General features: G+C 34.5%; 21 protein-coding genes, 2 non-coding genes and 1 pseudogene across 25 annotated transcripts; 13 read left to right on the top strand and 11 right to left on the bottom strand.

Moving 5' to 3' along the window:
- Positions 1–1,121: 1,121 nt before the first annotated feature.
- LOC103866184 (E3 ubiquitin-protein ligase BRE1-like 1) lies at positions 1,122–6,616 on the bottom strand. The gene is made up of 19 exons (XM_009144061.3): positions 5,974–6,616; positions 5,719–5,880; positions 5,565–5,643; positions 5,244–5,471; positions 4,978–5,142; positions 4,430–4,623; positions 4,279–4,362; positions 4,085–4,204; positions 3,809–3,995; positions 3,579–3,739; positions 3,425–3,496; positions 3,140–3,216; positions 2,642–2,836; positions 2,502–2,574; positions 2,330–2,416; positions 2,086–2,223; positions 1,802–2,004; positions 1,551–1,716; positions 1,122–1,462 (listed from the first exon to the last, which is right to left on the bottom strand). The coding sequence occupies exons 1-19, from the start codon at positions 6,088–6,090 to the stop codon at positions 1,331–1,333; spliced, it is 2,640 nt and encodes an 879-aa protein (XP_009142309.1). The 5' UTR covers positions 6,091–6,616; the 3' UTR covers positions 1,122–1,330.
- A 386-nt stretch (positions 6,617–7,002) lies between these two features.
- Positions 7,003–10,469, bottom strand: LOC103866185. Of its 2 annotated transcripts, none has more exons than XM_009144063.3 (8): positions 10,347–10,469; positions 10,052–10,114; positions 9,676–9,805; positions 9,275–9,530; positions 8,967–9,095; positions 8,705–8,852; positions 8,161–8,448; positions 7,003–7,905 (listed from the first exon to the last, which is right to left on the bottom strand). In XM_009144063.3, the coding sequence occupies exons 1-8, from the start codon at positions 10,380–10,382 to the stop codon at positions 7,456–7,458; spliced, it is 1,500 nt and encodes a 499-aa protein (XP_009142311.1). In that variant the 5' UTR covers positions 10,383–10,469; the 3' UTR covers positions 7,003–7,455. The 2 variants fall into 2 exon arrangements, with proteins under 2 accessions (XP_009142311.1, XP_009142312.1); XM_009144064.3 differs by having other exon boundaries at positions 9,275–9,527.
- A 2,064-nt stretch (positions 10,470–12,533) lies between these two features.
- LOC103866186 (carotenoid cleavage dioxygenase 7, chloroplastic) lies at positions 12,534–16,825 on the top strand. Its single transcript, XM_009144065.3, has 7 exons — positions 12,534–13,351; positions 13,484–13,612; positions 13,691–13,822; positions 14,088–14,360; positions 14,469–14,554; positions 16,069–16,392; positions 16,494–16,825. The coding sequence occupies exons 1-7, from the start codon at positions 12,592–12,594 to the stop codon at positions 16,635–16,637; spliced, it is 1,848 nt and encodes a 615-aa protein (XP_009142313.1). The 5' UTR covers positions 12,534–12,591; the 3' UTR covers positions 16,638–16,825.
- Positions 16,826–17,076: 251 nt separating this feature from the next.
- LOC103866187 (GATA transcription factor 2) lies at positions 17,077–23,589 on the top strand. The gene is made up of 3 exons (XM_009144066.3): positions 17,077–17,759; positions 17,846–22,730; positions 22,820–23,589. Exons 2-3 carry the CDS (start codon positions 22,524–22,526, stop codon positions 23,381–23,383), a joined length of 771 nt encoding a protein of 256 aa, XP_009142314.1. The 5' UTR covers positions 17,077–17,759; positions 17,846–22,523; the 3' UTR covers positions 23,384–23,589.
- On the top strand, positions 17,473–17,545 carry TRNAR-UCU. Its single transcript has one exon. It is a non-coding gene; the product is annotated as a tRNA-Arg (tRNA).
- Positions 23,590–24,387: 798 nt separating the features above from the next.
- On the top strand, positions 24,388–26,194 carry LOC103866190 (annotated as a pseudogene).
- Positions 26,103–28,204, bottom strand: LOC103866188. Its single transcript, XM_009144067.2, has 9 exons — positions 27,851–28,204; positions 27,706–27,772; positions 27,556–27,633; positions 27,421–27,473; positions 27,252–27,335; positions 26,868–26,920; positions 26,718–26,782; positions 26,515–26,573; positions 26,103–26,428 (listed from the first exon to the last, which is right to left on the bottom strand). Exons 1-9 carry the CDS (start codon positions 28,139–28,141, stop codon positions 26,339–26,341), a joined length of 840 nt encoding a protein of 279 aa, XP_009142315.1. The 5' UTR covers positions 28,142–28,204; the 3' UTR covers positions 26,103–26,338.
- Positions 28,205–28,660: 456 nt separating this feature from the next.
- On the bottom strand, positions 28,661–29,571 carry LOC103866191 (protein transport protein Sec61 subunit beta). The gene is made up of 2 exons (XM_009144068.3): positions 29,472–29,571; positions 28,661–29,089 (listed from the first exon to the last, which is right to left on the bottom strand). Exon 2 carries the CDS (start codon positions 29,061–29,063, stop codon positions 28,812–28,814), a length of 252 nt encoding a protein of 83 aa, XP_009142316.1. The 5' UTR covers positions 29,064–29,089; positions 29,472–29,571; the 3' UTR covers positions 28,661–28,811.
- Positions 29,572–29,811: 240 nt separating this feature from the next.
- LOC103866192 (zinc finger protein ZAT4) lies at positions 29,812–32,631 on the top strand. The gene has a single exon (XM_009144069.3). It carries the CDS (start codon positions 31,551–31,553, stop codon positions 32,394–32,396), a length of 846 nt encoding a protein of 281 aa, XP_009142317.1. The 5' UTR covers positions 29,812–31,550; the 3' UTR covers positions 32,397–32,631.
- Positions 32,632–35,053: 2,422 nt separating this feature from the next.
- LOC103866193 (SPX domain-containing protein 3) lies at positions 35,054–36,881 on the bottom strand. The gene is made up of 3 exons (XM_009144070.3): positions 36,232–36,881; positions 35,633–35,786; positions 35,054–35,551 (listed from the first exon to the last, which is right to left on the bottom strand). Exons 1-3 carry the CDS (start codon positions 36,436–36,438, stop codon positions 35,169–35,171), a joined length of 744 nt encoding a protein of 247 aa, XP_009142318.1. The 5' UTR covers positions 36,439–36,881; the 3' UTR covers positions 35,054–35,168.
- Positions 36,882–37,890: 1,009 nt separating this feature from the next.
- LOC103866194 (vesicle-associated protein 1-2) lies at positions 37,891–40,617 on the top strand. Its single transcript, XM_009144072.3, has 8 exons — positions 37,891–38,139; positions 38,212–38,282; positions 38,381–38,462; positions 39,032–39,147; positions 39,222–39,377; positions 39,477–39,527; positions 39,948–40,025; positions 40,239–40,617. The coding sequence occupies exons 1-8, from the start codon at positions 38,091–38,093 to the stop codon at positions 40,353–40,355; spliced, it is 720 nt and encodes a 239-aa protein (XP_009142320.1). The 5' UTR covers positions 37,891–38,090; the 3' UTR covers positions 40,356–40,617.
- Positions 40,618–40,918: 301 nt separating this feature from the next.
- Positions 40,919–43,500, top strand: LOC103866195 (autophagy-related protein 8e-like). The gene is made up of 4 exons (XM_033290334.1): positions 40,919–41,377; positions 41,471–41,526; positions 41,795–41,847; positions 41,945–43,500. Exons 1-4 carry the CDS (start codon positions 41,338–41,340, stop codon positions 42,099–42,101), a joined length of 306 nt encoding a protein of 101 aa, XP_033146225.1. The 5' UTR covers positions 40,919–41,337; the 3' UTR covers positions 42,102–43,500.
- Positions 43,501–43,788: 288 nt separating this feature from the next.
- LOC103866196 (axial regulator YABBY 1) lies at positions 43,789–46,562 on the bottom strand. 2 transcript variants are annotated; one of them, XM_009144074.3, is made up of 7 exons: positions 46,154–46,562; positions 45,877–46,038; positions 45,652–45,784; positions 45,042–45,084; positions 44,879–44,954; positions 44,322–44,399; positions 43,789–44,044 (listed from the first exon to the last, which is right to left on the bottom strand). In XM_009144074.3, the coding sequence occupies exons 1-7, from the start codon at positions 46,280–46,282 to the stop codon at positions 43,970–43,972; spliced, it is 696 nt and encodes a 231-aa protein (XP_009142322.1). In that variant the 5' UTR covers positions 46,283–46,562; the 3' UTR covers positions 43,789–43,969. The 2 variants fall into 2 exon arrangements, with proteins under 2 accessions (XP_009142322.1, XP_009142321.1); XM_009144073.3 differs by having other exon boundaries at positions 45,042–45,090; positions 46,154–46,540.
- A 6,309-nt stretch (positions 46,563–52,871) lies between these two features.
- On the bottom strand, positions 52,872–55,149 carry LOC103866197 (Golgi SNAP receptor complex member 1-2). Its single transcript, XM_009144075.3, has 6 exons — positions 54,875–55,149; positions 54,539–54,726; positions 53,661–53,750; positions 53,502–53,573; positions 53,250–53,379; positions 52,872–53,164 (listed from the first exon to the last, which is right to left on the bottom strand). Exons 1-6 carry the CDS (start codon positions 55,005–55,007, stop codon positions 53,067–53,069), a joined length of 711 nt encoding a protein of 236 aa, XP_009142323.1. The 5' UTR covers positions 55,008–55,149; the 3' UTR covers positions 52,872–53,066.
- A 515-nt stretch (positions 55,150–55,664) lies between these two features.
- On the bottom strand, positions 55,665–61,232 carry LOC103866198 (probable pectinesterase/pectinesterase inhibitor 17). Its single transcript, XM_009144076.2, has 2 exons — positions 58,499–61,232; positions 55,665–57,916 (listed from the first exon to the last, which is right to left on the bottom strand). Exons 1-2 carry the CDS (start codon positions 59,343–59,345, stop codon positions 57,231–57,233), a joined length of 1,533 nt encoding a protein of 510 aa, XP_009142324.1. The 5' UTR covers positions 59,346–61,232; the 3' UTR covers positions 55,665–57,230.
- Positions 61,233–67,320: 6,088 nt separating this feature from the next.
- On the top strand, positions 67,321–70,326 carry LOC103866199 (3-phosphoshikimate 1-carboxyvinyltransferase, chloroplastic). Its single transcript, XM_009144078.3, has 8 exons — positions 67,321–67,759; positions 67,943–68,187; positions 68,267–68,420; positions 68,766–68,980; positions 69,053–69,170; positions 69,461–69,671; positions 69,749–69,810; positions 69,891–70,326. The coding sequence occupies exons 1-8, from the start codon at positions 67,433–67,435 to the stop codon at positions 70,107–70,109; spliced, it is 1,551 nt and encodes a 516-aa protein (XP_009142326.2). The 5' UTR covers positions 67,321–67,432; the 3' UTR covers positions 70,110–70,326.
- A 201-nt stretch (positions 70,327–70,527) lies between these two features.
- On the top strand, positions 70,528–72,023 carry LOC103866201 (thioredoxin H2). The gene is made up of 5 exons (XM_009144080.2): positions 70,528–70,767; positions 70,843–70,965; positions 71,164–71,596; positions 71,666–71,722; positions 71,810–72,023. The coding sequence occupies exons 1-3, from the start codon at positions 70,636–70,638 to the stop codon at positions 71,299–71,301; spliced, it is 393 nt and encodes a 130-aa protein (XP_009142328.1). The 5' UTR covers positions 70,528–70,635; the 3' UTR covers positions 71,302–71,596; positions 71,666–71,722; positions 71,810–72,023.
- A 19-nt stretch (positions 72,024–72,042) lies between these two features.
- Positions 72,043–73,243, bottom strand: LOC103866202 (40S ribosomal protein S13-2). Its single transcript, XM_009144081.3, has 5 exons — positions 73,100–73,243; positions 72,951–73,023; positions 72,625–72,763; positions 72,350–72,536; positions 72,043–72,257 (listed from the first exon to the last, which is right to left on the bottom strand). Exons 1-5 carry the CDS (start codon positions 73,120–73,122, stop codon positions 72,224–72,226), a joined length of 456 nt encoding a protein of 151 aa, XP_009142329.1. The 5' UTR covers positions 73,123–73,243; the 3' UTR covers positions 72,043–72,223.
- A 2,781-nt stretch (positions 73,244–76,024) lies between these two features.
- Positions 76,025–79,912, top strand: LOC103866203 (probable LRR receptor-like serine/threonine-protein kinase At1g34110). The gene is made up of 4 exons (XM_009144082.3): positions 76,025–77,376; positions 77,883–78,143; positions 78,228–79,130; positions 79,197–79,912. Exons 1-4 carry the CDS (start codon positions 76,947–76,949, stop codon positions 79,682–79,684), a joined length of 2,082 nt encoding a protein of 693 aa, XP_009142330.2. The 5' UTR covers positions 76,025–76,946; the 3' UTR covers positions 79,685–79,912.
- Positions 79,913–80,717: 805 nt separating this feature from the next.
- On the top strand, positions 80,718–83,750 carry LOC103866204. Its single transcript, XM_009144083.3, has 2 exons — positions 80,718–82,632; positions 82,721–83,750. Exons 1-2 carry the CDS (start codon positions 82,573–82,575, stop codon positions 83,330–83,332), a joined length of 672 nt encoding a protein of 223 aa, XP_009142331.1. The 5' UTR covers positions 80,718–82,572; the 3' UTR covers positions 83,333–83,750.
- Positions 83,751–84,383: 633 nt separating this feature from the next.
- Positions 84,384–84,456, top strand: TRNAK-CUU. Its single transcript has one exon. It is a non-coding gene; the product is annotated as a tRNA-Lys (tRNA).
- On the bottom strand, positions 84,455–89,277 carry LOC103866205 (protein BRI1-5 ENHANCED 1). The gene is made up of 5 exons (XM_033290331.1): positions 89,035–89,277; positions 86,906–87,454; positions 84,829–85,024; positions 84,620–84,753; positions 84,455–84,582 (listed from the first exon to the last, which is right to left on the bottom strand). The coding sequence occupies exons 1-5, from the start codon at positions 89,225–89,227 to the stop codon at positions 84,578–84,580; spliced, it is 1,077 nt and encodes a 358-aa protein (XP_033146222.1). The 5' UTR covers positions 89,228–89,277; the 3' UTR covers positions 84,455–84,577.
- Positions 88,125–92,450, bottom strand: LOC103866207 (LOB domain-containing protein 19). The gene is made up of 3 exons (XM_009144085.3): positions 92,003–92,450; positions 89,035–91,913; positions 88,125–88,617 (listed from the first exon to the last, which is right to left on the bottom strand). The coding sequence occupies exons 1-2, from the start codon at positions 92,396–92,398 to the stop codon at positions 91,719–91,721; spliced, it is 591 nt and encodes a 196-aa protein (XP_009142333.2). The 5' UTR covers positions 92,399–92,450; the 3' UTR covers positions 88,125–88,617; positions 89,035–91,718.
- Positions 92,451–98,182: 5,732 nt separating this feature from the next.
- Positions 98,183–100,276, top strand: LOC103866208 (LOB domain-containing protein 18). The gene is made up of 2 exons (XM_033290332.1): positions 98,183–98,599; positions 99,641–100,276. Exons 1-2 carry the CDS (start codon positions 98,240–98,242, stop codon positions 100,058–100,060), a joined length of 780 nt encoding a protein of 259 aa, XP_033146223.1. The 5' UTR covers positions 98,183–98,239; the 3' UTR covers positions 100,061–100,276.
- Positions 100,277–101,417: the final 1,141 nt, after the last annotated feature.

Here is a 101,417-nt window from a genome sequence, read left to right as displayed (position 1 = left end):
AGACATTTTCCCGCGGTGTAACGCGGATGTCGACCTAGTCTAGTTAATAATATCATCTAGAATTGAAGAAATCAGAACCCTATCTACGATCAGCATAATTCCAGTGGATGAAAATAAGTTTTGCATAGAGAGCACACATTTATTATTAAAATTCCCATATTTTGAATCGGGACAGATCTTATCTCGTGAATAATCTTGCGAATGGTGAGATTTAAATGCTGGAGACACTAGAGAGTTATATCTAATTTGCACTGCTTACTTAAAAGATCTAAAAAAATTCATTTACTGCATAAAATAGAAAAGTTCTACCATCAAAAGCATAATTAAAGTGCTTAAGCGAAAGGACATTTTAGATATACTTAAGACTTAAGAGTATGATTGCTTTCCTCTTTCGTCAATAATGTGCATTACAAAGACATTAGAGAGCTCTCTCGCTAATTTATGTACGATTATTTATTTCGCTGCGGTTTAAGCTCATTTCCTTTCTTTTTTTTTTTTTTTGGAACTCAAGCTCATTTCCTTTCTATCTTACATTTTCACGTGTAATATATTTCTAGCATACTTCATATATGTCTATTGATAATTATATTCTGTCTCTGAATATTCTTAGCTCGGTTTTAAATCTAATATATGGACTAAAATTCAAATATTAACTGAATCTTACTCACGAAATGATACCTTGATTCTAATCTAATATAAAAAAAACTCTGATATCTAATTAGAAACTTTATACTTATGAACTGAGAGACAGATACAGAATGGAGCTAAAACATGTGATCTTTATCTTAACGAATAAAATAGTTAAAAAAGAAAAGAAAATCAAGCAATTAGATACACAAAACTGAGAAGAATAATATTAACATAAAGAAAATAGTTAAGAACATATGGTTCACAATAGTTAACTATTTTTCAGATCTCAGCCATTTATAAAGGAATAAAGGTAGAAAAGGAGCATGTGGGATAATACCAATGATCATGTCTTGGGAAAAAGGAGATAAAGATACATCATCATTATTGTTTTATTTAACAGTTTCTACGTATCATTGTAGATTTGAATATGTCCCAGCATGAGTATTTAAATAAACCGAGTTTCCTTAGATAGTAATTTTAAAAACCTTTAATTACAGAGAAATATAACAAATGATATGTGGAAGTAAACAGATTGGAACAAATGTACTATATAAAAATGAGCTAAAATGTATATGGGTTTATAAACTATAATTAATCTATTTTTCCTCTCTAAAAGAAGAGTTTGAAAAAAAGCAACAAACAAAAAATTACAAAAAAAAAAAAGTGATTTTCATTGCTTGTTCCATGTTGCAACATCCCATCATATGTAGATAGGCTTGATATCGTTGGGTCCAAAACTTGCCGAGCATGTTGGACACTTTCTTTGCCTTGTTCCTGTGATCTTTAGCACACATGGGTTGCAAAACAAATGGAAACACTTCGTGATCACCACCTTTGTTCATCAAGGAAACAACAAACCAAAGACCAAATCAGCACCTAACCAAATCATTAATCTGAGGAGAGTGAGTCTTTTCTTTTACCTCTTTTGAGCGATCGTTGCAGGCCTTACACTTCAAGATCTCTTTGAACTCATTGAGTTCTTGTCTGAGCTTTTGAATGGCTGATGATCCTTCCACGAGAGACCTAAGACGAGAAACTTTGGTTTTGACTGTTTCCACTTCCTCCTCTATTCTTCTCCTATTGAACCTGAATGCACAAAGAGAACGATAGCTTGCATCACCAACACTTGTTTCTTTTTAGGACTCTAAGCAGAGATTCTCATTAACTTTACCTTTCGATTTCCAGCTCTAGTTCCAATGCTCCATAATCAACCCGGCTTTGCTCAACTTTGGAATGTGACTCCTCTAGCTTTGATCTAGCTTGTTCCAAGCCATTCACAACGTCTGCTCGTTTCTTTTGGAGAATTTCATGAGTGCTAGACTTTTGGTATCTATCTTCTGCTAGTCTTTGATATTGCTCTGTGCAGAACCTCATCTGCAAGAAACAACATCGTTAAAGTCGAACATTCGCAACTAATGTGGAGGTGAGAGTATATATACAGGCATCAAAATAGACCTGATCTTCAATTCTTAAGGATTTCTTGGAGAGGAAGCTGGCAGATGCACTGGCTTGCTGTATATCCTTGTCCATGATGTATTTATCGATGAGCAGAGCATCTTGCATCTGCCTTGAAGTTATGCCTTCCAAGAAAAGCTGAAACAACAAAAAGATATCTCACATTCCGAATCAAGTACAACACGTTTAAGTGTGAAATACAGAGATAACTCAGGTAGAGGAAATGGGAAAAGAGTTTGGATACCTTGATGTTATAGTCATCCCTCTCTGTAACTTGAAGTAAAAGTTGTTGGTTTTGGGGTACAATGTCCTCGTAGGCACTTCCAATTGCCTATAAGAAGATCAGTTACTGTAAATGGACACCAGACATCAAGGTTTCTAAAATATGTTAGAAACAGGAGAGTTCATAAGCACACCTGCATCTCGGAAAGATATGTTCCATGTTCTTCATGTTTAGATTTCAAGATATCAGAATGCTTTACCACATCCCTGAAACAGAAAAGAATGAATATGTAAGAGTCTTCTTAATTGCATAGGAAGAGTTATATTTATTCACCGTTTACAATCATCAATTTTCTGTCTTAAATCAGCAATCTCAGCTTCCGCAGCAGCCAACATTTGTTGGGAAACTGCTTCAGCTTCATTTGCTGCCTTAACGCGCAACTCCAGATTCTGCTCATCAAGGGAGGATTTTAAACTTTGAACACGAGCCCAAGCCCTGTATTCCTGTTCCTTGGCTTCAGCTATGTCCCTGCCACAGCACAATATCCACAGTGATGCTTAAGGCAATGCAGTAAGTACATTCTAACACATCTAAAAGAGAATTTCATCTGAAGAAACTGTAAAGATAGTTATTGAAAGCTGTGAAGGTTAAAATGGGCACAAGTTTCTTGTAAGTTCAAACCGCTCAGTCCAAAGGAAAGATCAATAATAGTGCTTGTTATAGTTATACTATATATGCGTCCACATAGAAGGGAAGTGTAAGGAAATTTATCTCTAAGAAGTTAACTCTTAGATATCAATTACTGGACTTCTTACATATGACTGTAATTACCTTGGATCAGTGGACTCGCGTTTATACATGTCCAGAAACAACTTCAACTCCTCGTGACTATTCTTCAAATCACCAACCTGCATGACACACTCAGATTACTTGAAAAGTGAACAACATAACAAGTACGTCTTTGCCAATCAAAAGTTATTATGACATTTAAGAAGATTTAAAATAGCTAATCTGTATTCTGGCAATACTTTTTCCAAGACATAATGCAAGTAACTTTAGCCAATATCAACACCGTCAACACATAAGTAATTGGTAGCACACTGTAATAAATCATACCGTAGCATTCAGGTCATGTAGCTGAGAAGCATAATCAGCTGATCTCAGTTGCAATGCTTCACACTCCTTTGTCTGTTCACCAATTAGGCTTCATAAGTAACCAAATCATAAAGTGGAACAGCATATACATACACTGTTTAAGATTATAACCCACCTTCCTACATAGAACCCCGGAGAGGGACTGTACATCAGCCCGCAGAGAATGAATACCTCCAGCAGTTTCTTTATAATTCTCTAGTTGACTTCGCATAGAACTCATTTCCCCAGGGAACGAAGCCACCAACGCTTTCATATCTGCAAATATTTCTTTTCTACCTAACATACACAGATCACTTAATCAGACTCCAAAGTGAAACAGGTGGGTGAGAGATAAGAGTTTGTTACCTCGCTCTTTCGAAATATTTTCCAACCTAGTCTTGATTCGACTTTTGTAATCCACTTGTTTCTGTATCTCCACATCTAAAGAAGCCATTCTAGAATCAGCAACAGAAGAAGACCTTCGAGCGACATCAACTAGTTCATTTTTAATGCTAATTTCCCTTTCTCTCCAGAATATACTATCTTTTTCAACCTGAATTTTTTTCGAATGGAGATAAGCTTCACAATCATAAATTTTATAAAGATAAATACAAAATAAAAAAATTGAAATCCGGATATAACCTGTAGTTTCTCAAGTAATGCCATATACTTGAAAACCGCTTCTTTGGATTTTCTCAGCTGGTCTTTCAGAGAAAGGCAGGCTTTAGAAGATGAGATGCTCGTCACAGAGTTTGACTTGTTCTGTTAGAAATCTTGTTTATTAGTTTTAGCAAAACAGGAATAGGCTTGATACTCTAACTGGATCAAACACTGACCTGTAAAACACTCATTTTTTCAAGAATCTTTGTCCTCTCCTCATGAAGATCTTTTAGCTCTTGTAGCCTGCTTGAAGCAAGAACCTACAAAATCCACGCTGCTATCAAAACAAACTCCACACAAAACCAAATAAAGAAAGAAAAAATATACCGTTAAGTCTTTCAGAATCGATTCCATGTCCTGCAGATCCCTTTGTTTATCCCTTGCCTTATCTCTGGTCGCAAGCTTGTTTCCAGGGCTCAACACTGGGAAGAACGCCCCTGCTGTTGCATCCCTTTCTGCTCTCAGTGCTGACAATTCACCATTACATTGTTGAAGCTCCACGACCTCATTCTCTAGCTCCCCTTCAAATTACACCAAGTAAAGTATAATGTCAGCTAACCATTACTACATGTCTTGTTAACTGGCTCTAGCAAAGATGTCTTCTTCCAGTCTTAGTATATTTCTCTCTTAACCTATATGATCCTACCCTGGCTATATAAACACTACAAAACACCTGAGCAGTGCATCTCTCTAGTAACATGTATCTTCATCAATCAAAGCTTTCCATGTATATAGATTGGCCTTTCTCTGTTGTGGCACACGTATGACTACAAACCTTACATTTGATGCATAGATACAATGCCCATGTAAAAACTGCCAATGAAAAAAGTGCATTTAACAGTCAATATTGGAATGAGAAGAGACTAAGTAGCTACCTCTTATTCTTTTAAGGTCTGCTCTAACTTTAGCATCAGTATCACGATGACTCTGCAACTCTCTCGAAAGTGATTTGAACTTCACAAGAACATCATCTAGTACCACTCTGAAACTTTTCATCTCTGATTCCAACTCATTCAGCGCTAGCTGCTGACCACACAAATCTAGAAAGGAAACCAATTCCGTATAAGACCTGAGTTAATACTAAAAATATTAATTAAGGCCACGACAAGAGCTGAAAAATTGACTGTAGTGGAAGTAATACCTTTATCAAGACCGGTTCTGAGAGCTGTGGGATATAGTTCATCCTTCAGACATCTCAAATCATTGGTCGCGGCTACTAGGTTACACAAGGTTTGCGTCAACTGACTTGATGTATTCTCTCTGTTTTCCTCCTTCTGATTCGAGCAGGTATTAGATGAAGAGCTCTCAGTGGCACCAGTTTCGAGTAGCCGGTTGATGAAATCGTCTTTAACAGCCGGAGAAGACCCATCTGCGTAGCAATTCAAGACATGTTTGTATCATATAACACCAGATATAAACTAGGTCCTAGCATTAACAGAACGGATAAGAGTGCAGTGCATACCCTCCTTGTTAACAGACCCATGAGCTCCGCTGCTTGAATCACTCACACGAATGGAGCACGATTCCACTTCAGCTGTAAGCTGCGACAAAAGCACTAATTATAAACTTTTAGAAAAAAGAATAACAACTGAGACCAGAGCTAATTGAGAAGTTACCTTTTCCCAAGACTTGTGAACAGTCTTCAAACAGGAACTGAATGGTAACTGTTTATCTTTAATCTTCGAAAGCCTATCCTCAAGAATGGAACACTCAACCTGCTGAGCCTCTAGCTTTTGTGATAGCTTAAGGTTCTGGAACTGAAGAACTGCAGTATCAAGCTGTATCAAACCAAGGACAAAATCAAACTCATTAAAACAAAATAGTTTGCTTTACAGATTCATTATAGAGGTACGATGGAAGAAAGAAAGAACCTTGTCCTCAGAGGAAGGCCAAAAGAAAGGCTGTTTCTTTACAACGGCAGCTGTCTCTGTGGTTGATATTGAGCTAAAGAGTCGCTTTTTACGATCCGCCTCGCCTGTGCTCGCCATTCACAAAAAAATCCAAACTTTCACTCAATCAGCAAAACCCTAAACGATCTATCACTAACCGATAACAATTCAATCTCTCAGCTCCCAATTAAACCCTAATTTCGCAGGTTTTCGAATTCAATCTCAAACGCTAATTCGCTCTTACAGACAACACCTTCTTGTCTGATCATCGGTTCGAGTGATGCTAAGTCGCGAGACACAGCACTCGAAGAAAAGAGAACCGAGGAGGGTGGCAAGGGAGAGAGAAAGATGGAAGTTTAATTGAAGGACGATTGCGTAATTTTGTGAAACTATGAGGACTAATTTGGAAATGTTAACATACCCGCTTACAGCCAGGGGATTTGAGATTATCTGAACCGTCCGATCTCGTGTTTCGTTGAGGATGTATGATATGATCTGAACCGTACGATCTCGTGTTTTGGTTTTATAAGCTCTTCGCGTTTTTTGGGCCTTTTCATTGTTGAATTTAAGCTCTGTGGTGGCTAGGCCCAAGTCAATCTATTACATCGAATAAGATATTAAACATTGATTAATTAAGTGAAAACGACATGCAGAATAATTAAGCCAATCTAAGCTCATCGCGTTAATAAGAGCACCCGCAACGCAGGTTCGTAATGAGTCCTTAGCGCGATTACCTACGCAAATGACATATAAATAATATAAAAAAAAATTCGTAACCGAAGGATTGATCGTTTAAGGATCAAATCCTTAAGGACGTAGCAAGGCGTGAGTGGTCCGGCTGGGGATTGTGTTTCGCGTGTGGAAAAAAATATTCACTCTCTTTCTTCATCACGAAAACAAAACTCTCGAAGGTGAAAGACAATTTGGCAATCATGAAACGGTGAAGGTATAAATCGGAGTTATTTAGCTCAATATTTTTGCATTTGGAGTTGATGCATGTTGATTTAGTCAGTTTTAGGGTTCTATCGTGGGGTTTTAATAGATTGAGGGTTTCAAATCGAATTGGGATTGACTTCTAAATTGATTTAGGGTTCGGAATTGAGTTATAAATCATTTTAGGGTTCGAGATGATTGAGGGTTTCAAATCGATCTAAAAATTCCATAATGGATAACACCATTAGACATACAATTAGAATTAGAGTTCTTAACTATTCAAAAAAAAAAACTACTATTATATAAAGACTTCAATGGTGGATAACACCATTGTAGATGCTCTAAGTGATTCTTATCCATTTAATCAAATAAATCAGAAATACCAAAAAAAGTCGTGGAATTTTTTATTAATCAATAATTACAGTAGTATAAAACAAAAACAATTTAAAGTCTCAAGACGAAAGAAGAAAATGTAAGTTTGTGTTACAAGAACGTTATATCAACTGTTACAAAGAAAAAAAGAACGTTATATCAATCGAGTTGACGTTGCTTCTCTTCCTCAACTTGGACAAGCAACGTCAAGAGAGCCTCACAAACTTGAGCAGCATCAGCTTCCAAAGGAGCCTCGTTCAACGAAGAGTAAACCATCCATGCATGGTCTAGTTTACGTTTTGGTCTAACCACCACTGAACCAGGAACCTCCGCGTCGCAGCAAGTCACCAGCCCGTCACTCTTTTCCCCGTATCTGACTTGAAGCAGCTGGGCGCAAGCAGCCATTGCGGCGCCAAGTGGCATTACCACTGGAAGCTTCGTGAGAGGAAGCTCAGCCTGTGCAACGTGTGAGAAAGTGGCTAGAGCCGCTGGACTAATGCTAGCTTCTGTAAGGAATGAGACCGTGGCGAGTTCTTGAGGAAGCGGATGGTTCTTCAAGAACTGTTTTCTCCTTTCGTATGTTAAATCTTCCAAAGCTTGTATGTCACCCTTCACAAGAATGAAATGAATGCATCATGAAGATCTCGGGGATTAGGGTTTACGAGATCGCATACTATATATCTTTAGAATTATTAGGAAAGTTATTAGAAAAGTTAGCATTTGTGTATAAATTATTTTTCCTATTCTTGCAAGGAATTTATTAAACAAGTTATGCACTTCCTATAGATAAGTTTACGAGGCTACTGAATAAATTGAGAAAAAACTATTAATATTACCAAACTTTCCTCTAAATTTATCACAAACCTTTATGACTTTGAAGATCATAATCTCCATGATTTTTTTCATGTTGACATAACCACCAAGTTGTCCCTCACGGAGTATATCAGTAGCTATTGGACTTCCACCATATGGACTCTGTGCTAATACCAACCCAGCGACCTTATCCTTTAAGTCAGGCCAGTATAGTGATAAAGCAGCTGCTGCATCTATACCTCCTTTGCTATGCCCAAGTAGTAGAACCTTTTTATTTGATCCCCAACATAGTTCCTCTATGTATTCCTTTATCTCTCTCGCATTTTTCTCAACCGAAGACTGATATAAACACATTTTTCCATATATCAGTATGTTACAACTTACATGGTCGCCGGCCTTAAGATTTTGGGGATAAAGACAATTTAATATAAGTTTTAATAATTGTTTTTTAATAAATTTGTGGATTTATGTTTAGGTAAATTATTTTAAAATTTTGGGGCCATAGATGGATGTTTCACTTGATTATACTCATGACCGGTCATGGTACTAACATACACCATCTGTAGCTTTATTAAGTTAAGTTAGAAATGATTACCTCGCTGTGAATCTTTGCAATATGACAAGCTAAACCCATCTTTGAGAATTTAGTTTTGGTATCCACAAAATAAAGAGGTCCATGATTGCTGAAAAGACCTGGAACCAACAAGTGCACAACAGTATTTGGAAGCCTGTGTACACCATGCCTGAAAATGAAAACCCCATCAAGGCAGCTATTTAGTATAAAACATGATGTTAAACAGCATGTTACAAAGACCAAAGTACATAAGATGACATGCAACTATACAGTCAATATATACCCTATGTCTTCTAGGATTCTATTGAACCTATCAGTTCCATCTTCAACAGGAGGCATCTCCGGGTCACGTTGTAACCATCCTATATCGTCTGCTGAGCCACGGACAGTCCTTAGTGCCCGCTCAATAAGCCTGGTAAAATAAAGAGTAATATTTCAATCACCCAAATGCTGAAAATTTGACAAGAAGAAAAAAAAAAAGAAAAGGAAAATTTGACAAGAAGAAGCAGTGTATAGAGATTTGTAATATGCTTCAGTTCCACATTCTCATTAGTCTCACTGATAGCAAAGATTGGTACAAAGAATACATACCCTTGGAACATGGAAGTGCCACTTAAACCTAACCAATTCGATGTCACAATTGCATTTGATGCCTGCGAGGGAGTGTCTGTAGATTCTGCTGATGGGCTGTTGGCTGCAGAAGTAGGGGACTCTGATGAAGTTGAACACCTTGCACCAGGAGAAACGCATACGCTTACTGGAGAATCCCCATCACCTCCTGATGTTGATCGTAGCAACTCATGGGGGTGGGAAAGAGATTTACAAGAATCTTTACCACCATATTCTACTGAATAAAACAATGGAAAAACAGCGAAATACGGAGTTATGCAATGTTTAGAGATCGCAATAAAATGAAGCAAAAGACTAGCAGATGAACATTGAACATGCATGCTGAGTACATGCATTATACAACAGAAGGTAAAAAAGGGTACCTGAAGAGTGAGAGAAATAGCTCCCCAAGTAAGAAGTTGCTTGATTTATATAAGAAGCATTTTCATTAGGAGCTGGTAAAGAATTAAATTGTTGTGGTGGTACAGCCACTTTGTTCCCAGTTCCACCGCCCTGTACTCAAAAAGGAAACTAATGCTTGTTAGTAAGACAGTCTCATCATGCATAGACAACCAATCAATTACTAATACTTCTTCTTATAATACCTAGCTGAATCAATAAATGCAGTTTAATTGTTTCTACTGATATAGTAAACGTTATGTTGACACCAAACAGAATCTCATTAAAATGAGCATAAAGCAATGTATGTTTTTTCTTAAGTATGTCGAGAAAAAGGAGCCATAAGGCCATGATACTTACAAGTAGAGGGGTGATAGATTCTCCTTCTCTGGATTGACCAGCTTCTCCCATTTTGATCAGTTTCTAATAACATACACAACACACATAATAATCAGACAAAAGCAACCCATGTCTTTTCCATCGATCGACACCAAACGCTAAATTCTTCAACGATGATAAATAATAAACAAGGTTGATGGATGACGGGATGCAAAATAATAATACAAACAAACAAAAAACGTCATTGAGTTTGCGAATAACCGATTCAAAGAAGAAGAATCAAGTAAAGATATTCAGGAAGCATGTAGAGAGGTACCTGGAGTTTTAGGAATGTTGGATCAAAACGAAACATACGCACGCACAAAGAGCTGTCGCCTTCAATGCCTGGGGATCATATCTTAACCTGCGGGGAAAAGAAACCGCAGGGGCACAAACAATTTGACGAGCGTGGAACAAGACGCACTAGACACGCAACACGTGTACGAGGCGAATGAGAATACTGTAATGGGCCACTGATGGGCCCAATTATTTTCCAACAACAGACAGACACGACACCGTATTACATTCTAAGTATATTCCATGCTTGGAAGTTGGAACATTTGTTACTTGTTAGCACCAAGTAGAACACCAAGTGGAGATTTGAGCTTAGATTTCAACTTATTAATTTGTCAAAAACAGCTCTACACATAGTTGGCTTGATAATACTTTGGATATTTTCCTATTTTTATAAAAAAATGATAAATAATGTAAACTTTGTAAGAATAATTTATTTTAAATTTTTACCAAAGAAAGGAAAAATATCATAAGGAGAAATACTAAGATAATTATATGAAAGTCCATTTGGGGAAATAATCACAAAGCTTCCAAAATACAGACAAATGGTGTGAATGCATGACGTCAGTAGATCCGGCATCGACGGCTCAAATGATGAGAGCAGACATACGAGGACCCACGTCAATCACCTTTAGTTCCATCGTTGCCATATATGGTCAAATATTAAACATTTAATCAAACCTATAATCATATATAATAATTCTCTTTAGTTTTAAAATATTCTTTGTTCGTAGCACTAATCTCCCACCATCACTCCTCCCTCCACTCTCAACTCCTAATCAAGTGTTTTATGGTACGACGGGTTCCATCTTCTATGTTTCAACGCATATTACACTTCCATTCTATTGCCGTTTGCACTTATTCTCTTAATCTTTCTGTGATTCAAAATGTATTTATGAGCAGTCATGTAGTTACGTATTCAACGAAAGAAACATGAAAAATACTGAAATGATTTCATGTACATAAACTTTCGTTTTTTAATAAGTGAACACACTTTTGTATTGTATTTTTATCAGAATCTCATCGACTGATCGCACCTAATCTGGCTGGACACAAGAAACGACACTTAATTTTGAACATTTTTTTTTGTCATCTTATGTTGAACATATTATTAGTAAGTTTCTTTAATAACAAAATTAAAAATCTGCAAAAATCGTGTTTTCAGAAGTCAGAACAAATTTCATCGAATTGTAGCCTTTCAATATACTTTCTTAGTCATTTGTATTCATCTACAACTACGTACCCACTCTATATGGTTATATATATATCAAACCCTTACTCTTTCAAAAAAAAAAAAAAAACCCTTACTCTTTAACCAGCTGATTTCATGATATTGAAATTTAAAACATGTAACTGATGACATGGCATATACTTATGGGCGGCATATGGTTTGACATGGTTTATTGCATATCATTGTTCCAAAGACTTGTCTATAAATGTTCTCCAAACTGAAGACATATGAATGAGGGTTCTATGATTCTAACGTTGAAACCCGAAACCATAATGAGATTCTTTATTAGTTTAATATTGTTTCCCTCTCAAAAGTATTGTATTTAATCACTCATTATAATCCAAAGTGGGTCGATTTGAAGCTTCATTAAAATAAATTTTAGTTGATCTAACCAATGAGATGACCCGCACAAAATAATTCAATATGCTAGTGGAGATTTTATACAAGTATAAACTGATTACGGGTAAAAAAGATCTCTTAGTAATATATTAGTTACAACATAATTATCCACAAGACACATTCATACAACACAAACTGTCCAAATCTATCATGAGGATCAAGTTGTGGAGTGTCGGTGATCACTTCTCGGTTCTTGTTGTCTGCTTCACTCTTCTATATTCTTACTACACGTCTTCTTATTATCAACAATATTGAATTATGAGTGAATATTAGCAATAATTCTGTAAGTTTCATGAGCAACAACTAAAAGAATTTATGTCGTGTGACGAAATAATATTCATTACCTGGCTCTAATCACACTAATTAATAGAATTTAAACTTGTATATTAAAAAAACAACGGTTTAGTATTATGTCTGCCATATTCAGATTTTTATTCACGTCTTCCACAAAATCACTAAACATTTTCTACCCCACCATAGTTGCTGAACATGCACACAGCCACGTATCCATCTTATTCACTATGTATATATAACATATGCTTTGCGAGTTTGCGTGTATGAAATAAAACCATATACTATAATTTACACACTACAAAAAATGATGATCAAAATGTCTCTCCCTCTCCCGCCGAAAATATTTCTTCCACCGTCAAATTCTCCACCGACTCATCATCACCAAGCTCCACCACCGCTTGCACCGCCACGTGCTGCCATATCAATAGCTATCCCGGAAACCGGTTTAGGACGTACCGGTACCATCCACGAAGAGTCCACGTCTTCAGCTTTTCGTGACTACCAGTCTTTATTCTTGTCACAACGTTCCGAGACAGTCGAACCTGTCGTAATTAAACCGATAGAAGGCTCGATACCGGTTGATTTTCCTTCCGGTACATATTACTTAGCCGGTCCAGGACTTTTTGAAGACGACCATGGGTCAACGGTGCATCCCCTAGACGGTCACGGCTATCTACGTGCTTTTCACATAGACGGAAGTAAACGGAAAGCAACGTTCACGGCGAAGTACGTTAAGACAGAAGCTAAACAAGAAGAGCATGACCCCGTTACTGACACGTGGCGGTTTACTCACAGAGGCCCTTTCTCGGTGTTAAAAGGTGGGAAACGATTTGGAAACACGAAAGTGATGAAAAATGTGGCGAATACTAGCGTTTTGAAATGGGCTGGGCGGTTGCTTTGTTTATGGGAAGGTGGTGAACCGTATGAGATTGAATCTGGTTCGTTGGATACCGTCGGGAGATTTAACGTCGCGATCAACGGCTGTGATGATGATTCCGACAGAGATGTTGCTGGTCATGATATATGGGACACAGCCGCAGGGTTGTTGAAACCCATACTTCAAGGTATGTTTTGTGTTAAAAGTAAAGTTGATTAGATTAAAGCGTGTAGTCCATTATTCAGACAGCGGCTTAAACTTAAATACTTAATTTAGTTTAATAGTACAAACCATAATTTTAAAAATTTGTTTATGTTAGGTGTGTTTAAGATGCCGCCAAAACGGTTCTTGTCACATTACAAAATCGACGATCGAAGAAATAGACTTTTAACGGTGACTTGCAACGCTGAGGATATGCTCTTACCTCGTAGCAACTTCACATTTTGTGGTAACTAATCTATAATTTATTTGGAAAATTATTCACTAATTTTTTAGTATTTTTTTAACGGAAGATGATTATTTACAGAGTATGATTCGGAATTCAAGTTGATACAAACAAGAGAATTCAAGATCGATGATCATATGATGATTCATGATTGGGCCGTCACAGATACTCACTACGTACTCTTTGCCAACAGAGTCAAGCTTAATCTAATTGGTAATAAACCCACTTACTTCTGTTACAAGTTACAACTTACAAGTCACTTACACCAAGAATAATACACACTCTTTATTGAAAATGCATGAATGCGTTACAAGGAATCTGATATGGATTTTTATATTCTCAGGCTTAACCTTGTTTTTATTCTTTTTTTTTTGCCGGGGTCAACTCTATACTAGATTTTCAACTTTTGTATTACATACAAACCCTTTTCATATTTACATGATATTCACATGGCAAAAAAAAAAATGTATGTTCTCAGGTTCCATGGCGGCTATGTGTGGGATGTCACCTATGGTATCAGCGTTAACGTTGAACCCAAGCAACGAGAGTTCCCCTATTTATCTCCTCCCAAGATTTTCCGAGAAATCTATGGGAGGTAGAGACTGGAGGGTACCTGTGGAAGTGTCTTCACAGTTATGGCTGATACACTCCGGAAACGCTTATGAGACTAGAGAGGACAACGGTGATTTAAAGATTCAAATACAAGCTTCCGCATGCTCATACCGTTGGTTTGATTTTCAGAAAATGTTTGGTAAGTTACTAAATATAAACATGTGATGACATTCACTAGTTCAACATAGTTGCTCAAAACTTCTTCCACACGTTAGGGTTTGTAGATATTGAACATTTTTCCGTACAGGATATGATTGGCAAAGCAGCAAGCTGGATCCTTCTGTTATGAATCTGAACCGCGGAGATGACAAACTACTCCCTCATCTAGTTAAGGTAATAAGTTGCCCTAATCTCCTTCCATATTTTTAAAAATATTGTTTTGGATTTTATTTTTGTATTTTGAAAGATTGATATATATATATCTATTCTATTAAATTAGGATCATGACCAATTGATAAATGTTATGTCCAGTTAATTATTCTCATATTTTGATTAATGTTAAAAGGATTTTACTCTCTATTTGCGGGAAAGAAAAAAAGTAACTTCCTGTCCATATTTTTCCGTACCCACTTCTTTCCCATATGGCTTTTTTGCATGTACATGTACCGACATTCATATATATAATAACAGTTATTCTTCTTTTCTTTTGGGTTGATTCCAAATGCAGATTGTTAAAGTACTAAAATTATGATTGAAATCTGATGCATGTAATTTGGTTACAATTTCTTTTTGTAAGTATTCCACCCAAATTATTTTTTTTATGTTATTTAATAATCTCAATCTTTTTCAAAGATTAAGATTTTTATTAAAATTTATACAAAGAAAAATACAAACATGATTATAAAAACAAAAACACAAATATAAAAATTAAAATTTTAAAAGATAAATTAAAACATAAAATATGAAAGGGCGGGTCAAAATCTAGTTGAATTTTAATAATGCATTTTGCTTTAAATTTTTTAATTAAGATATAAAAATATGAATGTTAATTATAACTTCATTAGGAAGCAAATAAAACTTAAAAATAACTTAAAACAAAACCAAATCAATAGATAAAACTATGTATTGTTATTAATATATACTAGATTTTGACCCGCGCTTTCAAAGCGCGGATTTATTTTTGTTTTTTTTTTTCAATTGAAAAATATTTAGTAAATGTCACATTTTCATATATTTGTGTTTTATTTTGTAAAAGACTTAAAAATTTTATCTTTATTTATCGTATTGCATTTTAAATGACTATTTATGTTAAAAAAATTAAACTTTATTTTTTTAATAAATTAAGTTGGTATAACTCTGATAAATTAATTTTATTATGGGGTTAATATTTTAATTAAAAAATTATATACTATTAATAAAGATTTATACTTTTCAATAAAATAATTCAATTATTTTTATGAATGCTTAAATTATATTAAGAAAAGAAAAAAATAATAATTAAGAATAGTTGAAAAAAATTATTTGAAGTTAGACTCAATGACCCAAAAGAAAAAAAAAGTGAGAATTGAATCTGATTTTTTAATAGGCCCAAATGGCCCAAGAGAGATTTGATTTGGGCTGGATCCAAAAATAATGACCCAATATAAATTTGTTATTAATATTACTTAATTGCCCTTAATGAAACATGCAATGTTAGTGAAAGAAAATATGCCCCTAAGGTAATTATTACAATAGGATCCTGCTTTAATAGTATAGATAGTGTGTGTGCAAATCCTAAAACATCAATTTTTAAAAATACGAATGGAGTATTGTTCATTATGAAAGTCTCAAATTTCTATGAGGAGTATTTGATGTTTTCAAACAAAACACCAAGTGGAACTAATTAACTAAAAACATTACTAACGTAGGTGTCTATGACCTTGGACGCAATCGGAAACTGCAAGAGCTGTGACGTGGAGCCTTTAAACGGTTGGAACAAACCGTCAGATTTTCCGGTTATCAACTCATCATGGTCAGGAGAAAAGAACAAATACATGTATTGTGCATCCTCTTCGGGAACTCGACGTGAACTTCCTCATTTCCCTTTCGATATGGTCGTGAAGTTCGACCTAGATTCGAATACTGTCCGTACTTGGTCTACCGGAGCTCGGAGATTCGTTGGTGAACCCATGTTTGTCCCTAAGAGCTCAAGCGAAGGAGAAGAAGACGATGGTTACATTATCGTCGTCGAGGTACTTTTGTATATATACAGATACTTTTCCATATAGTTTTTATAAGATTCATTTGTACGAATATTATTTGATACGTAATGAAATCTATATTTTTTTTACAGTATGCGGTTTCGGTGGAGAGATGTTTCCTTGTGATTTTGGATGCTAAGAAGATCGGTGAGTCCGATGCGGTCGTGACGAGATTAGCGGTCCCGAGGAATTTAACGTTTCCAATGGGGTTTCACGGTTTATGGGCTAGCGATTAATTTACTTTAAATCGATATGATTCATTTGAATTTTACTTATGTAAATTTAGGAAACGTATTATCTTAAAAATGGTGTGTATTGGTCTTTAGAATTACAAATCTAAAAAAAAATGTAGTGTAATAATGTTTTTGTTGTTCAAAAGTGTATAGTGTAAATAAAGTATACAATGAAAAGATTCACATGGTTCCTCCTCTAGTTCAAGCTATGAACACCAAAGACGCATCATCTTCTATTCTTCATCTCCATCATCTGCCAAAAACCAACACAATGATATTGAGATAGTCCCTCTATAGGAAACATCCACTATAATCTCTGCTGCTTATGCTAATCTCTTTTCCTTTTTGTGCATAGAAGTTTGTTACTAGTGATTAGTATTTTTATATTCTACATAACTTAATTTTGAGGTCATTGAGACTCTTTCGATAAGGAAGAAAATTATGTTTCTTAGAGCACTTCCATTGGTATGCATCTCACAAAAATATTTCATAGATAAACTATAATTTAATAAATATTTAAAATTTTAGCCATTAAAATAGATTCAACAAATAAGAATCAACACATGTAATAAAAATATCTTAATATTTTGTTGGAGTTCTCGTCGAAGAATTTTCTTTCTTTCTTTTTCCACATTTCTTAATTGTTTTCAATTAATTTATCTTTAAATACAATAAAATGTCAGTTTACATACTTCCATTGAGGTTGTCCTTAGCTATATCGTTGTGAACTTGTGATTATGCACTAAATCACCATAATCGGGCAATTAGTGTGTGTTTAGTTAGTTCTGAGATCTTCTTATTTTGTTATGTGAAACTGTAAAATATGAAAAATCAAATAGCGCCCGTGGCCTAATGGATAAGGCGTTTGACTTCTAATCAAACGATTGTGGGTTCGAGTCCCACCGGGCGTGATTATCTTTTTCTTTGACAAAAAATAAATAATCATGTTGTTTTAGTTGAAAGTACTAACAGAGTTTTTGCTGGTGACATCAACAAGTAAAACACTAAACATTTTTAACTCGCTCAATTATTTTTAGTGTTAAATATAACTCTAAACTTGTTTTATTTTAAGGTATAATTGTTGGAAACGATCAAGAGGGTGACGATTCAGTAATCTAAGCTCATGTGAGAGTGCCAATACAAAAAAAGTCACTATTAATGAACTGTTAAATCTTGAAACTGTAATGTTAACTTGTGAAAAATTGTAACAGGTGCCTTTGAACAACATGTTTGGCTATTCCACTTCTCTCCGCTCCATGACACAGGTAAGTACTACCATCATTATCATCATCATCATGAATGTTATGAAGAAAAGTTACTTTATAAAAATTGACAGGGAAAAGGAGAGTTCGCGACGGAATACAAAGAACACAGTGATGTGTCTAACGAAGTCCAGGCTCAGCTCGTCAACGCCCACAACTGATTAGTTCCTTCAATTTTTGATATTTGTTTTTTCATAGTCTTAACATTCTTTATACAGTTGAAGGAACTAATCAGTTGATATTTGTACAGTGAACATAATCACTCAGCATAAAATGCTTAATGGGCATTGTCGAAAAATCCATTTCGAGATTACTGGGTCTTGAGCCCTTCTACCTTTTTAATATATTAGTGTTATTTTTTTGTCTACCTGGTGGACATACAAGACTCTGCTACACAACAACGAGACCATTAGAAATGAGTTACAATATTAATGGCCCAATAGATTGTCACAACGTGATGATGCTGAGCTGAAAGTATAAGGTTGAGTTTTGGTTTTGAGTTTTGCAAAGATATATTAACAGACCTCAGGCCGAAGCATAACACAGTTCGTTGGGTACGTTTATTACAAAATGGCACTTCGAAGACGTTGCAACTTTGGGCTATGTTCTAAAAAATATTTTCCAGCTCAGTGGTTTTCTCTTAGGTATGGAAGAAGTAACACCAAATAAACTCCAGAAGATGCTTAAATCCATATATTTTCAGAGATATATAACGGGAAAAGGACAAATAAACTTTATCTTTGTCTTTTTTTTTTGATCAAATAACTTTATCTTTGTCTATAGATATGCAATAATGCAGAGTAATATTTTTTTTATAAATTGAATAGCTCCGACACAATTTCTTTGGATAGATTGTCACCAATCGTCGCTGTCGCCTTCAGCAGAAAGTAGGCTCCACGGCCCACAATCATATCAACGGTACGGCCTGGTTAAATCACTTTCCTCTCTTTTTCTATCATTTTTGGATTGTTGATTATAAATCATTATAGTTGGAGAATACTTCAAGAGCAGCAGACTACTTGCTTTTCTTTTTTCGTAACAGATAATTTATAATAGTTTGATACTTTTTTTTACTTCCGTTAGCTTATCTTTTTAAATTCGAGAAAAACAATAAATATTTCAGTTGCGATTAGTATTTTTTGTGAATTTGAGTAGTAAAGCTTTTTTTAACTACTTTTGTTCATCTTTTGTCTCCTTCATAGGAGATTCCATTTCCAAAAGTCATTACAGGAAAAGATCAAATAGTAAAGCTTTTGAGTAAAAGAAAATCTTCAGAACAGAAAACGTTAAGCCAATTGACACTGCCCTTCTTGGGTGTTTCTTGAAAATGTAAAATTAACTATAGATATAAACTGTATATAAAAAATAAAGGTTGCAGTAAACACTAATTTGATAAAATATTATACTATAAATTATGGGGATAAAGGAAGAGCATATGGTCTATCAGTTTTGCATGTTATTCGTCAGTAAACATTATTATATAAACAAAAAAGATGGTTTCTGCCTTTTATATATACGTAATTTTGTTCCTCTACAATTGGCAGCAGAACGAGCGTCGGTGAGGAAAACTCATAATAATACGGCACATGAAGACGCACGTGTTCTTACTGTTTACTTTGGGATCACCGCCTCTCTGTCACGTCACGTGATTCAAGAAAAAAAAACTTTAGTATATAAGATAATGTCAATATAATGACATATATTCATAGTTACATGTGTAGTAGTAATATTAATATATACGAGTTAGGAGCGGTCGTTCGTAATGGTCACTTGCTGGCTTCAGAGTCACGAGACCACAACATTTCGGGAGCATGGAATCCGTAAGTCAAATTGGGTTCGTTAAAATATAGATATAACAAAAGCAGGAGACTCTGATTGAGAAAGAGGGACCAGCGAGAAGATAGTGCCACTGCCACCGTACGTTGATGTACTTTGATGTTTGCATGTGGTTATACTTCACTGCAGCATATATCTAATCTTGCTCGGTAAACAACGATATAAATAGTAATTTCGTTGTAACATGGGAATGTACCGTACGCATAAGAAAGTGAACCTTCTGAGCCAAGTAGAAGATGACAGCTGGAAAAGACATTGTCGGTAGTGTGTGAAAATCAATTAAAAATAGTGAGAAAAAACAAATATCTCATATGGGTTCCTCTGGTTCCGTGCTATCGTGTTTAGTTAATGCTGATGTGCAGTGGGGTTGGGTCCTTGTGGGGGAGTCACTTTGGTAGTAACAATTTTTAAAAAAATTAAATATGATTTCAGATTATTCAAAGATTATATATCACACTTAATCATAATGTTACAAACCCTAGCAGCCGTCATACGACACGGCCCGTTTCTTTCTCCTCCTCTTCAATTCAACACAGTTTTTCATTTAGTTTTGTGAAGACTTCTTAAAATATGGGATAAATAATCACTTGTTCATGCAAACCAATATGCATTCAAATTCTCTTTTTGTTAGAACAGCTCCATTAACAAGCTCTAGAAGGAGTTTTAACCATTTAAAAAAATGAAAAATAATTAAAGTTGAAGAGAGAATGCAAAAAAAATCTAAAATAAAGATTTTAAGAATTGGTTATCCCTTACTAATGAGAAATGTTACTTAGAGCATGATTAACCCGAAATTTTTAGGATGAGATTCTTAACGGAAGTTAAAAAACTGTTTCTTAACTTCTGCTAAGAATCTCACTCTAAGAACCTCGAGTTAATCATGGTCTTAATTAAGATTTCACTTAGTTTTACAAAAGCAAAACTTTATTAAATTGTAATAATAATATTTTGTTTTAGAAACTCTTTTGAGATGTAACTGATAATGTTGCTTTTATACACAACATTTCCAAACACCAAAAAAATCATATCTTCTAAGATATACATTCATATATATGAGGTTGTTTGTTTTGGTTTTCTATACTTCATTATCTAATTCTTTTTTTTTTGTACAACATTTTGCCCTCACATGCATCCACGTGGCCCAGTGATCTTTTCCTTTATTCGTTCGTTTATTATTTTCGCAAAGGTGAAAATTATTTATCTTTAGGAATTAGGACTCATGTGTGGATAGGCCAAGAACTATATAAGATTGTTGGCATGTACAGTAAAGCATGTGTTATACCTTCATTTATATGAAAAATACTAAAAGAGAGAGAGGCTAAACTTAGGTTAATCAATCCTTCTTAATTATTCGTCTGCAGCTTAGTATTTAATAGAGGAAATCACTTTAAATTTTTTTTCCTGCTTATAAAAATCATAATTAAATAAATACGTTGATGTATACGCCTTGTTAGTTGGACAATGGAGCAGATTTTCATTGCACATGAGCGGAGCAAATTCTCAGATTTTCATTGCACATGAGCGGAGCAAATTCTCAAATCTAATTAGGTGCACATCTATATATTTGATATATTCAATCTTTTATATATATATATATTTCTAAATATGTAACAAATTTATTTTAAAAATAGAACAAACGACTTGGTAAATAAGTAGTAAAGTTTTGATATACGGATGAAATAATAGGTATCATTTATTTGAAAGAAAACAAACACAGAGAATAGGTAGACCCACTACAAAATACGTACATAGTATTAGTACAGAAGCATGAAAAAGACGTATTTTTTTTTGTCAACTAAAAAAAAGACGTATATATGATGGCTGAGAACATTTTTTGTAATTAGGAGAAAATACAAAATATGAAATTACACACAGGTTAGTTTAACTATGTTCTGGTTTGAAAAAGTTGATTCAGTAGTTTTCTGGTTAGAATGCGGCAGTGAGAGTAATTGGTAAAATCTGAAAGTATATATATTGACTATTTTCCTAAAATCTAAAAATGAAGCTTTTGAAAATGAGTTCAACCAAAGTAAATTCCTTAATACTGATAGCGATCGTGTTTGTGATGTTAAAATATAATTAATTATATCCATCAGGAAATGATCAACTTTCAGATAATAAGAAAACAAAATCAAACCGAGTAGAATACACCAGTGCATTTGAATCATCAACGCATTTTCTCAATATATACACCACTACAGCTGCTGCAAACCCTAATATTTATCAAAACACGTATGTTGGTTTATATATAGTCTTATAATGAATATATTCACGAGAAGACACGTGTATATAAAGTTAACTATTCGACTCTTGAATTGATTTTCAAAATTAGCTCCTGATGGCCTAAGAGCTGAAAGATCATTATTTGACATGTAACATGTTAAACTCGAGTATAATCACTACAGTGTCATTCTGTCAATCCTGGTGAATCACGATGGGTATTTCTTCACATACTACGTACGTAGATGAGTTCAAAATTCGACTCATCTAGTCTCTTCAATCATATATAAGTTCAAGTAACTCATAGTTATCCATGTAGCTAGTATAAGTTTTAGCGTTTTAATATCAAATAAATAGTAAGTGGATAGTGCGTATAGTGTTAAATAATTAAAAAAGAAGAATGAATGTGATGAGTTGGGTCGAGTCACTCACGGTGCATGGTCACTCTCTCTGCACGTTCTCTTGCCCTCTTCTCTTCTCTCTCCCTTTCACTATCTCTCCCTATTAAATACTCACCAGTCACAGACTCTAGAATGTGCGAGAGAGACAGAGACTGAGTTTGTAACTAGCAATGGACGTCTATGGCTTATCTTCACAAGACTTACTAAGAGTCGACGACCTTCTTGACTTCTCCAACGAAGACATCTTCTCCGCCTCTTCTTCCACTTCCACCGCCGCTACTTCCTCCTCCTCTTTCCCTCCTCAGAACCCTAACTACCACCACCATCATCTCCCTTCCTCCGCCGATCATTCCTTCCTCCACGACATCTGCGTTCCCGTATGCTCTCTCCAATGATCCAATCTTGAAAATGATATTCGATTTTCTTGATTTTCTTGGATTTTGATATATATTTTTTTCTTGTGTAGAGTGATGACGCAGCTCACCTGGAATGGCTCTCACAATTCGTCGACGACTCCTTTGCTGATTTTCCGGCGAACCCACTAGGAGGAACTATGACGTCCGTGAAAACTGAAACCTCGTTTACGGGGAAACCAAGAAGCAAAAGATCAAAACCTCCATCTACTTTGGTCGGAACATGGGCACCGATGTCGGAAACCGACCAGAATATTCACGTTGCCGGGAGGTCCAAGCCTAAGAAAGAACACTCCGGCGGAGGAGGAAGACATCAATCTTCGTCAGCGGAGACGGCGGAAGGAGCAGGGTTGAGGAGATGCACTCACTGTGCATCGGATAAGACGCCACAGTGGAGGACAGGACCACTCGGGCCTAAGACGCTGTGTAACGCCTGTGGAGTCCGGTTTAAATCCGGTAGGCTTGTACCGGAATACAGACCGGCTTCGAGTCCAACTTTTGTTTTGACTCAGCATTCAAACTCTCACCGGAAAGTGATGGAGCTGAGAAGACAGAAGGAGGTTATGAGACAGCCACACCAAGTCCAACTTCATCACCACCACCATCCGTCGTTTTAGTCCGACGTCATCTTTTTGTTTTCTTTTGTTCTTCTTGGAGGTTGGGTGGTCACGTGATGTGTCGCGAGTCTAGTGGTGTTGATCACGTGACCGACGACGATGGGAGCCTAAAATTAGTGTTAAAAATCGAACTCTACCAATAAATTCAATCTCGTTAATTGTTAATTATTAAAAATTATCAACACTTTTGTTTGCCTTTTCTCCTACGTTATTATTTCAGCCTTATTTATCATTGGAAAATAAAGAAAAAGAAAACTAATTATTGAAGATGAATTATAAAATGTTTCATGCATGCAACTTCAGAATGCTTTGTAGTAGGATAATTTTTTTTAAATGCTATCATTCCGTAATTAAATATTTACCAGTTATAAGAAATTTGACAGCATTGATTGAAAAATTATTTCAAAGCTATACAGTAAAGATATATCTAATTTGATTAGTCGTCATAAAAAATCATACTGAACTGGATTAAGACACCCTCATTGTTGCAACATGATCATCAACATGTCTACTCATTCTAAAGAAAAGTGTTTCTTAAGAACAACCATAGAGAATTACAAGATAGCAAAAGAACGATCTCTCTTTCTTGCTAAGGAAATGTCTAGTTAATTATGTTACAAAAAAAAAAAAATGTCTAATTAATCGGATGATCCTAAAACCTTAACTACGTACGACCTCTATACAATCACCATATTAACTTTCCTATTCCTTGTCTTTGTAAAAGATTCAACATAGATACAAGAACCATCTTCCACGGACGTCTTTAACCATAATAGAAGGGCTTTTGGTTTGGAGTTCTAACATTTTTTTTAATAGTTAGTGTTAAAAAAGAACTCTGCTAAATGCTAATAAATTCAACCTTATTATTAATTGTTAATTTATAGAAATCATAATTGGTTTGCCTTTTCTCCTACGTTGCTATTTCAGCCTTGTTTATCTTTAGAAAGAGAAAAAAAAAACATTTATTACAGGATAATTCCGTAAAGTTTTATAATATATTCACACCATTTATAACAGAGATACAATACAAGAACCATCTTCCACGGACGTCTTTAACCGTAATAGAAGGGCTTTTGGTTTGGAGTTCTAATCAAATAAGTGGAGGGCTAAATGTATATATCAATCACATTCAAGACCAATCAACTTAAGTAGATTGCAGAAAGAAGAGTTGAGATTCAAGCGACATAACTATATAATTTTTCTGAAAGTATTCAAGTAATTAGAGAAACACCATGCTTAAGCTACATAGAGAGTTCTCTATGAAGTATGTTGTTGATCCTGGATTCAGCAAGATGAAGTCGTATAACCCGAGGACAGGTATGGAGTCTTTGCTGTTCACTCCCATCTCCAAGGCTTCAGCGACTCAACGCGCTGGTCGAGCTGGAAGAACAAGCGCGGGGAAGTGTTACCGTCTCTACACAGCGTTTAACTACAAGAACGACTTGGAGGAAAGCACGGTGCCAGAAGTGCAGAGGACGAATCTCGCGAGCGTGGTGCTTGCGCTGAAGAGTCTTGGGATCCATGATCTGATCAGCTTTGGAGCTTCTCTTCGCTCTGGGGGCTCTAAATAAGGTGGGTGAGCTGACGAAAGCTGGTAGGAGGATGGCGGAGTTTCCACTTGATCCGATGTTGTCGAAGATGATTGTTGTTTCGGATAAGTACAAGTGCTCAGATGAGGTGATATCGATTGCTGCTATGTTGTCGGTTGGAGGGTCGGTGTTCTACCGTCCTAAGGACAAGCAGGTTCACGCTGACAATGCGAGGATGAATTTTCACGTTGGGAATGTCGGTGACCACATTGCTTTGCTCAAGGTTTACAGCTCGTGGAAGGAAACGAACTACTCTACACAGTGGTGCTATGAGAACTATGTTCAGGTAAGGAGCATGAAAAGAGCGAGCGATATTCGTGAGCAGTTGGAAGGACTTGTCGAGAGAGTGGAAATAGAAATCAGCTAAAACATGAACGAATTGGATTCCGTTAGGAAGTCCATTGTAGCTGGTACTCTCTATCTCTCACATTAAGTTTTTGCTGATTTTGAAATGTGTTGTATATATACTAATGATCTCCTCCTTGATCAGGTTTTTTCCCGCACACTGCGAAGCTGCAGAAGAATGGATCATATCGAACTGTGAAGCATCCCCAGACGGTGCACATACATCCCAATTCAGGCTTATCTCAGGTTAATAATTAATTCTCACTCTATACGAGTACTGATACAATCTTGATTTGTTCGGAATACTGATATGAGTTATATTCTTTGTAGGTGTTGCCTAGATGGGTTGTGTATCATGAACTAGTGCTCACCTCCAAGGAATACATGCGACAGGTAACGGAGTTGAAACCAGAGTGGTTGATTGAGTAGCTCCACATTACTACCAGCTCAAGGACGTTGAAGATGGTAAAAACCTTTATTTATATTTCTCTACTATAGTTAGTTATTTGTAGAATTGAATCTTTCGATCTCTAACGAGAAAACCAACCCATGTTAAATAAATATTTCAGATGCATCAAAGAAAATGCCCAAAGGAGCTGGTAAAGCTGCTGCGATCTAACAAGTCAGACTGGAAACAGATGTGGGGCGTGCGTATAGAAAACTATAACTTTGGCAGATTGCTAAAAGAGCTCTCTTTACTAACTACTACATTAACTTCTCTTTGGTGTTAGAAAATATATATAACAGTAAAGATAGACCGAGAACTGGATTAATAAGACACCCCATGGTTGCAAACATCATCATCATCAACTTGTATTGCTAACTAGTTGCCAAAGAACCAAAGCCCTCGAAAACAAAAGACAACATGAGATTACATCTTTCGCATTTGAAACCAAAGCAAATATTAGTCTTCTTGCATGTTTTAGACATTATTATTATTAATAGTGTAATATTGCTCCATCATCAAAGAACTCAAGAGTGTATTCAAATCCGTAACTAGAAAAATGGGTCTTGAGTTTCCTCATACGGAGATACCATAGTTGCTGATCTTGTTCACTTCCTTTGTCAAAGCCTTTCTCTCTTGCTTTACCTCAGAAGCACGGTTCGATATCTGAGGTTGAACAAGTTAGATACTCTCCAATCTCCATTACACTCCTATATTATAACCTAGAAGAGCAAAGAGACGAGTATACTTACTTGAGAACGAAATCGAGAAGCTTCCCTCGTGGGCAATTCTTTGAGTACATCTTTCAAACCTGTATATATACAACAAATCAGTGGTGGTATACTATAAGTCGATACCCTTTGTCAGGGAGAGAGTATTTTTCTTCTGTTCTATGCATGATCTCTGGTTTAACAAACTGAGGGAGTTCAAGACAGAAAGATATAAAAAAACATACCTGCTGCTTGCTTTTCAATCTTATAAGCTGAGTTAACCACACCTCGTATCTGTTTGCCTGCTTGTCTGATTAAGAGGATAGGGAGAGTTAACATAATAATCATGTTGATACATATTCTATATCCTGATAATTTGTGATGATCATATAAACCTGAGTTTCATCCTTCCTCTGATCAACTCATCTTCTGCCACAGTTGCAACTCTCTGAAACAATCAAAGTGGTTAAGAGTTTCAAAACCATAATCCAAAAGACTGTTATCACCACACCATTGACTAAATAAATGGAGGCTATATGTATATATATCAGACACATTCAAGACAAATCAACTTAAGTACATTGCAGAAAGAAGAGTTGAGACTCAAGCAACATAATAATTTCTCTGAAAGTATAAGTATTTAGAGCAACACCATCCTTAGTAGCTACATAGAGAATTCTCTTTTCATACTAAACACAGGACATTCTACTTCAAGCTAACTAACAGCATATAGAGGAAGTCTACACAGTAATAACACTCATGCTGAAAAAGAAACTAACCTCTAACTTTTCACTTTCGGCTGTAAGACGATCCAATGATTGTCTTAGCTCTTTCACTCTAAGATCAGCTCTAGAAAGCAAAGCCTGCAATCCAAAAAAAACACAGGGGTCAAGACTCAACAACAACTTATACATTATTCAACTATGATGATGTAAAAACAACACTGACCTCTTCGGTTGAGAACATACGTACAGCATTGTAGTATACAAATCTTCTCGTCTCTATAAAACAAACATAGCATTCACCAACAGTGCATTGAATTGAACTCTTAAGAGAGTATAAAAGAATATCAAGAAAACATACTTTTCAGAGCAAAGATCCCAACACCAAAGGCTAAACCGCCTGATACTAGAGGATGAGATGCAGCAACGTTTACACCATCTGCATAACAAACATTGAATCATCACATCACAACAACGAGAGCATACCAAAGCACTGAGTGTAGAAACATACCTTTGATCTTAGCAAACACCATATGCTCGTAAACGTTATACTCAGAAACAATCTCTCTAATAGAATCCTATAATCCCCAAAAAAAACGAATTACATTGAGAATCATCATCATACGCTATGGATTTTTCAGATTCGCTAAGCTTACGATTGTTTGGCTCGTGTGAGCGATTGAAGTATCTCGAATTTGAGCTAATCGGGATTTCGAGGCGTCGATTTTGGAATCCAGCGTCTCCACGATCGTGTTCTGGTACACGAGCGCCTGGCGCATCGTTTCGTCGATCCAGGAAGCTGCGTTTTCCACCGTCGTCGTTGCGATCTTAGCGCTGGGAATCGAAGAGAGGAGAGGATGCGGTGGCAGAGATTGTGGAGTCGTTTCCGGTGAGTGCGAGTCTTCCATTATCTCTGAGGATGATGATGATTCTCCTGAAGTTGCCATTAGCGAAAGAGCTCTGACCTCTTCGCTCAAAGTTTTTTACTACCCGGTGAATGGAATAGAAATGACCCGAATATAAAACTCGGGCCCCGTTCGTTTCAAATAGACTATTTACCTCTTAAGCCCCTTAACTTCTCTATATTCTCGACATTCCCCTTTTTTATTCCTTAAGGGTCCAAATAACCCAAGAAATCTTCATATCACAGGTTAATTTATTATATCATTCAATATGTGAGTTTGCAATTCATTCTTTTACTCCTCAACTTCTGTTTAGTTTTCAACATTTCCCTTTTTCTTTCTTATTTGTTTAATTAACCCCAGAAATCTTCATATCACAGGTTAATTTATCTCTGAATATGTGAATTTGCAATTCATTCTTAAATTTCCCCTTTTAACCTTCAACTTCTGTTTAGTTTTCAAAATTTCCCTTTTTATTTCTTATTTGTTTAATTAACCCCAGAAATCTTCATATCATAGGTTAATTTATCTCTGAATATATGAATTTGTATTTTATCCTTCAAATTGAAAGAAGAACATGGAAACTTTAAATGACAAGAAAGTAGAGTTTTCAAGATGGTTTATATTCCACAAAAATTAAAAACATAAGTTAAAACTTAAAACCATTCTCTAACATTCTGATCACTGTGTGTGTTACAAGCCTCTCTGCTCATCATTACTTGACAAAATAGAGCTTGCCCATGACATGAAGGACAGCGACGAAAGCAATGAAACCGATGCTCATCACAAGTACAACATTAGGGGAGATCTTGAGACCAGGTGCGTCATCGGTGTAGAACTGAAGCATGGAGCCCGCCGCACCACCACCACCAGAGGCTCCTCCTCCACCACTTCCACTAGGCTTCCTCCTACGCATGCTTGCAGCTGCAGCTGCACTTCCTCTCTGTGGAGCTCCACTTCCCACCATCCTCTTCTCCTCTCTTCTTTAACTAACTGTATTGAGAAATTTTGGAATTATTCTCAGCAACAAACCTTAATATCTATATTATTAAACCTTAAATCACTTTGCTAATTAGGAATGTAACAGATTCTATACAAAGATGAACTCTTCAACAAATTCAAATCAAGCGAATCGATTTCAAAATATGAACCGTAAAGCTACGAACACTCGATCGTATCCTCAAACACTAAAACATGCAATGGAAGGGATCGTAAAATGAAAATCGTAGAGCAGCAACGAGATCTCGTAATCAGATCTACATTCTCATCTAGCTTAAACAACAGATCTAACGATTCGTCAATCACGATAATCACTGAATCAAACAGATACACCCGAGGCTGGATCGTACATCAACGAAAGCAAATAAAATCTCACCTTTGATTTGGCTTTAGAGTCTGATGTCGTCGACAACGATAACGAGAGAAGAGTTTTTTTTTTTTCCGGAGCTTTGGTGTTAACCGGGCTCCCTTTTATTATACGGAATATTCTCGCCACGTACTTTATATGGTACTAGCCAATTAACTAACGCCACGTCAGTGTCATTATCAGGGCCTATTTATAATACCAACAGAGTTTGGAGATAACTAGCTTAAGACCCAATATGTAGGCCCACGAAAGCCCAAAAAGAGAGAGTTCACTGAACTGAAGTGATCAGTTTTCCGTAAAACTGACGCCTAGTATAAGTTGACTTCATGAAAAGTATTGATATATACTTCAATTCATACATCAGCCGGTTTGATTAATCTATGTGCTGAAACGCCATTAACCCAATGTTATATGCTGAGTGGACAATAAGTAACACATACTTATACTTGCATATACTTTATTCATAATGAAATATTAATTTGAAGTTCTAACGAGACAAGTCAACGGGAAAGTTTAAAGGAGTGATGAGTTTTTTTCTTTTCTTTAAGAGAGTAGCGTAAGTGGTTTGGCACCACCATTAAGTCATGCCATTGAAGAAGAATCTCAACTTTTACACTTTGCGTAGACCAATTGCTTCCACAACTTTGATTTAAAACATCTCTAAATTTTCAGTTAAAAAGCTATTCGTGTGTGAAATCGCCTAACTAAGTAAGTTCTTTGAGTACATTTATTGTTTTTTCGTAACCGACAATTGTCTAACGTTTGACTTTAATTTTGTTTAAAGATTTGTGATTGACCATGCGCACGAGTAAGACTCCAAGCTTTTGCACTAGCTATGGTTGATTTGTTCATTGAATGATCAGTTCAATGTATAGGAAAAGATCACATGAACGTTGTGTTGGTTGTTTGATCACGCTTACTACAGTGTTACGAGAAAATAAAGTGAGATGGTTAGGTGTGTATTAGACAGACCAAAGGCATCAATCTTAGTGGGTCCGAAGTTTAATGCGTTTGTAGCTTAACAGGTTGTACTTTTTTTGGTTACTCCTACTATAGCATATACCTTTTTGTTTTGTTAATCTTTAGTTTCATTTTAAGTTTAATGGACTTTTAGCTGGTGGTATTTGTTTTTATTGAACAAGAACGTGTGGCAGTGTTATTGATAAACGAAAATTATGGCTTCTTGACTTTTTCTCAGTAGTTTCTAGCTTTGAAGATCCAAAATCAAAGGAGAATTTCAATCTTTTCACAATTTTTGGCATTCCTAATCGTCTTAACTCGAGTGATTAGTGGAATTAAATTAAGATTATACTCTCGATAATTAAGTCAGGTATTAGAATCATGCTGGCTTTTAACTTTCTTAAGACTTAGATATCGTCGCAGACAGTTGGCGGAAGTCATGAAAAAGGAAGATGGCAAGCAGAATCTGAAAATTAATTAATTTATTTAGTTCTGATTTTGTTACTGGTAGGTGAGGATAAGTTAAGTAACCGTCGTCTGAAACAGTACGTGGCTGTCACAAACTGAAAAACTAACAGCCATAACAATGTTAATAACTTAACATCCTCCCGTCATATGTTTGGACAACGCTTTGTTCTGGTCCGAATCGTTACATTGCTATGAAATACCGAAAACACCCTTATAAATGGTAATTAGTTATCTTTTACCGCAGTTAAATTAACGTTGCGCTGAAAATAGACAACTAAACCGCGTTGCTTCTGATTATTCGGTGGTGTTAAATTAGAAGTTTTACTATTTTTAATCCGATTAATGAGAAGGGTATTATGGGAAAATCATTTTTATTTATTTATTTTTTTTGCAGAAACGGGCAAAACTCGCATGTCAAGTAAAAAATTTACTCTCTTTTCTTCAGTTTCTTGATCGATTAATTAAAGAATTTTATAAATATAGCGTGAGACAAAGAAAGGGAAGTTAAAAATAAATAATTTATAAAGTTTTCTTCTTCTATTCTGCAGAAGAAGAATGCTTTTGTCACGTACTCTCCTTTTGTAGCTTCTCTACTTCTTCTTCTTCTTCTCTCTTCTTTGTGAAAGATAACTTTGCAAGAAGCTTCTTTGGTTGTTGAAGATGGAGAGATACAAGTGTAGATTTTGTTTCAAGAGCTTCATCAACGGAAGCGCTTTAGGCGGTCACATGAGATCTCACATGCTTACTCTCTCTTCTTCAAAACGTGAGGAACGGCCGAGTCAACTCAGCGAGGAAACAGAGTCTGATGCTTCTTCTTCTTCTTCGTCTGATGGTGATAAAGAAGAAATGGAGTTTGGTTTCTCCGAAAGCGAAACAGAGTCGTCGAGGATCAATCCAACTCGGAAACGATCCAAGCGAACTAGGAAACTCGGATCGTTCGGTTTCGAGTTCAAGAAGCTGAAAACGAGTCAACTCGGTGAGACAGAGCATCATCATAGCTCAGCTTCTGACACGACGACGGAGGAAGATCTCGCCTTTTGTCTCATTATGCTCTCTAGAGACAAGTGGAAGCAACATAACAAGACAAAGCAAACTCTAGTAGAAGAAGAAGATGAGTCAGATCATGAATGCAAGAACAGAGGAAGAGGAGGAAGAGGGAGATTCAAGTGCGAGACTTGCGGTAAAGCGTTTAAATCTTATCAAGCATTGGGAGGACACAGAGCGAGCCACAGAAAGAACAAAACTTTCACAAAAACAGAGCATGAGGAGAAAACAGAGTACTCTGTTTATGAGGAGAAGAAAATTCACCAGTGTCCGATCTGTTTTAGAGTTTTCAGTTCGGGACAAGCGCTTGGAGGTCACAAGAGGTCACACGGAATCAACAACATCGTATCGGGAAGAGTCCCTAAAGAAGAAGTATCGGTGAAACAGAGGATGATAGATCTTAACCTTCCTGCACCAAACGAAGACGTTGAAACCTCTATGGTGGTGTTTGATGAACGGTGAAAAGGTAACAGACTTTGCGTGATCTTATCGGTTTATTATTATTCTTTTTTTGGGTTTTGATCGAACTCTCAAAAAAAAGTTTATGTTTTTATTTGTTTTTGGTTATTATTATGATTATTTTTAAATGCAATGGTGGCTACTTTTACATGTTCTAACGCCATGCCTTCACGTCTTGTTGGCCTAAATCAATGAGCATTGAAGTTTCATTAGTGAATAGAAGAAAAAAATTGTGTAAGTTTTTTTGTTTATAAAGTTCTTATCATGTTTAGGTAATCGATTTAGTATGATTTTTTGCAAGTATAAATTCTTAGTTTCTATATGAATTTAGAAGCTATAGAAGTGCCCACTTCATCTATCTCTTTAGCCCTACTATTATTAAAAATGGAAGTCAAATCTAAAAAGGAAAAAATCAACTTTAATTTTTTTGTCTTGGTTTCTATATCATTTTCACTGTAGAATCAAATTTGGCCATTGGGTTTGAAACTACCACCAACTTAGAATTATTCTTCACGTATACTTTATTCTTTTACTTATGATTTGGAATCAAAACCCAATGACTGATGTTCATAATGACCATCCAGTAGATATCAACAAAGTTGTAATTTAAAGTGGTTGTGATAGATCAACTAGTCTTATATTGCACAGTTTGGTGGCTACTCACTAAGATTTAATGTGTTTGCAAGGAAAAATCAGTATTCCATGTTTTGTTAGGTGTTTATTCGCTTATCACTTGGATTTAGTGCTTACAAAGTATAACTAATTCATTTTCATTTCTAAAAATAAATTATTCAAGGGTACTTCTTTCTCTTTGTTTGGTAAATATTCAAGAGAGAAAAAATCATTACGGTTTATGAATGGAACGGACCAAGGGTACAAAAACGTTGTTACTATTTTGTGAATTCTTATTTGCCTCAAATCAGCGAGACCGTTTCATGCATTTCCTTTGCTACGTCTACGAACTGGCCGAATATCCTCTCGGATATAGCTAACACGCACAACAACAAAAAAAAACACAGTAGATAAGTTATGAAGGTAAGGAAAATGTATTTTACTCGAGTCTTTTCTTCACTTGTGCGAATGGAAAAGTTAAAATATAAGATTACATTTCCATAAAGTTCAAGGCAATGTCCTTTTTTTCAGTAACATGACAATGTCCTTAAACGTCACTCTTCTATAAACTATGATATGCAAAAAAAAAACTAAAAGAGAGAGGTGTCGAATGTGTATAAAGCTAACAAAAAAATGAAGATCCCACGCAATGCAAAGAGAGATAGCCACAAATAAAGCGAGATAACATCGAATATGTGACATCTGGTAACAAAAAGAAGTATATATTACAAGTGTTCTTCTTTTCTGAATGTATATACCTAAGGTGGCTAGCTAAGTGAGTCTAGACAACATTTATATTAATGCCAATCGGGATGGATGTCACTTTGGTTAACGCGTTGGTCATATTTGGACTTTTTCCGGCAAATCAAATTGAAAATTTATCTTGACAAAATAAATTAACAACACGATCATGTACCTATCAATAGTATTTGCGGAATGTAATAATGATTTTTTCGAAATAGCTTAGCTTGTTAATCGTTAGCTAAGTTTCAGTTTAATTAGCTGATTTTGTTCTTACAGCATTTTAATTAGCTTAGAATTAATCGTTTTGTATTTTGCAAACAAATGAATTACAAAGCTAATATTTTTGATGAATACAACGATATGAGCTCTATGCTATCTAGAAACTTCAACATTGATGAATACAATGATATCTGCTCTAGACTATTACCACCTTTGAACTTGCAAACTTTGTTAACTAGTTTAATTAAACTCTACAAAGTTTCTAGTACAAAGTTGCATATAATTTACTTTATTAAAAAGAATGGATTAACAATGTACGAGGATCTTATAGAAGGCCAACTCTAAACATTCGACTAATGAAAAGGAAGTTGACTTTAAAAAAAAAAAGACAAAACATCTCTCTGCATCTCGTATAACAATTTCACCCCTTCAGCTTAATGAAGAAACTACTACACCCACTTAACCAATTACTTAATATAACAGAACGAAAGGGTGTCGTTTCGAGAAGGCAGATTAGTACCAGAAGATACCCCCGTAAGCAACCACTAATGTGAAAAACAATTAGAGTATCAGCTTCTATCTTATTTAAACTAGTTCCCTTTGAAAGACAATCCTGGATTCTTGATTAGCCTCTCAATACGCTTTTCTAGATAGAACTCTGCTCGAGTCCAAAACTTTTCTTGCTCTCAAACCACTATGATGGTGTAATTTATCTAAGTTCAAAGTCGCATTGTTTTTAATTCCAGTGAACTTATACTTCTTGAATGCAGAATTGGAATAGATTAGTTATAAACTTATAGTATCTTATTCTTCTAGTCAGGCCAGAAACTTAGAGAATCTTGTATATATCCTTCTGTTCCATCCAAAGGCTGACTCAATCAACTTACATAATGTAAGATGGTCCTGACTAGAGAAACGCAGAACATAACTGATCAGTCTCCTTTATACATTTACACCACCTAACAACTGACTTTTTTTAAGTCAGTGACATTGTGAATAACAGGGCTAATAATTTGTAGTCATCCAGCAAAAGAAAGCTGTCTAGCTATCCGAGCAATTTTCAGTTGTTTAAATTCGATTGAGTATAATGCGGAATATTAAGATAATGCCATTTTCCATTTGATTTAAGGAAGTAAAACAAAAAAATACAAATATTATGATAAGTCCATTTCCCGTGTGATTAAATTACTACAAGATTTATCAATAAGGAATAGGTATCGGAGAAGGGATATGTCTCGGCCGTAAAACGAGATCGGAGTCGGAGAGATTAAGCGGCGGAAGCGAGTAAGCACCGTAAGTAGAACTCCCTCTTCTCATCTCTCTCATCGTCATCAACGCCGCAACCGTATTCCTAAATATCCCTTCTCCCGCCGCAGCCGAACTCACCGCCGCAGATCTCTCGTATCCCTCCACCTCCCTAGTCAACGCCGGAAACATCGCGTCCATCGTCGTCTCCCACTCTCTCACCAGCCTCGACACCAAATCAGTCTTGAAAAACGGTTGGCGAAGAACTTTTTGGATAAACGGTGATCGCAATGCTCCTCCTGTTCTCTTGTCGTACTTCTTCAGAATCTTTGCTAACCCTGTAATAAAAAGTTTCATTCTCTTTCCGACCAGACACACTTGAAGTAAAGATTTTGTCGGTTAAAAGTAACTTTTATTACCAGTGTAGTTAATGTTGCTGTAATTAACGAGAAGTACCATCTCGCCATGGAAGTTAACAATATCTTTTCTGATCTCACCAATCTCTTCTCTGAACATTACATCATCATTGTCTCCGCATTTTTCTACCAATCTCTGAATCCGATATTGCAATTCCTACAAATACATTGATTAGTTACGAAAATTTGCGTATAATATATTCACTCCATTTTTTATTGGTTCATGTGTTTAGCATCGTGCGCTTAAATTAAAATAATAATTTTTTTTTTTTAAACATGAAGACTATTAATTATCTATCTAAAGAGGAAATATTACAAACTTATTAAAAGTATATTCTTATTATAAACCTCATTTTAATTTCGTTCATAATAAACTAATTGTCTCCAGCCTTATCGAAAAAAATACATACCTAATTCACATTTATAGTTATATTGTTATTTCGATTAAATATTTCAGCCAATAGAAATGTTTGTTTATCATACATTTTTCATAGGGGAGAAAGTTAGAACAGTGATTGGCCAAAAAATTAAAACTCTTTGTAATGAGTCAAACTCGGTTGAGTGGACTCGGTAAACCCGACAAGAATGTATTATATATATACCTTGTGGTGGATGATGAAATCTTCTTCTTGCTCCACGAAGAAGGCATTAAACTTCTCAATCTCGGCGTTCAACAAACCAACAAAGATAGATTCTGCCGGAGCAGGAGAAGAGATCAGATTCTTGAGTTCTTTGTAACGGAGAAACTTGTCACGCCACTCCGGCAACGACTCTTGTATCTGTTCTTTAATCCTCTTACCGAACTTCATCAAAATAAGTGTATATGTTTAAATGAAGAAGGGAAAGAAATATATTATAATGAGATCTGGAGGAAGAAGAAGACGTTATAGAGAGATATAAATAGTGGTTATGAAATAGAATATGAAAAAGGATATGCTTAGCTTTGGCGTGACGAAGTGTTGTGAATGTGGCATGTAATAAAGAGATGAGATATGGAAAAAATAAAGGTTAGATTATTGTTGCTGTTCATGTAAAAAAAAAAGATAAAATCCTCAGCATATTCGGTTTTTGAAGTCATATGTTTGTACTTTTTTAAATATAATTTTGGGTTTCTATCTTTTGACCGGACCTTTATAGTATGTTTGGAATATTACATGTTCTTTTGCTGATTTCATGTTATCTTTTTTCAAGGTATAAAGTATAAACTCTAGAACTTAAGGTTGATTCCTCGATCTTACAATATTTTCAATATTATTTTTTTTTTTTTAAAATTGATTTATGTGATTATTTTTGAATGCATGCTTTTGATGTGGTCGCGTCGGCGAGAGACCGTCGTGCACAAGGAAAGGAAGAAATTGCCGGGACGTTTGTGTGATTTAGAGCTGAAAGTGACCAAAATGACCCTGACCCGTGACCAAATTTCAGAGCTAAATATGTAAATTATTGAGATCCTCGTTGTCTTTGGACAAAGAGAATTCAAAGATTCCAAGAGAATCAAGCATATGTAGTTCATTTCATAGCTAAAAAGAAGAAAATGAAATGAGCAGAAGCAAAACTAAAGGCCCATTAAAATAGATCCATCAAATCAAGGCCACTAAAAACTCACTATACGGTCCATGCATTTGACCATTTTGTTATTTAATAAAATTGAATTTTCGTTGTAATTAATATTTGTATTTATTGTTCAAATATTAATATTCCAAATCCACAAACATGACTACACTTTATCAGTTATCAGTCATCCATATATGAACCCTGATTAGAACACAACAAGTCGAGTGACTAAAAAAGTCATATTTTATACAATATTGTTGTGTCATATAGCGTATACAACAAAACAAATTATGAATTTTCAACAAAAGTACACCATGTTTGTCAGCCGGATTTGAAAAAAAAAGAATACTGAATCTCTTTTGATTCAAAATAATATTTTAGCTGGTTGCATTTATCCGATCAAGTGTGCTCGTTATGCTAATTGCTTATGGTATAACTAGATAATCTACTTTTTTGCTTTTCGACAATCAATTAGGGTGTGATTAAAAAGAGATTAAAACATGTTTACAGGTGGTATTTTCACTATTGAAAATTATTAAAATTTTTGAAAAACAAATGTTGATTGTTTGGAAAATTTTCAAAAAAATATGAAAAAACTCGAAAACTCGAAAACTATATGAATTTTTTTTTTTAATTATGAAATTAAATATTTTTATGATAAAAGACACATGGAAGATCTTCTAAACCATAATGATGCTAGAAAGCCACAAGGGGACGTGGTTTGCCACCTGGTTCTCGCTGGTCAAACATTTTTTTTTTAAACGAGTTTGTTCACCACTTGAAATGACAATTACACCCCCGAGATAGTATAACGCACCTCGAGTCAGAAGAAGCTGCATATATCTTCTCCAGTCTTCGAAAGCGACGACGACGGAAAACGATCAAACACTCCGGCGATCATATCAGAATGAGTAACGCGCTGCTCGACATCGATCCTATCGATCTTCAATTCCCTTGTAAGCTCGATTTCTCAATGATTCTCCTCCTTATAGATCTATCTGCCTTATAATCTGCGATTTGCTGTGTAGTTGAATTGAAGAAACAGATCTCTTGCTCTCTCTATTTAGCTAACAAAACCGACGATTACGTCGCCTTCAAGGTGTGAAAATCGATCAGAATCCTTCTTAGTTTTCGAAGATTCTTCTTCTCTGTGTGTATGATCTCTTAGCGTTTGTTTCGATGATCAATTTTGTTTAGGTTAAAACGACGAATCCGAAGAAGTATTGTGTGAGGCCTAACACTGGCGTTGTGCTTCCGAGATCCTCTTCTGAGGTTCTAGGTTAGTATCTCTTGATGATCCCTTTCCCCTTTCGTTTATACATCTATCACGTGCTATTCACGTGTTGTTAATGGTATACGTTGGCGTGGTTAGTTGTTGGTTAAGCTTATGGCCCTGTTCAATCGCGTTTACTAATCGCGCGACCTGCGACTGCGACTGTTCGCAGGTCGCAAGATGTTGTTCGTTTTGTTGTCGTCGTGTAACCTGCGATTGGTCGCAAGTCACAGGTTGTTGTTCGTTTTGATGTCACGCGACCAATCACAGGTTACGATTCAAGTCGCCTGAAAAAGCATCGAATAAAAATTAAGAAAATTTTGATCGCGCGACTGGTCGCAGGTCGCGTGATGCGTTTCACGAACATAATTTTAGTCGCAGGTTGCAAGAACTGTAAATGAACGTAATCTTAGTCGCAGGCCTATGTTAGCGGACTTTACTGTACAGTTACAATTAATGTTGAGATTTACATTTCATAACAAACTTTCTTCTTCATCGTCGCTCAACATTCATACTATTGATATGCTATCAGAGCTCAACGATCGTTTTTCTCTGTGTTTTATTTGGAAACTTAGTGACGATGCAAGCGCAGAAGGAAGCTCCTGCTGATATGCAGTGCAAGGATAAGTTCTTGCTTCAGTGTGTTGTGGCTAGTCCTGGAGTCACTGCCAAGGATGTTACTCCTGAGATGGTAATGTTCTTATATGGTTCTCTCATATGGCTATGGTTACTTTACACTGTTTTTTTTGGTGATGAATGTTGCAGTTTAGTAAAGAGGCAGGGCATAGAGTTGAGGAGACTAAGTTGAGAGTTGTCTACGTTGATCCACCACGACCACCGTCACCGGTGCGTGAAGGGTCAGAAGAGGGCTCTTCGCCAAGAGCTTCCGTTTCTGACAATGGGGCTTCTGATTTTACTGCTGTGAGTATAGACTCAGCTTGATTAGCCAAGGAAATAGAACCCTTTTGCTATGCTTCTGCTTTGGTAATAATCGTGTTGCTTTTTCTTGTTTGAGTTTAGGCTCCAAGATTTAGCGTGGACAGGCTTGAACCTCAGGAAAACTCAACTGAGGTATTTTAGCAAACTTTCTGATCTTTTATACAATGCTTTCAAGAAGCTGTGAGCTACCTTGGCATCAGAAAGAGTGCTTTGAGTATTATATCATTACGGAATCATCTTTTCTTGAGCTTATTAGCAACTCAATATCTCGCTCATTGATATACTCTTTGTGTTTATCAAATTATCACCGTAAAGAATTTTACCTTGTTTGTAGCTATGACCAATCTTGTAGCTGTGTAGAGTTTGGTACGTCAATACTGTGGTGTAGATGAATATGGCTTCTTCTGCTGTGGCTTTAGCTTTTTATTATTTATGCATTTGCAACAAACCTACTAGCTACTAGTTGGCAAAACTTGCCGTTAGAGTTAGGTGATATGCTCATTCCTGTTTACATGTAAAAAATGATATGCTTATTGACTTGTGTGATTTCAGGCGAGAGCTCTCATCACAAGGCTCACGGAGGAAAAGAACTCTGCGATTCAACTGAACAACAGACTTCAACAAGAATTGGTAAGGAAAAATTCTCACCGCATCATTGTGGTTTTGAACTACTTACTCCCTGCAATTTTGACAAGCACTTCCATTGCTAGTTTCCCTGTTTTTTTTTTTTGTTTTCTTTTGTTTCTTTTTGAATAGTAAGAATCTAGTTCATCACTTGCATTGGCCTTTCATTGCCAAACACGAACCTTAACTGATAACAAAGAAATATGTATACGATTGCAGGAGAAGTTGAAGCGTGAAAGCAAGAGAAGTCAGAGTGGTGGTGGGATACCGTTCATGTACGTTCTTCTGGTGGGACTAATCGGCTTAATCTTGGGATACATTATGAAGAGGACATGATCTCGTTTGAAAAATACAAAGTATTCGACAAGTCTCAAAAGTGGCTTCAGCAAGAACCCAAAAGACATGGAAAGTAAAAAAAAAAAAAAAACAGTGTTGTGTTAGGACATTGAATCTTGTCTCTCTTATCTTATCGTCGTCTATTTACCTTTGGTTTAAATCTTAAAATTAGTGCGTTAGAGGATTGTATTACGGTTTTCATAAGAACTTAGACTTCTCATCCCCTCTTTTTCAACTTTTGTAATCCAAAAGACATTTGTTATTGTGTGTTCATTGAATAATAGTGGGAGGGTAGTAAGATTTAGAGGATTAAACCCAACCACTAAATTCTAGAGTTTCAAAAAGAATACGGATGTATGTATAATTTGATATGAATGCGATTGTAGTTATTTGATAAGTAACTATCTTAATCTATTAAGAAAAATAGTTAAAATAGTTATTTGATAAGTAACTATCTTAATCTATTAAGAAAAATAGTTAAAATAGTTATTTGATAAGTAACTATTGTTAAAATAGTTATTTGATAAGTAACTATCTTAATCTATTTGATAAGTAACTATTTAAAATAGTTATTTGATAAGTAACTATCTTAATCTATTAAGAAAAAGTCCGAGGGAGACGTGCCATCCACTTACGAGGAAAAGTCTCGAGTAAGAAGAACAGCAATAAATTAAAATTTATGTATTATATTACGTAGCTTGTTTGGAGAACAAGTTACCCGACATGTCAGCGAATACATACATAAAGTACGAATCATCCTAGGTAGTTAATCGTTATCCAATCATAGAAGAAAAAGAAAAAGGTTGCGTTTGTGAATTTTTCGTCGAGAATCAAGATCTTCTTCTTCTCCTGTAGGAGTTTGATCCTTGTCCATATCACATCAATCCAAGTTTTAAGTTGATTTGATATGTTACATACTCTGTTCGTTTTCTCACCTGATTAGTGAATCTTGTTATTTTCATATAAATCATTAGGAGTGAAGATGAGTAAAGGCAGCAGCCTTAAGCTGGACAACTATCTCGGTTAATCTTTTTTACTGATTTGATCTTGTGATCTTATATGTGTGCATGTATGTATGTATGTATTTCTGAGTCTTCAAGATGGTGTTTGTTTAGAAAAGAGGCAAGCTGAATCTTTAAGGATCATAGAGAAGTACCCTGACAGGATCCATGTATGTTCTGTTCTTTTAGGATTTTTAAGTATCTATCATCAGTTTATTCTCATTCAACTGCACGAAGATCATGAATCTTTGATGATTCGTGGTAAAATCCGCAGTTTAGCTTGTATGTTGCTGATCACAAGTTTCTGATTTGTGGCATTCATGTGTTTGTATGTTGCTGATCACAAGTTTCTCAACATTTTGCCAAGATTTGTTACAGAACATGCACTAGATTTGTTTTGATCAGTAAAGGAATGGGACTATGAGTGTTTTGTTGCAGGTGATTGTGGAAAAGGCTGAGAAATTTGAAATCCCAAACATTGACAAGAAAAAGTAAATAACCTTTGTTCCTATCTTAAACTTATTTTTTAAAAAGATTTGCAGTTTTTAAATGGAGTTTTCTGAATGGTTTGGGTTTTGATAATTGCAGATACCTATCAGACCTAATTAACAGTTGGTCAATTTGTGTATGTGATTCGCAAAAGAATCAAACTAAGTTCAGAGAAAGCTATCTTCATATACGTAGACAATGTCCTTCCTCCTACAGGAGAGATTCTGTCAAGCGTCTACGAAGAGGAGAAATATGAAGATGGCTTCCTCTACATCACTTACAGTGGTGAGACTACGTTTGGTGCTTCTTCAATCTAAATCCATGACCTGAGAAACACCTGCGTTTTGATGTTTCCCATCTTTCAGTTTGTGTATATTGTATTCTACCAGCAGAGTCTTCTCAAGATTTGTGGGTTTTTTAATGTTCTTGCACTTTTATTTTTAAATATATAGACTAATATTGACCAATGCCTATTAAGCTAAATATCTTATCATCAACGTGTAATTGATCCTCTTGTATTTTCTCCTTTTTAATGATGAAAATAATAATTTTCAATATCAGTAATAGTATTAATCAATTTCCATGGTCAAACTAGCTGGATATATATAGTTTTGTTTCTTAACTCAAATTTTATTCACAGATCCTTCTCATCATATCTTAGTTTAAATTCATCTCTTTGTATATTTCTCTTACTAATGAGTCACTAACTTCTTTATAAACCATATCTCTCCTTCACATTCATCCCAAAACCCTTCCTCAAAGACTTCCAGGAACTTTTTCGTAGTGGCTCCGTTCCATGCCTCATTTCATAGGGAACCTCAAAGCGGCTTCCCTAAGACTCTTGTAGTAACAGGTTTTCTTCTCACATTTAACCTTATTTTCTTCGCTTTTGTAACTTCCGCAAAATGTCCACCAACTACTCCTAAACACCTGAAACCCCGAAACCACCCAAGAAGGACACGGCGGTTAAACCCACTTGTCCAACCGACACACTTAAGCTCGGTGTTTGCGCAGACCTTTGGGGTTAGTCATCATTGTTGTCAGGGCCGGCTCAACACTATTAGAATCCATAGGACAAAAAAAAAATTTACTCTCTAAAATTTATTTTATATATTTTGTAATGAAAATAAAACTATATACATATTAAATAATTTTGGATCATTTTTAATTTTATTTATTATATTTATAAAAAAAATTTATATAAAAATATAGATTTATAAAAAAATTGAACCTCTTAATTATTATTATACGGGGGACACGAGCTTGGTCCGGGGGCGGTCGCGACCTTATCCTCCTAGTAAGCCGGCCCTTTGTTGGCTCTCCACTAAACATTCCTTGTTGTGCACTTCTTAAGGGTCTTGCTAATCTTGAAGCTGTTGTTTGTCTTTGCACCGCTCTTAAAGCCAAGGTAGTGGGGATTAATCTCAGTTTTCCTGTTGATCTGAGCTTGCTACTGAACTATTGTGGCAAGAAACTTCCTTACGGCTTCCAATGTGCTTGAAGATCTATGATTTTTTAAAGATAAAACTCTCTGGTATGCTTTGTGCTGTTAGTTATTTTATTGTCTATTGTTTTTTTGTGAGATAAGGGCAAATCTCCAACCTTTGTTATTTCATATTGAATGGGTTTCATTTTGTAAGGCTTGAACTTGTTAATGAAATGATCGTTTGATGTAATTATTTAATATCTTTCCTACATTTCAACTGTAGAAATAAGGTCGCTTGTATAAACTCTATTCTTCTGAATTGGGCTATATATGAATCTTTTTAATAAATGTGTTGTTCAACTTGATAATTAACCATAAGTTGTTTAAATATTTTTCTGAAAAAATGTGGCGATGGTATTAAATTAAATCAGACTAATAACAATTAGTACTACTTAGTTTTAAAATTCTGCTTAGAGTGAAAAAAAATCGTGCTAAGTTAATTAACCATAAAATTACATATCAAAATTAACATAATAAACCTCATTAATTAGCAAGATTTTGATTACATCAACAGAAGAAGACGCAAGCATATATAACATATATAAGTTCAAGAAAGATAAAGAAACCCTACTTTTGGGCAACATAAACCCTACAAACTGCATTTCGAAGTCTCAAATACTTATCGATTAAATATATCTTTAATAAGGAATCACACCAACATTAGCAGCAGGAGCGTAGAACCCTTCTTTCATCCCCATGTTGTCTTCACCCTCCTATACACCAAATTTTAAGATATGATCAAAAATCAACTCAAATTCTTTATGTTATTTTTGTGACGGACAAATAAATTGTATGCATTAAAAACAAAACAGATACGATTGTGGAGATATTCGTAACGTTTTAAGAAAATTGTAACATTCATTTAAAGATATAAGGTATATGTCGACAGATTTTTTTTTTTTAATAAGTATGTGAATTTTCATTAATGAATCATTACATGAGATACATTTGATTTTGATGTAAGGTATATGTCGACAGATTAGGGTTTACCTGTTGGGGCATGTTGGTTTTCTTCACGGGTTGATTGTCTGGCGCGAGCCCGAAGTGGATGTGGGGGAAGTGGGCCCACTGCATTACACATAAACAACATACGTACACGACACATATCAACTTGTGTTATAACCGGACAAAACTCTTTACTCCTAATCTCAGCTATAGCTATATACTACATGTTTTTCTAAAACCTGACATCTAGGCACACAATATATGTACGCATGCGAGAGTGTATAGGCATTGGGAAATCAAACCCTAGTTTCCGCCTGCAGTCTAATTCAAAATAAGTTTTGATGTTAATATCAATGATCTTCCAGTAAAGGAAGCAACAAGAACCTGGAAATGGATTAAACCAATATGCGCCTTAACTGATAATATTCCAGACGTTGAATTGATGGTCAAGCTAGCGTTTGTAAATATTGAAACATAATTATACTTTTATCTTGTGTTTGTATTACCAATAGATTTTAGACATTTTTGGTTATTATTTAATTTAACCAATGGATATAACGAGTTTCTATGTATGTTTTGGATAAGAAATTTAAGGTTCTTACATTCTTGGCAGCAGCACTAAAAGCTTCTCGGTGGCTTATATCAGGATTACCAGCTTTGATACGTTGGATCTCCTCCCTACGAGAAAGATGTGACAATGAATTATATTAAAGTTATATATGATCAATGATGCATATAATATAATATAAACTAATTAAAACTCACTTGATGAATCGGTTATATGCGGATGGGACTCTCTGTCTTTTCTCTGGAGCTGGCAATAGCAAAATTCAATGGCAAAGACAAAGCGAAGAAACAAAAACTCAGACAGAAAGAGACAAACACTCATTAAGACTACTTTCATTGTATTTTCTCTCTCTCTCTCTCTCTCTCTCTCTCTCTCTCTCTCTCTCTCTCTCTCTCTCTCTCTCTCTCTCTCTCTAGCCCATCATCACTTCATCATTTCTAAAAGGCAAGCTCATCTTCTAACATCTTACATAGATTCTTTCTCTCTAGCTAGATTTCCGGGGGATCCATGAATCTATCTCTCTTTTTATTTTTACTCTTACAAACGCTAAAGTCATCCAAGATATATAGACAATCATCACATGCTAAAGGTCATTAATGAATGGTAATGAAATACAGAAAACCCATCTCTTAAGTATCTTTCTATGGGTAACTCAGAATCGCTATGGTTTGAAACAAGATCCAGTGACAGCAATGTTACAAAAGCTATGCATGTCTTAGTGGTGATTCATATAATTACTACCAAATTTTAAATATGTAAATCACTTTACAAACGAAAGAGAAATGAGAGGAAACTATTGTCTCTTACGGCGGTTGACGGGTGGTGCCTTAGGAATCTCATGTTGTTGATGAAGATCCATGAAAGATGGAATGTCATTCATATTAGGATGTTGATTCATCATCATCATATTCATGTTTGATGGTGCATCTTTCAGCTCCTCCTTCAATAATAATTAATATCTTTGAGGCTTGATATAGACTATTAGACATCATATTTATAAGAATAATTGTTAATTCAAATAATATTAGTTACCAGAATATTTTGGGGAGTGAAGTAAGAGTGAGGACCAAGCTGGAGCTGGAGCTGGTTAGAAGCTGGGAGGACAAGCGATCTCATGTTCACAGAAATAAGATTAGTACAGCAACCACATCGGACGGTTACGGTCTTGAACATGCTTGTGTAAGGAACACTGACCTATAAAACACAAGAGACACGGTGAATAACAAACCCCTAATTATACATAGATCAAGACAAGGAGAAGATTAAGAAGAGAACATGAGAAAGTAAAGAATAGTGGTTATTTATTTACCGCAAGAATGGTTTCGCAATAGTTGCATTGGACATAGCAGAGCTGTTCCGAAGGGGAGAGAGGATCAGGTGAGAGGTTCTCTGGTGAAAAAACAGCTGAGGAAGGAGAAGACATAGACGACATAGACATTTTTGTAAGAAGAAGAAAAAGGCTTTGAAGTTGGAAGCTGATCCTCTCTTTTTTGGAGTGTTTGGGGATTTGATTGATTGATGGGTATTTGACTGATCAGATGATTCTTGATAAGGAGAAAATAAAAAACCCCACCATGATCTGATCTTCTTGATTGTTGGGTTGCTGTGTATTATATACCACAAAGAAAGATATAGAGAGAGATAGGACAAGAGGAGGGAGAAGGTAAAAGAGATATTTAATGTGAGTAAAAACAACGAAGTCTCTTACTCTATAGCCTCTAGGTCGTCTTCAAAATTTACTTTGGTTAAATAAGCTAAAGTACCAAAAAATAATAAAGAGAAAATATCAATATATATAGAGTACCCTATAAAGAAACTCTCCAATATGGGTTACATACATATATATTAAGGTCTCATATTAATGAACACGATAAAACTAATGAACAGTCCGAAACAAACAATGGTTAGTGCAGATTCGAAAATCAAGCGGAATAAAATAAATAAATTTTATTGATCGGCACCTCAATAATATTTTGTCAATGGTGTGATGCAGTTGAATTTACATTGCATCGATCGCGTTTTACTTTGTCAACATTTTACACCTTTAATTAACTTGGTAAATTTTTTTTAAAAAACTTCACCTTATAATCAAAGTGTGATCTTTGATCTGTGGACCTTGACATCACTTATTACTAGACCATTTCAATGTATACGAGCAAAAAATATTATTAAATCCAAATATTCTATACATCGTAAATATATATATTCGAATTTTGGTTGAGTCTCAAGCTTACTAGAAAATGTATATATAAATCACGTCATTCTGATTAATTCCTTGTACCTTTAATGTCTATTATGAACTTGTGGTCACAAAAATACAAGATTGATGACACAAAACCGTTCGAAATCGAAAGGATGTGATCGCTTAAAGATGGACATTATTCCACCATCTGAATCATTTTCAAACCTTAACTTGCAATAAAATTTTGGGCTTGACTATCAATAGAATATCTTATTATATTATATTTTGGTTTAGTATAAAATTGGCATTTATGTATCCGTGTACTAGAAAAGTTAGAAAACCCACAACTTTGTTTATTAGTGACAAAAACTCTTTGAAAAGGTCTATTTATATACTAACTTTTTGGTTAAACGAACTTTTTGTTGTTGTCAAACAATCTATGCAATGAAATTTAAAACTTATAGCTACTCTTCAAAAATTATACATAAATAATATATATGAAAACTTAATTAAATCGCAATAAAATATTGGTAAGTTTATCACGAACAAATTATATGTATATATGTATTTCTTTTTTGTAAACAAAGCTATAAAGATTTTTACAGATTCGTTCCTCTACAAAAGGACGAATGTCTGTAATACGTGGGCACATTTTTGACATTTTAATTTGACTTTGATCAATATAGCTATGATCGCTAAATTACAAACCACTTTACCAGTATTCACAACTTAGATCTAAGGAGTAAGGTGTATAGTATGAACAAGGGAGGATTCAGGCATATATAGCAGAGGATTCACGAGCTTAGGGCTCTAGGTTTGCACGTGAACATATTATATATTCTATATGTAAGAGCATCTTCAACCTCATTTTATATTTCACTTCAAAATAAAATTTGGGATAAAAAGTGTTCTAATTGTATTTTATTTTTAATTTTATAATGGAGTAAAGAATATGTTTACTTCATAAACAAAACAATACTTTTATTTTTTTATTTTGTTTTGATTCTAAAATAAAATATGATTAGAGTAAAACTATCTTCATTATAGAATTATTCCATTTTAGAGATAAATTAGGAAAGAAAAGTTTTGCGTTCAGTTCAAAAAAAAGTTTTGCATTAGACATGCTCTAAAATATTGGGAATAAAGAGAAAAATAATTAATAAAAATAGTTTGCAATAGAATTCGCACTTCCCAATGGAGGGGGCGGCAGAGGTGGGGGGAAGAAAGGGACGTGTGCATGGGAGTGATTAAGCGTCGCCTCATTCACCCGTTGTTGTCATTCCTTAATTACCACTGCCATTTTCTCGTTTCTCTATACAATTCCTTTTTATTTATACAATAATTAAATTTATTAAATTAATAATTTTATTTTCTGCCCAATCCCTAAACAATAGTACTAAAGTGTGTTTTGTATGTATGTAGAGAGAAACATGATGCTCCATTTTTATTGATTGTGTTATCATTAGCTTTTAGTCAATTATATGATTGGTTTTAGTCATTTGAATATCGGGAATCATCCAAGTCTAGACTTTCTGTGAAAGCGAAAGTAAATTAGTTCTATATATGTAGTTAAAATGCACTCTCAAGTAAACCGGCCTGTTATCCCTGTTTAATTTATTCTATTACATATACAATTATCAAGATATGTATAACTTGATGTTATGAGTCTATGACACATCAAGTTATCAACCAGATCACAAGCTAATCAAGATTATAAAAAGAGAAGCAACAAATATATTGTATTGCTTCTAATGAAAGTTCTTAAAGCGGCATGTATATGTACGTATTTATAGAAACTCTATATTGGTGAAAGCCACAAGCAAAACTCCACACGTAATTAATTTCAAACGTAAATTTGATTTTTTGATATATTTCATTCTCATTTCAAGCATATATGTCTAAGAAAGTATCTATGCATCTGGTTGCAAAATGATACTATTTATACATTTTTGTTTCCGGAAAATTACAAACCATTCCGTATATGTCAATGATTAAAATATTATATTATTTAGTAATTTCAAGCGTTATGGAATTGGATTGTGTAATGTAACTAATCATGTTAAATTGCGTAAGTAAAAAAAAACTGGCAAAATGTTATCCGATCATTCATAATATAGCTCAGTTTAAGATATATAGCTCACAACTGCAACTGGCCATGTATAAAACATGCGACAATTAAAGCTCTTGTTTATATTTTACTACATCTAGTACGATTTTTATCTGGGAACTAAACAATGTGAAAAATCGATCCAGTATAGATAGATGATTGTTACTTAAAAGGTCTATATTTGTTAAGGCAGGCTATTACTTTTGCCTGATTAGATGTAATGAAGGAAATGTTGAGTTGGTCTGATCATACTTTCCTAGAAACGTATATAATGTTAGGGTTAGCCCACACTTTTGTCGCAATTTGGGCGATGGGAATGCAGAGATAGTATCATAGTACACACATGACATGCATGCATATATAATATGTGCATAATATTGGAATTCATGTATGTAATCAATGTAATATGTGCATAACATTTCCTTCCTTTTTTGAGCAACAACGTTTCCTTGTTATTTTCTTGTCTGATTGGTTTAGAAAAGCTATTGCCATAAACCCCCAATCTATTTTTACATCTAATGATAAAGTACTTACAATCTAACTGAAGCAATAATTCACTCTCACCACATCATGAACATATACACACGATATAAGTACATAATAACTACAAATGCATGTTTAATTTTAGAAATAATTCTGTCAGGTTTTCTTTTCGAAAAAAATTAACCTGTCTATGAGACTACTATCAATTTGTTGATATCAATCAATTAAATTGAATTTGATCGTTCGATTGTAGTATACATAGTAGGTTGTGTAACCTCGTCTCCTTTGCAAAATAATAGTATATTTATGCTTACTTGTTATAATACTGAATTTATTTTCACAAACATCCAAATTGCAAAGGTGTAAACTGAACCCCACATGTTTGAACCTAAACACTGATGTCAACTGTTTAAATGTAAACCAACCTCATTTTCCTTGAGATCAATGGATTAGATACTAATCAAGAATTCGGTGCAAAGCCCAACACTATATCTGACTATATAAGGATTAAAAAATATCGTTTTTTTATACCATTGTCGTTTTTTAGTTTTCGTAACATCAAAATTATCGTCACCAACTAAAAACGTGTTACTTGATAGTACACTTCGTTTTCATAAACGAGTATATACCTATTTAGTAATTTTAAATACATGCATGTATCCAATCTTCATGATATATTATGGAAGGACGCGCATCAATTAAAATACAGCTGAGACTGGGTTGACTAATTATAAAACTACAACAAAAATGTGCCTATGCTTACTACTTAGTACTTACCAGTGATGAGTAGAAATGGGCTGTTGCGCAGAGGAGAGAATAATAATGGCTTTTCAAAGTATAGTATTTAAATTAAATATTCCTATATACGCACATTCCTATACACATACATAAATATGTGTGAATAAAGCATTTACTTATTCTGTGCTTCAAAAAGGTATCAGATATGAAGACTATAGGGTTTCTCCAGTTCTATTTTTATCGTCTTTTTATACAAAACTACGATTCTGAAAATCTAGATTTAAGTATTGTTTCAAAAAAAAATATATATATGCATGGTTTTGTAAGATTCCACTTTGTATTTAGTTCTTATATAATTGGACTGAGTACAACTATAGAGTAACTATTTCTCGGATATCAAGGAGAGCTAGCGACAGTGTGGGTAAAACAAAAATTACGAATGGATTCAAATTCTAAAATTGAGTAAGAGATAACGATGTTTACATTTGAATGCCTCATGTTGCATCTTACCATATATTAATTATCAGATCGTGTTATCATGATTGATGTATAAATGGCTAGTTTAATCTATTCGATATGTGGTCTTGATGGGTATAAAATTATGCTGTCAAAAAGCTTGTTTTTCATTAGATGAAATGTGATAGGACTTAATAAAGAAAAGGTTAATCTTGTGCGTGCCCTTTTTACTGCATCGAGTAAGAAAGTTAAATTAAAGAAGAGTACGGAGTGGAGAGCTAGATAGGGAATAGGTAGTAGGGTCACAGGGTAGCTAGTGTCATATAGGCTAATAGGCATAGCATGTTTATGGACCGTCCAGGCTCCTCGGCTCCGACCCTATGGTCCGTCTCTTTGTCTTTATATCGCAGGCTTCTCTCTGCCACGTGCACTCTTTTCTCCCCTCACAGTTCTTTCTTTAGGGCACAACAACATGCCAAACTGAGCAAATCTAAAGCCTTCTCTCTCTTTAATAGTAGAGTATATATCACTAATTGATAGATATAATAATGTTGTTAACACTTTAGTTATTACATAATCATTGAAGCATAAGTTTCCTAAAGGACCTAAACCATTTCTTGATGCTTAATTAGTCACATCAATCCATCCTATATTTTAGCGAAAATGCCTACATATAATCAGTCGACTAGAGGCGGCGAACATATACACAAACTACTATGCTTCTCTCTCTCTATTTTTTTTTGTTTGAATGTTGGATAAACGATTATTTATGAAAGCACCTCGTTAACCATTGGAGAATCTTATTAACATTTACTACTATCGTTTAACTAACACGGCCACTAAGTTCTTTATTAGTATATTTTTCTTCTGTGTACTATATGTACGTGTTTACATGTCTAAATGTTCGGTTAAGTCCATTAAAATTATACTATTACTTTTAAAATCATACTATGTCATTTGCAAAAGCGTGAAACGTAAATGCGAAATGTAAACGAAAAATGCACCACTAAGGTTTTGCGTTTGCAGATGAATCTAAAAATAACAATTATAACAAGTAAATCAAAAGTTAGAATTACAATTAGCGCACATATCTTGTATGTAACAACAATTAAACATGTAAGAAGAACAGGTTTATGATTTGATTTGTTCTTCTTAATCCCCTGATCCGTGAGTTATCGAATATAGGTGATGGGTACTATATACTATCGACACGACACCATCTTATCTTCACAAAGTTATAATGATTTTTTCACTTTTAACCAAGAAGAGAAACCGAACCTCTTCTGATTCTTTTAAGTGTCTTATTGTCTTAAAGTTCGTAAGAAACGGTCTCCCATTGGGAAGCGTAGAATCTAACAAGCTTTTGTTTTTAAAAAAGCTTCTGATTCCTAGTCCTACGTCCAGTAATAAAAAGCCAAAAGCTAAATTACAATCTCACTCATAAACAATATTCAGACCACAATTAGTATTAGTAAACGAAGCATGTGTGGGAGCAACTCTAGTTACTTTCCTCGTTTAACCTACCTATATTGTCTACGAGACTACATCTACAAATATAAATCGATTATATACTTGGATCGAATTAGAGATGTTACAATCCACTAACCCGATTTTATCAAAATTACTTTTGATATTTACATTTTTTAAGGTACACACAACCACTTTTTAGGGTTGAAAGCTAATCTAATCCGCAAGAAGTCGAGATGAGGGCTCTTGACCACCACAATATCTCTAAACCGGTATAAACCGATTGATGAAAACTTGTTGAAACTATATGTAGTACAGGGGAGCAAAATAAATACAAGGACTGGATCATGATCAGAGAAGTGTGTCCCCACTCGTTAATAAAGAGAGAGCCCTTTAGATTTTATAACCTGAGCGGGTGTAAATGTAATACGAAGTATCAATTTATGAGTTGGGTTACTTTTTTCGTACTAGTGTGTTGTGGTCGAGAGGATAGGTACTAACAAAAATATCTAACAAAAGAACAGAGCATAGTGTTTATTGGACCACATTGTCTGTAGTAGGGCCGAAAAAAAAACAAGTACCTTACCTGACTGATGTCATAAGGATGTTGATCATTGATGTTGTGAAAAATGTGTTTTGGAATTTTAAGCTTTTTATGATTAAGAATGTAACATTACTACAAAGTACAAACACAACTCAACAAAACGGCAAAATACAAAAAAAAAAAAACTTGGAAAAATCGGATAGAGGATCGTCTTAATGGGCTTTTAGGTATATGAACATTACTGTTTATTTCGAGACCCAGTAGATGATTATAAACAAGGTACAAGCAGCGATGACAGCTGAGAGGATAAGTGTGTCCCGAGATCGTCTTCTTCTAATTGAACCTATAAATGGAGAAGACAAAGTTGCTTAAGGATAATTTAACTAGATTAGTTGAGAATATCATATAGAGAGGTTGAATAGAGATACCAAGTAAGCCACGAATCACTGGGAACTTATCTCCGAGATTTTTCACTTTCCCTTGAACATCTGAAAACAGAGAGCGTTGAGAGCCAAGAACTGCTCTTGTCGCTTGAGCTTGGCCAATGACTTCATCAATCTGCAGCCAAATTGATTCTTGAATGATTAGTATATTCTCCATAAGGACCATAACATCATCATTAGATAATTTAAGTTACATTTTACAATTACAAAAAGCCATGGTTGCAGAAAGAATCTTACATGGGATATACTTCCATGGATTGAAGCTCTCTCCCTTAACACTTGCACACCTGGTGACATACTACCAGAAGCCTGAAGAAGCGACCCAATCAAAAGGTGACCATAGAAGAATGTCTATCTACTCATTCTCTAAACTAGGAGGCTATAGGATTCTTATACCTTATATTCACTTATGTCATCCCTGACAGAACTCAAGAGCTCAGCATGTTCCCTCATCGAGCTTATGTTTCCTTTTATCCTTCGAAACTCCTATAAATTTACATTACAAAATACATTACAGGCGAGAAGAAAGGTCACATGATTCATATTAATGCAGACGCATAAGTATCACTAAACGAAACCCACACAAGTGCAAAAGGTTATGACTTTCACCACTTTAATCACGTATGCATGATATGAAAACAATGGGTTACAGTATCATGTTTCCCTATGTGGCACTATGTTTCAGGCAACAACTTCGCAATATACTCCAAATTTATAGGGATGCAAATTTAGATTAGAATAATCAATAAACTCCAAAGTTTGTTGTTTCCTTTTATCCTTCAAAACTCCTATAAAATTTACATTGGAAAGTACATTACAGGCGAGAAGATAGGTCCTATAACACGCATAACTTCAGATTACTACAGATGCATAAGCATATCACTAAACGAAACCCACACTAGTGCAAAAGGTTATTCCTTTTTACCAACAAATGGGACTGCAAATAGCACTTAACCACGGATGCATGACACGAAAACAAAGTGTTAACAGTAATAATGTTTCCCTATATGGCACTATGTTCTACACATCAACTTTGCAATATACTCCAAGTGGCATTGAGATAGGAATATGATCAAATGCACACACATAACTTCATATCACTGCATAAATATCACTAAACAAAACCCACACTAGTGCAAAAATCAAAAGGGTATGCCTTTCAACAAACAAAAAAATGAGACTAATGAAGCATCTAATATTTAATCACAGATGCATTATACTAAAACAATGTGGTACAGTTTCCATGATTCAAATGCATAAAGTTTCTCCAAAACCTGAGTGTATTCATGAAGAATGTCTCTATGCCTAGCAAGCTTTTGAGTAACAGAGGTTGTAGGTGCAGCAGAGGCAGCACATCTACTCATGGAATCATTAATATCCAACAGCTTCTCAAGCGAAGATTGTATCTCAATCTCCATAGACTTCCATGATCCTCCAGGAGATCCACCATCAACACCATAACCTAATACACAAAACGAAGCAAACTAGAATCATAACGTGATTCTTGAAAAACCTGAAACCTAACGTTAGGGATTACACTATACGATCCGTTCTACATCACACAGATATGACAAACACAAGCATTGTGATCAGTGAAGAAGGTAACGAACCGCCTTGATTGAACCTGGCGCCGAGCTTGGCGTAGGAGGAGAGCTTGACGTCGAGATCGCCTTCGATTTTGCGAGCTTCTCTACGGAGCTCCTCCCAGCCGGATTCCTGCAGATCCAGGCTCGATTCTGCCATCTCCGATCTTCGTCGGTTTTAGATCCGATCACCTTCTTCTTCTTCTTCTTCTTCTTCTTCTTCTCTGTTGTTCTCAGATTAACTTAGTGAGACTGGGAGACTCTAAGGGAGAAGGAAGGATCCGAACTCGAAGTTGGAGTATCCGGACCCGTTGAAGTCACGAATTTACTATCCTAGTCGAATGATGCTGACAGTGGGCTTGGGCTTTATTCTCTTTTGGTTTTTTACTTGGGCTTTATTTCTCTTTCAGTCTTTAGTCTTGGGAAAACTGATGGTCAAATTCTTTATTTCCAACCCAAAGTTATTTATTTACTCACCCAGTAGTCTTAGATCATTTGACTTTTTTTTTGTTAAAGTTACTGCGCACTTTTGCTTTGTTTTTTTTTTTAATTTCCAATGTCATGACTCAAGAGTAACAAAAGTCTTTATCCCCTTTAAACGCCCAATTTTTGTAATCTTGGTACAAAATAACAAATCGATTTAAATTTTTACATGTATTGATATGGACATGTAAAATAAGAATTTGCAGTTGTGTGCATTGATTTTGACACACAGAGATTCATATAGATATGTTGTTGTCAGTCTTTTTCTTCATGTTTTCCTTCAGGAGATTCATCTACTCTTATATCTCTAATCGTTCTTTTTTTTTTTTTTTGGTAACAATGTTAAGATTTATTACCCTTTTCAAATTTGAAACAGAACTACAAAGGAAACTAGAAACAGAAGATGCAAGAATTGAAACTAAACACCAACTCAATCTAAAGCTACACAAGGCCAAAACTACAAGCGCAACAACAATACCAAAGGCTACACCAAACTCAGCACAAAACACTTGCCGCAAAATTTAGAACCACAGTTAACCCGAGAACTGAACCCGGTAGATTTGGCGATACCCGGTGATCAGTTCTTAATGATTGGCTCCTCAAGAACAGCTCGTGAAAGGCCTTCTTATCGGCAGCCACCATGGACAAAGAGCAACACTCGAGCAAAGCGCACCCGCAAAGACAGTAGAAAAGCTTTATTTGGAGAGAAAGACCACCAGAGACGCCACGAACACCACCGAACCTGCAATGAAGAAGACAGAACCAAGCTAGCACCGCTTTGAGTCGAAAACGGTCAGGAACAAGCCCTAGATCCAGCCCTGAAACTAGCCGGAAACAACACGTGCTGCCACCGGGAAAGAAGAACCATGGTTGACAAGACCGACGATGCTCATCCCCACACGCGCCCGCGGCGGAGAACCCGCAACAGGTCAACCCACACAGAACCGACAGCTCTCCGATGAGTCCTTCAGGAACCGCCTCACAGATCTAAGCGTGTACGCCATCGGACCCCAACAACGGCACGGACCAAGAAAGGCGGTACCCCCGAGGAGAAGGAGGAGACGAGGAGACGAGGAAGGAGGGAACCCGCTTCCGTCAAACTAGATCTGACACCAGATCTAAGCTTCAGCCGCCACAGAACTCAACCCAAGGAATCGCTAACCAGAGCCCCATCACCTAGCCTCGCTGCTACTCCAAGGCAGAGAACGCCAGATCTACACCGCGGTGGCGAAAGCCTCAGAACAGGACAGCAAAGAAGCCAGGAAGATGAGGGAGATGAGCGACGAGAGAAGAAGGAAAAGAAAAAAAAAGGGGGGGGAGGTGACCGACGGCGTCGGGAGCAAACCGCCGGCCACCAAAACTCAGTCACGATAAGATCTACTTTGCAGTGAGAGAAAGAGAGAGAGAGAAAAAGCCGCAGCTCGAAATTCTCTAATCGTTCTTTTTGGTGTTTAGATGGAGGGATGTCCACTAAAGACTGGCTATTATGGATCTATCCAGTACATAAAAACTAACCAGATGATGTGACTTTTTATTTTTAGTATTATACACACATGGCCAAATGGGCAGCAGTATTGTGAATCTCATACGATCACTAGGACATTCCGACACCAGAGTCTTGGTAAGTATATGTATAACTGATATATAGTAGCTTTGAAGATTCCTTAATTTATAATCATGTAATTTACAATTTACCAAAAAAATAATAATCATGTAATAAAGTATTTTAGAAATGCAAATACAATATAATTGAAGAAAAAACAAAATTATGGAACTACTATATAATTATACGGGAGTTTCCAATCTTACTAAACAATATTTATTCTCTGTAATAGACCAATCAATTGCGTATATATACAATTTGCATCATATAATATTTGAATTAATCAGATATATTTCTTTAAAGACCAGAAGTAAACGGCACGTATGAGGGAATCCAAGAGCTACCAGCAATGAAACTATCAACAGTAAACTGCAAAGCCTCAGTGGCAGAACGAATGACCCGGAATCCAGGCCATGTGACCCGACTTGAAGTCGAAGCACCCGGACCCGTATTATGAAACTCACCGTAAAACAAAGTTGTCAAACCGAAGTTACCGTTCCACTCAAGCCATCCACGTGGATCAATCAGACTATCAAGAGAAGTCTTCATAAACACCGTCCTAGAATATTGTCTCCATGGTCGACCCAAATAAGTTTTGGTGGATCCTAAAACGGGTCGGAGATCCGAAGCTGCGGTGACACGAGAGTTGTGAATAATAATACCAGTGTTTTGATCCTGATAGGATCTTCCTTGGGCAGTGATTGTGTTGGTGCGACCAGGTGGACGACGTGCAAAAATGTTGCAGTTTTGGAAAATAGCGGCTGCGTTTCCGAATATAAAATCTACTGTTCCGTATACATTGCAGTCACTGTAAAATTGGCGGTTAGAGTGAACGTATAGTGTGTCTTGGTAACCTTCGAAACTGCATTGGTAGAAAACGGATAGATCCGATCCGGATCTTAGAGCTACTGCTTGTCCATTGTTCGCTCCCGCTGTGTTTCTAAACGTTATTCCACGTGCTATAAACCCGTCTCCGACAGCCGCTGCAATTATGTAAGAAAAATGTAGCAAATAATTACTACTTTTAACTGTACCAGTTGAATTATTATTTAATTTGTTATACTATCATAACATGTATGGCATGCTAGTAAATTTAACAAACTAGAAGAAAAATGAAAAGGAAGAGACAAAATCATTTCACTTTATTTTTAGTTTAATCATCAAATCTGTGAAATGAAAAATTGTTTTCCATTTTTATTGAAATAATATAAAATAAATCAAACATAAATGCAAAAGACAGTTATACAAATAAAATTTTCAATTCCTATAGATTATGTCATTTCGTGGATTATCTGTCAAAACATATAATTTGTTTATTTACTTCACGCTAATGACATTGTAAATTATTGTGTAGTAATAATAGAGGATTGCGTATGCTTTTGAATACCAACGAGAAGCAACGACAGCATCTAAAAGCTTGAATCTGTATAACATATAGGACGCGTATACTTGTTGTTCATGCACGTAACAATTGGCAAACTAAACAGTAAAGCCTATATATATATCTCATGAAAATAAATAAAATATTATTTATCTTTTTGTTTTTGTTTTGTAACCATACGTACCGACAGTAGCTGACTTAAACGTGGTCGATCCTCCTCTAACACTTCTGCTTCCGGTGATAATCGTTCTCCCTTTACCATCACCTCTCAACATGACATTATCTTTTTGTATCTCGAGATTCTCACTGTAAACGCCTTGCTTCACATATATCACGAACCTACCACTCCCCGAAGCAGCGTTGATCGCTTCTTTAATCGTTCTGAAATTACCAGACCCATCTTTAGCCACAACCACGTTATCTCTAGGTGTTGAGTTTTGCAAAAGCTTCCGGTCACCGGGTTTGACCCACGAAGGGAACCCGTCTTTCTCCGGTGGGGTGTAGTTGAAAGGAACTTTGTTAATGGCAAGTGTATTGCATATAAGATCTGAGACGTTGTTTGACATCAAAGGAAGGATAAAATCGGTAACACCTAGCTCTAAGAACCCGGCTTTACAAGTGTCGAGATTGGTTAGAGCCGTGCTGAGCCATGTTTGAGAGTCGGTTTTAGAGCACTTCGTGTCTGGGTCCATCGTCTTGTTGATTTTAGAGACGGTGAAGTCGTAGAGCTTGAGACAATCTTCCCATGCAGCTTTTTCACGTGTGTCGCGGCACTTCGGTCCTAGTGTGGATGCGTGGGATTTGGCGAGGATGGCTCGGTCTAGAGCTAGTTTCATTGAGATTTTGAGGAACTCGGACAAAGATTTTATTGGTTTTTGGTCGGAGTTGTGGGTTAAGAAATACTCGCATGGTTTGGGGTTTGGAGTTTTGCTGCACCACGCTTTCACGTGTTTTGAGTTATACCCGGAAACGGTCGATGCCAAGAATATGCATAGGAACACAAATGTCAGAAGATAAACTCGAAAAGCCATTATAAGGCCAAACGTTTTGAAAACCGTGAGGTTTGTGTTTGAAGGTATTGGAAGATGAGATTGGTTTCTTGAATTGATGTGTTTATATAGATGTGTTGGTGGCTTTATGCTTTTTATTTAACAAATAATGTAATTTCATATATTTTTGTACCAAGTACCAACCAATGGACTGGTAATAGTCATGCCGTCATATATTCTTTATGCTGAGATAATTTATCTATCTTGTTTGGGCTATAATTTTTGACGTGTATATAATAATAATAATTTTTGTTGATAAGTATATAATAAACTGTAATTTGAGTAGTTGAATAATTATTTAAAATTAATTTTAGTCGGAAAAAATTAACTAGTCAGTCCACAATCGAATTTTATACGTATCATTTTCAATATGATGTAATATTTGAGTAGTTGACACAATCGACGGGTATATGCATTCCGAATGGGAATTTCTTAACAAGTTATTATATTAAATGTAGAAAAAATGGAAGAGAGAAAACGAAGGGGATTTGTTTTTTTTTTTTTTGTCTTTTTTCTCTCTCTCGAAGGGGATTTGTTATATGAAAAACCATCTATCGTTTGTTTAAAAATTATTGGTTTTATTTTTATAATTTAAAATTAAACTAAATTAAAAGAAATATTTTACTTATAAGATCAATTAAGAAATTCGTCCATTAAAATGCTCTAACAGATAAAAAAAATTATATGCTGGCAGAGACAGTTTGTAATCGCCATCTTCAAAGGCTAATCAACCGTGGACGCGCGTCAACTTCGAAGTTTCACTGCTTTCTTTCAACAAGTATACGACTCATTTAGCCAGCCATTTACACAATTCTTTTTAAACATCAAATAAATAATATTTTTTAAAATAAATAAATAAAATTGACCAAAAAAACATCAAATCAAAATAATTTGTTTGTTTTAAGTATTCTACTAGATTTTGACCCGCGCTTTCAAAGCGCGGGATTATTTTCGAAACATTCCAAATTTATTTGATATAAATTTGTATTTTAATTGTATCTACACTTAGATATTACAAATGAAACATTATATTCAATGTTTTGAAACCTAACTCGATCCGACCCGCAGTTAAATTGCCAAATTCGGTGGTTCATATGTAATTCATTTTAGTTTTCAAAAAAAAACTGTTATTTAAAAATTCTATAAAACCCGTAACAACCGCTAAAACCCGAGATCTGGTTATCGGTTGAACTGATAGATGACTCAATATGTAATCAAGTTTGATTTAATATTATATTTAGAGTATTGTAATATATATTCATGAACGTTCAGATGAATAGAGAATATATTATGAAATTGATATTCTAATTTTAATACAATTTTAGTCCAACTAAAATTCCATCTTGTTAATGGATTAATATTTGAGTGGATGCATCAATAATATGTATACGTCTATTACAAATTAATGATTTACGTTTGCAACAAAATACAATTGTTTATTTAGTTAGTTTGCTTTTGTTATTCACATATTATTAGATACTTTTTGATGTTTTGTCTATGGCTTATTTTAAATTTAAAATTTAATTTCATTATTCGCATTAGAAATGTAAATATTTATTATTTTAATTTTGATATATATTTTTAATATATTTAGTTCTTAATTTTTTTATAATTTATATATATAATTTTATTTTTAAACAATTAAAATATTGACTCTTACTCTCTGGCTTCGATTTATGTTAATGTAATGTTTTATGATATATTTGTGTTAATATATTTGTTCAATTAGTATATATTTGATATATATATTTTATGTCTGTTTGAGTAATCCATAAAAAATATATTCATAAAACTATCAATAGTAACATGTTTCATCATATAATTACTGTTAATATTTATTTTATAATATGTATTTATATATATTTTAGTACTCTACTATAAGAATTATATTTTTATGTATTTGGTGAGGGTTTTGAACAATTTTTTTTTTTTTGCATTTGGATTAATATATAGTTGTATATATACGAATGAATATATATATATATAATTATTTATTACATTAATAACTAAAACATAATTGATTAGTTATTTGAATTTTGAATTAATATAAATTAAATTCATTAGTTTAAAAAATAATAGATTAGTTAGTTAGTTCCTTAATTTTAGGTATAATGTATATTTAACAATTAAATTAGATATGAGTAGAATAATAGAAAATGTAATTAAATATAATTGTCCAACCTAGACTATTTGTAAGTAGATAAAAATTGCTTCTGTTTTAATAGTATTGATAATGGATGACAACAAAATAAAGAAGAATATAACGGTGAAAAGAAAATGTATGAATTGTATTTTCTTGAAAAATCTGTTTAATCATATTACGTGTTCATGTTGTATCCTGGTAAGATATATACAAATGGATCGGCAAACTTCTTGTATTTTGTGTGTACATAATCACTTAGTCAGATGCACCACAAGCAAGATTCATCATAAAGTTTCTCTAGTTAAATATTAATATTTTATAATGTTCATACTGATCAAAACTAAAAAGAAAACTTCTGGACCAGGATTGGTTCAACTTTTTTTTTTTTGAAGATAAGGATTGGTTCAACTTAGTTTGTAACGATCAAGCATGCAACAAGTCGACAACATATATGGTCACAGTTTCTGCTTCCCACGCTCATAAATTATGAAATTATTAGGTAGAAGTAGAACTAAACCACGAAATTTCTGGACTGGTGAAAATCTTACATATGTCAAACTAATTATATACTTAAGCTGCTAAGAAAAAAAATATTGATTTAACGTAGTATATTTCTTTGTTGAAAATTAAAACAAATTGAGAGGACGTAGTACTCTAGCGATTGCAGGTCAGTCTGAAATCTGAAAGCAAAGTATATTAAAGGTTTTATTCCAATTTTATTTTTTTTGGTAAACATGTTAAGATAGCTATCCAAAATATGATTATTAAGTGGTTGAATAATTGGTTTACATGCATGCAACGCACAGCTATATATATTTCTCCTACTAAAAAAATCTTCATACGTCAACATTTAAAAGATGAAATGAATAAGGACTGAAAACTATCTAACGTAATACAATCTATGTATTTTTAATTAGGTTTAGTGATCAAGACTTTGGACACAATATGATCAAATTATGCGTAGCTAAGGCCTAAGCTAAGGTTTCCATATACATAATAGACTGTGGTCGGCTATAGCCTGCCAAAGAAGTAAGCGTCAACGTCTAAATAGAAAATATACATTTACAAAATCACTTGCACAAAACATAACTTTGTTTATTTTCATTCCTTATAATGCTCACTTAATTAGACTTTTATAAAATTCTGATTTGATATAAGAATCCAAAAACAGAATTGATTGCGCAAATTACATTTAAGGTTTACTTGCATTATTCAAATTACACTTTTATATATAAAAAAATACACTTTTGTAGGTTTGTTGAAAGGTTAACTTTAGTATCATCCAAGCTCTGGATTCTTGAAACGTTGCCGATCAAAACAAGTATCTGCGTCCCACGTAACATCGACGTAACATCGACGGAAGAAACAATTTACTTACATACCTGGTCCGCTCTTATTGCTTGGCTTGACACTAGAGACACAACAAGCCCTCTCACACTTAGACGCCTTGCAGCTCAGGCAACCATATACAGTATTTGGATCGAGCGCAACAACCGTCTTCATCAACGCATCTCTTCTACACCGGCCAGACTCTGCAAGGATATTGACAGACTCATCAGGAATACAATCCTAGCAAGGAAGAATCGTAGCAACTTCGGTGGGCTAATGCAAGTATGGTTCAAACATACTGTCTAGTGTGATGTGGATCTTCTATCTCATCATATAAGCCTTTTGTTGTTTTTTATCTTTTTTTGGCATCAATCGGCTTTACCGCTTAATTTTTTGTAAATTTACAACTCTGTTTCATTTTAATGATAATTAACATACTTATCAAAAAAAAAAAAAAAACTAGCAGAGAGTATAGAAACGTAGACATGTTTCAATCTATGGGTAGATTACCAACTTATCATCTGGTCGAAGTTGACTTTCAAACACGACCCCCAAAAAAGCTTTCCTTATTTTATTGGTAACTAACTTAATTTACATGTTTTTTTCTTCTTCATCTGACGATGAAATAACGATATGACTTTGACCTCTGGAGTTTAGACGTTAATTAGTCTTTTCAACAACTTTTTTTTTTGAAACACTTCTTTTCAACTAATTAGACTTCATCTATTGAGATTTCTTCTTCAAAATAATATAAAATACAATCAATATATGTAGAGGTAGTCACCAACTTGAGTACTATCACAAAATATTCCTTTCACAAAATTACATCACGGATATAGTACTTACAAAACATTAAAACACACAATATCGTTTTTGGCAACATTTCTCACCTCAACAAGGACACTTCTTTTCTTTCTACTAAATCCACAAGGGCCACATTAATATAGCACTCGGCACTCTCAAGTCTCACCTTTGTAATGACAATTTTTACGTAAATACAAAAGCGATAGGGTGGACAAAAAAATGATATAACCTGATTTTTATTAAAATACATTTTTGATAAAATTTAGTTTGTCACCAGTCATGTTCTTTTTGGGTGCGATTGTGCGAATGCAACTATCATAATCACGTTAAATAATACGTATTATAAGCACTAATTAACACCTATCTGCAAATGCATATATATAGATATGTTTTCATGCTGCACTGCACTGCACATATATGTTCTATATGTCATACATATTAATTTTATCGCACGCAAAAGAAAAAGAACAAATGCAGCTGTAGCTATAATAGACTGAAGATCGTTAGAACCACGCTAGCTTATAAATAGTATGAAAGAAGGCATAAACTAGCAAATACTATGAGATAATTTATGATGGGTTATAATCGGAGATATCATGTGTCTTTACAAAAACCACACTAGCAAATAGTATGAAAGAAGGCATAAACAAGCTGCACGCATGAGAATACATGTACATTTTTTGACCGATTGTTTTTAATTACTTGTAATAAATAGTCCACGTACATGGAAAGGGCAAAACAAACTTAAACCAATACCATCACCAAACAAAAAACGAAAAGCAGAAATTTAGAGGGAAACTGAGGAAAGGGCAGGCTAACACCTAAGCTAATTGGACCTGGGTTCGTAATCAAGAGTCTCTCTTGAATTGTTGATTAGTTTATTGCATATATATTTTTGTGCTGTGTAGGCCACTAAAGCAATATCCAATATCTATCAAGCGTTTAATTTGTGCCTGCTGAAAATGATAAACCTGGCTGGGCTATTGATGTAAGTCCCTATCGATTTGTTACTAGAAAGTAGAAAGGTTGAACACATTTAGTTAAGAATGGCTTAGAGCATGTTTAATCGGTAGGTTCTAAACACAAATTCTTAAGATTAAAACAATTAAAATAACGGAAAGTTAAATAAAGAAAAAATTGAAAAGTTAATTATGCTCTTCCAATATTGACACACATATGTGTCACCTATTTATTGGTTCTGTTTTATAAAGAAAAATGAAAAGTAAATACATTAGTATAATATTAATTGTTTATTCTTTTAGAATATTTGACAGAAAAACTGAAAATTTCTTAATTAAGTTTTAAAAATTTCCAGTACAACAAACATAAGTGTCACATATTTATTGGTTCTGTTTTACAAAGAAAAATGAAAAGTAAATATATTAGTATAATATCAATTGTTTTTTTCTTTTAGAATTCGTAACAAGTTTTTATTGTTGGGCATGTTCTTAGTGTTGACACTTGTACATGAGCTGTTAATGTTATGTAAAAATTCAATTGTCTTCAAATGACTAAATAGTTCTAACTATACCCTGTTGTATTCTACTAACAAATTTTCTTACATCCAGGGGACTCCACACGTGTCTATTGCTGAGATTATGATGCTGAAATGCTACAGTCTCTTATCAAGTTTGTCGCCGATCTTTTTTACCACCTTTGCTTTAGCTCCTTGTACCATTTGGAAACGTACCATTTCGAAACGCCTTTTGCTGAACCATCCGCTGAGATGAGTGGATTCAAAAGTAGAACATTTCTCATACAGAGATTACTTCGATTCTACATACTCTGAATCAATTTAATTGAACACATCCCCACCCAATTCAACTCCTCAATAATACGGAGATGTTCTACCTTGAAAAAGAATAACACTAAAAAAATCGAACATACTCTGGTGACTAGTGAAGAAGAAATATTTAATATCTCCGATACGAGGTGGAGCTGCTTAGAAATACAAGCAAAAGATAAAATACAACAAAAATAATTGACAGAACGAAAAAGTAATGGCCGATTCAGATTTCGGAAAATAATACTAAAGTGATAATTGTTTTGCTAGTTTTTATATAATGGATTTTAGTTTCTAGTTTTTGGATTTTGGTTTGTTAGATTTTAGTTTTTGATTTTGTAGTAGATTTTAGTTTTTTGAAAAACTTGATTGGTTTTAGATTTTAGTTTTAATTTTTGGTGTTTAAAATCAATAAAATGAAAATATTACTAATAGTAAAATTTTTATTCTGAAAAAACAATGAAATGCTATCATCAAAACTTTGTGATAAAAAAATGAAAAATTTAAGCCAGTTACAAAAAAAAATGAAAAATAAAAATATGCTATCATCACCTAGTAAAATAAAACTATGCTATCATTAATACTAATAATATTAATACTAGGTGGTTGTTAATAATGAAATGCTATCATCAAAACTTTGTGATAAAAAATAAAACTATGCTATCATCACATATAACTGATCAACCCTGTGTAAGATTTTACATATATGCTAATAATATTAATACTAGGTGTAAAAAAAAAAAATGAAATGCTATCATCACCTAGTAAAATTTTTATTCCCTCTAAGATTTTACATCTATACTATTATACATCAACCTTATGTAAAATCAATAATACTAGGTGGTTGTCTGCGAATATGAATAGTGTATGAATATTTAATAATAACAAATGCTCGTAAAATTATATATGTAATTATCATATTAATAATAACAAATGCTTGTGGATTTATATATGTTCTCCAACACTTGTTATGTATCTTCTTTGGTCTCTTCTTGCTTTTTCGTTATCATTGTGTTTTTTTTATTAATTTTTGCTAATGTTATTCTTATTTTTTAAATAATTTTTGGAAAATATTTATTCCTTTCTCTAAATAGTATCTTAAGCCATATTAGAGAGATTGTGAAACTTCGACAACACACAGATGGTTAGCGAAGTTTGTTTCAGGTTGCAGATGAGCCTTTGTATAAGAATGGATCAGAGAGACTATGAAGAACGTCTTGTTTTAGTGTCGGATGATAAAGGATATTACAGCTACATGGAGAATCTGAGAAGGAAATGGACATTGTATTCATTACGCTTGGTGTGCTTGATATAGACCTTTGTGTTAACCTTACAGGTTGCGATTCTATAAATTGCAGCCTGTCAGTCACTTTAACGACGGTTTTTAACCAAAAAACAAATTGGCGCTGCGTGTTAACTATGCCCTTCACCAACAAAAATTTATTGTACATTTTTTGCATATGTTAATATTAACCTTTAGGCAGGTTCTACAAAAATTTCCCTAGTTTTATGAGATTCACACTCGAAATTTAATGACATGGATGAGTTGTGAGCGTGTTTGCTTTATTTCATCAACTTGCTCGGTCCGATTCGGTTCAATTATTTCGGTTTGTGCCGAACAACTGAAAAAACAAAACCGGAGTCAATTCGATTGGGTTAAGCACTTTGGAAGATATATCCCGTTTCTCATTAGTGGTTAATGGGTTTATTTTGTTAGAAGGCCCATTAAAATGACCCAAGATCTTAAAAAGGCTCTTTTTCAGTCTCACCTACCAAAACTACAAGAAAATCCACTTGCTGTCTGAAATATCCGACGTGGAGAAAGTACTTAAGACGTGGCACATTATTATTGGCTACTAGAAAAAAAAACTCAAACACCATCGTAGAGTTGGGGTTGGTGAAGAATTTGATGGGTGCCTCTCCCCCCTCACCAAACTCATGTTCTTTGTAAAGCCGTCATTACAAACAACAAAGGAGACGACAGTTTTTTAATCTTTCGAAATTCAATCAATGGCGCAATCTAGCAGAATCTGCCATGGCGTGCAGAACCCATGTGTTATCATCTCCAATCTCTCCAAATCAAACCAAAACAGATCACCGTCCTCTGTCTCCCTGAAGACGCAGCAGCCTCGAGCTTCTTCGTGGGGACTGAAGAAGAGTGGAACGATGCTAAACGGTTCTGTAATTCGACCGGTTAAGGTAACAGCTTCTGTCTCCACGGCCGAGAAAGCTTCAGAGATTGTGCTTCAACCAATCAGAGAAATCTCGGGTCTCATTAAGCTACCCGGATCCAAGTCTCTCTCCAATCGGATCCTCCTTCTTGCCGCTCTCTCTGAGGTACATATACTTGATTAGTGTTAGGCCTTTGCTGTGAGATTTTGGGAACTATAGACAATTTAGTAAGAATTTATATATTATTTTTAAAAAATTAAAAGCCTATATATATATATATATTTAAAATTTTCAAAAAATTATGGAGGTTTGAGACTGAAGAAAGTTTTTTTTTAATTATTATTATAGGGAACTACTGTAGTGGACAACTTGTTGAACAGTGATGACATCAACTACATGCTTGATGCGTTGAAGAAGCTGGGGCTTAACGTGGAACGTGACAGGGTAAACAACCGTGCTGTAGTTGAAGGATGTGGTGGAATATTCCCAGCTTCTTTGGATTCCAAGAGTGATATTGAGTTGTACCTTGGGAATGCAGGAACAGCCATGCGTCCACTCACCGCTGCAGTTACTGCTGCAGGTGGCAACGCGAGGTAAAGGTTAATGAGTTTTTTGTTATTGTCAAGAAATTGATCTTGTGTTTGATGCTTTTAAGTTTGGTTTGTTTTCTAGTTATGTGCTTGATGGGGTGCCTAGAATGAGGGAGAGACCTATAGGAGATTTGGTTGTTGGTCTTAAGCAGCTTGGTGCTGATGTTGAATGTACTCTCGGCACTAACTGTCCTCCTGTTCGTGTCAATGCTAATGGTGGCCTTCCCGGTGGAAAGGTGATCTTGTTTGCAGCAGTCTTTGTTCATCACAGCCTTTGCTTCACATTATTACATCTTTTAGTTTGTTGTTGTGAGTTGATGGATCTTAAAAAAAGGAATTGGGAACTGGTGTGAAAGTGATTAGCAATCTTTCTCGATTCCTTGCAGGGCCGTGGGCATCACTAAGTGAAACATTAGCCTATTAACCCCCAAATATTTTGAAAAAAATTTAGTATATGGCCCCAAAATAGTTTTTAAGAAATTAGAAAAACTTTTAATAAATCGTCTACGGTCCCCATTTTAGAGCCGGCCCTGCTTGTATGGTTTCTTGAGTGAGATATTTTACATGTTTTGCATTTTCAGGTGAAGCTTTCTGGATCAATCAGTAGTCAATACTTGACTGCCTTGCTCATGGCAGCTCCTTTAGCTCTTGGAGACGTGGAGATTGAGATCATTGATAAACTGATTTCTGTTCCATATGTTGAAATGACATTGAAGTTGATGGAACGTTTTGGTGTTAGTGCCGAGCATAGTGATAGCTGGGATCGTTTCTTTGTCAAGGGCGGTCAGAAGTACAAGTAAGAATTCTTTAAATTAAAGAATTAGATTGAAGAAAATGACTGATTAACCAAATGGCAAAACTGATTCAGGTCGCCTGGTAATGCTTATGTAGAAGGTGATGCTTCTAGTGCTAGCTACTTCTTGGCTGGTGCTGCTATTACCGGTGAAACCGTCACTGTTGAAGGTTGTGGAACAACTAGCCTCCAGGTAGTTTCTCCACTCTGAATCATCAAATATTATACTCCCTCCGTTTTGTATTAAGTGTCATTTTAGCTTTTAAATTTTGTCTCATTAAAAGTGTCATTTTACATTTTCAATGTATATATTAAATAAATTTTCCAGTTTTTACTAATTCATTATATTAAATAATATAAAACAGAAAATTTAACAATTATCGTAATTCGTGTGCAAAGTTGATTAGTTCAAAGTTGTGTGTAACATGTTTTGAAGAATCTAAGCTCATTCTCTTTTTATTTTTTTTGTGATGAATCCCAAAGGGAGATGTGAAATTCGCAGAGGTACTTGAGAAAATGGGATGTAAAGTGTCATGGACAGAGAACAGTGTGACTGTGACTGGACCATCTAGAGATGCTTTTGGAATGAGACACTTGCGTGCTGTTGATGTCAACATGAATAAAATGCCCGATGTAGCCATGACTCTTGCCGTTGTTGCTCTCTTTGCCGATGGTCCAACCACCATCAGAGATGGTAAAGCAAAACCCTCTCTTTGAATCAGCGTCTTTTAAAAGATTCATGGTTGCTTTAACTCTATTTGGTCAATGTAGTGGCTAGCTGGAGAGTTAAGGAGACAGAAAGGATGATAGCCATCTGCACAGAGCTTCGAAAGGTAAGTTTCCTTTTCTCTCATGCTCTCATTCTAAGTTAATCGTTGCATAACTTTTTGGGTTTTTTTTTTTTTGCGTTCAGCTTGGAGCTACAGTGGAAGAGGGTTCAGATTACTGTGTGATAACTCCACCAGCAAAGGTGAAACCGGCGGAGATTGATACATATGATGATCATAGAATGGCGATGGCGTTCTCGCTTGCAGCATGTGCTGATGTTCCAGTCACCATCAAGGATCCTGGCTGCACCAGAAAGACTTTCCCTGACTACTTTCAAGTCCTTGAAAGTATCACAAAGCACTAAAAAGATCATTTCCTTTGAATCCAAATGTGAGAATGTGTTTCTTTCTCTCTCTATTGCCACTGTAACATTTATTAGAAGAACAAAGTGTGTGTGTTTAAGAGTGTGTTTGCTTGTAATGAACTGAGTGAGATGCAATCGTTGAATCAGTTTTGGGCCTTAATAAAGGGTTTAGGAAGCTGCAGCGAGATGATTGTTTTTGATCGATCATCTTTGAAAATGCGTTTGTTTGAGTAATTTTTCGAGGGTTTTATTTGATTAACTTGTCGTGTACGTAACTGTTTCAGTGAGTGTGAAGGTCAAATAAAACAATTTTAAAGATGAAACACAGAAGAGTATGTACCTTGAATCTGATATGAGTTGGTAGCATTAGTACTTAGTAGTGTGAAACTTTTAAAAACGGCAGGATGTGTGGAAACAAAATTGAAACGGCAGGATGTGTGCATCGTAGACCAGATAAGATAGCGTGGGTCTCACTCAAGTGTAATTATTATCCGCCTCATACTACTTGCTCAGAGAGAGAGAGAGAATGGGAACTGCAATATCAAATATGTTGGGGGCAGGTGAAGGGAATGAATCCGAGCATAGTGGCGTCACTAAGTTGAGCTCATCAGCTCAGTGGCAGCTTCACTTCAACGGGATGAAAGATTCGAACCAGCTGGTACGTATCGATCTGATCTTGCAACCGAGTTATATATAGAATTGAACTGATGATACTTGGGTTTTTTGAGAAAAGCTGGTGATTGACTTCTCCGCAAGCTGGTGTGGGCCTTGTAAGTCCTTCGAGCCCGCGGTCAGACACATGGCTGTCAAGTTCACTGATGTTAGCTTCGTCAAGGTGGATGTCGATGAGCTTCCCGTAAGTATTCATTCCTTCTTTTTTGGTATAAAAAAAAAGTGTTTTCACCTCTTTGTCGGGAACCCGTGAATTGAATCCAAGTGGCAGCCGCAACCCCTTTATTACTAGGCTAACTCAAAGTTGGTATTTATTTCTTCTTGTTTATTTATAGTAATAACTGATGAAACTTTTTACTTACTGGATGATCGATGTTCTCAGGAGGTGGCTAAAGAGTTCGACGTGACGGCGATGCCAACTTTTGTGCTGATGAAAAATGGTAAAGAAGTTGACAGGATCGTTGGAGCCAAACAAGATGAACTTGAGAATAAAGTTACCAAACACAGGGGGGGACAGTGATGATGATCATCATCAAGTTAAGAAAACCCTCTTCACTTATAATAATAATAAGCCATTGTGTAATAAAACCTATATAAATAAATGGCTTTTTGTTGATTCCTATTTGTCCCTTACGTGTGATTTGATTAAAAAAATGGTTTGTTGAAAAAGTTTTAAACTCTGTTATATGATATAATTAAGTTTATGCTTATGTGCATTTGGAATCTATTTTAGCGTCTGGTCTGGCTTAAGCGTATGAATAGGTTGCATATTCACTTTTCTTGTGGCGTGCCAACAGATGGTGAAGTGATAAGTGGTAAGATTATGATCTTATTGTTGCGTATACTCATTTATCTAACTACAATTTGATATGATTTTGATGAAGGCATGAGAAGAGATGTTAATGTCTTGATCTTCCTAAACATCAAGAAAGCTCTTGAAGGTGTATGACTTTAGTACTAGAACTCAAATCAATATTGCTAATTTGCTATGCTGCCTCAAACATTTCACTTTTGATATTTCTATATAGATGGAACTGCTTTCTACATTTCAGACAATAAGGTGGTTATGACTGAAGGCATTGATGGTGTAGTGTCTGTTGATTACTTCCAAAAGATAGAGTCTTGGCCTAGTAGGCAACAAATACATTTCTGATTTTTGTACACTTTTGTATTTTTGGTTGATGAAATCAACATTAGTTCGGAGTTGCAATAGTTATAATTTATAATCTTGATTTAAGTTTCATTTCAATTGCACATATGGTAACATGAAATGATAATAGATTAAACACGGCATAAGAAATTCTGACAAAAGATTTAAACACATTGGTTCCTTGAAATCATCAAAACATCATTGTCACTTGACAAAACAAAGTACTGAGAAGCATAGAAACTAAGTTCATAATAAGACAGCAAAAAGAAACAGTAGTGCTCTTGACCATGATCTAAGCCACAAGGGTAGAAGCAGTAGTAGACTCGCTGCAAATAAAAAAAAAACATATATGTCAGGATCAAACATCAAAACAGAACACATTTTTCATTTAAATAGGCAGGTAACAGTGTGCACTTACTACTTCCAGACAGGAGGAAGCTTCTTGGTCTTCTTGTAGTAACGGGCAAGACGGTGGATCCTGCTCTCAACAAGAATCAACCTAAACTTGGAATCCTTGTCCTTCCTGTTCCTCTCCAAGTGCTTGCGGATAGCAACTGCCTTCTTGATCAAGTGGTACAGATCCTCAGGAATCTCAGGAGCAAGACCTTTTTTACCAACAAAAAAATAAAAAAAATTATAAATTTCTCTCTGGAAAATAAATACGAGATGTGATAAAAGGGTTAAGACACAAACCGTGAGCTTTGAGAATACGCAAGATCTTGTTTCCGGTAACACTCTTCACCTGAGGGATACCGTGAGAGTCACGAAGAATCACACCAATCTGAGATGGTGTCAAACCCTTCTTCGCAAACTTGCAGATCGACTCATCAACCTGGTTTAATAATAACAAAACCCATTTAATGATCAGATCAAATTAAATACTTTTCAGACAATGGAACAAAACCAAAGTTCTTGTCCTAATACTAAGAGTAAGCTAAGTGAATCAACTAAAAACCCAAACGACAACAACCGAAGCTAATGTCTCAACAAAGAATCAAAAGTCTCAGGATTTTTCTTACATCAAGGGCCGTGGTCTTGAGCCATGTCGGAGGTGAGCGCTTGTACGGCAACGCAGATGCGGAGATACCCTTTCTGCATAACACAAAATGAGATTAAGAAAAAAAAAAACTAAGGCTTGAAGATGGTGATAAAGAAGAAGCTGACGAACCCTCTCGAATGCATACGACCCATCTTGAAAAACTAGGGTTTGTTTCACTGTCTCGATGAGATGAGTTTCTGCTGCGTTGTGCGTCAAGAGAAGAAGATATATAAAACCCTAGTTTCAGCGTTTTGTTTTTGGGCTTTAGGCCTTGTTTGTTAGAAAAGGCCCGTTAATAAACTAAAGGCCTTTTATCTCTCTATTTTCTTTTAAGTAAAAGGCCCGTCAAACTAATAAGTCCACTAAGGTGGTTTTAAGATAGAAGAATCCAAAGCCCAGCCAATATTTTGATGCAATGAGGGCGCGTGCTCTTTTTCTTTGCAAGTTTTGTCTGAAAAGTGTGATCATGCATATGCTTAAAGTTGGATTTGGTCTTTTAAGTTGCAATTATCTATGCTTTTAACTGCATTATTTGTCTTTGATTGTATCATAATGTCAGAAATTAATAAAATAAAGAGAGCAAATTGAGAAATTAAAGGTTTAGAGAAACGCAAGAATATGTAAGAGTGAGAATCGTGAAAGCAAAAGAGAAAACTTGTACTGCCGATGAGATTATTGTTAGTTAACTAAAGTGCACATTTGTCTTAGTCACGTGAATTCCTGTAGTCGATTTAATGATGTAGATAATATTATTAACTAAATAGTGTCTGCTTGTGAAAACTTTATACTTTAATCTTGTCTTCGACTTGCTTGGTTTGTTGTGGTCTCCAATAAAACTTGGTTTCTGTGATGCAAACATATCATTATAATATTTCATTTTACCTATTCCTAATCAATATAAATATTAAAAAAAATATTTTCTTATGCATAATTTGATATAACTTGTTGATTATAAATAATGTTTTCAGATTTAAGTATCGAATATATGTGACTAAATCTATGAACTCTTGCAAAGTATATGCATGTATATACTTCGTTTCCAACAAAAAATACTAAACCATGCTTAGACTGTTTTCGATTATTGGACAAAACTTTTGTTATATTTTAAAAGTATACTACTATATGGTATTGGGTAGAACGATTTTGGTCTATCATTACGAAACAAACTGAGGGACGATCTGACGAACTGCACATAGATGGCATACCATGGTCAACTATATTAAATATCTACCAAAGCTGAAAATTTTAAATCATTTACTCGATAATCAAATATCAAATCAACTATGTGAACGAAAATAAATATCTTCCACGACTGAGAATTTCAATCTTGATTTTTGTTTGATATAACTACTGTTTCAATGTACTATCTTAATTAATACAAAACCTTATGTAAGAAATAAACTTTCTTTCTTCTTCACATATAAAATACATACAAAATGTAATCATTAGCTTACATACGGTTTGTGCTCGATCATGGACACCACTTTGATTTGCTTCCCGTGTTAGGTGAAACCGAAGAAATAATCAAATCTTACCTTTCTATATTTGAATTTTCTGAAATTTGAAATGTGAAATTTTTAGGTTACGTATGGGACTTTTGTAAGTGGAGATATTTATGATTATGAGTATCTGACCAAAAGAGAGTTCTTGTTTGCTGTGGTTACATATTATTTTTTTAAAAACTGAGTGGTTACATATATTGCTTAACGAGTTAACGCATATGTGAAATGGCGACTTGAAATACGTGACAAAGCTACAAACAAACAAACAAAAAACTAAAAAGCAATGCATTTAAAAATGTCGACATGCATTTTATAACATCTGGTAATTAATTGGCACGCGTATATAGCATTGGACCAACCTTAGATATAATAAAATCAAAGGAAAACATCGAACACATAAGTTTCAGTTTTCAACGTCTGAGTTAACGAAACGAAGAAACGTGAATTTATAAATTTCTTTTTAATTATAATTCCACAACATTTGGACACGATATATAACAAAACAAAATATATAGATCTGCTCAAAAACAAAACAAGGATGATAATCAGTTAAATCCGGTGCCTACCAAGTACCAAAATATACAACTATAATGATTATTATAAGTTTTTGTTGTGACAATCGTATGAAACATCATACTCATGCATCCATACAAAATGGGACAGGCTGGGTCTGCTAACGTGTGAGGCCATTCTCTTAGAGACGAAGACGATTCAAATACTGTATATGGAGTGACGTTGATGATTATACATTACCATGTTAATCTTTGGTATATCCGTATATAGAAAAATATTATTACTGGTTTTCATAGCAAATAAAAAGGAAAGGAATTACTGTTATATGTACTATCAAATTTTACCGCTAGGGTCATATATTGTGTAATAATAGTATTAAATATGTGACAGATTTGTTATATCTTTATATTCATGTTTATATTATTATTAATAGTCATGTCGAATATAAAACCACTAGTTAACGATTAGAGAATATGTTTCGTTTAGTGGATGTACGCTAGCTAACTTGTCACAGATCACTTGTTTTTTACTTGAGGTTTATGTATGAATTTAGAAACTTGACTGCACTAGCTAAGAGTTATAATGGACACATTACTTTCGATAATTCTCGGCTGCACTCATACTACAATGAATTCATTCCCTCTGTCGACATATGAGCGCGCACACACACAAATGTGTTATGTGTATAATATACCATCCACCACTACCCACGAAGTAATAAATTACAAAAGGTGAAATATCAGAATTCAGAAGGAGCCATCTAGCCTTTTGCTTTATTCTCTTGCTTTATGTCTTTCTTGTTTCTGTGAACTCACATGTTATACTTTAGAGTAGAGCGAGGTGCTGGTCCATTTACCTTTTTATGTAATCAAATCAAGAAAATAGCAAAACACTAACTCAAGAGAAGTTCACATGTTTTTAAAAAATTACCTATTGTTTGATTAATTGTGTAAAATAAAATGTTCACATGTTGCTTCTATTGACTTGCCACCATCATCTTTCTTTGTCCCATTATTTACTCTTCACCCCATGCCTCTTGGATGCCTTTTTATCTTTCTATATCATATAATCTATATAAAACATAAACTACTCTTGTTTTATTTATGTTACAATTATTTGCACCAAATATAGTAATTCATTGAAATAATGTCAAGAAATGCCATTTATTTTTGTATCTTATTCCCATGTGAATATATGAGATAGTCATCAGGTATTACTCGCGCTGATCTGAAAATCAAGTACAACTCTAATTTAGTTTTCTATTTTCTTAATTAGTATAAATATTCTCACAATGAAATCTCAACCAAAATGTAAAATTTGCATTGAGTATAAATAAGTTTTTTTTTTTGCATAGTAGAATGAATCATTTCTGAATTCGCTTATTAAAACAGATTTATGTTAATTAGTAAACCCTAACTTTAATGGATGTATGAAAAGTTAAAACAATGATATGCAAAGTACGATTTTGTAGCTGGTGCACTGAAAAAGAAAAAACTTTTCTTACCACTAAATCTAGAGAGAGTGCTATCATTTTCAATTTTGAAAAAAGCTAGCCTAACTATTACTGTTTTTCCGCTGAAAAAGTCTTTAAAAGGTTGATCAAAAAAAAAAAAAAAAAAAGAATCTTTACCGTATAAAGTACAGAAATAAAATGTTGACAAGAAAAAAAATAGAAGAACGCTAATTTAAATATCTTTAGTCATTTCAGAGCAATGCAAAAATAAAAAAACTTCGATTGATATCACAGGTAGTCAAATATATAACTTTGTGTTTTATAATTTCATTACATATATTTATTTTCTTTTACGATTGAATCATCTTGTGGTCCACAACCTTTTCTTCAAATTAACAAACTCAAACTATTCAAAACCTAAAGACAAATTTTATTTTGCTTCAAAAACCAAAGATAGTCATTTTCTTCTTCACCACTCTCCATCTCTCTCTCTTCTTCACAACCAAACATGGCTTCTCCACTCTCACTCCCCCTCATCCTCTCCATCTTCCTCTTCCTTTCTCCTTCACTATCTTACTCATCAGAGCTCGACATTCTCCTCGACATCAAATCCTCTCTTGACCCACAAAAACGCTTCCTCACGTCATGGACTCCCAACGCCGACCCTTGCTCCCCCGGCTCCTTCGACGGTGTTGCTTGCGACGGAAACCGCCGCGTTGCTAACATATCTCTCCAAGGAATGGGTCTAACCGGAACTATCCCTCCTTCCATCGGTCTTCTCACTAGCTTAACCGGTTTATACCTTCATTTCAACTCCTTGACCGGTCAGATTCCTAAAGACATCTCAAACCTGCCTCTCCTCACCGATTTATACCTCAACGTTAACAATCTCTCCGGCGAAATACCTCCTCAGATCGGAAACTTAGACAATCTTCAAGGTCAGTCTTGTTTATGCATGCCTTATATTAGTTAATCTCACTCATACATACTTCATTTATTGCAGCAAAAAGTATCTTAAGTGAGTCAGGTTTGGTTTTATTACATTAGCTTAGAAAAGTTTCAGTTCTTGTCTTCTTGAATTTAGTGTAGGTTTTAAAAGAGTTCTTGGTTTTTCTTTTAAATAAAAACTCTTCTAAAACCTCATAAATTTTGGTTTTCAAAAACTCATAATTTCATAATTATGAAAACATCGAAAACCAAAACCAAAATATAAAAACCAATTTTACCAAAGAGAAACACCGAAAAATCAATTGAGTTTTTTCTAAAATTCAAAAACTCTTCTAAAGAACCTCATATTTTTTAGTCAAAACTCATATAATTTCATAATTATGAAAACACTGAAAACTAAAACCAAAATAAATTTCATCAAAAATAAATAAAATCAAACATTGCAAACTCAATTAAAAGTTGTAATTTCACAATCTTTAGTGCTTTTTTTTTGTAGTGCTTCAGCTATGTTACAACAAGTTAAGTGGGAGTATACCGACACAGTTAGGTTCTCTCAAAAAGATAACTGTCTTGGCTTTACAGTACAACCAACTCTCCGGCGCTGTGCCTGCGAGTTTAGGCGATGTTGGTACGCTGACTAGGCTAGATTTGAGCTTCAACGATCTCTTTGGTCCTGTGCCGGTGAAACTCGCTGCTGCTCCTTCGCTTCAAGTTCTAGACATTCGCAACAACTCCTTCTCCGGCTTCGTTCCCTCTGGTATACAATTCTTCAAACCGGTTTATCAGAACCGGAACCAGCCTTTTTGGTTTAGTATTTAATTATTTTTTTTGGGTTTTGAAGCTTTGAAGAGGCTAAACAATGGGTTCCAGTACTCAAACAACCACGGTTTATGCGGAGATGGGTTCACAGATTTAAAACCTTGCACCGGTTCCAACGTACCGAACCTAAACCGTCCCGACCCAACAAACCCAAAGAGTTTCATAACAACCAACGATGTGAAACCAGAGTCTGCAGTAGTACAACGAAGCAACTGCACTAACAACAACAACGGCGCGTGCTCATCAAAAGCCTCAAAGTCCTCATCTCTAGGCATCGTCATGGGACTATTAGGATCAATACTCGCGGTTGCAGTCTTCGGTGGCTCAACGTTCACATGGTACAGAAGAAGGAAACAGAGGATAGGAAGCAGTCTCGATGCTATAGACGGTAGGGTAAGCACCGAGTACAACTTCAAAGAAGCTTCTAGAAGAAAAAGCTCTTCTCCGTTGATCAGCTTAGAGTACGCCAACGGTTGGGATCCCTTAGGGAGAGGACAGAACAGTGGTAACAACAGTGCATTGTCTCAAGAAGTCTTTGAGAGCTTTATGTTCAATCTCGAGGAGATTGAGAGAGCTACTCAGAGCTTCTCCGAAGTTAATCTGTTGGGGAAGAGTAACGTATCTTCGGTTTATAAAGGGATCCTTAGAGATGGCTCTGTTGCAGCCATCAAATGTATCGCAAAATCGAGCTGTAAATCAGATGAAACCGAGTTTCTCAAAGGGTTGAAGATGTTGACGTTGCTGAAGCATGAGAACTTAGTGAGGCTGAGAGGCTTTTGCTGCTCTAAAGGGAGAGGAGAGTGTTTCCTTATCTACGAGTTTGTCCCTAATGGTAATCTTTTGCAGTATCTTGATGTCAAGGATGAGAGTGGAGAGGTTCTTGAATGGACTAGTCGAGTCTCCATCATAAATGGAATCGCCAGAGGTTAGTGTTTGAAAACTTAACTCTGTTCTTGTACTTAAAGTCTTATGTCTCTTTTTGTTCTTTCAGGCATTGTTTACTTGCATGGAGAGAATGGAAAGAAACCTGCAATAGTTCACCAGAATCTATCAGCAGAGAAGATTCTCATTGATCATTGGTACAATCCCTCTCTTGCTGATTCCGCTCTTCACAAGCTTTTCACGGATGATATCGTCTTCTCGAAGCTCAAAGCGAGTGCTGCGATGGGATACTTAGCTCCTGAGTACATAACTACAGGAAGGTTCACTGACAAGAGCGACGTCTACGCCTTTGGTATGATTCTGCTGCAGATACTTAGTGGTAAAAGCAGAATCAGCCATTTGATGATCTTACAAGCTGTAGAGTCTGGACGACTGAACGAAGACTTCATAGATCCGAATCTTCGAAAGAGCTTTCCGGAGGCAGAGGCGGAGCAGCTGGCTAGACTTGGACTTCTCTGCACTCATGAATCCTCGAACCAGAGACCATCCATGGAAGATGTTATGCAAGAACTGAATAAACTCGCCGCGAGTTATTAGTTTCCAGTTAACAAGATTTTTTGCTTAGTCTCACCAAAAGTTTACAGACGATCACCACTTCCTGATCGATCGTAGCTCTGTTTAGGTTCCCCCATGATGTAACCTCTTTTCTCCTTGTAACTGTAGCTGATGTACTTAGGCTGTAAAACAAGAGCTTTTAAGACATTTTGAATGGTCTTGTGGGAAGCTTTTAAGACAACTATGTTGAACATTGTTTTGTATTCTTCTTCCTTAGATTCTATCAATCCACATTGGATGTACCCATCAATAATGGAGTCTCTGCGGCATTCTATCGAACACCTGGCGAGCAGAACCAAAACAACTACATTTCATAATAAGTTCCGGTCTTTCGGACAAACCCATGAATCTTCATCTCTCCCTTTACAAAAACTAACCTAGAACAAGCTTTCAGACCAAGGGACAACGAGAATTTGTCCACGGAAACACCATTCTCGAGCATAAAAACAGAACAAGAGCAGAGCTCATCTCAGGTTCGACTCAATATGAGTGAGATTTGATAATTGCGTTCTATAGAAACGGATCATCCACCTCTCCGGGAGAGACGGAACGTACATGATACTCGTAGAAGACACAACGCGCGAATTCGTGATCGTTTAACGGCTGTATAGTTTGTTGGAAAGAGTTTAAACGACGTCGTGTAGTCTTGCTTACAGCTTACAGGCCACCAGGCTCTTAAATTGTGGCCAATGGTAAATTCTTTCATTTAAGGTGGCCCAACTAGCTTACAATACCAACTAACTTCTTTTTTTTTTTGACTAAAACAATACCAACTAACTTTCAATGGTTTTTTGTGCTTAATATATTTTCTAATATGAATAAATTATTTATGAATAATATATATTATATATTAATTTATATGATATTTTGATATATAAATATTATCAAAATATTCAACTTATGCTGCTTGATGCTACTGTTTTATTATCTACTTTATCAGTGAAAGTCTAAATCGAAAAAAAAAAGTCTAAATCGAAATCCATAATTAGGGGAAAACTTCTTTTTTGAACTCCATTTTAAAAATCTTGACGGAGAGATTAGGGGACACCAAAAAACGAAAAATAATTACACTATTCGAGTTCAAAGTATATTATCTACAGAAATTAGATTAAAAAACTAGGATTACATTTGATCAAAAAAAAACTAGGATTACATTGTGTCCGCCAAACAGATCACTGCAAAATAATATATGTATAAAAAATAGAAAAGTGCTAGTGATGATAAGATATTGATAAGCAAGTTGTGATAAGCATTGACTTCTTGGTAAGTCATAGTCAGGATGGAGTGGTACGACATATCGTACATTTATCCCCTTTATCAAATTGGTTTATTTATAAACTAATATAATATTTTAATGCAAAGTTGCAATTTAAAAATCGTGTCTTTAATATAAAATGAAAGCGCGAATTTGTCGTTTACGCAATAGTAAATGAATCTAATTTAAATCATGTCAACTTCAGAATTTAAATAGCTTAAGAGTACTTAGCTAGATGTGGTTGTTCCTACTATATCAGGAGCCATGCTAAAGGCACGTCTCGACCAATAGTATATTATTAGCTTAATATTCGATTTAAGTTATCACGGTAATGCAAAGTAAGATCATAACTACCGATAGTATTTGATTCCTTGGTTCAGTTTGGTTCTTTGAAACTTTAATGTTTGTGTATCTAAAGATGGTTCATGTAAAACATTGGTGAGCAATTTTGCCTCTTGTTTAATGTAATGGAAATTCAAAAGAAAATACTCATAGTTACTTGCACGTTTGGGGACTACACAACACACGCACAAGTTCACTTATTCGATAGATCTTACTGGCTTAAAGCCTTAAAGTGATTTACAAGGTTGAAAGAATCAAATATATGTGTTAAGATTAAAATGAAATCTTGGGGGATTTCATTGGCATAGTTAGTTTGAGCATATAATAACTAACAGAATAATTTCAAGATTAAGAAATAAAGTCTATGTTTTTCAACGACATTCAAATATTGGTTTGTTAAATCAAGCCAGGAATTGGTTCATATTTGTTGTACCTAAGTACAATAATCTTTTGTTGTTCACATTTTTTTAATTAGTCGATGGAGCTACCATTTATACATTTAATAATTAATATTACATGCTTTGTAATTAATAGATATCTTTTCATTAAAAATAAATAAATAATAGATATCTTTGTCGCATATCGTTTAGCGTACATGGATGGTACGTGCATACTCAACCAAACTAGCCGGCGATGAAATTGAGTTTATATATTTTGATGTTATCTAATATCAATTACCTTAGGTTGGCACAATGAAAGCGAGTGTCACAGAAAAAACAAAATCGAATCGTCATTGTGTTGAAATAACAAAGGCTTAAATCTTCAACAAAGGCTTAAATCCAAGATTAAGAATGAGCAAAAAAGAAAAAAAAATCAAAGATTGAGGCTGACCATCTAATGTAATAATTTAAGTTCACCAAGTCCACAATGTCAGCGATCAAATCCTTTGATCTATACGTATATTTTTCACACTCGGCCATTAGGATGAAAAGCGAAACATGGACCAAAATAAAAATAATTAACTAGTACTATATAAAATTAATATAATTCTTATAATTCATAGTATTGTTTTTTTCTCTAAAATAACTTGATTTAGATAACTCATTCTAGATACAGTATGAAATTGTTGACAAGAAAAAAATATATGGAATGAAATTATATATTTTTGACAAGCATAGGGAATAGGGAGTAGTAATAAATGGTAGCAATGAGACCAATTGACACGTTGTTAATTAGTGTAGGCAAATGTCAACGCTTCGTCTGTCCATTTATATAATAACCTAACCACTTCCTTCGTATCACAAACTCACAAAATCTCCATTGAACTTTCACCATGAAGCTTGTTTGGTCGCCTGAAACCGCCTCTGAAGCCTACATCAGCACCGTTAGATCTGTATGTGATTTAACTTATAATCATATGTGATATGTTACATGTGCTTATATTTATTTATCCTGATCAGTGTTAATCTGCATGCATATAGTGTAAGAGCTACAAAGAATCAGGAGTGGCGGAGTTTTTATCAGCTACGGCCGCCGGATGGAACGCTAGGCTAATCGTTGAGACATGGTCACGCGGCGATCCACTCGCGACTAGCGTAGGACTCGCGGTTGCTGCTAGTCACACTTGCGGGAGACACGTGTGTATAGTACCAGATGAGCAGTCGAGACTGGAGTACGTGTCGGCCATGAGAGGAGTCGTTACAACGGAAGCTACGGAGGTTGTTGTGGTCAGAGAATCTGTTGAGAACACGATGGAGGAGTTTCCCGGCGTGGACTTCTTGGTGGTAGACTCGAAGCGGCGAGAGTTCGTTAAAACGCTGAGGTTTGCGAAATTGAGCAACAAGGGTGCCGTTTTAGTGTGTAAAAACGCTGCGCAGAGAGCGATATCTGGATTTAAATGGCAAGATGTGTTGAAAAAAGGGACACGTGTGGTGAGATCAGTGTTTTTGCCTGTTGGGAGTGGGTTGGACATGGTACACGTGGGAGCTGCTGGTGGAAACCAGCGTGGTGACTCGAGGAAGCATCCTAGCCGTTGGATTAGACATGTGGATCATCTGTCGGGAGAGGAGCATTTGTTCAGACGCTTAAATTGAGATTTCTTCTTTTACCCTTTTGTGAGTCCTATGATGTGCATACGTTACATGACAAAAATAATCTCCCATAATCAAAAACTCTCATCATCTTTCTTTTTTTCTGAATATTTCTCTTCATTTCATAATTCCCTCTCAAAAGGGTATCTTTTACAACAGACAAACGCATTAGTAAATATACCGCATGCATCATAAACAACATTGTTTGATGCCATATACTAAGCACAATCTTGCCACCATATTCATATATATATGAATGTAACCTTAGTCCTCAGAGGAAAGACTCTTCTCAAAGTAAGGATGGTTATACATTTATCATTAGAGAACTGATCAACTTTGCTTATCCTCAACTCCTTTATTGAGTTCAGTAACCGATTACAAGAAAAGCTTTGAAGTTTTTAGCAAAAAAAAAGCTTTGAAGTTTGATAATTAGTGATTACACTCATGAAAAATATTAGAATCATACTTTGATATTGTAACTCAATAGATGTTATGAGTCTAGATGTTGTAGTATTAGTCTATTAGATGTGCATAATCAAACCCATAATGCTTATACCAAATGCCCGGTTTAAAACTGCAGAGGTGAAGATGAAATATCGTAGGTAAACTGAACCTAGAAAAATTGATCAAAACATAATAAATTTTGGGAATTGGAACCGTAACAAATGCAAGAAAAGTAGTAGCAAGAGTGCCTTGGGTTCCATGAACACTATGAATTGTAGCATGAGAAGTAATTAAAGTCACAAGAGTTTCCGAAAACGTGTAAAGCTTCATTTGATACGTTGTTTACACACGAGTTCAACTTTAAGATGAACTATAAGCAGAACAGGAATCACAACATGAAAGGGAAACTAACTACTAGATCAATGTAGACTTACCAAGAAAAGAAGACAAGTACAGCGCCCCTACTATACACAGTTAACAACCCAAACACAATGGTGGTCCATTTTCATCAACCCACCCAGCTTCCTGATTCTTCTTCAACAAATGCTTCACAGACTACTAAACAGCAATATTAAAAGTAGTATAGTGTTCACTATCGACTAAGCAACAAGCCCGTCTAGCTCAGTTGGTAGAGCGCAAGGCTCTTAACCTTGTGGTCGTGGGTTCGAGCCCCACGGTGGGCGACTTTTTTTGTTGATAATTTTTGCTTTTCATATTTCTTCGATTAATTATTCAAAAATATATTTCTTTCGTCAACAGGTAGAACATCTTACAAAACGGAATAAAAGAAATGATATTTTCAATTCATATACAAATTTAAAATCAAAAACCCATAAGAGTTTTAAAGAAAGCCTCTCGCTTGGCAGCTCTTTATAGCTCCAGTGAATATATCATCAGCTCCATGCTTAAACTCGAACCCTGCACTCCTCAGCTTCTTCGACGACAGACTCATCCTCTTCTCTACTCTATAACTCTTCAAACTGTACGTACCCACACAAAAATTATAAATCAAATGCTTAGACCAATAAAATAAGTAGAAATAATAATATACTTACTCAACTGAAGGTAGCTGAAACTGAGGAAACCTCGTAGACAAAAACTCAAAGACCTCGTCGACGTTCATCTCCACGGACGAACATATGTATCTCCCTTTCGCTATTGGCTTTTCCAATAGAAATATCATCGCCCTTGCGACATCGTCAATATGTACCATGTTGTAAGTATCGAACAAATACTTCTCCTTGTAATTTCCTTCAATACAAAAAAAAGAGAGAGATGATATTAGTATGGTGAACACTGAACAGTTTACTCAAGATGCCATTTATATTTGAACGTTCACATGTTTACGAATATTTTAACAATGAAATATTCTATCCACTCTAACTAGGATTTGCATGTTGTAGTTTTAAAAAATAACTAGACTTTGACCTGCGCGCCTGCGCGGGTGTATATTTTGAAAAATATGTTGATATTTGTTTTTCATGTAATTATTAGGATTTGAAAAATGAATCCGAGGAACATAACCGATACCGATCCAAAAATATAATACCAAACCCGAACATAAATTGATTAAATATTTTAATTATTCAAAATTTTGTTATTTAGAGAACCGAATCTGATCCGAACCGAAGTATTCGGTTGCCCGAATTTATCTAAAATAGATTTATATACTTATATATATTAATTATTTTTAGATTTAACGTATATAAAACATCAAGAATGATACTTTTAAATTGGTTTAAATACTTGAAAATATATATAGATAGTCAAAATTAAATATCTGAAATAGTTAAAATTAATATACTCAAATCACCAAAAATACTTAAAATAATTATTGATTCCGTATCCAAAATTTTAAATCAAGCCAATTGATATGTTAAGCTTAGGTATTCTGACATATGTTATTCAAATTTATACGTAATTATATTATTTTATTTATACATTTTGAGAAATTTAAAATATATAATAATTTAAAACTTTAAAAATAATTTAAATTATTTATCCAAACCCGAACACCCGCAAAGATCCGAATCGAACTCAAACCAAAATTTAGAAACATTCTAATAAGACTGGAATCTTTGAGCCCGAAAATCCAAAATGCAAACCGATCAGAACCAAACCCGTATGGGTACCCAAAAGTTCATCCCTAGTCATTATTATATATCGCATTTTGTCATCATATAATTAATCGTATTTTATATGCACCATCATATAAGTAATCATATAATTAATAATATTTTATACATACCATCATATAAATAATTACATATATTATATTTTTAAAACTTAATATGAAATATAAAAACCATAATTTGAGTTGGTATTTCAAATTGAGCTTTGTATTGTATTTTTCTTATATATATTGACAATATTTTTTTATACTGGTTATTGAAAAATAGTTTAGTAAAAATCCATTTTTGAATATATGTATATTTTGATATAAATCAACTTTGAATTATTATTTTGATTTGAAATATGTATATAAAGTTTAAATTTTGTTTTATGGTTAGTTTAGAAAAAAAAAATTTAGGCAATTAGATTGATTCATTTTGGTATATTTTAAAACTGACCTAGATAGATAGTTTCTTATCAATTTTTTAAAAAAATATAAGCCCATTACTTTTTTTCTTAATACTATTATCTTTGTTTTCAAACAAAATTTCTTTTTTTTTTAAAAAGACTACAATTCATGTTTCCAAACACTCCAAACTTTTTAATAATCCTATTTAAATCTTCAAACACTCCAATTTTGTACTTGAGTTTTAATAAGATAGATTAAGCAAAGATTCCATACGTAATTTGAGACTTATCCTTATACACATGTCATAAAGTTTTTGTATGTGAAGATTTAAACCTTATTATTATTATTTTTAATCTGAACCTTGATTTATTAGCAAAAGAAAAAGATTTGGAACTTGATTTTATTATAAAAAAAGGTTTTGAACCTTGATTTTATCAGCGAAAAAAAAAAGATTTGATCCTTGATATGATGAAGCTTTTTTACCATTTGACGACTACAACTTGGTTAATATTTACGAAATTTAAGATTCTAATTTTTCTTATAAAACATTATACCTAGTATGCATGTTTAACCAAGGTTGTTATAAGATAAATATTTAGGTAAAAATTTACCAAAGATCATGGCTAGAGAGATGAATACGGATGAAGGCAACGACTGAGATATAAAAGGTCCGACAACGAGAGGGATCACAAGCGTCACAACCTCCAATCCATTCTTCCCACCGAACTCAAGCGCCGTCATCTCTGCCGCCATTTTCGACACAACGTAAGAGCTACTCACTCTCTTCTCCTTCTGATTCCTAAACACTTCCACGTCGCTCCAAACGCTCTCATCTACTACTCCACCGTTTCCTCCAACACCGCTTCCAACGCCGTAGAAAACGGTCACGGCGCTTGACGTGTAGAAAAAGCGTTTCACGGTTTTAGCATCCAGACATGACTTCAGTATCCCCATAAGACCTTGCACGGTACGTTTCGTTACGGTCTCTTCGGTCTCGTTGCTGGTCGGGTCCATGGGATGTGCCACGTGGAAGACGGCTTTGCATCCTTCAATAGCCGGTTTAAAACTCTCCGGTTCGTTGAGATCGGCGGTGAATATTTTAAGCCTCTCCGAAGCAAATGGGAGTTCGGTTAGGTAGCTTATATCTTTCTTACTCCCTTCTGTATTAAGCGTAGACACAAAATTAGTATTAGTTATCACTATTTATATTATTTTGTTATTATCTTTTGAGCATGTAATAGTGGTTGACTTTATATATAGAAGATGCAAACATGACATATATAGAAGATGCAAACATGTTAGGTAGCTTATATCTTTCTTACTCCCTTCTGTATTAAACGTAGGCACAAAATTATTATTTGGTTGTTAATTTTTGAGCATACAATAGATGGTTGACTTTATTTATAGAAGATGCAAACATGACATAGCTATGGAGCTTCAAGATCCTACAAACTGACAGATCATTCCAGCCAAGTACAATAAATGTTTCACACCCATAATTTTATTATTGTCGAGCCAAAAATCAACTTTAAATGTTATCCCTTATATACTAAAGCACAAGTCAGTTGACCAATAAAATTAAGACATGTGGTTAATATTTTTCAAAAACTAATAAAAACTAAATAATCATCAACAGAATAATTAAAATCTGAATCCATTACAAAAATAACCAGTTGTAAAAAAAAACTGTTTCTGACTATAAAGAACTTCCACGACTCCTATAAGCATGGCATGATTTCAAATTATTTCATCTTCTCTATAATTTTTCAAATTACTAATTTTCATCACTGTTTTCAACTTCTCCACTGTTTTCTCTGTTTTCATTTTCTCTTTTATTCTCACTCTTTTCATCTCACATCATTCTTTTGCGTTTTGAGTGTAGCATCAAAAACCTAAATATAGCTTTATAATGTTTTTTTGTTCACTGTTTTTTCTCTGCTTCTCGGACAAATACTCATTCTTTTTGTATGGTTCAGTTTGAAGTTTTTTATGTATTTTTTAATAGGAAGATGGAACGAGTGACCGAGACTGTGCAAATAGATTTAAACATTAGACCATGGAAACACTGAAGGTAAATAATTTTAGCACTTTTATTTCAGTTAACAGGGAAATTTTTTGTGTTATTGAGTTTTTTCCTTTGATTTTTTTGGTTTTATTATGGATAGGACAAAGAAAGACTAGCTAATTTTGTAAAAAAAAATTATGTGACCAGATTAAGCTTATTATTGCTGTTAGTTATAATTTTTAGATGTATTATACACAATTTCTTGAAATTCTTTTCACGTACGCAGTACGGGCCCAAAAACTAGTACTCCCTCTGTTCCTGAAAATAGGATGTTTAGGTAGAAACACACATATTAAGAAAACTACTTTTTGTCTAGAAAATATCATTAAAACTATAAATTAATTGTACTCAACCAATTACAAAATAGACTATTAAAATATGATTGGATACACATTTTTTAATAAAGTAAAAGTTACATTGGAAAATGAAAACATCTTATATATTGAAACATCAAAAGTTTATAAAACATCCTACTTTTAGGAACAGAGGGAGTATCTATTATAAACTACGATATATCTCTCTTTTTGTACTTTATGCTAAAACGAACCAATCAATTAACCCTAAAATAAACAGCAATCTTACTTGCATTTGGTAAATCTATAATTGATAATTCAGAGTATTTAATTAAAAGAGAAACAAGTGAAGCTAATGGAAAATAAAGAAATAGATTCGAACCTGGGTTGGTTCGAACGGTGGCTCGAACTGAGTAGCCACGTTGAAGGAGACGCATGATGAGCCATGAAGCAATGAAACCAGTCCCTCCCGTTACACAAACTAACCCCGTACCGTCCAAGAAAGATGACGGCGTTTCATCTCCCAGCTTTCTCTCTCCTTCTCCGTTCTTGTTGTCATCTTTTTCTCTCCCCATGTTCTCTCTCTCTCTCTCTTGTGGTGTGTGGGAACATGAACATCTAAAGGGTTCTTAAATAACGGAACCTACGTCATTTACTATCTCACACCTATCCGCGTGACATGTTCCCCGTTTTGCCCTCTTCTCTCTTTATTACAAATTTGCTTAATTATATTTATATACATATATATTTTGTTAAAAAAAAAAAATTTATGTACATATATGCATCCGTTATATCAATGCTACATTTTACAGAGCATCTATACTATTCTTTATAATAATTCACATTCTCATGTCCGTTTATTACAGACATTGTTATTGGATTCCGTTATTTTTCATTCTCTCATCCTCTATGTACAACTGAGTTTATTTTTTTACTGCTATATATACCATAGTTTTGGCTTCTAGTGGTGGAATGTATTAATTATGATATTATATGCATGTTCTATGCATAGGTTAAGGGATATTATTTAGATCGTGAGTATTTATAAGAGACTCTATTTATAATCAAAAGAATGAAAAAAGAACGCGTGAATGAGATGGAATTGGAAAGAAAGTGTAGGCGTGGCACATGATCCTGCGACTATCTTATTTGTGTGTCTCCACAAAGCTACCGTCTTTCTCGGGCCGTTGCTTTGTTGGTGTTGCGAACTATCAATTTTTCTATATAAAATTTAACCTTTTTAGAATAAATTTAACTATTTATATCGGGCATTTTAAAGTTGTAATTAAATTCCAGCTAAAGAAATTAATCCGTTTCATTTCATCCATTGTTTACTATTGTCCGAACTAAACTAAGTTTTTTACATGTCCAAACTAAACTAAGTTAATTAGTCGGTTTCAATTCATCTCATGTGGGTTATTAAGCATAACTAATTAGTCAAGAGTTCAACTTCCACCTACAACAAATACAAAAAGTGACAAATTAAAATAGAAGGGAAGAACAAAAAAACTCTAAAATAAAAGTGATTTGATAGTTTTCTTTACAAACATGATTAATTTCTCTAAGTATAATTTTTCCTTTGTGACCTTGAACATCTATCTCTAAACTCAATCTATTTTCTACTCCAAATGAAATTTTTTAAAAAAATTATAATCATATTTTATTTTTCAAAATGGAGTAAAAAGTTGAACAACTCCCAAATGAAGCAAAATATTAATTTGTGGTTAGAAAAATGAAACATAATATTAACTTTTACTCGTTAGTCATTTTTTTTATTCCACAATGGAATATAATGAAGTAAAAGTTGACTCCAACCTATTTTGGTGTAAAAAAATAAAATTATGCATCAGAGATGTTTGGATGATTAAGATTAACAACATTTATATATTTAATATTTCATATAAATTTTTATATTACAAATTCCCTCGACGACTATAGATATCCTAGTATATAGGGGAACGACGATCTCTACGTACCTAAGGATAGATCGTAGATGGACTATATACTTAAAGTAGTTCTATTTAAATCGATTACAGCTATATATAGATACAATGAATGCGCGTGCCCCATGGTTTCTTTTTGTTTGGGTTCACATCATGGTCCAATTTTTCCCTCTAAATGCAAATGATACGAAACAAAATGATATTAGAGGAATATGTATACTGTTTCCTTTCAGTTATAGTTTTTTTTTGCCAAGTATATTTCTTGCGAAAGAAGAACCGAACATCATATATACGCCTATTGGAAAAAAATGCTGAAGTTTTCAATAAAAACTCACAAAATGTACTAAATTAGTTAATTTGATCAGGCCATTTGAAAAGATAATCATCAAAAGAATCTATATATTATAGCCAACAGTTAAATAAAATGAGAATTTGAGTTTAAAATCATTCATTACTTAAATATGAAGCGTATTTTGTTTTTGTTCATAGGATATGACATTGCCAGATTGTTGTTCATTCCAATGCAATTGCCAGAATATTGTTCATTCCAACCGAATTTTCTTATCTGGAAATATGCCGATTAGCAATGCATGGTATAATCACTCTGCACATAGACTATTCATATACTCACTTTGTTCACATTTCACATAGACTTGTCGTATAAAGAGAAACTAATGAAGCTAATGGAAATTAGAGAAACCGATTCGAACCTGGTCCAGTTCAGATCAAATTTAAAGCCTTCAATTATTTCTCACTGCAAAAAACTAAAAAGCCCATTATAGCTCTTAAAGCCCAGATCTTCGTATGCACTGGTTTAAACAGAGAAAAATGTTAAAGCTTAAGTAATCTTGTTTAACTATTTTCTTTATTTGTGTTTCAAAAAAAAAAAAAAGTATTTTCTTTATTTACACCGAAACCTACTGGTAACGGCCTTACTAGTAATTAGCTACCGTTTAGGATGGGCCTATTAAGAAAGTAATGATCTTAAGTGGAAATAGTCAACTATGAAGAATAAATAGACTCGTCAACTTTTATTCCAGACACCTCCATTGCTATAATACATAAGCATGGCTTGTGGACCTAACCTAAACTGCAAGCCGGAAGTTAGACTGTGGGTAAATACTTAAAGACGAACTGCTTGAGGTAATTGTTCTTCCTCCCACCCAACATCCAAGTTAGTTGGTTCCATGGGATATTCATTGTTATACGCTAGATCGAAAGGTGGCTGCTGCATTTGTTGTGGTGGGACTAAATAAAAACGCTGAAACATTGAAAGACGAGCTTGAACATGAGCAATCTCAGCTTGTAGATTCATCACCTAAAGACACGTAGAGACCGTGCTTGTAAGTCTCAATTTGTATATACGTATAATCCACTAGCACTTAAGCAAATGTTTTAATAAAGGACCTGGTGTTGAAGAGAGAAGAGATGGCCAACGCAGCCGTAAACAGGATCACGGACCCTAGCCAAAGCCTCGTAACCGAGCGTGGCCACTGCATCGAGCCGCTTGTGCAAAGGCAATCTCAGTAACATCTTCGAGGTATTGCTTGCTCCAAACACTTTGTGAATCGCTGCAAAACTAGCAGTCCCTTGCTCTGCATCGAAATAAGGAGCGAAAACGCATCCTCGAACACACTTCCTCCTCAAGAACTTGCACGCCCCGCACGGTCCTTCTCCTCCTCCACCTCTTCCTCCGCCGTTCAAATTCGTTGTCATCATCTTCGAGTAGAAAGAGAGACAGAGAGAAAAGAAAGAGATGGGTTGTTTACTTACATATCTAAGTCGATGAACTAATATCGTCATTTTATATAGATAAATTAAAATTTTATTCGGACTGACAATGTAATTTTGTGAACACTATTGAATGATCAGCCGCTTATTTTATTCATTTTTATGCGTCTTTACGTGAATACTACTCATGTATATAATTCTAATATATCTTCGTATGACCAATTAATATGGATTCCAAAATTCAATGTTATTAATGATCTTCTTGTAATATGTTCAAGATATTTAGTGTCATTAAAAGTTAAACCAAACAAACGCGGTCTAAGACAAACCACAAGTTTACTTGAATGATATATATACGCAGTGATGAAAATCAACATCAGAATGCACATACCACGTGTGATCGATTGGACTCATAGCTCAAATGTGCATAGCTTTAAAGCCCTAATTTGCATTTTTAAATTACATAAACTTAAGCCCTAGCGGCCCCTCCCCATGCACATTTCTTTTCACGCTTTCACATCCCCTGTCACACCTCTACTTCTCTCCATTTCTTCCTTTATTTACGGATTTGAGTGTATACATGTATATATATTCCCACAATGAATTGTAGGAAAGAAATATCTTGAAATGTCTAATTCTGACCATAATCCTATATTCATAAGAGCGTACCATCATGAGCGTTGATTTAGATAAACCGGACTACGAGAAAACGTTTGACACTGAAACACACACAAACACAAAACCATATGTCACTATCAGTAAGTATAGCTTTTGTAAGTTAGACAAGACATTTTAGTAATTATTTCCCTCTTTTCCATTCTCCACTATCACAATCACATCATAGTATACGTACGTGCACAGAGATTTGAAAACCCAACCTCTTGACCTTCTTTATTGTCTCTTCTTTTTTCCTGTTTCTGTTTACCCGACAGTATTAATTCACTCTCGATCCTCTTTTCGGTATTTCTATTTATTTTATATAAAGAAATTTTAAACGTTTGATAGTTTATAAAAATTATTTAGAAGACTAATTTTCAAACGAATAGCCGATGATGTAACCAACAAATCTGCAAAGCCGTAAGCGATTCTACAAATGAGGGTTTTGGATCCCAAATAAATTAAATATGAAGTAAAACAAACATGTGGATACCTAATTTTTTTATTGTAATTGTACTCGGGAGGGACGCGAGGACTAGCTCAAAACCGATTACATATGTGCACATATACATACTTACTAGCCAAATTAATCTCCAGGAAACCAACAATCATGTTCAATATAATACATTCATAACCAAGATCTTTAAAAAAAAAAGATCTTTTAAAACTTAAAAGTAAACACTGTAAAATTTTCAAAAAAGAAAAAACTGAAAACTGAACAGCACGCGCTTGCATGCGGCGAATGAGGAATTTTGGCTTTGAGAAATTGCAGTCAAAGAGACCAAACAGAATCGAAGGGAAACCGATTGTACGTGGCTTGCTTTTCATATCAGTAAACAAAACAACCCACGTCATAAGAGCTAGACACATGGCATGATGCACATACTCTATGACCACTGTCACACGAAGCATTCAGTCACTTAACTCACCGTCACTTCTCTAATAGTGAGCCTATAACAACCCCCCTTTTATTGCTCCTATGGTCTAATTTTGCAATCCATCATTCATCACAATAACATAGCTACATGATCGTAGTAAATTACTGTTGAGTTAGTAGAGACTTAAAATTTGACTGGACAAGAGGTACAGAATTTAACAACCTCGAAACTAAATTTAATACAAAAAAGTAATAAATTTAATCCGAAAATTTTATATACATAATGTAAACCAGATATAAGATAATTAAGATGCGGCTCCGTTTTGAAAGTAAATATAAAACATTGACCTTTTAATTTTTGTTGGAGTTTGTTTAAAATATTAAACATAAGTAAGTATCAAGGTCATTCAAAAATTCTATCTATAGATTGTGAATTCTGATAGTCGAACATGAAACTCAACCTAAGAACCACCTTACATTAATATCATTAATGAGGTTTTAAGTTTTCTGTAAAATCAAGACTAGAACTTACCATCCCATAGTTTTATCTGAATGGTTTTGCATATACTCATATATTGAATTGATTTACACAAACAAAATTAATATTAGCTTCAGCATCCCCAAAAAAAAAATTCAGCATCCACTGTGGATAGGATACTCCATAAGCTTGATCTTGTAGTTAGAAGTAAGCATGAAACGTGAGCGCTGGAGAAGAGAACCGGCCGTTCGGTTTCTTGTTTGCTAATCCTTGACTCCAGTCTATCATATAATATACATCATTAGCCTCCATCCGTATTAAACTCCCCCAAAGCTTCGTATTATGAACTTGCACCATTTCCTCTCATTTTTGCTAAGAAAAATCTTATATATATATATATATATTTTTTTTTTTAATTTACTTTCTCACTAGTCTAACTGACAATAAATTATATTCTATTGAATATAATTTATTGTAAATTATCATTATAAATTAGGTCCATAGATTTTGATGATGTCAATCGGATCAAAAATAATATATTGAGAAATTTTTAGATTTGACTGAAACTTGTGAACATTATCCGACCAGACTTAAAATGGACTTAAAATGAAGTTATATGCATGCGTATGCGTGTGTTTTTTGTTAGTGGTTATAAAAACAAGTTACAATAACTTTTGGATTGTGTTTGTATAATTTAGTATCATATAGCGAATCATATTAAAATCTGAAGGTATATGTAATTTTAAGGCCACCTTTCGACTTTTGAGGGATCTTTTGTGAGCTTGGAAAATACGGAGGCAAACCACTAATTTGACTAATTAGTTGGCCTTACTTCACGTTAACATGACCATGGATTTTTTTTTTAACCATGAAAGCTTTAAACTAGATCAAATCATTTCAATTTATATAAATATTTTTCAGCCGTAATAGCTATACTTTCAGTTCCTGTGCTAATTTAAGCGTTCACTCGTGTTCCATTTTTGGTTGAACGGAAGGCAAAAACTGAGTAGTATGATACATGTATATATTTTACGGTATACTCTAAAATATAACTGCTAAATGTTCCATGTTTTAAATCATAAATTTTCCAAATGAAATTTTTAATAAAAATATTTGACCTTTCACAATTTTTTTTGTCAAGACCTTTCACAATTTAAAAACACACACAAACACATTTAAAGTTGTCCAAAAATAGGTTGCTGCGAGTAAGTGACCAACCTGTTAAAATACCCCAACTAGATTTTATTGATTTTTTGAACCACGATTTTATTGATCATTTATTAAAGTAAGCACGACTATAAGATTAGTAGTATAGTATACTTGTACCATCAGCTCCCTCTTACACTCGAAGTCAATCGTTTTACCTTGTTTTTAGGCGACACCGTATCATTTTCTAGTATATTATTCAGTAGATATTGACCAGTAGACTTTGGAGTCCAAATAAATAAACGGGGTATCAAGCCACAATATATGAGTAAAATAACGCATGTGCGTGTATATATATATATATATATATATATAAAATTTATTTAATTACGTCTGTTAAATTTTGTAATCAAGATATAATCCATATTTTCGTTGCCAGATTCGATTAGAACATTTTTTTGTCATCTCGATTAGAACATTATGATAAGCGAATTAGGATTTGCCTGCACGAGTAGAAGAACATGTTAGTATTTTTTGAGCAAATTAATCAATGCTAGTATAAGTAAATAGAATTACAATAACAAATTGATTAACATATGATATATATTATATATAGAGCTACAAAGAAACAACCTATGAGAAAATATAGTGAATTGAAATAAGGGTTTGGTCGATCGAAGTCGAATGTTAGACTCAAAAAAGATGTTAGACTCTTTTTGTACATCCCCAATTTGAGGTATCATGTCACTTCCCCTTCCTACCTCAGCTCATTTCTAATTTATTACGCTATTTATAACTCGACAATGTTCTTGATTAATAAATCACTAAAAATGCTATAATTTATGGTAGCACGAACTGTTCTTTGACTCATATATCCATGCCTGAAATTTTTTTTTCCGTGATCGTGCATATTTCAATATATATACAAATTTTAGGATTGTAATTTGTCACATGTTTAGTTGGTTGAAATCAATCCCAACTTGGCGATTCTAAATTATATCGACCAATTAATATTGAAAGTGTTACTCTCGAGGTCAAGAGCTTGTAATTTGTTGGTGGATCCGTTCCTGGTCATTGAACAGCTTTAAAAGTTATCAACGCAACCTTCATTTCTTGAACACTAAAAATATATCGCCCTTTACAAACATAATTTGCAACACACTTGATTTTTAACATAAGTATAGAAAAATTGTCATAAAAACATAAGTATAAAATATATTAACAGAGACTACGCATAACTGTGCAGGAGACGTTTAGAAAACAAGGGGGGCGTTACTAACTTTCTAAGGGAACGGCGCGTAGGACCTGTCAAGAGTGACATCACTTATTTCATTGATTTTTCACTCATTTCATTGATTTTTGAAAGTCTAAGAAAAAACCACGTTTACTTCTATTATTGGTATTGAAATTAAATTTTGCTAAAAAAAGACATATGAATTCACATAATATTTAAAAAAAAAAAGTCAGCAAGCTTTGAGTGAATTATGAAAGCTACAATTTTAGCTTAGACTTTCAAAAATTCTCTCTAAACTTACGAGGATTGAATTTTTAGTGAAAATTTTCATTAGAAGATTAAAATCATGACAAATTTCTTTAGATTAGTATTTAAAATATTTTAATAATACTGGATTAAATTATTAATTTTCTATAGATATATTATATATAAGTTACAACGTTAGTAACATTTCATTTTATTGCATGTTTATATAATAAATAATTTATCATTTTAGAGACAAACCTTAAATTGAATACACTTTCTATAAAAATTCATCCGATTCACTCACATCTCGTTTCTAAATCGAAATCTTATCCATAATAATTGTATCATACTTTCATTTACGGTAATTATTGATAGAAAACGTGAATTACTATAATGAAAACAACATACTACTTCCATAGATGAAAATAAATTATTTAACATAGCTGATGCCCTTTTTATACATTTTGAAAGATAAGCTGGCGATCAACTCATCCTCTAATAATTGTAGCTAATTTAAATTGATGAAAACATGTTAATCATTTACTTATTAAGGTATTTCATCAATTACGTTTGCTTTTGAATTTTTATTCCTATAACACAAATTTGGGAAAATATAATCTATAAGATAACAATAAGAGCTGGCGTCTTAACAACCTCCTCGCAACTTAGTTTTCAATATACCAATCAAATTTGGGAGAAATTCAGTATTTTCATTATGGTTAAATTTGTATGAGAAAATAAAAAATGTTCGATTATCTAATTTATTTGGCACTCAAGTGAAAGTTTAAAAAATACATAAAATTTATCTTACACCAAAACATTAAAGTCATGAAATATCTCAAAAATTACAATTCACATTCACATCAATAAAGAGGAAGCAAGAACTATATTTTGCTCCGGAGTTAAATTTCAATCACGAGATGTTCCAAGAGAGATAGATAATTAAACGAGTTTTCTCTTTTTCTTTCTCTTTTGTTTTGTAAATATAATTAAGTAATTAAATGTTCTGAGAATCAATAATAGAAGAGGCTTATCGCATGTTTGCTTCACGCAAACAACTAAATGTGAGAGAAAAAGAGAAGTGAGAGAGATCGTTTTTTTTTGTTAGCTTTGTCGTCGCGTGGCTTTAAAGACTTTCTTCTCTATACTCTCCTCTTTACGAAACCCTAATTCCCCTCTCTTCATTCGGTTTTCTCAATCTTCCTCTCTTCTATACAACACCAACATAAAATCCATAAAAATATTCTCACAAATTTGTGACAATACTGTGTTGTCATGAGCGGCGGTGGAAACACAATCACCCCCATGGGAGGTGGTGGTTGTGGTGGAAGAAGTAGCGGCAGTGGAGGAACTAGTGGCGGTGGTGGTGGTGGGCCATGTGGTGCTTGTAAGTTTCTAAGGAGAAAGTGTGTTCCAGGTTGTATATTCGCACCGTACTTCGACTCTGAGCAAGGTTCGGCTTATTTTGCGGCGGTGCATAAAGTTTTCGGAGCCAGCAACGTCTCAAAACTTCTATTACACATACCGGTTCATCGACGGTCCGATGCAGTTGTAACCATTTGCTATGAAGCTCAGGCTCGGATAAGGGACCCTATCTATGGTTGCGTCGCTCACATCTTTGCTCTTCAGCAACAGGTAATTAATTTACCCTTATGTTATTAGGATTACTAAAGTGTGTTGGAAATTAGTATACTACGTGTGAAACATACTCATTATTTTTTTGTGTGAAAGATACTAACCACAACTTATTTGGATGACAGTTACGCTTTTCTTTTTTTCTTTTTCAAAGTAGCAAACTTCGGTTTCGTTTGGGAATAATATATACTTTTAAACTTATGAAAACTCGTTTAAGTATGAGCAATCTGTTTTTTTTTTTTGGGTGTAAAAATGAGCAATCTGTTTGTTTCAAATGATCTGGTCTGATATTTCCGAGAGTACGTTTGTCATTTCCTCAAGTTTTCTTAGTTTGTAATCTTCTACTTTGAGTATAAAGGACAAAAAGGCATGTTGTCTGATTATAATTTACTATCCAAAAATTTAAATTAATGTTCTGAGTAATTATATAAAAAATTAAAAATGATGCGGTCGTCGACAAGTCCCATTGCAAGATGTGGAGTTTTTGGCTGATTTTCTGGAAGTGGTCGGGGTACAATTTTCTGTCTTTTTTTTCTAACTGAACCATTTTCTATCTTAATACGTATATACCAATATTTCCCTCACTATAAATCGTTTTCTATATTTCAAATTTATCAGTTTCTTTAACTTCATGCCTATATCTCATGTATGATGCGTGTCAATTTTATTATTTACTTTCTACGTTAGTATTTTACGTATTTTGGTCTAACAACCTTAACAATCGAACATACATTCATTCCACTTCTGATCGATAAGTTAATTAAGTAAATAAAAATTATTTAGTCAAAGTTGTAGGTAATGAAGATTGCATTAAAGAGATTTTTTTTTAAAAAACAGTAATTATTTTGGGATGATTAGACTATCCCGTTAAGCGTATAATTAAAAACCTAAAAGGAGGATATTCATTGATCATATCAACCGTACTATGTTGATAATAAATTGCAAGCAATTATATAATCACATCCTTGTCTAATTTTCAGAATAATTTCATGATTCTCAACCCATATATATTTACAGTTTTAAGTCGTAAAATGTATATAGGTGGTGAATCTACAGGCAGAAGTCTCTTACGTACAAGCCCATTTGGCATCTCTAGAGCTACCTGACCCGCAAACGCGACCACCACCTCCACCGCAATCGCAACCACAATCACTCTTCTTCACTCCTCCACCACTTTCCATAACAGATTTAGCTGCATCAGTCTCACCATTACCTTCAACATACGACTTAGCTTCTACCTTCGATCATGCAGCGTCTCCTTCGTCGTGGGCAACACAACAACGAAGATTCGTTGATCCACGCCACCAATACGGAAGATCATTGTCATCTTCTTCAGCAACCGTAGGGCTAGCTGGTGGAAACAGTGACCTTGAAGCATTAGCACATGAGCTCCTACATAGGCAAGGATCTCCTCCACCTACAACTACCGATGACTCGCCGTCTCGGACTATGTCTAGATGAGTTTGGCTGTGATCAATATATGTATCTCCCCTTCGTTTTTAGCAAAAATAAATTGCTACTCAAGAAGTTTTAGTTTCCTCAGAATATTATAAGGACTTTTCTAACATTTAACTATAGTATTGTATTTTCCCTTCTTTTTATTCCGGTTATTCTTCTTTGCTGTATTTTTCACCTAAAATGCGAATACATAATCATACATAGATTTAATCTGTTACCTTTCTGCGCTTGTTGATGTTTGTGACGACCGACGAGTTACTGGGCCTATAATCTGGGCCTATGCTTAAGCGAGTTTAGTTTTTCTAACACTAAAATGATAGATTTGATAACTTCATGAGTTGGGGTTTAAGTTTTTTCTTTCCAACATGTGAGCGAGTTAGGTTTTATTATTGGATTGTATTAGTGTATACTAAATTTAAGAGTTCTTTTTAAAGTTGACAACAATTGAGAGTTGATTTTCGAAATACTTTTTATACATATTATTTTGAATTGTAAGTGTGTGGCTCCAATAAAAGCTATGTAGATTGTCATATGATGATCGTGATGGTCATATAAGATATAATTCATGGAATATTTTCAAGATTTTGAAAACTGGATGTGTAAGCTGATGTTTGAAAACATCTCGGGTTCTACAATTTTAGTTTAATCGAAAAATCATTGTTCATAGAAGAAAGTAAGTAAGTAAAAATGAAAGATAATCCAAGGAACTGATTGATTATAGCCAATCAGGAAATTACCTAACTAAAATGTGAATTAAACATCAAAGACAAGTTGTTCAAAATAAATTTTCATTAATCTAGACGACTATTGCCTTGCTGATTTTAACAAAATAAATTTATGCTGACTTGCTTTGGGAATGGAATGTCAACTGGTAATATTATACTGACAATAAACAAACTAATGGCATTATTGATGTTTTAAATCGGAAAGTACATAGATATCATCTATAACGGGACATTTTATGTAATTATCATATGAAGGCGCTCGTGTACGTAGATTCGTTGAACAAACTTAGATAACAAGCCAAAGAAAAGGTATGTTATTTGTGAAACTAGAAAGCTAGTTATTAGTTCACTTCGTCTATAAATAGTTAATTTCGTTTTCGAGCTTACTTTTTTAATTTCTTATTTCGTCCTATGCATATTCGTTAATTTAAAGCGAAAATCAGAAGCAATCATTGTGTTGCATAATATCAAATTGTGCTGACTTGCTTTGGGAATGGAATGTCAACTGGTAATATTATACTGACAATAAACAAACTAATGGCATTATTGATGTTTTAAATCGGAAAGTACATAGATATCATCTATAACGGGACATTTTATGTAATTATCATATGAAGGCGCTCGTGTACGTAGAT

This window comes from Brassica rapa, chromosome A04, assembly GCF_000309985.2.
Source record: "Brassica rapa cultivar Chiifu-401-42 chromosome A04, CAAS_Brap_v3.01, whole genome shotgun sequence".
In the NCBI taxonomy this organism is placed as follows: Eukaryota; Viridiplantae; Streptophyta; class Magnoliopsida; order Brassicales; family Brassicaceae; genus Brassica; species Brassica rapa.
Note: the sequence above shows the minus strand (reverse complement) of the source record. Positions and strands in the feature narration are given on the sequence as shown.

Bases quoted from the DNA above. Each gene is read 5' to 3' on its own strand.
- LOC103866194 (XM_009144072.3), top strand. From the start codon at position 38,091: ATGAGTAACGCGCTGCTCGACATCGATCCTATCGATCTTCAATTCCCT. The intron at 38,463-39,031 runs GTTAGTATCTCT...TTGGAAACTTAG, and splicing joins ATCCTCTTCTGAGGTTCTAG to TGACGATGCAAGCGCAGAAG. The intron at 39,528-39,947 runs GTATTTTAGCAA...GTGTGATTTCAG, and splicing joins CTCAGGAAAACTCAACTGAG to GCGAGAGCTCTCATCACAAG.
- LOC103866187 (XM_009144066.3), top strand. From the start codon at position 22,524: ATGGACGTCTATGGCTTATCTTCACAAGACTTACTAAGAGTCGACGAC. The intron at 22,731-22,819 runs GTATGCTCTCTC...TTTCTTGTGTAG, and splicing joins TCCACGACATCTGCGTTCCC to AGTGATGACGCAGCTCACCT.
- LOC103866208 (XM_033290332.1), top strand. From the start codon at position 98,240: ATGAGCGGCGGTGGAAACACAATCACCCCCATGGGAGGTGGTGGTTGT. The intron at 98,600-99,640 runs GTAATTAATTTA...AAATGTATATAG, and splicing joins TCTTTGCTCTTCAGCAACAG to GTGGTGAATCTACAGGCAGA.
- LOC103866204 (XM_009144083.3), top strand. From the start codon at position 82,573: ATGAAGCTTGTTTGGTCGCCTGAAACCGCCTCTGAAGCCTACATCAGC. The intron at 82,633-82,720 runs GTATGTGATTTA...GCATGCATATAG, and splicing joins ACATCAGCACCGTTAGATCT to TGTAAGAGCTACAAAGAATC.
- LOC103866196 (XM_009144073.3), bottom strand. From the start codon at position 46,282: ATGTCTATGTCGTCTATGTCTTCTCCTTCCTCAGCTGTTTTTTCACCA. The intron at 46,039-46,153 runs GTAAATAAATAA...TGTGTTTTATAG, and splicing joins ATTGCGAAACCATTCTTGCG to GTCAGTGTTCCTTACACAAG. The intron at 44,955-45,041 runs GTGAGTTTTAAT...TCTTTCTCGTAG, and splicing joins GCATATAACCGATTCATCAA to GGAGGAGATCCAACGTATCA.
- LOC103866197 (XM_009144075.3), bottom strand. From the start codon at position 55,007: ATGGCAGAATCGAGCCTGGATCTGCAGGAATCCGGCTGGGAGGAGCTC. The intron at 53,751-54,538 runs GTTTTGGAGAAA...GTAAATTTATAG, and splicing joins TTCTTCATGAATACACTCAG to GAGTTTCGAAGGATAAAAGG. The intron at 53,165-53,249 runs GTATCTCTATTC...CTCCATTTATAG, and splicing joins AGTGATTCGTGGCTTACTTG to GTTCAATTAGAAGAAGACGA.
- LOC103866186 (XM_009144065.3), top strand. From the start codon at position 12,592: ATGATGATCAAAATGTCTCTCCCTCTCCCGCCGAAAATATTTCTTCCA. The intron at 14,555-16,068 runs GTAATAAGTTGC...TTACTAACGTAG, and splicing joins TACTCCCTCATCTAGTTAAG to GTGTCTATGACCTTGGACGC. The intron at 16,393-16,493 runs GTACTTTTGTAT...TTTTTTTTACAG, and splicing joins GTTACATTATCGTCGTCGAG to TATGCGGTTTCGGTGGAGAG.
- LOC103866207 (XM_009144085.3), bottom strand. From the start codon at position 92,398: ATGACGATATTAGTTCATCGACTTAGATATGTAAGTAAACAACCCATC. The intron at 91,914-92,002 runs GTCCTTTATTAA...ACGTGTCTTTAG, and splicing joins TCTTCTCTCTTCAACACCAG to GTGATGAATCTACAAGCTGA.
- LOC103866198 (XM_009144076.2), bottom strand. From the start codon at position 59,345: ATGGCTTTTCGAGTTTATCTTCTGACATTTGTGTTCCTATGCATATTC. The intron at 57,917-58,498 runs GTACGTATGGTT...ACATAATTGCAG, and splicing joins GTTTAAGTCAGCTACTGTCG to CGGCTGTCGGAGACGGGTTT.
- LOC103866203 (XM_009144082.3), top strand. From the start codon at position 76,947: ATGGCTTCTCCACTCTCACTCCCCCTCATCCTCTCCATCTTCCTCTTC. The intron at 77,377-77,882 runs GTCAGTCTTGTT...TTTTTTTTGTAG, and splicing joins AAACTTAGACAATCTTCAAG to TGCTTCAGCTATGTTACAAC. The intron at 79,131-79,196 runs GTTAGTGTTTGA...TTGTTCTTTCAG, and splicing joins CATAAATGGAATCGCCAGAG to GCATTGTTTACTTGCATGGA.
- LOC103866192 (XM_009144069.3), top strand. From the start codon at position 31,551: ATGGAGAGATACAAGTGTAGATTTTGTTTCAAGAGCTTCATCAACGGA.
- LOC103866202 (XM_009144081.3), bottom strand. From the start codon at position 73,122: ATGGGTCGTATGCATTCGAGAGG. The intron at 72,764-72,950 runs GTAAGAAAAATC...TTATTAAACCAG, and splicing joins TCAAGACCACGGCCCTTGAT to GTTGATGAGTCGATCTGCAA. The intron at 72,537-72,624 runs GTTTGTGTCTTA...TTGGTAAAAAAG, and splicing joins GCGTATTCTCAAAGCTCACG to GTCTTGCTCCTGAGATTCCT.
- LOC103866185 (XM_009144063.3), bottom strand. From the start codon at position 10,382: ATGTTTCGTTTTGATCCAACATTCCTAAAACTCCAG. The intron at 10,115-10,346 runs GTACCTCTCTAC...GTATGTTATTAG, and splicing joins CAACATTCCTAAAACTCCAG to AAACTGATCAAAATGGGAGA. The intron at 8,853-8,966 runs GTATATATTGAC...TTTCATTTTCAG, and splicing joins AGAATCCTAGAAGACATAGG to GCATGGTGTACACAGGCTTC.
- LOC103866199 (XM_009144078.3), top strand. From the start codon at position 67,433: ATGGCGCAATCTAGCAGAATCTGCCATGGCGTGCAGAACCCATGTGTT. The intron at 69,171-69,460 runs GTAGTTTCTCCA...TGAATCCCAAAG, and splicing joins GTGGAACAACTAGCCTCCAG to GGAGATGTGAAATTCGCAGA. The intron at 69,811-69,890 runs GTAAGTTTCCTT...TTTTGCGTTCAG, and splicing joins TCTGCACAGAGCTTCGAAAG to CTTGGAGCTACAGTGGAAGA.
- LOC103866188 (XM_009144067.2), bottom strand. From the start codon at position 28,141: ATGGCAACTTCAGGAGAATCATCATCATCCTCAGAGATAATGGAAGAC. The intron at 27,634-27,705 runs GTATGTTTCTAC...TTTGTTATGCAG, and splicing joins GGTGTTTGCTAAGATCAAAG to ATGGTGTAAACGTTGCTGCA. The intron at 27,336-27,420 runs GTCAGTGTTGTT...TTTGGATTGCAG, and splicing joins GTATGTTCTCAACCGAAGAG to GCTTTGCTTTCTAGAGCTGA.
- LOC103866205 (XM_033290331.1), bottom strand. From the start codon at position 89,227: ATGGGGAGAGAAAAAGATGACAACAAGAACGGAGAAGGAGAGAGAAAG. The intron at 85,025-86,905 runs GTAAATTTTTAC...TTTGTATTGAAG, and splicing joins CTCTCTAGCCATGATCTTTG to GAAATTACAAGGAGAAGTAT. The intron at 84,754-84,828 runs GTAAGTATATTA...GGGTACGTACAG, and splicing joins TTTCAGCTACCTTCAGTTGA to TTTGAAGAGTTATAGAGTAG.
- LOC103866195 (XM_033290334.1), top strand. From the start codon at position 41,338: ATGAGTAAAGGCAGCAGCCTTAAGCTGGACAACTATCTCG. The intron at 41,378-41,470 runs GTTAATCTTTTT...GTGTTTGTTTAG, and splicing joins TAAGCTGGACAACTATCTCG to AAAAGAGGCAAGCTGAATCT. The intron at 41,527-41,794 runs GTATGTTCTGTT...GTTTTGTTGCAG, and splicing joins AGTACCCTGACAGGATCCAT to GTGATTGTGGAAAAGGCTGA.
- LOC103866184 (XM_009144061.3), bottom strand. From the start codon at position 6,090: ATGGCGAGCACAGGCGAGGCGGATCGTAAAAAGCGACTCTTTAGCTCA. The intron at 5,644-5,718 runs GTAACTTCTCAA...CTTTTGTCGCAG, and splicing joins TTCACAAGTCTTGGGAAAAG to CTTACAGCTGAAGTGGAATC. The intron at 3,217-3,424 runs GTATGATTTATT...TGTGTCATGCAG, and splicing joins TACATGACCTGAATGCTACG to GTTGGTGATTTGAAGAATAG.
- LOC103866201 (XM_009144080.2), top strand. From the start codon at position 70,636: ATGGGAACTGCAATATCAAATATGTTGGGGGCAGGTGAAGGGAATGAA. The intron at 70,768-70,842 runs GTACGTATCGAT...TTTTGAGAAAAG, and splicing joins TGAAAGATTCGAACCAGCTG to CTGGTGATTGACTTCTCCGC. The intron at 70,966-71,163 runs GTAAGTATTCAT...CGATGTTCTCAG, and splicing joins TGGATGTCGATGAGCTTCCC to GAGGTGGCTAAAGAGTTCGA.
- LOC103866193 (XM_009144070.3), bottom strand. From the start codon at position 36,438: ATGAAGTTCGGTAAGAGGATTAAAGAACAGATACAAGAGTCGTTGCCG. The intron at 35,787-36,231 runs GTATATATATAA...ATGTATTTGTAG, and splicing joins ATTTCATCATCCACCACAAG to GAATTGCAATATCGGATTCA. The intron at 35,552-35,632 runs GTAATAAAAGTT...TTTTTATTACAG, and splicing joins CAGCAACATTAACTACACTG to GGTTAGCAAAGATTCTGAAG.
- LOC103866191 (XM_009144068.3), bottom strand. From the start codon at position 29,063: ATGGTGGGAAGTGGAGCTCCACAGAGAGGAAGTGCAGCTGCAGCTGCA.